This window comes from Drosophila takahashii, chromosome 2L (assembly GCF_030179915.1).
Source record: "Drosophila takahashii strain IR98-3 E-12201 chromosome 2L, DtakHiC1v2, whole genome shotgun sequence".
NCBI lineage: Eukaryota > Metazoa > Arthropoda > Insecta > Diptera > Drosophilidae > Drosophila > Drosophila takahashii.
The window spans coordinates 38,728,177-38,872,355 of record NC_091678.1 but is presented as its reverse complement, the minus strand read 5'-3'; the positions used below and the strand labels follow the sequence as shown (position 1 = coordinate 38,872,355).

General features: G+C 35.7%; 6 protein-coding genes and 3 long non-coding RNA genes across 11 annotated transcripts; 3 read left to right on the top strand and 6 right to left on the bottom strand.

Moving 5' to 3' along the window:
• Positions 1–5,339: 5,339 nt before the first annotated feature.
• On the bottom strand, positions 5,340–6,183 carry LOC138912001 (uncharacterized). The gene is made up of 2 exons (XM_070211708.1): positions 5,507–6,183; positions 5,340–5,451 (listed from the first exon to the last, which is right to left on the bottom strand). Exons 1-2 carry the CDS (start codon positions 5,987–5,989, stop codon positions 5,440–5,442), a joined length of 495 nt encoding a protein of 164 aa, XP_070067809.1. The 5' UTR covers positions 5,990–6,183; the 3' UTR covers positions 5,340–5,439.
• Positions 6,184–10,441: 4,258 nt separating this feature from the next.
• Positions 10,442–11,053, bottom strand: LOC138912060 (ATP-dependent RNA helicase glh-4-like). Its single transcript, XM_070211863.1, has 2 exons — positions 10,609–11,053; positions 10,442–10,553 (listed from the first exon to the last, which is right to left on the bottom strand). Exons 1-2 carry the CDS (start codon positions 10,957–10,959, stop codon positions 10,542–10,544), a joined length of 363 nt encoding a protein of 120 aa, XP_070067964.1. The 5' UTR covers positions 10,960–11,053; the 3' UTR covers positions 10,442–10,541.
• A 4,583-nt stretch (positions 11,054–15,636) lies between these two features.
• Positions 15,637–17,177, bottom strand: LOC138914936 (uncharacterized). Its single transcript, XM_070219645.1, has 2 exons — positions 15,798–17,177; positions 15,637–15,743 (listed from the first exon to the last, which is right to left on the bottom strand). The coding sequence occupies exons 1-2, from the start codon at positions 17,175–17,177 to the stop codon at positions 15,732–15,734; spliced, it is 1,392 nt and encodes a 463-aa protein (XP_070075746.1). The 3' UTR covers positions 15,637–15,731.
• Positions 17,178–48,591: 31,414 nt separating this feature from the next.
• LOC138911839 (uncharacterized) lies at positions 48,592–49,605 on the bottom strand. Its single transcript, XR_011417493.1, has 4 exons — positions 49,423–49,605; positions 49,250–49,350; positions 48,802–48,915; positions 48,592–48,742 (listed from the first exon to the last, which is right to left on the bottom strand). It is a non-coding gene; the product is annotated as an uncharacterized lncRNA (long non-coding RNA).
• A 761-nt stretch (positions 49,606–50,366) lies between these two features.
• LOC138911935 (uncharacterized) lies at positions 50,367–51,357 on the top strand. Its single transcript, XR_011417565.1, has 4 exons — positions 50,367–50,544; positions 50,617–50,717; positions 51,052–51,165; positions 51,225–51,357. It is a non-coding gene; the product is annotated as an uncharacterized lncRNA (long non-coding RNA).
• Positions 51,358–61,800: 10,443 nt separating this feature from the next.
• LOC138912240 (uncharacterized) lies at positions 61,801–64,942 on the bottom strand. Its single transcript, XM_070212172.1, has 6 exons — positions 64,887–64,942; positions 63,008–63,050; positions 62,565–62,603; positions 62,210–62,499; positions 61,987–62,146; positions 61,801–61,919 (listed from the first exon to the last, which is right to left on the bottom strand). Exons 2-6 carry the CDS (start codon positions 63,027–63,029, stop codon positions 61,807–61,809), a joined length of 624 nt encoding a protein of 207 aa, XP_070068273.1. The 5' UTR covers positions 63,030–63,050; positions 64,887–64,942; the 3' UTR covers positions 61,801–61,806.
• Positions 64,943–80,472: 15,530 nt separating this feature from the next.
• LOC138911924 (uncharacterized) lies at positions 80,473–81,280 on the top strand. The gene is made up of 2 exons (XR_011417552.1): positions 80,473–80,527; positions 80,790–81,280. It is a non-coding gene; the product is annotated as an uncharacterized lncRNA (long non-coding RNA).
• Positions 81,281–83,273: 1,993 nt separating this feature from the next.
• LOC123002893 (putative nuclease HARBI1) lies at positions 83,274–84,876 on the top strand. The gene is made up of 4 exons (XM_070211692.1): positions 83,274–83,627; positions 83,675–84,074; positions 84,141–84,243; positions 84,303–84,876. Exons 1-4 carry the CDS (start codon positions 83,448–83,450, stop codon positions 84,847–84,849), a joined length of 1,230 nt encoding a protein of 409 aa, XP_070067793.1. The 5' UTR covers positions 83,274–83,447; the 3' UTR covers positions 84,850–84,876.
• LOC138911797 (uncharacterized) lies at positions 84,876–122,525 on the bottom strand. Of its 3 annotated transcripts, none has more exons than XM_070211693.1 (4): positions 85,779–86,000; positions 85,514–85,730; positions 85,320–85,447; positions 84,876–85,250 (listed from the first exon to the last, which is right to left on the bottom strand). In XM_070211693.1, exons 1-4 carry the CDS (start codon positions 85,792–85,794, stop codon positions 84,928–84,930), a joined length of 684 nt encoding a protein of 227 aa, XP_070067794.1. In that variant the 5' UTR covers positions 85,795–86,000; the 3' UTR covers positions 84,876–84,927. The 3 variants fall into 3 exon arrangements, 2 of the variants coding, with proteins under 2 accessions (XP_070067794.1, XP_070067795.1); XM_070211694.1 differs by having other exon boundaries at positions 84,878–85,250; positions 85,514–85,721; positions 85,779–85,986; XR_011417630.1 differs by lacking the exons at positions 84,876–85,250; positions 85,320–85,447 and adding exons at positions 92,357–92,651; positions 122,232–122,525 and having other exon boundaries at positions 85,579–85,721; positions 85,779–85,986.
• Positions 122,526–144,179: the final 21,654 nt, after the last annotated feature.

Genomic DNA, 144,179 nt, shown 5'->3' with positions numbered 1-144,179 from the left:
AGCACCCGTCCTAGCTTGCCCGAATTTCGAGGAAAAGTTCACAGTGCAGACCGACGCAAGCGACTTTGGACTCGGAGCGGTGTTGACGCAGCAGATCGAAGGCCGGGAGCGTGTCATTGCTTACGCCAGTCGACGGCTGTCAACGGCAGAGGGTAACTATTCCACGACGGAAAAAGAATGCCTGGCAATCGTGTGGGCCGTGCGTAAATTCCGATGCTACCTCGAAGGATACCACTTTGATGTAGTCACTGATCATTTAGCGCTAAAGTGGCTTAACGCCATCGAAAACCCTACGGGACGCATAGCTCGCTGGGCCTTAGAGCTCCAACAATACCGCTTTGACGTGCACTATCGCCGAGGAAACCAAAACATTGTCGCCGACGCGCTCTCCAGGCAACCTCTGGAACGACTTCAACAAGCCACCACGGAACAACGCCATTGCACCTGGATAAAGAAGATGTTGACGAGGATAGCCGAGGAACCAGCCAACTACCCAGAGTACGTCCAAGAGAACGACCAGCTGTATCGACGCTTCGGAAACCGGCCAGAAGAAGAAGACTATATTCCCTGGAAACTGTGTGTGCCACAACCCCTTCGAGCGCGTATCCTGCAGGAGTGTCACGACCAACCCGCCGCTGGCCACATGGGGATCCGGAAAACAGCCAGACGAATCATGCAGAGGTACTACTGGCCTGGCCTCTTTCGCGACGTAGTCAAGTACGTTCGCAGGTGTGAAACTTGCCAGAAATTTAAAGCCAGCCAGCTGAAACCCCCTGGGCAGATGTTCACCCGGCTCGTAACAGAGCCGTTTGACACGCTGTGCGCCGACTTCGTGGGACCTTTGCCCCGATCTACCCACGGCAATACGATGTTGCTGGTCTTTTTCGACTCTTTTAGCAAGTGGGTTGAACTCGTTCCACTTCGCAAGGCGACTACAGCATCTCTGTCTCGGTCATTCCGCGAACGAATCCTGGCCAGATTCGGGGTGCCCAAGACGTTTGTATGCGACAACGGTACGCAGTTCACCAGCCGAGCATTCAAGGAATTTGGAAGACAACTGGGGATGACTATCCAGCACACCGCCCCGTACTCACCGCAGCAGAACCCCACAGAGCGCGCCAATAGGACCATCAAGACGATGATAGCGCAATATATCGACGGGAACCAGAAGACCTGGGACGCAGCCTTGCCCGAGATAAGTCTCGCCATCAACTCTAGCGCCTCGGACACCACCGGATTCAGCCCCGCCTATCTACTTCAAGGTCGGGAGCCAAGGTTGCCGGGCTCACTTTACCACGAAGTCACTCCACATTTGGGTCGAGAGCCCGTGACACCCGCCGACAAGGCTACACATCTCCAGGAGATTCTTAAAGCAGCTCTGGAACACACAAAACAGGCCAGCGAGAACCAGGGCAAACATTACAACCTACGAAGGCGCGCCTGGCGACCAGCAATAGGCGATCTGGTCCTCCTAAAGCAGCATCACCTCTCCAAGGCTGCAGATGGATTTGCGGCCAAGTTGGCCCCACGTTTCGACGGACCATTTAAAGTCGTAAAGTTCATAGCGCAAAACATCATCCGTCTCCAAGACCCGAAGACCAAGCGCAGGCGAACAGCCGGCCTGGCCGACCTCAAGGTTTTCCACGAGGATGACATCGACAGCGAACTCGAAGACGCCCAAGACACCATCAAGTAAACCAGGTTTTGGGGAGGGTAGTTATCTAGTAAACTTGTAACTTTAACTTGTAAGATCTGCAAACTGTTTTACACCGCACTCCCAAGATTAGCTAGGTAGGTTCATAAGTTAAAGTAATACTTTTAACAGCATTTTAAGCCAACATGCCTGGACGCCACCGCGACCCGTCACACCGCAGCCACCGCCGGCGCACCCGGACCTCTCGTCGCACCCTAGCCAGGATCGTCGAACTGCCGGAGGAAACTGGGGACGAGGAGCTCGACTTCCAACGAGCCTTATTCGAAGGGGTGACGGATACACTTCCCGTACCTGTCGGAGTAGCACTTCGTGAATCGCCCCTTACTATCAGCGAGGAACTCAGCGCGGACACCATCGAGTACCTGGAACGCTACCTGGAAGGTTTCGATGACAATGGTGAGCCGCTGGTCAGGGAGACCGAACCGAACGACGTAGAAATGGACGTCGACGAAGAGGTACCGTTGCGAACGGACAGGTTCCCGAACCTCAACATGCGCCCGATCAGTCCCATGCAAGTAGTGACCGACCATGTTCCGGCCTCCGCCCAACTCGAGACGGTCGAAGTAGTGGACCTCAGCAACACCGACGACCAGGACACGCCCCCACACCAGCCGTATTCAGTTGAGGTGGTAGACATCAGCGACGAAGAAGACGATGATCCACCACCGGCTTATGGATCCTGGGAGGGTTTCCAAGAACCCGGGACTGTTATGCCCGCACCAGGTAACTCGCCGCCCCAACAGGTAGTTCGCTGCGACAGCCTCATCGCCGGAAGCACCCCCCGGGTCCTTCAACCTGAGGGCGAATCAGTACGGTGCTTCCGCCTGGAAGTCGACGATGACATGCCCAGTACCTCAGCCGAGGCCCAACGCCGCCAACGGATCGCGCAGGCACAGCCGGAGGACACCGCAGGCGGTAACTCGCCGCCCCAACAGGTAGTTCGCCGCGACAACACAATCCCCGGATGTGTCGCCCACTTTATTCACCCGGAAGGCGAACCAATACGGCGCTTCCGCCTGGAAGTGGACGACAACATGCCCAGCACCTCAGCCGAGGCCCAGCGACGCCAAAGGATCGGGCAGGCACAGTCAGAGGACACCGCAAGCGCTGCTACCGAGGAACCGAACTCCGTACCCCCAGACGGACCCGGCCAGTCCCACCAGCAAAGACCCATAGCCGACCGGATGAAGCACAGCGGATGGATTCCCATCCCAGCGAACTGGAGGGTACACCCGGCGCAACAGCACCAACTGCCGCAACACGTCGTGGAGAGACTACAGGCGCGGGTGGCTAAAAACCTCCGCCGCAATATCCGGGTACTGGAAAAGGGAAACGGACAACACTACCGGGTGAGGATAAACACCAAGAACGAAGTCACCGTCTCTGTTCGTCCGGCGAAGTAAAGGGGGGGTGTAACGGCCCGAATTGGCCGTACAAAAACACGCAAAGTTCCTTATAATTTAAGAACATGAAGTTCCGGTTGTTCCCGAACCATAATATAAATAAATAATTATTAAGATAACCACGGCCATCTCTAGCTAGCAGGGTGTGGGGGGGTGCATAGAAACGAGAGAGCAGCAGCGGAGAGAGGGAACAGCAGCAGCGGAGGCATAGAGCAGCGTGAGCGACCGAACTGGATCAACGAAGGCGGCAGATCGAGACAGAACTTTCCAGAGAGTTATCTACGAAACACTCAGTAAGTGTAAGAGCGAGACCACAGTAGCATGCCGAGCAGAGGGCAGAAGCAGCGAGAATGAAGAAAGGAGGATAACTTTGGGCCGCGGCTTTAAAACTGGGACAAGGAGAAGTCAGTTGTGACCAGAGCTTGAAGGAGACCACACGCGATCGCTCGCGACCCCAGTCCGCCGCGACAACCAGTACCGACTCGTCTTGGAACCACGTGCTCGCGATTCTTGAACCACGTGCCATCGTGCTTGTCTCGCGCCTTCCCTGGATACAACAACCCGCCACCAGAAGCAGCGAATAGCAGCTTTATCTGCCGCCAAGAAACGTTGGATTTTGTTTCGTGTTGACCGAATCTGTCTGAGTGAGTAGCGTTAAATCAAGGAGTGCGGTATAGGCAGGGACCCATAGGTTCTCATTCAATAAATATTATATCCGAAACTTGAAAACCTGCGTGTCTATTAAACCCCATTCGCGTGTATATTTTGGGTGCTAGCAGCCAGGCGCCAAGCCTCTGCTCCCACTAGCGTCTAGCTACCCATTCCCACGTGCATCTCTCGGTGATCGCAGCCAGGCGCCAAGCCTCTGCTCCCACTAGTGTAGCACTACCCACCCCCACGTGCACCCTTCGGTGATCGCAGCCAGGCGCCAAGCCTCTGCTCCCACTGGTGTACCATTTTCCCGGTTCCCGTGTGCATTTTTGGGTGATCGCAGCCAGGCGCCAAGTCTCTGCTCCCACTAGTGTAGCACTACCCACCCCCACGTGCACCCTTCGGTGATCGCAGCCAGGCGCCAAGCCTCTTCTCCCACTGGTGTACCATTTTCCCGGTTCCCGTGTGCATTTTTGGGTGATAACAGCCAGGCGCCAAGCCTCTGCTCCCACTAGTGTAGCACTACCCACCCCCACGTGCATCCTTCGGGGATCGCAGCCAGGCGCCAAGCCTCTGCTCCCACTGGTGTACCATTACCGACGACCCACCCGGTTGTTTTCCCAAAATCTTCCCCTACGAGCCCGATTACATAACCCTAACGTGCGCCCGACAACTTCCACCTTTGAGTCGGCTCACCCTCTACAAAAATTTCCAAAGTCCCCAACTTATAAATTTTTCTGTAAGCGACCCTGGCCGGACTGAGCCATATCCCAGCCAGGAAACTACGTTACAACGAAGTAAACTTCACCGACTCATCTTGCATAAAAACATGGTAAAACCCATTCTTTAAGTCTAGCTTTGTAAACCACTGTTTATCTGTCATTTGATCCAGTAGGTCATCTATCAAAGGGATGGGATAACTGTCTTTTGCTGTTAACTTATTTAACTTTCTGAAATCAATACACATTCTAAGTTCGCCCGACGCCTTCTTCACTAACACTATTGGTGACACGAATTCAGACTCGCTTGGTCTGATGTATCCTTTAGCAATATACTCATCCAAAATCTTTTGCAACTCATTCTTTTCAGCATAAGAAAGGCGTCTGGGGCTGCAGCTAAATGGCTTGGCATCCGTGATCGTTATTTTCATTTCGCACCTTGTTTCCGGCACTACTGGTCGAACAGCTTCAGTGTAATATTTACGAAACAAATTTTCAAAAGTAATCTTATCATTTATGTTTAAGTTTATCCCCACATTTACGTTCTCTTCATTAGATTCATATGCAATCATACAAATTTTCTCAAAGAATTCGTTTCTACAATCTGATTTATCCATATCATTTGAATCATTCATATTTGTACTCTCGTTCGTACTCTCGTTTGTGCTTTCGTTTGTTAGATTTAACTGATTTTCATTCCAGACAATGGAAGCGCCACTCGTATTTAAGAAATCTCTACCCAATATTACCCTTTCATTCATAGAATCATCCTGAACAACTAACATTTCAAGTCTTATTATTTTATTATAAATTGAAATTAACACAAAAATTTTTCCAAAAATTATAAGTTTACTGGAGTTTAAACCAATATATGTAGCTGGAGGCGCTGGCTTCATGTTTACGCTAGCCGGTACATACGATTTTTTGATAAAGCTGATTGGACTACCTGAGTCTAGTAGACATTCTACAAAAAACGATTCATTAACGCTACCCTCTATTTCTATCTTTAAATATCTTACGTAATCGTCCTTGCGAGTAGCTGGGGCTGATGTCTTCTTGTTCTGCTCACAAGCTGCGGCAAGGTGACCCATCTTTCCACATACAAAGCAGGCTCCAACTTCTCGTTTTGGCTTACGGCAATCTGAGGCGATGTGCCCCAAGCAATTACAGTTGTAGCACCAGAAAGCTTGCTTCTCGACCTTTCCACCGCTGTTAGTGGCTCCTTTGATTTTTGGAGCAACTAAATTAACGTGTCGTAGTGCCGACAGAAGGTCATCCTTCATTTTGAAGCACATCATATTGGCACTTGTGCGAATTTGGCGATCTGGTATGCCGTGGATGATATAGTCGACCAACTCGAGCTCTGACATCTGAAGTCCGTTAGACAGTAAAACTTTGCTGTTGAAGTAGGCCGAAAACGATTCATTGGTTTGCCATCTGCGCGCTTCAAACTTCTTTCGCAAAATAATGGCACTCTCCTTCGGAAGAAACGCCTTTTCCATCGACAGCAAAAGGGTATCAATCTTTTCGTTCGCGAACTCTGGTTTTGAGTACACCCAAGCTTGTGCATCACCTTTTAATTTGCTGAATATAAGGGATCGAAGTTTATTTTCAGTCAACGCATACGTAGATTTTAGTACGTTTACATGTGCATGCCACACACTAACACTCGTTTGTCCATCAAAGTCCGGCAGCATTTCCTTTATAGTTTGGAACGAAATTTCATCATCATTTGAAATTTTTTGTGAACTCGCTCCACCAGCCACTCTCAATAAATCATTCTCTCTCTGCAGTAACTCTTTTTCAAACTTCATTAACTCCAACTCTCTGGCCATCAATTGCATTCTTGCTCGTTGAAAATCGTTTTCATTTTGCAAAATTAACTTCTGGTCACTTAGAATTTTAAGTTCCTTGTCGATATCTGTCTTTTCTTTTTCCGCCTCGTCGTTTATCTTCTCATTTGCTTTTTCTTTCTATTGCTCGTCGTTTATCTTTTCGTTTGATTCTCCGTTATTTTGCTCGCTGTTTGTCTTCTCGTTCGATTTTCCTTTCTTTCGCTCGCCGTTCGCCGCTTCATTTGACTCTTCTTCTTCTCGTTCGCCATCCGCCTCTTCGTTTGATTCTGCAGCTTCTTGCTCGTCGTTTGACTCTCCTTCTTGTTCATTCGCTTCGTCGTCCGCTTCCACGTTTGCCTCATCAACTGCTTCCAGAACATTCTGCGCATTGTCCGCTTCGTTTTGACGTTGTTGTTGCTGTACGGCAGGGCATCTTCCACGAAATGGAACTTCGTTCAGCCGTGCAGCTAATGTGTTTTTATTTCCATGAGTAACAAGGTTTAAAACCCTACACCACTCGCGTTGTTGGTTGCACGTATATTCATTGGCGTTGATCAGATCCATTTTAATTTTTGTTCACTTTTAGTCGAGATGTGAATGTTTTTTTATGGCACGAGGGTTCGCGCCCACTTCTGATATTGTAGCAGTCAAACAGTTCAGGTCGGGATCACTTTCAAGACTAACTCTCGCTCTTTTATTCTCTCCTTTGCTAACATTCTCTTAACAGCTAGAAACTTTAACAGAGTGTATACATATATATAACAGGCCGTGTGTATGTGTGTGTGTATTTACAGGGATGCTTAGGGCTACTATCGGTATATATTTACAGTTATGCTTAGGGCTACTATAGGTACTATATATATTTACAGTTATGCTTAGGGCTACTATAGGTACTATATATATATGAGTGTATAAATATTTGTATGGGGCTGCCACAACTCGGTCATCCTGACCAACAAGGATCCCCTGATCCTGGTATAGCTAAATCTGAGTTAACGATCTTTTATTTTGGTCTTGCTTCTAGTATTGTAAACTTTAACTAATTTATTACGATCACTATCTTTGTCTTTTCTAATGCCTTTATTTTCCTTTACACTTATTTTATTTTCATTTATTTTATTATTTTCTTCACTATCATTTATCTCATCATTTTCTTCACAATCGTTTATCTCATCATTTTCTTCACAATCGTTTATCTCATCATTTTCTTCACAATCGTTTATCTCATCATTTTCTTCACAATCATTTATCTTTTCATTTTCTTCGCTTTTTGACCAACCGAGCCAGGGTTTCATATTAGCTGCCGCCCAAACGCCAGAGTATGGAATTCTAGATTGCTGAAATCCCTCCACGTCTTTAACAGCATACCGATCATTTCCTAACAACTTGACTATCTCAAAAGGTCCTTTGAACTTCGGAACAAATTTCTTTGAAACTCCTGTGTGACAATCAAAATTCTTTACTACAACATAATCTCCTTCTCATATTGTGTTGCCTTCAACCGTTTGCTGTTTTTCGTCGTCTCATTATAGTTTTGTAACTGAGCTTCTCTTTCGTGAGCGTTCTCTCTTACATTTTCAATTGTTCTGCTTTCCTTTTGTCCTTCTCGCAAATTGTCTCTAGAGCAATCAACTAAACTACCTCTTTGGCCAACTCCGAATAACATTACACTTGGATGTTGGTTAATCATTCTATGAACTGTATTATTTATTGCAAACTCAATTTCTCCCAGTACTTTTTCAAAGCTCCAACTTGGTTCTGAATCTGACAATTTTGCAAGCATCGGACTGATGCTTCGATTTATTCTCTCTACCTGTCCATTCGATCAGAGACTATACATTTAGGGGTACTATATGATCTGCAGTAGTTTTCCAGCGCCGATATCGCTTCAGTAGACTTTGTGGTCTTCGTAGAGTACAGTCTTACAAACTTTGTGCAGCTATCAACAATTACTAAAATATGTCTTGATTTCTTATCTTTCGTCGTAACTGGGCCTAGATGATCAATATGTAACTGTTCAAAAGGTTTTGTTGGCTTCTGAATGTTGTGTAAATAGCCTTCGTGCTTGCCCTTCGCCGTAAAAGCAATACATTCTAAGCAATTTTTAATATGTTGTCCTATCTTTTCCTTTAACTTTGGAAACCAATATGTTTTCAAAACAACTTCTAATACTTTGTCAACACCTACATGTCCGAGTCCATTATGGTATTTAAAGAGTACGTGCGTTTCCATATCTTTTGGAACATAAAATAATAAAGAGTCATGGTATTTCCAATAAATAATTCCATTTCGCATTTCGTACAGTTTGTGTTCAGTCTCTTCTAGAAGTTTTTTAATTTTAAGAATATTCTCATCCTTACCCTGGCATATAATCAAATTTTCTTCGAACGAATTTGTATCTACCACCATTATATTAGTGCATCTGCTGAGCGCATCAACGTGTTGCATTCTTACCCCAGATCTATGTTCCAGTATATAGTCATAGTTTTCCAGCTCTAAGGCCCATCGTGCTATTCTGGGGTTTATTTCCTTCTTCGTCAACGTAAGTGTAAGAGAATTGCAATCGGTGACAATTTTAAAACTTTTACCGTGAAGGTATACCCTAAAACGTTTGAGTGAATAAATTATTGCTAGCGTTTCCAGCTCGAAGCTGTGATACCTCGACTCAGCGTCCGTAGTGCGCTTGGAAAAATAAAACACCGGGTGAAACCGCCCATCTTTTTTCTTTTGCATCAAGATTGAACCGAAACCTATTGAACTCGCGTCGCAGTGGAGCTCTGTCTCATCCGCTGGGTTGTACAAAGCAAGTATAGGGGAATCTATTAACTTTTCTTTCAGAACTTCAAACGTTTTTAGCTCAAGTTCCCCAAACCGAAAATTTGTCGTTTTCTTCGTCACGTCGTATAATGGTTTCGCAATTATAGAGAAATCTTTGATGAACCTGCGAAAGTATGAACAAAGTCCTAAAAAGCTTTGTACCTCACTAGTTTTTGAAGGAACAGGAAAATTTTTAACCGCCGCTATGCCCTTTCCATCTGCTTTGATGCCGTACCCATTAACCGTATACCCTAGATATTTAATTTCCGTTTGAAAAAACTCGCACTTACTTAGCCTCAATTCCAATTTATTTCTAGTTAGTCTATCAAATACTTCATTTAAGATTTCTATATGGCTCTTTATATCCTTTGTCGCAATCATTATGTCGTCTAAGTACACGATAACCTTTGCTTCTCTTATCAGATCACTAAAAATTTTATTTATAAACCTCTGGAACGTAGACGGCGCGTTTTTTAGCCCAAATGGCATCCTTAGGAACTCGAATTGGCCTAAAGGTGTTGTAAACGAAGTAAACTTCACCGACTCATCTTGCATAAAAACATGGTAAAACCCATTCTTTAAGTCTAGCTTTGTAAACCACTGTTTATCTGTCATTTGATCCAGTAGGTCATCTATCAAAGGGATGGGATAACTGTCTTTTGCTGTTAACTTATTTAACTTTCTGAAATCAATACACATTCTAAGTTCGCCCGACGCCTTCTTCACTAACACTATTGGTGACACGAATTCAGACTCGCTTGGTCTGATGTATCCTTTAGCAATATACTCATCCAAAATCTTTTGCAACTCATTCTTTTCAGCATAAGAAAGGCGTCTGGGGCTGCAGCTAAATGGCTTGGCATCCGTGATCGTTATTTTCATTTCGCACCTTGTTTCCGGCACTACTGGTCGAACAGCTTCAGTGTAATATTTACGAAACAAATTTTCAAAAGTAATCTTATCATTTATGTTTAAGTTTATCCCCACATTTACGTTCATTCATTAGATTCATATGCAATCATACAAATTTTCTCAAAGAATTCGTTTCTACAATCTGATTTATCCATATCATTTGAATCATTCATATTTGTACTCTCGTTCGTACTCTCGTTTGTGCTTTCGTTTGTTAGACTTAACTGATTTTCATTCCAGACAATGGAAGCGCCACTCGTATTTAAGAAATCTCTACCCAATATTACCCTTTCATTCATAGAATCATCCTGAACAACTAACATTTCAAGTCTTATTATTTTATTATAAATTGAAATTAACACAAAAATTTTTCCAAAAATTATAAGTTTACTGGAGTTTAAACCAATATATGTAGCTGGAGGCGCTGGCTTCATGTTTACGCTAGCCGGTACATACGATTTTTTGATAAAGCTGATTGGACTACCTGAGTCTAGTAGACATTCTACAAAAAACGATTCATTAACGCTACCCTCTATTTCTATCTTTAAATATCTTACGTAATCGTCCTTGCGAGTAGCTGGGGCTGATGTCTTCTTGTTCTGCTCACAAGCTGCGGCAAGGTGACCCATCTTTCCACATACAAAGCAGGCTCCAACTTCTCGTTTTGGCTTACGGCAATCTGAGGCGATGTGCCCCAAGCAATTACAGTTGTAGCACCAGAAAGCTTGCTTCTCGACCTTTCCACCGCTGTTAGTGGCTCCTTTGATTTTTGGAGCAACTAAATTAACGTGTCGTAGTGCCGACAGAAGGTCATCCTTCATTTTGAAGCACATCATATTGGCACTTGTGCGAATTTGGCGATCTGGTATGCCGTGGATGATATAGTCGACCAACTCGAGCTCTGACATCTGAAGTCCGTTAGACAGTAAAACTTTGCTGTTGAAGTAGGCCGAAAACGATTCATTGGTTTGCCATCTGCGCGCTTCAAACTTCTTTCGCAAAATAATGGCACTCTTCTTCGGAAGAAACGCCTTTTCCATCGACAGCAAAAGGGTATCAATCTTTTCGTTCGCGAACTCTGGTTTTGAGTACACCCAAGCTTGTGCATCACCTTTTAATTTGCTGAATATAAGGGATCGAAGTTTATTTTCAGTCAACGCATACGTAGATTTTAGTACGTTTACATGTGCATGCCACACACTAACACTCGTTTGTCCATCAAAGTCCGGCAGCATTTCCTTTATAGTTTGGAACGAAATTTCATCATCATTTGAAATTTTTTGTGAACTCGCTCCACCAGCCACTCTCAACAAATCATTCTCTCTCTGCAGTAACTCTTTTTCAAACTTCATTAACTCCAACTCTCTGGCCATCAATTGCATTCTTGCTCGTTGAAAATCGTTTTCATTTTGCAAAATTAACTTCTGGTCACTTAGAATTTTAAGTTCCTTGTCGATATCTGTCTTTTCTTTTTCCGCCTCGTCGTTTATCTTCTCATTTGCTTTTTCTTTCTGTTGCTCGTCGTTTATCTTTTCGTTTGATTCTCCGTTATTTTGCTCGCTGTTTGTCTTCTCGTTCGATTTTCCTTTCTTTCGCTCGCCGTTCGCCGCTTCATTTGACTCTTCTTCTTCTCGTTCGCCATCCGCCTCTTCGTTTGATTCTGCAGCTTCTTGCTCGTCGTTTGACTCTCCTTCTTGTTCATTCGCTTCGTCGTCCGCTTCCACGTTTGCCTCATCAACTGCTTCCAGAACATTCTGCGCATTGTCCGCTTCGTTTTGACGTTGTTGTTGCTGTACGGCAGGGCATCTTCCACGAAATGGAACTTCGTTCAGCCGTGCAGCTAATGTGTTTTTATTTCCATGAGTAACAAGGTTTAAAACCCTACACCACTCGCGTTGTTGGTTGCACGTATATTCATTGGCGTTGATCAGATCCATTTTAATTTTTGTTCACTTTTAGTCGAGATGTGAATGTTTTTTATGGCACGAGGGTTCGCGCCCACTTCTGATATTGTAGCAGTCAAACAGTTCAGGTCGGGATCACTTTCAAGACTAACTCTCGCTCTTTTATTCTCTCCTTTGCTAACATTCTCTTAACAGCTAGAAACTTTAACAGAGTGTATACATATATATAACAGGCCGTGTGTATGTGTGTGTGTGTATTTACAGGGATGCTTAGGGCTACTATCGGTATATATTTACAGTTATGCTTAGGGCTACTATAGGTACTATATATATTTACAGTTATGCTTAGGGCTACTATAGGTACTATATATATATGAGTGTATAAATATTTGTATGGGGCTGCCACAACTCGGTCATCCTGACCAACAAGGATCCCCTGATCCTGGTATAGCTAAATCTGAGTTAACGATCTTTTATTTTGGTCTTGCTTCTAGTATTGTAAACTTTAACTAATTTATTACGATCACTATCTTTGTCTTTTCTAATGCCTTTATTTTCCTTTACACTTATTTTATTTTCATTTATTTTATTATTTTCTTCACTTCATTTATCTCATCATTTTCTTCACAATCGTTTATCTCATCATTTTCTTCACAATCGTTTATCTCATCATTTTCTTCACAATCGTTTATCTCATCATTTTCTTCACAATCATTTATCTTTTCATTTTCTTCGCTTTTTGACCAACCGAGCCAGGGTTTCATATTAGCTGCCGCCCAAACGCCAGAGTATGGAGTTCTAGATTGCTGAAATCCCTCCACGTCTTTAACAGCATACCGATCATTTCCTAACAACTTGACTATCTCAAAAGGTCCTTTGAACTTCGGAACAAGTTTCTTTGAAACTCCTGTGTGACAATCAAAATTCTTTACTACAACATAATCTCCTTTCTCATATTGTGTTGCCTTCAACCGTTTGCTGTTTTTCGTCGTCTCATTATAGTTTTGTAACTGAGCTTCTCTTTCGTGAGCGTTCTCTCTTATATTTTCAATTGTTCTGCTTTCCTTTTGTCCTTCTCGCAAATTGTCTCTAAGGCAATCAACTAAACTACCTCTTTGGCCAACTCCGAATAACATTACACTTGGATGTTGGTTAATCATTCTATGAACTGTATTATTTATTGCAAACTCAATTTCTCCCAGTACTTTTTCAAAGCTCCAACTTGGTTCTGAATCTGACAATTTTGCAAGCATCGGACTGATGCTTCGATTTATTCTCTCTACCTGTCCATTCGCCTCAGGCGATCCTGTTGCTATTTGTGTATGAGTTATTTTTCGAGTCCTTAGAAAATTGGAAAATTCTGAGGAGGTGAAGCAAGATCCTCGATCAGAGACTATACATTTAGGGGTACTATATGATCTGCAGTAGTTTTCCAGCGCCGATATCGCTTCAGTAGACTTTGTGGTCTTCGTAGAGTCTTACAAACTTTGTGCAGCTATCAACAATTACTAAAATATGTCTTGATTTCTTATCTTTCGTCGTAACTGGGCCTAGATGATCAATATGTAACTGTTCAAAAGGTTTTGTTGGCTTCTGAATGTTGTGTAAATAGCCTTCGTGCTTGCCCTTCGCCGTAAAAGCAATACATTCTAAGCAATTTTTAATATGTTGTCCTATCTTTTCCTTTAACTTTGGAAACCAATATGTTTTCAAAACAACTTCTAATACTTTGTCAACACCTACATGTCCGAGTCCATTATGGTATTTAAAGAGTACGTGCGTTTCCATATCTTTTGGAACATAAAATAATAAAGAGTCATGGTATTTCCGATAAATAATTCCATTTCGCATTTCGTACAGTTTGTGTTCAGTCTCTTCTAGAAGTTTTTTAATTTTAAGAATATTCTCATCCTTACCCTGGCATATAATCAAATTTTCTTCGAACGAATTTGTATCTACCACCATTATATTAGTGCATCTGCTGAGCGCATCAACGTGTTGCATTCTTACCCCAGATCTATGTTCCAGTATATAGTCATAGTTTTCCAGCTCTAAGGCCCATCGTGCTATTCTGGGGTTTATTTCCTTCTTCGTCAACGTAAGTGTAAGAGAATTGCAATCGGTGACAATTTTAAAACTTTTACCGTGAAGGTATACCCTAAAACGTTTGAGTGAATAAATTATTGCTAGCGTTTCCAGCTCGAAGCTGTGATACCTCGACTCAGCGTCCGTAGTGCGCTTGGAAGAATAAAACACCGGGTGAAACCGCCCATCTTTTTTCTTTTGCATCAAGATTGAACCGAAACCTATTGAACTCGCGTCGCAGTGGAGCTCTGTCTCATCCGCTGGGTTGTACGAAGCAAGTATAGGGGAATCTATTAACTTTTCTTTCAGAACTTCAAACGTTTTTAGCTCAAGTTCCCCAAACCGAAAATTTGTCGTTTTCTTCGTCACGTCGTATAATGGTTTCGCAATTATAGAGAAATCTTTGATGAACCTGCGAAAGTATGAACAAAGTCCTAAAAAGCTTTGTACCTCACTAGTTTTTGAAGGAACAGGAAAATTTTTAACCGCCGCTATGCCCTTTCCATCTGCTTTGATGCCGTACCCATTAACCGTATACCCTAGATATTTAATTTCCGTTTGAAAAAACTCGCACTTACTTAGCCTCAATTCCAATTTATTTCTTGTTAGTCTATCAAATACTTCATTTAAGATTTCTATATGGCTCTTTATATCCTTTGTCGCAATCATTATGTCGTCTAAGTACACGATAACCTTTGCTTCTCTTATCAGATCACTAAAAATTTTATTTATAAACCTCTGGAACGTAGACGGCGCGTTTTTTAGCCCAAATGGCATCCTTAGGAACTCGAATTGGCCTAAAGGTGTTGTAAACGAAGTAAACTTCACCGACTCATCTTGCATAAAAACATGGTAAAACCCATTCTTTAAGACTAGCTTTGTAAACCACTGTTTATCTGTCATTTGATCCAGTAGGTCATCTATCAAAGGGATGGGATAACTGTCTTTTGCTGTTAACTTATTTAACTTTCTGAAATCAATACACATTCTAAGTTCGCCCGACGCCTTCTTCACTAACACTATTGGTGACACGAATTCAGACTCGCTTGGTCTGATGTATCCTTTAGCAATATACTCATCCAAAATCTTTTGCAACTCATTCTTTTCAGCATAAGAAAGGCGTCTGGGGCTGCAGCTAAATGGCCTGGCATCCGTGATCGTTATTTTCATTTCGCACCTTGTTTCCGGCACTACTGGTCGAACAGCTTCAGTGTAATATTTACGAAACAAATTTTCAAAAGTAATCTTATCATTTATGTTTAAGTTTATCCCCACATTTACGTTCTCTTCATTAGATTCATATTCAATCATACAAATTTTCTCAAAGAATTCGTTTCTACAATCTGATTTATCCATATCATTTGAATCATTCATATTTGTACTCTCGTTCGTACTCTCGTTTGTGCTTTCGTTTGTTAGACTTAACTGATTTTCATTCCAGACAATGGAAGCGCCACTCGTATTTAAGAAATCTCTACCCAATATTACCCTTTCATTCATAGAATCATCCTGAACAACTAACATTTCAAGTCTTATTCTTTTATTATAAATTGAAATTAACACAAAAATTTTTCCAAAAATTATAAGTTTACTGGAGTTTAAACCAATATATGTAGCTGGAGGCGCTGGCTTCATGTTTACGCTAGCCGGTACATACGATTTTTTGATAAAGCTGATTGGACTACCTGAGTCTAGTAGACATTCTACAAAAACGATTCATTAACGCTACCCTCTATTTCTATCTTTAAATATCTTACGTAATCCTCCTTGCGAGTAGCTGGGGCTGATGTCTTCTTGTTCTGCTCACAAGCTGCGGCAAGGTGACCCATCTTTCCACATACAAAGCAGGCTCCAACTTCTCGTTTTGGCTTACGGCAATCTGAGGCGATGTGCCCCAAGCAATTACAGTTGTAGCACCAGAAAGCTTGCTTCTCGACCTTTCCACCGCTGTTAGTGGCTCCTTTGATTTTTGGAGCAACTAAATTAACGTGTCGTAGTGCCGACAGAAGGTCATCCTTCATTTTGAAGCACATCATATTGGCACTTGTGCGAATTTGGCGATCTGGTATGCCGTGGATGATATAGTCGACCAACTCGAGCTCTGACATCTGAAGTCCGTTAGACAGTAAAACTTTGCTGTTGAAGTAGGCCGAAAACGATTCATTGGTTTGCCATCTGCGCGCTTCAAACTTCTTTCGCAAAATAATGGCACTCTCCTTCGGAAGAAACGCCTTTTCCATCGACAGCAAAAGGGTATCAATCTTTTCGTTCGCGAACTCTGGTTTTGAGTACACCCAAGCTTGTGCATCACCTTTTAATTTGCTGAATATAAGGGATCGAAGTTTATTTTCAGTCAACGCATACGTAGATTTTAGTACGTTTACATGTGCATGCCACACACTAACACTCGTTTGTCCATCAAAGTCCGGCAGCATTTCCTTTATAGTTTGGAACGAAATTTCATCATCATTTGAAATTTTTTGTGAACTCGCTCCACCAGCCACTCTCAACAAATCATTCTCTCTCTGCAGTAACTCTTTTTCAAACTTCATTAACTCCAACTCTCTGGCCATCAATTGCATTCTTGCTCGTTGAAAATCGTTTTCATTTTGCAAAATTAACTTCTGGTCACTTAGAATTTTAAGTTCCTTGTCGATATCTGTCTTTTCTTTTCCCGCCTCGTCGTTTATCTTCTCATTTGCTTTTTCTTTCTGTTGCTCGTCGTTTATCTTTTCGTTTGATTCTCCGTTATTTTGCTCGCTGTTTGTCTTCTCGTTCGATTTTCCTTTCTTTCGCTCGCCGTTCGCCGCTTCATTTGACTCTTCTTCTTCTCGTTCGCCATCCGCCTCTTCGTTTGATTCTGCAGCTTCTTGCTCGTCGTTTGACTCTCCTTCTTGTTCATTCGCTTCGTCGTCCGCTTCCACGTTTGCCTCATCAACTGCTTCCAGAACATTCTGCGCATTGTCCGCTTCGTTTTGACGTTGTTGTTGCTGTACGGCAGGGCATCTTCCACGAAATGGAACTTCGTTCAGCCGTGCAGCTAATGTGTTTTTATTTCCATGAGTAACAAGGTTTAAAACCCTACACCACTCGCGTTGTTGGTTGCACGTATATTCATTGGCGTTGATCAGATCCATTTTAATTTTTGTTCACTTTTAGTCGAGATGTGAATGTTTTTTATGGCACGAGGGTTCGCGCCCACTTCTGATATTGTAGCAGTCAAACAGTTCAGGTCGGGATCACTTTCAAGACTAACTCTCGCTCTTTTATTCTCTCCTTTGCTAACATTCTCTTAACAGCTAGAAACTTTAACAGAGTGTATACATATATATAACAGGCCGTGTGTATGTGTGTGTGTGTATTTACAGGGATGCTTAGGGCTACTATCGGTATATATTTACAGTTATGCTTAGGGCTACTATAGGTACTATATATATTTACAGTTATGCTTAGGGCTACTATAGGTACTATATATATATGAGTGTATAAATATATGTATGGGGCTGCCACAATATTTGTTTTGTATTTTAAAAACTTTAACTGCTGTTCCGATCAATATGATTTTCGATCAATAGTCAGTCCTGTGGATAAAATGCTTAGGTTTTATTTAAAAAAAAATATTTTTCATTTTGTAGCAGAAGTAAGAGCCTTATTTAATTTCCACCATGGAAGAAGATAAAAAATTACTACAAATTCTGTAAACAAAGCCAAAATGTTTCCAAGTTAAATATCTTACGATTCGAACTTTAGCCCAAATACGTATGTATATTTGGATATGTTTTGATTTGTACAATACATGTACAATACAATACATAAAGTATGTAGATAATGTGCTTAAATACAAATAAAATGATTTATTTCCTTTCAGCCAATGCAAAATTGGAAGAGTTTAAAATGAATTATTATCAATCAAATGTGGAATCGGAAAATAATAAGTTACTTCGCTACTTTTGTATGGGATGTCAATCTTTTCGTGTGTGTACAAATGTTTTCGTTTCATTCAAAACAATAAATTTAAAAATAACAAATTCGAATTTACAAACAAGTGTAAACTTGCGCGCAAATTAAAATTGCATTGATAACAATGTAACTGATAGAAGGTATAAAAATGCAATTCTTTTACTTAGATCGCATTCATTTATTATATAGCTCTACCAGTAGCCTTCGGATTCTCTCTGGAAGAATCTTCTAGAAAGGTTGTTTACGCAAAGGTTTTCAACAAACGCGCAAATAAGATATAAGAAAGTCCTGACAACCTAATTTCCTAACTGCAAATTAATTTTGAGCGAACGAAGTCGCTCCGGGTATAGCTAGTTTATGATATATTTGTCGTTTGCGATATTTTTGGTTTTGCCGTACACTTTTCGTCGTCTCTTTTCATCACAATTTTTTATCTAAATTTTAGATCAAGCGAACATATCAGTTGGTTCGATTGGAATCTAGTTCAACTCCCGTATTGGTTCGATCAATCCGAAGCGAAAACTAGGTCAGTTCCATATTGGCGTAGGTCAGTTCCGTATCGGTTCGATCGAGCCGAAAACGAAAGTAGGTCAATTTCTGTTGGAAGTAAGAGAAACAGCTGATCCAACGAAAGTTCATCGACCTTTTCGGTTGGTTGAATTACAAAAAAACATAGCTAATTGCAAATTTAGTAAGAACTTTAAGATTTAATCGTAAATTTATTTATTTTATTTTAATTATAAGTCTTAGAATTTTTTGTTTCGTTTTTGTGTTCCTCAGGGAGTTTTAAATTTGTATTATTTTGAGTTTATTTGTTCTTCCGCCATGTCAGATACCGAGGAGAATGTGGCACAAAAGTGTCCTTTGTGTGAAGTTTTTTTAGACGTTGGAAAGACTTTTAAAACCAAATGTGGTCATGTGTTCCATACGTCCTGCATCGCAGCTCATTCCAAAAAGAAAACAACGTGTCCTACTTGTAACACAGTGTGTTTCGAGAAAGCTGGTACTCCATCTCAAAATACGCGGTCAAACAAAGGGCAGATGTCAGAAGCTACGCCCATTGGTTCGTCAGGGGCGCAAGCTTTGGGACTGGCTCAGAGAGAGCTGATCCAGAGCACCGTTTTAGACGCTGTAAAGTCCATGCAAAATGATTTGATGACCCAATTATCAGAACAGATGACTAGGTTGATTGAAGCCAATGTTCCTGCACCCTTTCCAGCTGAAGGAGTTGCTAACACGGAAGTATTACTTGGAGGGGATTCTCTTGGTCAACTTCCACTACTCAACATGGATGGACCATCAGGCTCCGGTCGCGAAAAACCCAGGAGTAATCACTCAGACCTAAGCCAGAGGCCCGACAAAGTAGGCCACATTTTAAACAGTTGGAAATTGCGGTTTAGTGGAAATCCTGAAGGTCTCAGTGTCGATTATTTTATTTACCGAGTAGAGGCTCTCACCAAACAAACGCTAGAAGGAAATTTTTCGATTCTAAGCAGAAACGCTAGCCTTCTGTTTAAAGGGCAAGCAAGAGAATTTTACTGGAGGTATCATAAAAATACCCACGAACTGCGATGGGATTATCTTTGCACTGCACTTAGAAGGCAATTCAGAGAGGAACGGACGGACTTAGATATCCGAGAAGCGATTCGAGATAGGAAACAGCGGGAAAGGGAAGGGTACGATACGTTTTATGATGCAATACAGGAATTAATGGACCACCTGGATATGCCTCTGACCAATATGGAAGTGAAAGAAGTTTTAAAAAGAAATCTAAGGCCAGAAATAAGACATGAAATTCTAAATATTCCAGTCCAATCAGTGGAAGGTTTAAGGGCAATATGCCGACGCAGGGAAAGCTTTTTAGAAGATGTCCGAAAATCCCAGGGATATCAGAAGGTAGTGCCTTTCCGCAAGCAAGTCTCTGAGTTGGTTGAGGGGATGAAAGATGCTGAGGAGTTCTCTGAGGGCGAAGCGAATAACGAAGTCGGTGCGATGGCGTTTATATGCTGGAATTGTCGCAAAGAAGGCCATCGATACAAGCAATGTGTTTTGTTTTGGATGTGGCGCTCCAAATAACACTGGTCGACAAAAAAAAAGCCCAAGAATAAAAGCTACCAAACCTGAAAGGAATTTAGCTGGAGATTACTACCTCATACTTGGAAACTTTCCATCACGTCGAAGTTTTGAGAAATCCGTGGTCAAAGTTCCAAATTTTCGATTTTTAGGCACTTTTTGCTACTTAATAGTAAGAAAACCCTTTGTAGCCCAGAGCCACAATTTAGCGGAAAAGGTACTTTGAACCTTTAACTTCAAGATTGTCCAATCACAAAGTTGGGCGACCTCTACTTTTTTAGCTACAATGGATTTTACTGAAATACTTTTTGTCACTTTTTTTCATCTATAGTAGCCTGATATTTTTAATGTATTGTATGTGTACGGGTCTCAGTTTGTTTGGATTGTTGGATACTGGTGCTGCCATTCACGTGATCGGTGGTAAATTGGCAGAACAACTAATACGAAGTAGAATTCCGTTTAAAAGAGTTGCAACAGTTGCTAACACGGCAGATGGCCAAAAGCAAGATGTAGTAGGAAGACTTCAAACGGCGGTAAAGTATAAAGATGAGACTAAGGAGCTGGAGTTCCATTATACCGTCGTTAAATCAGGATTTATACTTAGGCATTACGTTTTGGTCAGTCTTTAATTTGTTGCCACCGTCCATGCAAGTATCTGAAATTGTTTCGGATTCGCATAACCTGACTGAAGGTCAGCAACGCAGTCTCAGTGAAGTTATTGGGAAATTTCCTTCGTTTGCCTCTTCGGGATTGGGGAAAACCACTCTTATTTCTAACGAAATTAACGTTGGTGAAGCTAAGCCGATCAAACAACGTAATTTTCCGGTGTCACCTGCGGTTGAAAAGCTTCTTTATAAAGAGATCGACCGAATGTTGGAAATGGGGGTGATTGAGGAGTCTCAAAGTGCGTGGTCTTCGCCAGTTGTCCTAGTACAAAAGCCCGGAAAAGTACGTTTGTGTTTGGACAGTCGTAAAGTCAACGCAGCTACCACAAAGGATGCTTATCCTTTGCTCCAAATCGATTGGATGTTATCTCGACTTCCAAAGGCAATGTATATTTCCAGCCTCGATCTGAAGGACGCCTGTTGGCACATCCCATTGGAGCCAAGTTCTCGGGATAAAACCGCGTTTACCATTCCGGGAAAGCCCTTATACCAATATAAGGTGACGTCATTCGGTTTGACCAACGCGTCGCAAACAATGACCTGCTTGATGGACAAAGTTATCCCGCCAGATCTCAGGAATGAAGTTTTTGTGTATCTAGACGATCTTTTGGTCGTCTCAGACACATTTGAATCCCACATGAAGGTTCTGAGTGCGGTGGCCGAACAAATTAAAATAGCTGGACTCACTCTAAATGTGGAGAAAAGCGAATTTTGTATGCGATCGGTAAAATATCTTGGGCACATCGTAGGAGAAGGGATTATTTGTACTGATCCAGAGAAAAACTCGGCCATGGCAGACTTTCCACTCCCTAAGAATTTGAGATCCCTTCGCAGTTTTCTCGGTATGGTGGGGTGATATCGCAAATTCATTAATAATTTTGCGTCAGTATCTTCTCCACTCACAGATTTTTTGAAGCCAAAGAAAAAGTTCGAAATGACTCCTGAGGGCGAAAAAGCGTTTGCCTTGCTAATAGACATGCTATGTTCCGCTCCAGTTCTACGCAGCACTGATTTTACAAGACCTTTTTACGTGCAATGCGATGCAAGTAAGTCTGGAGTGAGTGGTGTATTAGTCCAAAAGACAGATCAGGGTGACGAGTATCCCATTGCGTTTGTGTCAAAAAAATTAAACAAAGCCCAAAGGAATTATTCGGTAACCGAACAGGAGCGTCTCGCGGCTATTGTTTGTAACAAGCGTTTTCGGCCATACATAGAAGGTCATGAGTTTGCGGTTATTACTGACCACGCTTCACTCAAGTGGCTCATGAGTCAGACTGATCTCCACTCTCGCCTAGCTCGTTGGGCCTTAAAATTGCAAGGTTTCAATTTTACAATCGAACATAGAAGTGGAAAAATGAATGTTGTCCCAGATGCTTTGTCCAGAGTCAACGAGGCAGAAGTAGCGGCAGTAGAGGCGAGACACGGTCTTTTAATAGATCTTCAAGCACCAGAATTCAAATCAGCCAAGTATTTGGAAATTGTAGACAAAGTCAAAGCCAATCAGAATCAATTGCCAGATTTAAAAATCGTAGACGGACTTGTTTATGGGAGATCCGAGCATGCAACATGCAACGTACACGCAAGCTTGTGAGATTTGCAAATCCATCAAAGCGTCAAATAGAACACAACGACCCCCAATGGGCGTGGCGCCTGTATCAGAGCGATTTTTCCAGCGTCTTTACATAGATTTTCTCGGTCCATACCCACGGTCTCGCAGTGGAAATATTGGAATATTAATTGTGTTGGACCATTACTCCCAGTTTGTATTTTTAAAGGCTGTTAAGAATTTCTCTGCAGATGTAGTAATTAAATATCTGCAGCAAGATCTTTCTCACACTTTCGGCTTACCAGAAACCATTGTATCCGATAATGGATCGCAGTTCAAGGCCGAGACTTTTCAGAAATTGCTGAGAGAATATTCTATTTCTCACACTTTGACCGCTGCTTATTCGCCCCAGTCAAACGCATTGGAAAGGGTTAACCCGTCAGTCATTGCGGCGATTAGGTCTTATGTCAGACCTGATCAGAAAGATTGGGACGAACAGCTCAGCAGTATTTGCTGCGCTCTCCGTACAGCAGTCCATTCTGCGCTTGGTACCAGCCCTTATTATATGGCATTTGGCCAGAACTTCGTCTCCTCAGGATCATCGTATAAACTGTTAAGAGATTTAGGTATTCTTGAGGACAGATCATTGGCGATTTCTAAAGAAGACTCGTTGGAAATAGTTCGGAAAAAGGCGTGTGAGATGCTGAGAAAACAAAATGAGAAGAGAAGTGACATATAAGGAAGGACAGGAGGTATTTTACAAAAACTTTTAGCAGAGTAATTTTGCGGCAGGATATTAGTTCAATCAGGAAATTCATGCATACTATGGGTTTCTCCTCAGTGTACACTTAACATCGGGTATCTATCCCCGATTTCTGTACACAAAAAACACATGTTTAACTAAAAAACATCCTTGAATACATGAATACATGATTTAAAATAGATTTTCTCCTCGCTAGAGAGAGAAATTGAGAGAAAGTAACAGGATTGTAGCAGTGATTTTCTTCGAAACAATTAAAGAGAGTAAATATATAAAAAATCGTTTTTTATAATTAAATAAAATATAGTTTATAAGTATGTATTAATATTTTGCAATTGATCCATTCGAAATTTAAAAATCTATTTAAATAGTATTTTTATGCAAATGAAACATTAAAATTATTATATAACAATTTACAATTCAACAACAAATATTATAAAGACTGATTAACCTAGAATGCTAATAAGGCTTTAAATGTTAGTCCAATGTCTTTTTTTATTTTTGTAAATGCATAGGAAAACTGCAGCCATATCCAAAAAATATTTGAGACCTGAAGCACGCTTTTTCCTACCCAGAGACATACTTTACATTACACGACATACTACATTATTTTACATTTTTTTCCGCAAGAGGGCGAGAATCCCGAGAGAGGCCTTTACAGGAGAGTTATCCACCCCCTGTAAAGAAGCGCCCTCTGTAAAGAAGCGCCATCTACTTTTGAGTCTTCGTTCGCGTTGTTCAGCTCGCAAAGCGTCATCTAAGAGTCATGTTTTTGGGAGTGTTTCTCGGATGAGAAATTACATAACTGAAAAATATTCTGTAAAGGCCTCTCTCGGGATTCTCGCCCTCTTGCGGAAAAAAAATGTAAAATAATGTAGTATGTCGTGTAATGTAAAGTATGTCTCTGGGTAGGAAAAAGCGTGCTTCAGGTCTCAAATATTTTTTGGATATGGCTGCAGTTTTCCTATGCATTTACAAAAATAAAAAAAGACATTGGACTAACATTTAAAGCCTTATTAGCATTCTAGGTGAATCAGTCTTTATAATATTTGTTGTTGAATTGTAAATTGTTATATAATAATTTTAATGTTTCATTTGCATAAAAATACTATTTAAATAAATTTTTAAATTTCGAATGGATCAATTGCAAAATACTAATACATACTTATAAACTATATTTTATTTAATTATAAAAAACGATTTTTTATATATTTACTCTCTTTAATTGTTTCTAAGAAAATCTCTGCTACAATCCTGTTACTTTCTCTCAATTTCTCTCTCTAGCGAGGAGAAAATCTATTTTAAATCATGTATTCATGTATTCAAGGATGTTTTTTAGGTAGCGAGTTAAACATGTGTTTTTTGTGTACAGAAATCGGGGATAGATACCCGATGTTAAGTGTACACTGAGGAGAAACCCATAGTATGCATGAATTTCCTGATTGACCTATAAAATCAAAGGGAAAACACCTTTGTTGTAGCTACTTGAAGCTGTAGCTGCATCATTCAATATTATCAGGTGGTAGACGATGTAAATCCATTTAGAGCTAGCAGGAAATAATGCCAAGGTCTCAACAACCAATATCATGTCTCTAGGATATCTGTTTTAACCCCACCCAACTACATGTGTATGAGTAGCTATATTAAAGGCTATTTCACATTTCTTTCATGGTTTAAAAAGGAAATCACACACACCAGGGGTTTTCTCAAAAGTAAACTGAATACATTCACTTTCTATACCACATTTCTGGTAACAGAACACACATAAAACAGGTCTTTGAGTAGGCAAAAGGTTTCAATTGTTACCTGCATTGTCACCAAAAAACAACCTCACATCTAGCCAACAATAAAAAAATCCTTGAACCCTTGAATCCTTGAATACTCATATTATAGCGTTAAAAAGGTTTCAATCCTTCAGAGAGAGAGGGTGACACCCTCTGGATTGGATTTTCTGTAAAATAAGTATAAAACATAGACTGTGAAATTAATAATTTAGTGGTAACCATTCTAACTTAAAATATAATATTTAGTTGTAATCAAAAATATTCAGGGTAACCTGGACTTGATAGAGTGTTAGGATCAAATGATATTTAAATGATAAGGAAAATTCTTTACAATTATTTTATTCGTTTTAGTACAATCCGTGCACAATGGGTTGATAGGAAGAACTTTACATCACGCGATTTTGAAAATTGTTTGCATATTTTTCCGCAGAAGGGGGGGGAGATTGAGAGATAGACATACGGGCGCTTTACCATCCCACTAGCGCCACCTGGTGTTAGCCGGGTTTCAAACCTTTAGCCAAGTTTCGAACCCGGTTCGCGTCTAGGGAATATGTGCGCCACCTGGATTTAGTCGAGTTCCAAACCCGGTTCGAGTCTAGGGGAAATGTGCGCCACCTGGATTTAGTCGAGTTCCAAACCCGGTTCGAGTCTAGGGGAAATGTACGATTTGTATGAAATTAGTTTTAAAAGCAGTGTCCTTAAAAATCTACTGCATGTCTATCTCTCAATCTCCCCCCCCTTCTGCGGAAAAATATGCAAAAAATTTTCAAAATCGCGTGATGTAAAGTTCTTCCTATCAACCCATTGTGCACGGATTGTACTAAAACGAATAAAATAATTGTAAAGAATTTTCCTTATCATTTAAATATCATTTGATCCTAACACTCTATCAAGTCCAGGTTACCCTGAATATTTTTGATTACAACTAAATATTATATTTTAAGTTAGAATGGTTACCACTAAATTATTAATTTCACAGTCTATGTTTTATACTTATTTTACAGAAAATCCAATCCAGAGGGTGTCACCCTCTCTCTCTGAAGGATTGAAACCTTTTTAACGCTATAATATGAGTATTCAAGGATTCAAGGGTTCAAGGATTTTTTTATTGTTGGCTAGATGTGAGGTTGTTTTTTGGTGACAATGCAGGTAACAATTGAAACCTTTTGCCTACTCAAAGACCTGTTTTATGTGTGTTCTGTTACCAGAAATGTGGTATAGAAAGTGAATGTATTCAGTTTACTTTTGAGAAAACCCCTGGTGTGTGTGATTTCCTTTTTAAACCATGAAAGAAATGTGAAATAGCCTTTAATATAGCTACTTTCAGCTAAAGTTGTATTGGCCAGAATAACCTGAGAGTATAGGCTTGAACCTGTTACAATCTTTATAAGATCCTCCCCCAACCAACCAATATCGGATATTTCTTTAGAACCCATAGCTACTTGCAGCTATTGTTGTATTGGACAAAATAACCTGAGAGTACAGGTTGTCAAACCTGTTAGCGATAATATGAAATCTTTACAAATCTTTTGAACCCACCCAAGTAAACAAGAACACCTGGACATACACACCCCTGTTGAGTCGCCATCACAGATCTTTCCCACCCTTACACATGCACACACACACAACTAGAAATCCCAATTTTCATTTTCAGTGGTTCAATAGCAGTTAACCAATCGAACAATAGAACTTCTACTGACCTTACACATTCATACAAGAGTCAAGTGGGTGTTCCTTGATATAAAATGAGAACTGTTTGTTTGTGGAGTCAGTAGCAACTTAGATTTCACAAATGGAGGATTCAATAATTTCTGTTGAGTTCGTCAACGATGAACCAATTGTCATCGATGAAGTCGACTCAGTTGATGAAACACTGAGAAATGTGTTCGGGCCTTGTGTTTCCTCAACGCAGGAAAGCTGGAAGGACGACTGGAACCAGTATTTGGATGGCGTACCATCCCCAAAGGAAAATGAGGAGTCGGTCGATTGGGCGCAGCAAATTTACGGTCAACCATTTGATGACGCATTTTTACTGGACTCCCAAGAAGCAATTTTTCAATTTCCGGAGGACGACCACATTTTTGATGGAATAGAAGAGGTTCCTAATCCTTTATTGGATTTACTGAACGACAGTTGGAACACACAATTGTGTAGCCTACTACAATCATAAAAAGTAATAAAAATGTCCATTTTTCGAAAAAAAAAAAAAAAATATATATATATATATAAAATAAATAAACATTCAATTCACTTGTATTTAATTATAGTTTTTATTTATTGGAATTATCTAATAACATTTTCGGATACGTCCAAATATCAGGGTGGAATTGTGATTTCAGAGAAAAGTTGTGTACCAGTAGGATGTGCATAAGCAAATTGTTCCGCAGCCAGAATTTTCTTGTTATAGGACAGAAGCAGCACACATAGTAGCTTGATTTTGATTTCTCATAACTAAAATTATGTTTACTTAAAGTGTGCACTTTCAGAGCGTTTCGAGTAGTAAATGATTTCGTTTTAGGACAGAGTTCACAAATAAACGTGGTCATTCTGAAATTATAAAATAAACTGAACAATCCTTTATACAACTTGCCCTATATATGTAGAAGGAACACTATCCTACGCTGTATAAAAACTATACATACAAAATATTGTATATATATATATATATACAATTTATATATATATATATATATATATTTAAGAGTGTACAGTTTGAACGTATAAAAGGCTGTACGGTATCGTATAAATAAGTTAGTATACATCAGTGAATTCTCTGAAAAGAACCAATAAAAATAACGCTGCTCAAAATGGTTTGTACCATATTAAATATATGTATATCTCCTAGAAAACTAATGTGTGTGTATTTTAGGCCTTTATAGACACACTCAACCAATTGAAGCCTATGATTGGTTATACAAAAATCGAGAATCTATGTGTAGATTTTGAATATAAGATCATTGGTTGTAAACTGAAGAAAACACCTTATGGAACTAAAATAGCTCTTTATTTAACAGACAAGGACAGTGATGAGATTTGGATATTTTTACCGAGAAGTTATGTAAACAAGTTTGCTTCAAAGACACCCTTTAAGAAATTGAGCGAGAATGGAATTTCTCATATTGTATATAAAGGGAAAGATATAAAAAGATTTTCCCCTCCTACGTTCGAATTTATAATGAAAAACTAAATAAAGTAAATAGCAGTTCCAATATAAACCAGTGGTTATCTTCATTCCACATCAGTCTTTTCTTAATCCAGGAAGAGTAAAGTTAATCAAAAATGTACTCCAAACAAATTGAGTTGTTCCTCATGCAATTTGAAGATATGATTTTTGAGGATCACGCCAGACGACTGGAATATTTGAGGCTTACCTTAGAGGACTTGGAGGACAAAGAGCTTATTCACTCCAAGTATGGGTTTCATTATAAGCTTTGTCCCTGGAGTGATGACGATGCAACTGCTGGACCAGACACCTGTCAGTGTCATAGCTTACCGATTTTAAAACAAGAAGCCCTAAATATTATGTTGAAATATTATAAGTTAAACCAACGATTGTATAGAACCCAAGCAATAAATAATCTTAAATAATATTCTATTTACTTTGACTTTTTATTTTTAAAGTTTGTTTTAAACATTTTCATTATTAACTTATCATTATACGAAAAATCATTCTTCCTAAATTTTTTCAAGAAACAAACTAATGATTTCTTTTTACTTTTAAAAAGCCCATACAGGATGCAATAATGACCACATGTGTGTGAGAAATATCCTTGTAGTTGCTGTTTGTTAAAAACAAATTTTCTTGAATTTTTCCTTAAAAATACTATGAATTCTTTTAACTGAGGATATTGTCCATATGAATCAAAATATTCTGCTGATTTGTGACTCTCAAAATAAATGGCAATCCAATGAGTACCAGCTTGTGTAGAAGTATCGGTGTTAGCAATAATTAGTGCTGGATACTTGGAAATGGTTTTTGGTAGTTGATCTGAAGGAAAAACACCTTTAAAAATTGGTTTTGTATATTTATTCTTCGTAAGTAAATGTTGAATTTGAATTGTATTCATTTTAAAGAAGTACTCGAATATTTCGATTCTTATCAATATCAATCATAGAGTCGTATTCACAATATACTAAGCAAGTTACTGCTTCAGTAAGTGGTTCTGAAAATCTTCCTTCAATTCTGATGGTGCCTTGAGATATTAAATTTGAGCAAATTGTTGAAATAGAATGATCAGCAGTTAGATCAAAGGCTAATATAAAACTGTTTGTATCAAACATTTCCTTTGTAATTTGTAGTCCACGATCAAAATGTTTTATTCCACAAGATTTAAATAGCATATTATATCCTCGAGAACTTTGCATATTTTCGGTGTTCGAGAAATCAAACTCGAGAGCCTGAGATGGAACTTGCACTCCATTAACCAGTAGGTTAAATCGTTGAATTTTAAAATTTTCAAAATTAAAGGGGTCTAAGCTGCGGTTTCCAGAGTACGACCGATTCTTAACCATGCAAAATGCTAGAAAATTCGGTAGTTGACCAATAACTGCGTTGTCTATCGATAATGTATTATTACCAGGATATATGGTGAACGATTTGACTTCAACTTTGTTAAACGGGTATAGAGCATTTTTTGTTTGTAAAACATGGTGGTGTGCTAATAAAATGCTTGGATTAACTGTAATATGATTCATGAACAGTTGTGCCTCTAGTATTTTTAAATTTGATTCGGTACCATTTTCGATCAAATAAAATGCTGTCTTTTCGATATTGAAATTAATTCTCAGATCTACATTATTGACAAGTAATTTTGGTTGATTAAATATATCACCATGAATTTTTCCAAATAATTCAACCTTGTTACTATTTTGAAAAATATTTTTACGGGTTTCATTTGTTGCTGGATAAACATATTTCCCTGCGGCTATTCGCCCGAAATTTGGGTAATAACCTTGGGAGGCCAAGTGACTTTCAGATGCGTCACTACCATAGTTTAAAAGTGTTTGCAAATATGCTCTATAATGATAATTATTATCATTCTGTGATACTAATATGTTATTTAAATAAACTGAAGAACTTCGAAACAATGAATGTAAAATATTGTTTACTACACCAACTGCGTTTCCTTCAATGGAGTTGTTGTCATTTGTTCTAAGTTGTACTACTAAACGTAAATAAACACTTGATAAATCTCTGTAAGTTTCCCCATTTCCTAAGCACACGAATTCGATTGAGGAGGCTCCATCTAAAGAAGCGATTGGGTTGTATGAAACTTCTTCAGTTTTTAAAATTGAACTTTGCGTTGGATGTGGAGCAAATAAATCCAATTCACTCTTCATGCATTCGATATGGTTACTCATTTTGTATTAGAAAAAATATCACTTATTTTAAATTTTTTTGTAATCTTTTTTCTTTTTTGATTCGATTTGGTATTACTACGTTGTCGTTTCGATAATGAATGAGCTCGTTTTTTCCTTACCCTACGCTTTTTACTTCTTTTTCCATTTCCGCTTTGAAAGCGAGTTACTTTATCTATTGCTTTATTTGACAAATTCTGTAAAGCAATTTTACTCTGTTCCTGAATAATATTTCTTAATGGTTTTCTCCCCAATTCATTAACCACAGCTTTACCAGTCTGCGCAGCCTGATTTTTTATAGCATTCATACCAGAAAGGAAAAGTGGTTTTATGTAATTAAAAAGTCCGCTAAAAAAGTTTCCGATTCCACGTCCTTGTTGTACTATTTGCGGTGATACATACAATGTTCCAATGTTGCTTAAACCCCCACCACACTGATTCACATAATATTCCTGATAAGATTTCACCATGATGTCAGTTTGTGTTCTAAGTAAATATTATTTGGGGTTGTTTTATTTATAGAGGTGATCTTCTTCTAAAGTGAAGAGTAACGAAAATCGGAACAGATGATGTTTCAAATGGGACCTTATATCCATTTGAATCCGTAATAAGTATTGAGATTTCTTTTGGTGACCAAATATCTAAAGGATAATACTCAATATTTTTAAACTGAATATTTTTTTCCTTTCCGTTATAATGCATTACACGAAGACATCTAGGTCTTTTACTACCTACTGACCTTGGTTTTATTATATCTGTGTAAATAAAAATCAACCCATTTTCAGTTAATTTCGATTCAATAGATACATTTTTATATCTAAATGTTTCAGCATTTACAAGACTAACAAATTCTGTTTCTTCAACTACATTTGTTTCTTTATTTGGTGCATGTTTAATGTGATTATTCAAATATATGTCTGTTATACCTACATCCCAAGAATCATTCATGTCTTCTGGTATATTTACAATGTTTGTAAATGCACATTTTACATTATCAGGAAATACATTCATTGAATCATTACTAAGCAATGTGATAAACATCTCATTTAAATATACCATCTTAATTTATAAATTTAATGGTATTAATATGAAATCCAATTGATTTGGTTTTTCCCTATTTGTACAGTATTCCTGGGTCGAAGCGATCTAATAAGTTTTTCGCGTCCTGTTACATATGTTAGATCTTGAAATGGTAATTTTTCAGCTTTATATTTTTTTAACTTTACTCTTAATTTTCGTTGTTTATCATTAAGCTTCACTTTTGTTAGTGATTTTCTTTTAACATCGATCTTAGTATCTAAAAAAGAAGTTTCCCCAACCTTTCGTTTAATGTTAGGTATTTCAATTGGTTTAAAATCTTCATCTTCGCTTTCGGGAGGTAAATCTGGTAGGTCTGATAATTTTAAGCGTGATTCATCAAATTTGGGTTTTGAATCTGATGTGGTTGGTTTTATATCAACCCAATCTGATGATGAGGGTGATTCCGTTGATATGGATGGAGTAATTGTTAATTTTTCCTCATTTCGAGTACCCCACGATTTATTACGCTTTTTATTTTGATAGATACTCAATTCTTGTCGAATTTTTATCCATTTCTCAAAATCACTAATTTTGTTATTATTTAAAATTGGTAAAAATTTCATTGTTATTATTTCATTTCCTCGATCGTGTTTCAAAAATTTTTGAAAAGTGGTAGGATGCATTAAAATTACTTTACTTAAATTATGCTTATTTTTAATCATTTTTTAAAATTTTTCCAAATATTCCCGAAAGTAATGAAGTTATGAGAATCGGTAAAAACCCACCCTTTTGAATAAGGACTTTTCTCTTTGAGTTTATTGTGCTCTTTGAACATGAAAGATACCGCAATGCATTTTTATATTTTTTTAAGGCATTTAGATGGGATTTTGTCACCTTATGGTTTCCTTGTAATGTGTTTAGAACTATTTCCACTATTGTTTTTATCAGCTCACTATCACTATTGCTTATTATTGCCTTACGAAGCTTATTGTCGGCCTTTTTGAGCACATACAATAAATGTTTGTTCGCTTTCAATCGATTTAGGCTCTTTTTGTAAGTCATTTTCATTTGCGTAGCACACTGTGCATTCAGAATTAAAAATGTCTGTTCTAAACCTTAAAAGATCGTTAACTCCTTGGGTGAGATCAATAAGTAAATATCCATGTGGTTGCTCAGTTACTTCTTTATATATTCTGAATAACTCCGTCGGGTTTTCAGGATAAATTTGTCTTGCTAAACATTGAAATTGAAGCTTGTCACGAGGATTTTTAAAGACAACAATATATTTCGTGTTAAGTGAAATATCTCTGGTGTGTGAAGATTTATGAAATATATTTTGTGTTACCACTACTACTGATAGATTCCTATGGTGTGACCCCTTTGTAAACAGCTCACAAACATTTTTGTTAAATGCTCCCATCATCAAGTCATCCAATATTAAAAGAATTGGTTCGTTAGTTTCATTTTCAATAGATTCAGGAACTCCTTTATAGTACTCAACACTATTAAAACTAGGTTTTGCACTCTCTTCTCCATAACACCAAATAATTCGATCTATTGAAATATTTAAAAGGTCATTCTTTTTATTTATTAGATTTTCTAAAAATGTTGTTTTTCCAGATCCTGAAGGTCCACAAATTAACATTGTGAAAGGATGAATGAATTGTGTAAACATTTTTATATAAAATATTTAAATTTATTTAAATTTTTCGACTTTATAATGTAATCCCTATTTACAAAGGGTTTATATATATATATATATATTTTTTTACCGATCTCGTTTTTTAGCACAGTTTTTCTCGAAATGAGTATTAGATCCACAATAATTACAATAAATAAGCTGAGTATAACCCATTTTGCGGGGGTCTTTTCCAAACAAACTCCTAATGAATTCCATTATGAAACGTCCTCTTACTTGAACTATTTATTATTAACTAAGACTTAAACCAGTGTGTCAACACAACAATAGATTTCATAATTTGAGTTTTCTAAGTATACAAATAATTTAAACAAATTATTTAATGCACATCTAAGTGGTGGTTTATTTTTATGTATTAGACAATTAGTGAAAAAATTTGGTAGTTTTGTTAAACTTGTTCCAATATCTATATCAATAATAGTTGTCGATAAATATTTAGTCAAAAAATACTTTTTAATGTTACCGCGCACAATAATAGTTCTATATCTGTTCAGGGGTGTGAGTATTTCATCTAGTGCTGTATATGGAACATCTCCAGACGACCAATCCAATCCAGTTATACTATCTCGATTTAAAGTGTGTTGTTTAATTGTGTCATTATCCAATTCCTTTAAACTAAAGGGTGGTTTGAAATGAAAGAAGTTCGGTATAACTGTTCCAGCCTGCATGAATGCTAGCTCCTTAACAAATAGTTGTTTATTGGGTCCAAGTAAATATTGAAAGTCAACTATAACGGTGGAGTTTCGATCGACAGTGTTCATGATTGTTCGAGATTTTTTTCACAACTGGGTAGTCTTGTGCCCAAACTTTTACCTTTATATAGCGGTCCGATTGCAATATGAAGGTAGTTCTAATTAAGGGATCAACCGGTATGGACACGCGAGAAGATAAGAAAAATAGATATTCCCGAAAGATTCAAGATCATGAAGTCATTTTTGGTTTTGAATACTATGTGTTACATAATTTAAGACTAAAATGTGGGTTATCAACAACCCGAAAATTTTCACCAATGGTGTGGATGCAACAAAACAAAAAAAATTTTGTTGGGTTTGAAAAGGATCAATGGATTCAACTTCTTACGTACAAGGAGTACATTCAATTAAGACTGGATCAGTACGATTTCTTGATGCCGGACACAATTATTGATCATCCATTAATGTCTACAATAAAATGTAATTTTAGATTTCGGAAATCTGATAAGCAATACGTAATGGTAATAAATCAGTATGGCAACAAAATTGAATTTGATAGTGAGTCCTGGAGATCCTTTATACGATTAGGTATATTTTTCACAACATTTTTATGTTGGAATTCTATATTAAAACAGCAAGTTATATACCTTTACTATAATCATATTATACCTAAGTGTGTATCTTTACAAAAATATGATATCCAACTAACTGATTTAGGTGGGTCTTACGATAAAAATGTGCATATAGATTTAACCCGATTGTGCTTTGAAATATCAAAAAAGATGCGTAAAGAAATAAAAAGCGATGTACTTGAATATAAGCAATCACTTATGTCTAAGCATTCATCACAAACTAATAAAAAATAATATTTATAAATACAAAATGAGCAAACAGGAAGTTGTTAATGAAATTCATAAACAGGTTCGAAAAAATTTCATCAGACGAAAATTTGTTCAAAAGGGGATAAATGATACATGGCAAATAGATTTAGTTGAAATGATCCCTTTTAGCAGAGAAAATTGTGGATATAAATATTTACTCACTGTTATTGATACATTTTCAAAATATGCATATGCCCAGCCTGTTAAATCAAAGTCCTCAACGGATGTAGTTGAAGCAATGCGAAATGTGCTTATAACTGCTAAAACTAAACCAAAAAATATTCAGTCTGATCAAGGGAAAGAATTTTTTAATTCAAGATTTCGAGAATTAATGAAGAGTCACCATATAAATCATTATCATACCTATACACACTTAAAGGCATCTATATGCGAGCGTTTTAATCGAACATTAAAAAGTCGCATGTGGAAAATGTTTAGTATGATTGGTAAATATAAATGGATACATAAAATCAAAGACCTTGTGTACGAATATAATAATTCGTATCACAGAACCATTAAAATGAAACCGGTGGATGTATGCGCCCAAAATGAAGAATTTATTTTAAAATCAGTTTATAATTATCCAAAGATTTTTCCGAGACATAAATTCTCTATAGGGGATTACGTTAGAATAAGTAAATATAAGGGTGTATTTATGAAAGGTTATGAACCCAATTGGACAACTGAAGTTTTTAAAGTAATAAAAGTTAAGGCTACTAATCCGGTAACATATGAGTTGAAGGATTATAAAAGTGAACCCATCAGAGGATCATTTTATGATCAAGAACTTCAACTTGTCAAAGATCCAAATGCTTTCTTGGTAGAAAAAATAATTGCAAGACGAAAGAATAAAATCAAGGTTAAGTGGCTCGGTTTTGACGATAGTCACTCCTCGTGGATAGATAAAAAAAGTTTGCTGAAATAAAAAATTTAAAAAATAACACAAACACATAAAGAAATTTTATTTTATTATTTTATTCATTTAAATATAAACATTTACAATTATATACTAATAAACTTAAGAATGGTTTATTTCATTATGACTATGAGCTAACGTATTTATGTTATCAGGTATTTCTTTATGACCATGAGCTAATGTATTTATGCTATCAGATAATACAAATCTTTTATCATCCTTATAATTAAGGCTTATTTTGTTAACAATTTCCGTATAAAGATGATGTGCTCTACTTCTAATGGTTCGCTGCTCACCATAATAAGTCTTCTTTTGTTTAATACATTCAATATAATCAGAATGAGATAATTTATTTACAACAGACTTTTTCACACCCTTTATCTTTTTAATACTTTCATATTGACTTTGTTTACTATCCTTTCCCACTAGATATAAATCCTTTTCCACTAGAATTGAGTAGGCCTTGGCCTTTAAACCAGCAAAGGACGTCATAACTTGCCCTGCGTTCTCGTCTTTCATTAGACCCAGTTCTTTATTATTAGCAGGTATAATATTATATTTATTATTAGGTTTAAAGTTGGATGTGTCAAAACGGTCTGGGTTTTCTTTAATTAACGAGTAAAAGTCTTCTTTAGACGATAGTATAAATGAATCCGTATCCATATAAATTATTTTTAACGAAGGACACTTTACAGCAAGAAAATTATAGAAATAATCATACATCAACCATTTTGATAACTCTAATACACTAGATCCAATATATATAGGTTTATCATAACGAATAATAGTCTGTGTAGATTCAATTGCAGCTAAGTTGGGTCCAAATAGTTCTACGCTATGGAAATTGTGGCTAGCTATACGTTGTCTAAACCCTGGTGAATTTTGTCTTGAATGATAATGGGATATAAGAACTATGTCCCGGCGTTTTGCTACGTTCTCCATTGTTTTCCCGTAAACAGCGTTATTCATTAATTTAAAAAAATTTTTTTCGAATTCGTTTTTTGCTAATTTTCGGTGTTTTGTATTAAGGTCAATGTACGGCTTTAACCACCTAGATTCCGTGAATGAAAGTATCCTATGAATTTTTTTTACTTTAAGCCCGTGCTGAATACATAATTGCAGATATTTTAAATGGATTATATAATTTTCCTTATTTGTTAAATCTGCTATTAGCTTAGGTGTTTTTGAACCTAAAGGTATTTTACTTTCAGGACAGAAGGGTAAAGAATTATGAGCGTTATGCAGCTCAACTGGATATTCCAGGTCTACTTCTAACATATACCCTGTATCGGTATTTTCTGGGATATTTAATAGGTTAAACTGCTCAATTTCCTGATCATTTAAAAATTTAAAATTTGATAGTGGAAGGGGTTGACTCATTGCCCATCCGTATAGATTGTTAGCATCAATGTATGCTAAGAAATTAGAAGGTTTTTTATTATCAAAATCTCTCATATATTTATTATTTGCATTAGAAATTCGTTGGGTGCATTGAGTCAAACCCCCTCGTATAGATCTTTTTATAAAATTGTACATGTTGGGATCACTTATTAATGTTAGTTTTACTCGAGTAAATTTCAACATTGCATCCCATGAAATTGATGGGGCTGTTACATAATTTACGGGATCTAGCTTATATATCTGTAAACATATCTTTCTAAAGTTTTCGAAAACATCTGCTAAAATCATTACGTCGGATTCTAAGTATAACTTTAAATAATCTTTTATATTTCTACACTTAAATGTTGACCAGACCTTCTGGGCAAACTCGTAATCCTCTATAGAACATTCCTCATCAGTGAGAGAATTAAAAAAATATTGAATTGGTGGAAGCGCTGTTTCATTAAATTTATCAAAACTATCTAGGAAGTCATACGGAAATACTCCCTTTCGCCTCATTTGGTCAAATTTTTCCCCCTGAAATTTTTTATTTAATAGCTTAAAACTTGAATTGTCCATATAGCTAGCCAGTTTTTCCAAGCTTGAATTTAAAAATCGATTTGAATCAATGAATTGAATTTTATATTGCATGCTGTTGTTTATTCTAATCGTTTGCGTTAATGAAATATAAAGCTCCTTATTACAGGGTATTGGCTTTAAATTGTCCCCTAATTCTCTTATAAATAAATGAATATCATATCGTGAAAGGTTATGAAAAACTACCGGGAAAAATGCATGGTTCAGCTTATAATAGGATTGACATTTTTTATGAATTGGCCCCATGTAGCAACCCGTAAATTGATTAAAGTATTTACCGGCTAAATCTAGTATTGGGAGTTCACAGGCGCAGCAAGTTTCATTCTCCTGGGCGTACTCCTCCCATGCTTCCAACTCCCGGGCTGTCTCTGGATGGTGACCCCAGTAACGATTATAAAGCCTCAAAGTTGTGTCTTTAAGGGCTTTACAAAATTGTTGAATACAGTCTGGACCTTTAAGAAGAAAATATATATAAATAAATATATAATATATAACTTTATAACTGTTTATAATTACCGTCGTAGGTCCATTGGCTATTTAAAGATGGGTTGTACTTATGTACCTCGTAAAATGATACCGCGCAGGCAATGTGTTCCTTTTCTTTTGTAGTTGATGAGACTGTTGCCGTGTTTTTAACAGTTTGGTAACTCCTCAACACAGCTTCAATGTCCGCATATATTACAACAGGTGGTGATAGTTTTTTATAAAAATTTGTAAATTCCGTAGTTTCGTTGGGCTTAGGATATTCAGAGGCAACTTTTCCGCACTCCTTTGTGGCATGTGTAGTATTTGTACTTGTTATGAATTGTAAACAATCCTCACAAAAATGTGCAGCAGATCTCGACTTTGTATACTGCGAGTAGCATAACTTTTTCATACTTGTTATATAGGCATAATGCCTGTTTTTTCCATCTTCAATGTTCAACAAGTTAATATGATTTGGTCTTGATCTATTTGCACTTCTTACAATAGGACCAATAATCAGATTCCTGTTATAATCAATTCCGTAAACATTGATGCTGTAGGTTTGATTTTGTTTCTCAAACTTCTTTATACCATTTGTTGTTATCGGAAACTCTATTCCGGTAAAGTTTAATTCCACTCCTTTGTAGCAAATTACATCTTGTGAAATTGCAAATCCACTATATTTTTTTGGATATTGCAAATTCTCTCTAGCAGCACTGCGCTGTCTGTCTGTTATAAAAATTGTCGTCAGGTGATTTTTATAAGCAATCGAGGCGAGCAAACACCACTTAAAGCAGTAGTTATCAAAATTGTTGACATTAATCAGTGCGTTTTTTGCCTTAATTGGAGGTGGAGCGGGAATAAATCCTTTAACAGGGACGTGCTCTAATTTTATTACTAAAATCTCAAAATATTTAAAAGCCTTTATGGCCCATCCTGAGTCTCTCTCCTGAAACTCACTGCATGCATTTGATAAATAGTCCATAGCACTATCAATGAGTGGGACTAAATCAAATCCATCATAAACTGATATGTAAGCAGTTGAAAAATGCTTTAGTGTTTCAACACAACTACCTTCATCTGTGAATTTTACATACATTCCATAAACTTTTATACTAAATTTAATAGAAATGTATTCTTCACTCCAACTAGTCAGGATTTTTAAAATATTAGCTTGACATTTATTATAGAAGTCTTTAATATCAATGCATTCCGTTCCCGGAGCCTGCACTCGATATGACTTTATTGGAAATTCACTTTTCGAAGCCATCTCAATTATTTCGAGATTTTTATACCTCACTACTGCACTCTTATGCTTCTCCGATGTTATATGTTTAAGATATCCCGATTCAGGGTAAACATCACCACACAACTCACATAGCTTTTTTTCCTGTGTCTTAATCCTTTTTTCCATGCTTTTTTTTGTGGAGTCCATTGCATTCCTTTTCCTTTTACCAGCGGCTTTTGACGTAGAAGGTTGTTCATCCACATGATTCTGCTCATTCATCAATAGGTTGTATGCATTATTCGCCCAAGCAGACTTTTTATATTGCTCATCAAATTCTTTTATATAACTCATATGATCCTCAGATGTAGTAGCATGCTTAAGATATTCCGTTTCAGGGTAAACCTCTTTACACAACTCACAGACCATTTTTTTCTGGGGCTTAATCCCTTTTTCCTGGTTTTTAGTGGTAGAGTCCATTGCATTCCTTTTAGCAGCGGCTCTTGACGTAGAAGGCTGCTCATCCACATGATTCTGCACATTCATCAATAGTTCGAATGCATTATTCGGCCCATTACACTTTTTATAATGTTCGTCAAATTTGGAACTTTCCAAACTTTTTTGACATAAGTCACAAATAATTTTTATATTACGCACTTTTTCATGAGGGTTTTTCGAACACCCCTCATAATGGGACTCGAACACCGACACGTTAATATGCTCGTTGCAAATATCGCACTGCACAGACGCCATTATAAAAATTGTCAAATAAATCAAATTAGATTGAATAAAAAAATTGGAGTTAGAAAACCGACGATGTTTCTGTATTCCTTTGCATTAAAGAACTAATTTTAAATATTAAGCAGTCGAATGTTCAAACCATGTTTTTCCTAAGTTCACGTTGATTGGTTCATGATGGGTTTGTGTGTGTGTGTGTGTGTGTGTGTGTGTGCATGTGTAAGGGTGGGAAAGATCTGTGATGGCGACTCAACAGGGGTGTGTATGTCCAGGTGTTCTTGTTTACTTGGGTGGGTTCAAAAGATTTGTAAAGATTTCATATTATCGCTAACAGGTTTGACAACCTGTACTCTCAGGTTATTTTGTCCAATACAACAATAGCTGCAAGTAGCTATGGGTTCTAAAGAAATATCCGATATTGGTTGGTTGGGGGAGGATCTTATAAAGATTGTAACAGGTTCAAGCCTATACTCTCAGGTTATTCTGGCCAATACAACTTTAGCTGAAAGTAGCTATATTAAAGGCTATTTCACATTTCTTTCATGGTTTAAAAAGGAAATCACACACACCAGGGGTTTTCTCAAAAGTAAACTGAATACATTCACTTTCTATACCACATTTCTGGTAACAGAACACACATAAAACAGGTCTTTGAGTAGGCAAAAGGTTTCAATTGTTACCTGCATTGTCACCAAAAAACAACCTCACATCTAGCCAACAATAAAAAAATCCTTGAACCCTTGAATCCTTGAATACTCATATTATAGCGTTAAAAAGGTTTCAATCCTTCAGAGAGAGAGGGTGACACCCTCTGGATTGGATTTTCTGTAAAATAAGTATAAAACATAGACTGTGAAATTAATAATTTAGTGGTAACCATTCTAACTTAAAATATAATATTTAGTTGTAATCAAAAATATTCAGGGTAACCTGGACTTGATAGAGTGTTAGGATCAAATGATATTTAAATGATAAGGAAAATTCTTTACAATTATTTTATTCGTTTTAGTACAATCCGTGCACAATGGGTTGATAGGAAGAACTTTACATCACGCGATTTTGAAAATTTTTTGCATATTTTTCCGCAGAAGGGGGGGGAGATTGAGAGATAGACATGCAGTAGATTTTTAAGGACACTGCTTTTAAAACTAATTTCATACAAATCGTACATTTCCCCTAGACTCGAACCGGGTTTGGAACTCGACTAAATCCAGGTGGCGCACATTTCCCCTAGACTCGAACCGGGTTTGGAACTCGACTAAATCCAGGTGGCGCACATATTCCCTAGACGCGAACCGGGTTCGAAACTTGGCTAAAGGTTTGAAACCCGGCTAACACCAGGTGGCGCTAGTGGGATGGTAAAGCGCCCGTATGTCTATCTCTCAATCTCCCCCCCCTTCTGCGGAAAAATATGCAAAAAATTTTCAAAATCGCGTGATGTAAAGTTCTTCCTATCAACCCATTGTGCACGGATTGTACTAAAACGAATAAAATAATTGTAAAGAATTTTCCTTATCATTTAAATATCATTTGATCCTAACACTCTATCAAGTCCAGGTTACCCTGAATATTTTTGATTACAACTAAATATTATATTTTAAGTTAGAATGGTTACCACTAAATTATTAATTTCACAGTCTATGTTTTATACTTATTTTACAGAAAATCCAATCCAGAGGGTGTCACCCTCTCTCTCTGAAGGATTGAAACCTTTTTAACGCTATAATATGAGTATTCAAGGATTCAAGGGTTCAAGGATTTTTTTATTGTTGGCTAGATGTGAGGTTGTTTTTTGGTGACAATGCAGGTAACAATTGAAACCTTTTGCCTACTCAAAGACCTGTTTTATGTGTGTTCTGTTACCAGAAATGTGGTATAGAAAGTGAATGTATTCAGTTTACTTTTGAGAAAACCCCTGGTGTGTGTGATTTCCTTTTTAAACCATGAAAGAAATGTGAAATAGCCTTTAATATAGCTACTTGTATGAAAATTGTATCCTACTCTCACCCGCCTATGCGACACACACACACACACATACGCCACTGTAAAGCCGCCATCACCCTTGTTTGACAACCTTGCCTTTCTAGATCTTTTACACCCTCACACACACACAGCTATATATGTATTAAATGTCTATTCTTCAGTGACACAATGGAAGTCAACCAATCGAACTCTACCCTTCAGTACCAGATGTCACTTTTCCCTCAGTAATCACCAAAGGAAAACCCGAGGACAGGTCATCTGTACTCGAGGACGCACCGAGGACGCCACATAGAGAAAATTGTATGGGAGTTCCGCTTTTTCCTCTAGTACAACAACAAATTATAAGACAAGGAAAGAGAGCGCAATATATAAATACCGACTGCTCTGCTGACGTCGACAGCGGCCGAGCGTTTGGCCTAAGGAATTGTCCCCGATATGGGACGCCAGAACTGAAGGGTAGAAATTTATACCCATACACATAAACACATTTTGACGTAAGGCAATGTGTTGTTTACTATAAAATGAACCTCTGTAGGGTTTGTGTAGTTAGTAATATTACAAACCTTTGTTCAAAACTATCATGGACGACTCGGTTATAATTGTGGAGTTTGTCGATGAACCGGAGGTCATCGAAGAAATTAGTCCCACTGAAGTCATGCTTCGTGGAGTGTTCTGGCCTAAGAGCACCTCAACTCAGCGCACCATCGATGAAAACGACTCGATCATCATCGAGCAGAATACACCCAGGGACGAAATGAACCAGGCTGTATTGGAACCCGAGCTGCCGTTATCCCAGAGCACAGACGAGGATTTAGCCGTAAACCACGTTTTACGTCCACCAAACGAAGGCGAATCCACAATGAACTGGATTGATGGAATGTTTGGTCAACCATTCGACGAGGAAGTATTATATCAAGACACCCAGGAACCGGACCCAAGTTTCCCGGACGATGATCATTTGTTCAACGAGGTGAACGAAAATGATAATCCAATGGCTGTACTACTAAATGACAGCTGGAACAATGAACTAAAAAATCTTAATGTATAAATACAAAAGAAATAAAATGAATTTGAAAATTGAAATAATATTATTGTTGCCTATTTATTTGGGCTGGCTTGGAATATTCAGGATGATGATAAAATACTTTTATATAAAAATAAATAAAATTAATTTTAAATCTTAAAAACATTATTCTTGTTTATTTATTTTGGTTTCCTTGTAACATTCTGGGATATGTCCAAATGTCTGGATGAAGTCGGGATTTTAGTGTGAAGTTGTGTATCAACAAAATATGCATAAGCAAATCGTTGCGCAGCCAAAATTTCTTTACTCCAGGACAGAAACAACACACGTAGTTGCTCGATTTCGATTTTTCATAACTGAAGTTGTGTATTTTTAAAGTGTGTACTTTCAAACCGTTGCGGTTAGTGAAGGATTTTTTTATAGGACATAACTCGCAAGTAAACGTTTTCATCCTGTATCTGAAGTATAAACTGGATGATCTCAAAATAAAATTCGTTTATAAAGGCTGTGGAAACCTCATTTATTTATATATCAATATATGTGTGTATATGTTTACTAGGGCTGTTTTTTATAAGGAATTTTTATCTCACCCTTTTAAACACAAGATATTTGTGCAAAATAGCTTAAACAAAAATCCAAAAAATTTTAAATTAAGTGTAAGGGCTTGCGCAATGGTCTCAAAGTTTCCAAAAAGATTACTCATACGGCACGTAAGCCAGTATGAGTTTTGGGTAGGCAAATCTTTTCCCATATCTAGACTTGTCAAATATTTGATTTCGTTCAAAATCGTTAACAAAATGGAGAGCACCTTTTTTTTGGTTGGAAAGCTGAATCTGAATTCAAATCTGAATGCAATATCAATCAAAGCGCCAGGAGGCATTCACCAGGCAAGGTGGATGGCCAGAGCCATTTATTCCATGAAAATACTTATGTTTCAAAGGCAATTTAACATTAGCAACGACGAAAAAATAGCTCTGGAAGATATTTGTGTGTTTGTCGTAACGGAATATTTAAAAGTGTGGTTTACCTGCACTAATGCTAAGAAATCGCCGTATCTAGATTTTCAGTTCATCGGACGAATGAAAAACTATGAAAAAATAGATCAAACTGCGTCTTCAGTAGCATTAAAAAAAATGTTAAACCATTTATGGTACCTTACAGATGAAACGGCTTCGCTTGCGTTTTTTGACGAAGAAATTCCAGTAATTGAAAAATCGCTAATGGTTAAAAGCTTGCAAAATGAAGAGAACTCGTGTGAAGAAAAGAATAACACGGCTTAACAAGAAAAGACAGACGGATGTGGCTTGATGGACTCTCCTGGTGATGCTCATAAAGAATATATATACTTTATAGGGTCGGAAATGTCTCCTTCACTGCGTTCCAAACTTTTGACTGAAATTATAATACCCTATACCCTATAATGCAAGGATATAACAAAATAAATAAATTTTTGAATTTTCGGTACAATTATATTGCTTTGTTTGTTTTTAATTATTGTTACCACTGTAATTTAAATTGTTAAGCCTGCCGCCAAATCGAATTGCCACTTATGCGAATATAGCACTACCAACATATAGTATGGCAGATCTACTTGAGAAAAAACCAGCGAAGCAGCAACACAACGTTTTTTAAAGCTCTCTATTATAATTTAAAATTTGATTTAAATAAAGACCGCTACATAAATTTGTCAACCTTAAACTGTTTCGCCTATTACTAACATCGGTGCCACGATACACTCTTAAGAGGGTCACCCCATGTTACTTCTTTAAAAAATAGGTTTATAGCTTTTTATCCACATATTCTGCATATGGCTTGGGGGCGATAAATTAAAAAAAAAATTTTTTGATTCTGTGGTGCGACTCCCTTAAATATTGGAACTTATATAGCCATAGCAATTTTATTTTTCTTTACCCGTTTTTAAAGGTGACAAGGTTACCTTTATGTTTAGACTCAATAAGTAATGACAAGTCTACGCCACCTATATGAAATGAAAATTTTTGATCAAGGGCAACAGTACGTATGAGTGATAAACTTAAAGGTCAATGCGCAAGCACTAAATCGCATTTTTTTAAACTTTTTCTTTTTGGTATGTCTTAAATGCACCAATGCGCAAAGTATAAGGGGGTGAGAGTAGGACCTTAGAATTTTTCATACAAAAAAAAACCACCCTAATGTTTACATATATATATATGCATATGCATATATATATATATATATATATATATATATATATATATATATATATATATATATATATATTTATATATATATATATATATAATCTCGTGATAAATAAGGGTTTTCCGAGTATAAAAGGCTATGTGTTATTCAATAAATAAATTAGTATACATCAGTAATTTCACTGAGAATAACCACCCCGTATAAGTTCTCATAGAAAATGGTATGTGTAATTGTGAATATATGCTATACTATACTAAATTTCTTCATATCATAGGACTTTATATACATCCTGAATGAGATGAAACCTGCGATTGGTTACACTAAAATTGAAAATCTATGTATTGGATATGAATACAAGATCATTGATTGCAAACTGAAGAAAACATCTTATGGAAATAAAATAGCTCTTTATTTAACAGACAAGGACAACGAACAGATTTGGATATTTTTACCTAAAAGTTATGTAAATAAGTTTTCTACCAAGACACCATTCAGGAAATTGAGTGAAAATGGTATTTCTCATATGGTATATAAGGGAAAAGTAAATAAGAACAGTTTCCCAATATAAACGAGTGAGTTTCCTTATTCTACATCAGTCCATTTAAGAACATCTAAGAGTGAAAGTCAACCAAAAATGCTAGCCAAACAAATTGCGCTGTTTCTTATTCAATTCGAAGACATGGTTTTCGAGGAACACGTCCGAAGGCTGGAGCATTTGAAATATACGTTGGAGGACTTGGAGGAAAAAGAACTAATTTACTCGAAGTACGGATTTCACTACAAACTTTGTCCCAGTGTCATAGCCTTCCTAGTTTAAAAGACGAAGCCCTTAATATTATGTTAAAGTATTATAAGTTAAATCAAAGATTGTATAAAACCCCAACAATAAATAATCTTAATTGATACTGATATTCTATTAAGTTTGACTTTTTTATTTTAAAATATTTTTTTAAGATTTTTAGAATTAGCTTATCATTATAGTTAAAATCATTTCGCTTAAAATTTTTTAAAAAGCAGTTTAATGATTTATTTTTACTTTTATAAAGTCCATAGGGAATGCAATAATGCCCACAAGTGTCTGAAAAATAACCTTGAAGTTGCTGTTTGTTAAACAAATATTTGGTTGAGTTTTTCCTTAAAAATGATATAAATTCTTTTGGTTGAGGATATTGCCCATATGAATCAAAATATTCAGCTGATTTATTACTTTTGAAATAGAAGGCAATCCAATGAGTACCGGGTTGACTTGAAGAATCAGTCTTGGCGATAATTAACGCAGGATACTTGTTTATGGTTTTTGGTAATTGATCACAAGGGAAGACACCTTTTAAAATATCTTTTGTAAATCCATTTTTAGAAAGTAAATTATCAATTTGTAATGTATTCATTTTAATGAAGTACTCGAATATTTCGATTTTTATCAATATCAAACATAGAGTCGTATTCACAATATACCAAACACGTTATTGCTTCAGTAAGTGGTTCAGAAAATCTTCCTTCAATTCGGATGGTTCCTTGAGTTAACAAATTTGAGCAAACAGTTGTGTTTGAGTGATCTGCAGTTAGATCAAAAGCTAATATAAAACTATTTGTATCAAACATTTCCTTTGTAATTTGTAGTCCTCGATCGTAATGTTTAATCCCACAAGATTTGAATAACATATTATATCCTCTTGAACTTTTAACATTTTCGACGTTTGAATAATCAAACTCAAGAGCTTGAGAAGGTATCTGAACTCCATTAACTAACAGGTTCAAACGTTGAATTTTAAAATGTTCAAAATTAAATGGATCTAATCCACGATTTCCAGAGTAGGATCGGTTTTTTATCATGCAGAATGCTAGAAAATTTGGGATCTGTCCAATAACTGCGTTATCTATCGATAATGTATTATTACCAGGATAAATGGTAAAAGATTTCACTTCTACTTTGTTAAACGGATATAATGCATTATTAGTTTGTAATACATGATGATGAGCCAATAAAATACTTGGGTTAACTGTTATATGATTCATGAAAAGTTGTGCTTCTAGTATCTTTAAATTTGATTCAGTACCGGATTCCATTAAATAAAATGCTGTTTTTTCAATATTGAAATTAATTCTCACATCAACGTTATTTACAAGAAATTTTGGTTGATTCAATATATCTCCATGAATTTTACCGAATAATTCTACCTTATTACTATTTTGAAATATATTTTTAAGGGTTTCATTGGTTGCAGGGTAAACATATTTGCCTGCAGTTATTCGCCCGAAATTTGAGAAATAACCTTGAGAGGCCAAGTGACTTTCAGAGGCATCACTCCCATAGTTTAAAACTGTTTGCAAATAAGCTCTGTAATGATAATTATTATCATTTTGTGACACCAATATGTTATTTAGATAAACTGATGAACTCCTAAACATTGAGTGTAAAATATTGTTTACTACACCGACATCGTTTCCTTCAATGACTGTATTGTCATTTTTTCTAAGTTGCACAATAAGCCGTAAATAAACGCTAGATAAATCCCTGTAGGTTTCACCATTTCCTAGGCAAACAAATTCTATTGACGAGGCTCCGTCCAAGGAAGCAATTGGATTATATGAGACTTCTTCAGTTCTTAAAATAGAACTTTGTGTTGGATGTGGTGCAAACAAATCTAATTCACTTTTCATACATTCGATACGGTTACTCATTTTGATTTAGAAAAAATATCTTTTATATTTAATTTCCTTGTTGCTTTTTTTTTTATGATGCGTCTGGGTATGGTTGCGTTGTCGTTTAGATGCTAAATGAGATCTTTTTTTTCTAGTACTCCTCTTTTTATTTCTTTTCCCGTTTCCATTTTGAAAGCGTGTCATTTTATCAATTGCTTTATTTGACAGATTTTGTAAAGCAATTTTACTTTGTTCTTGAATTATATTTCTTAATGGTTTTCTACCAAATTCATTAATAACAGCCTTTCCAGTCTCAGCGGCCTGATTTTTTATAGCAGTTATTCCCGAAAGAAAAAGGGGTTTAATGTAATTAAAAAGACCACTAAAGAAATTTCCAATTCCTCGTCCTTGTTGTATTATTCGTGGTGATATATAAAGACTTCCTACACTCATAGAAATTTTCCGGTAAAATCGCCCTAAAAACAAGGAAAATCGCCCTAAAACGGGGGTCAATGGCGACTAGGCAACAAAATTAGGGCAAATTGCCCTAAAAATACGGGTGAATTTGTCATACATTTAGTGTGATTTTTCGTAGATCTAGGGCGATTTTTCTATTTTCAAAGGTAATTGCCCTAAAAATAAGAAATGAGACCCTTAAACTAAAGGCAGTTTCCTTTAAATCCAGGGCGATTTTTTTGAACTTATAGGCGAATTGCCCTGGAAATCGGAAAAAATACCTTTAAACTAAAGGCAATATTTTATAAATCTAGGGTGTTTTTCTGGATTTTAAGGCGAATTGCCCTAGAAATAAGGAAAAATATCCTAAAACTAAAGGCAGATTTTCAAAAATCTAGGGCATTTTCTCTGGATTTATAGGTGAATTGCCCTAAAACATGCAAAATGCTCCCCAAAATTTCACGGCCATTTTTCATAAATAAAAATACAATTTAAATATATTTTTTTTTTTTTTTTATATTTTTTTTTGTTGTTATTTACATTAACTACAAATATATTTACACAATTTATATTCTTGCTCCCGGCGTCCTTTTTTGTTTTTGCTGTCGGCACCAACACTGAATGGATCGCAAGCCAAATTAAAGTTGATTGTATCTCTATTAAATGAAAACGGTCTAATTATTATATGATAATTGAAAAAAAGAGAAGCACTTACCTTCAGAGCTTTCCAAAAATTTGAGCAGGTTTATTTCCTGTTGCTTCCTTACTCCTGCTTTTAATAAGTCCGACAAGTGGTTTGCGAAAGCTGGATCTGAAAAGCGTTCTCGATCTAAAAAAAAAAAAAAAATTTTATAAGAAATTAATATAAAAATGCACAGCCAACACACACAATTTTCATTTAGCCTGCGATTGCGTTTGCTGCTACTCCTAGAAAAAAAAAGAAGCAGCAAAAGCAAATTTCGAGCACTGACGAAATGTCGCAATAGAAATTTGGGGGTTGTTTTGGCATATGCACTTGTGAATGCGGTTTGTCCGGTGCATAAATACAGATTTCTTGTAAATATATATATATGTATGTGTGTATTCTGTTGCATCATTTTTTTAACTCAAGCATTATTTACATATACACATACATATATGTATACTCTTATTAATGATCTTACTTTGTTCTGCCACACTTCCGCTTCTGGACCGACTAGTTGAACAGGAATTTCTCCTCGTAGCTGCTTCCACTCAAATTTTTTAAAGTTTCAGCTGCATTTTCCTTTGTTACAGATATGTAAATTCAATTAGTTATTAATATCAAAATTGCACAATTATATATGTATGTACTCACCAGAAAACAGAAAAAGAATCGCCTCCCAAGTCCTTTAATAGCGTTTACATTTTTCACTTTTTCACAAACAAAAGGTTTCATACAAACACGTCTTTCACTGCCAAGCGCCCGAAAAATTATGACAAAGTCTAGACAATGCAACTCTTTCTACCCCCACCCTTGCCACTGCAGCGGACGAAAAGTAGCAAAGAAGAAGAAAAAGGGTGGACTTCTCTAAACTCAAATGCGCTCAGCATCAAAATTCACAGAAAAAGGTCCGCCCTAATATACACACACATTCACTTGTTTTGACCTGTCAACCACACACACATACACACATGTATTACATATGTATCCATTAATTGCGTCTTAAAATTTCGTTTGACTCTTCCTTGTTTTTAGGGCAATTTCAGAACATTTGTTTTGCTATTTTGTTCAACGTTTTAGGGCGATTTCGCCCTAAAAAGAAGGAATTACTTTTGGAGTCGACTCATAAAAATTCGCCCTAAAAAACAGGACAAATTAGCCTTTTTGGAAAAACTAACCCTAAAAAATATTTTCCATGGCGATTTTTCGTAACTTTAGGGCTAGCCACCCGTATAATAAGAAAATTTTTCGTAGTTTTAGGGCGACCTCGGTTTTAGGGCGACTTTTCTAGTATTTAGGTAAAAATTTCTATGAGTGTACACTCTTTTACACTCATAGGGCGAAATCGCCCTAAAACGTTGAACAAAATAGCAAAACAAATGTTCTGAAATTGCCCTAAAAACAAGGAAGAGTCAAACGAAATTTTAAGACGCAATTAATGGATACATATGTAATACATGTGTGTATGTGTGTGTGGTTGACAGGTCAAAACAAGTGAATGTGTGTGTATATTAGGGCGGACCTTTTTCTGTGAATTTTGATGCTGAGCGCATTTGAGTTTAGAGAAGTCCACCCTTTTTCTTCTTCTTTGCTACTTTTCGTCCGCTGCAGTGGCAAGGGTGGGGGTAGAAAGAGTTGCATTGTCTAGACTTTGTCATAATTTTTCGGGCGCTTGGCAGTGAAAGACGTGTTTGTATGAAACCTTTTGTTTGTGAAAAAGTGAAAAATGTAAACGCTATTAAAGGACTTGGGAGGCGATTCTTTTTCTGTTTTCTGGTGAGTACATACATATATAATTGTGCAATTTTGATATTAATAACTAATTGAATTTACATATCTGTAACAAAGGAAAATGCAGCTGAAACTTTAAAAAATTTGAGTGGAAGCAGCTACGAGGAGAAATTCCTGTTCAACTAGTCGGTCCAGAAGCGGAAGTGTGGCAGAACAAAGTAAGATCATTAATAAGAGTATACATATATGTATGTGTATATGTAAATAATGCTTGAGTTAAAAAAATGATGCAACAGAATACACACATACATATATATATATTTACAAGAAATCTGTATTTATGCACCGGACAAACCGCATTCACAAGTGCATATGCCAAAACAACCCCCAAATTTCTATTGCGACATTTCGTCAGTGCTCGAAATTTGCTTTTGCTGCTTCTTTTTTTTTCTAGGAGTAGCAGCAAACGCAATCGCAGGCTAAATGAAAATTGTGTGTGTTGGCTGTGCATTTTTATATTAATTTCTTATAAAATTTTTTTTTTTTTTTTAGATCGAGAACGCTTTTCAGATCCAGCTTTCGCAAACCACTTGTCGGACTTATTAAAAGCAGGAGTAAGGAAGCAACAGGAAATAAACCTGCTCAAATTTTTGGAAAGCTCTGAAGGTAAGTGCTTCTCTTTTTTTCAATTATCATATAATAATTAGACCGTTTTCATTTAATAGAGATACAATCAACTTTAATTTGGCTTGCGATCCATTCAGTGTTGGTGCCGACAGCAAAAACAAAAAAGGACGCCGGGAGCAAGAATATAAATTGTGTAAATATATTTGTAGTTAATGTAAATAACAACAAAAAAAAAAATAAAAAAAAAAAAAAATAAAAATTTAAATTTTTATTTTATTTATGAAAAATGGCCGTGAAATTTTGGGGAGCATTTTGCATGTTTTAGGGCAATTCACCTATAAATCCAGAGAAAATGCCCTAGATTTTTGAAAATCTGCCTTTAGTTTTAGGATATTTTTCCTTATTTCTAGGGCAATTCGCCTTAAAATCCAGAAAAACACCCTAGATTTATAAAATATTGCCTTTAGTTTAAAGGTATTTTTTCCGATTTCCAGGGCAATTCGCCTATAAGTTCAAAAAAATCGCCCTGGATTTAAAGGAAACTGCCTTTAGTTTAAGGGTCTCATTTCTTATTTTTAGGGCAATTACCTTTGAAAATAGAAAAATCGCCCTAGATCTACGAAAAATCACACTAAATGTATGACAAATTCACCCGTATTTTTAGGGCAATTTGCCCTAATTTTGTTGCCTAGTCGCCATTGACCCCCGTTTTAGGGCGATTTTCCTTGTTTTTAGGGCGATTTTACCGGAAAATTTCTATGAGTGTATATTGCTTAACCCCCCGCCACACTGATTCACATAATATTCCTGATAAGATTTCACCATGATGGTTATTCACACTCTAAGTAAAAATTTGTTGGGTATGTTTTATTTATAGAGTTTTTGGAATGTTTTATTTAGACAGGTAACCTCCTTCTAAAGTGAAGTGTGACGAAAATCGGAATAGCTGAAGTTTCAAATGGGATCTTGTATCCACTTGAATCCGTAATTAGTATTGAGATTTCATTTGGTGACCATATATCCAAAGGATAATACTCAATATTTTTAAATTGAATATTTTTTTCCTTTCCGTTATAATGCATTACACGAAGACATCTGGGTCTTTTACTACCTACTGACCTTGGTTTTATTATATCCGTGTAAATAAAAATCAATCCATTTTCAGGTATTTTTGACTCAACGGATACATTTTTATACCTAAATGTTTCAGCATTTACTAGACTAACAAATTCGGTTTCTTCAAGAACACTTGTATCTTGGTTAGGTGTAAACTTAATGTAATTATTCAAATATATATCTGTAATACCGACTTCCCAATCATCGTTCATATCTTCAGGAATATTCACAATATTTGTAAATGCACACTTAACGTTATCGGGAAAAACATTCATGGAATCATTACTGAGCAAGGTGATAAAAATCTCTTTTAAATAACCCATTTTTGGTTATTGATATGAAATCCAATTTATTTTGTTTTTTCCAGTTTGTATAGGGATTTTTGCTCGAACCGATCGTGTTAACTTTTCACGACCTGTTACATATTTAACATCTTTATATGGTGATGTTTCAATTTTTAATTTTTGTAGTTTTGCTTTTAATTTTCGTTGTCGTTCATTAAGCTTCACTTTTGGTACTACTTTTTCCAATCCTATTTTCTTTATATCTATTTTACTGTCCAAAAAAGAAGTATCTCTTAACTTTCGTTTTTCTTGAAAATCATTTTGTTTTTCATTTGAATTGGATTTTATATCCTCGTCATCCGTTTCTGGTGGTAAGGGTAGAGATTGTAATTTTTCTATCGGTGAATGATCATACTTTAATTTTGATGTGCTGGGTTTCATATCAATCCAATCGGTGGTTTGAGATTCATTTGTTCTTGTAGAAATAAGAGGTGATTTTTGTGTATTTTGAATATTCCAGGATTTAATACGTTTTTTATTTTGATAGTAACTCAGTTCCTGACTAATTTTTAACCACTTATCAAAATCACTTATTTCTTTATTATTTAAAATAGGAAGGAATTTCATATTTATTAATTCATTTCCGTTATCATTGCTTAGCAATTTTTCGTATGAGTTAGGATTCATTAAAATGACTTTAGTTAAATTGTGTTTACTTTTAATCATTTTTTAAAAGTTTTCCAAAAATTCCAGAAAGCAACGAACTTATCAGAATAGGTAAAAATCCGCCTTTTTGAATTAGGACTTTTCTCTTAGAGTTCAATGTACGCTTTGGGCATGAAAGGTGCCGCAATGTATTTTTATACTTTTTTAATGCATTTATTCAACACAATCTCTACTATTGTTTTTACCAGCTCACTATTACTATTACTTATAATAGCCTTACGTAACCTATTGACGGCCTTTTTGAGTACATACAATAAATGTTTGTTCGCTTTTAAGCGATTTAGATTCTTTTTGTAAACTATTTTCATCGGAATAGCACACAGTATATGCCGAATTAAAAATGTCTGATCTAAATCTTAAGAGGTCGTTAATTCCCTGAGTGAGATCAATAAGTAAATAACCATGCGGTTGCTCCGTTACTTCTTTATATATTCTAAATAACTCTGCTGGGTTTTCGGGATAAATTTGTCTTGCTAAGCACTGAAATTGAAGCTTATCACGAGGATTTTTAAAAGCGACAATATATTTAGTATTTAGGGAAATATCCCTGGTGTGCGAAGATTTATGAAATATGTTCTGTGTTACCACTATTACTGATAAGTTCCGATGGTGTGAACCTTTAGTGAACAGTTCGCAAACATTTTTGTTAAACGCTCCCATCATTAAGTCATCTAATATTAAAAGAATAGGTTCATTTGCTTCATTTTCAATCGTTTCAGGAACTCCTTTAAAGTATTCAACCTTGTTAAAATTGGGTTTGGCACTCTCCTCTCCATAACACCAAATAATTCGATCTATTGAAATATTAAAAAGATCACTCTTCTTGGTAATTAGATTTTCCAAGAAGGTAGTTTTTCCCGAACCTGATGGTCCACAAATTAGCATTGTGAAAGGATGTATAAATTGTGAAAACATTTTTTTTTTTATAAATTATTAAACAATTATATTTTATTCAGAATAAACTTTAAAATATTTTTAATTTTATGATTTTCTCATATACTTTTTGAATTACACTAATTTTTCTTAAGTTTCTCTTGATCGCGTTTCTTGGCACAGTTCTTCTCGAAGTGAGTATCAGAACCACAATAATTACAATAAATGGAATCCATTGAGTAATACAACCAATTAGTTCAACTATTTTTTTTTACTGATACTTAAACATATGTGTCAGCGCTACAATATACAGCATAATTTGAGTTTTCCAAAATTACAAATAGTTTAAACAAATTATTTAGAGCACATCTAAGTGGAAGTTTTTTTTTATGTATTCTACAATTGGTGAAAAAATTTGGTAATTGGGTTAAACTTTTTCCAATATCTATATCGATAATGGTTGTCGATAAATATTTTTCCAAAAAATTTTTTTTTATATCTCCGCGTACAATAATTGTACTGTATTTATTTAGTGGTGAAAGTATCTCTTCTAGCGCCGTATATGGAACATCTCCAGCTGACCAATCCAATCCGTTTATATTTTGTCGGTTTAAATTTTGTTGTCTAATAGTATCATTATCCAATTCCTTTATGTTAAATGGTGGTTTAAAATGAAAGAAGTTGGGTATCACTGTCCCAGACGGCATGAATGCGAGTTCCTTAAAAAAAGTTGTTTATTGTTTCCAAATAAATATTGAAAATCAACTATAACGCTTGAGTTTCGATCTACCGTGCTCATGATTGATAGAGATTTTTTTCACAACTGATTCCCGAATCTTTCTTTCTCCTTTCTAAAGGAGAAATCTTTCTCCTTTATATAGCGGGCTGCTGGACAAAAAGAACCAGTTTGAAAGAAGTATTCAAACATAATGGACACCCATCAAGATAATAAAAATTCAAAAACGCGAAAGAACCAGGATCATGAAGTAATTTTTGGTTTCGAATATTATGTAGTACATAATTTAAGATTGAAATGTGGACTGTCGACCACCCGAAAATTTTTACCGATGGTTTGGATGCAGCAAAATAAAAAAAATTTTGTTGGATTTGATAAAGATCAATGGATGCAACTCCTCACATACAAGGAATATATTCAATTGAAACTGGATCAGTACGACTTCTTGATGCCGGATACAATTATTGATCATCCATCTATGAGTACTATTAAATGTAATTTGTAATTTTAGGTTTCGTAAGTCCGACAAACAGTACGTGATGGTAATAAACCAGTACGGAAAAAAATTGAGTTTGATAGTGAGTCGTGGAGATCTTTTATAAGATTAGGTATATTTTTTACAACAGTTTTATGTTGGAATTCTATATTAAGACAGCAAGTTATATACCTTTACTATAATCATATTATTCCAATGTGTGTAGCTTTACAAAAATATGATATCCAGCTATCTGATTTGAGTGGTTCTTACGATAAAAATGTTCAAATAGATTTAACCAGATTGTGTTTTGAAATATCTAAAAAGATGCGTAAAGAAATAAAAAGCGATGTACTTGAATATAAGCAATCACTTATGTCTAAGCATTCATCATCATCTAATAAAAAAATAATAAAATGAGTAAACAGATAGTTGTTAATGAAGATCATAACCAGGTTCGAAAGAACTTTGTTCGCCGTAAATTTGTTCAAAAAGGGATAAACGATACCTAGCAAATTGATTTGGTTGAAATGATTCCTTTTAGTAACGAAAATAGTGGATATAAATACTTACTGACTGTAATTGACACATTCTCAAAGCACGCATACGCCGTTGCAGTTAAAACAAAGTCCGCACCGGATGTAGCAGAAGCAATGAGAACGGTATTTAAAACCGCTAATGCTATACCAAAGAATATTCAGTCAGATCAAGGAAAATAATTTTTTAATTCTACATTCGGATTATTAATGAAAAATCAACATATAAATCATTACCATACCTATACACACTTGAAAGCATCTATATGTGAGCGTTTTAATCGAACATTAAAAAATCGTATGTGGAAAATGTTTAGTATGATTGGTAAATATAGATGGATTCATAAAATTAAAGACCTTGTATATGATTATAATAATTCATATCACCGAACCATTAAAATGAAACCAGCTGATGTAGGCATACAAAATGAAGAATTTATTTTAAAATCAGTATATAATATTCCAAAAATTTTCCCAAAACATAAATTCTCTGTAGGGGATTATGTAAGAATAAGTAAATATAAAGGAGTATTTATGAAGGGTTATGAGCCAAATTGGACCACAGAAATTTTTAAAGTAACGAAAGTTAAGTCTACCTCCCCTGCAACATATGAGTTGCAAGATTATAAGAGGGAACACATAAGTGGATCATTTTATGAGCAAGAACTTCAACACGTTAAAGATCCCAACGCATACCTAGTAGAACAAATAATAAAAAGACGAAAGAATAAAATCAAGGTGAAATGGATTGGATTTGATAAAAGTCATAGTTCGTGGATAGATAAAAAAAATTTGCTGAAATAAAAAAATTAGAAAAACACAAAACACATAAATAGTTCATTTTATATTTTTATTTTATTTATTTATTTTTCATTTAAATTTTTTTGTACATTATTTTATATTAAAAAATATACATTATACATTTTTATATTAAATTATCATCATCTAAAAAATTTCTTAATTCCTTATGGCCATAGGCTAATGTGTTAATAGTATCAGGTAGTACAAATCTTTTATCATCCTTATAATTAAGACTTATTTTGTTAACAATTTCTGTATATAGGTTATGTGCTCTACTTCTTATTGTTCTCTGTTCACCGTAATATGTTTTTTTTGCTTTATACAATTAATGTAATCGGTATGGGATAATTTATCAACGACCGACTTTTGTACACCCTTTACCTTTTTAATACAATCATATGCATTTTGATTTTCAATACCCTCTTTCACAACTAAAATTGAGTATGCCTTGGCTTTTAACCCTGCAAAAGATTTCATAATTCTACCTGCATTTTCATCCTTCATTAATCCTAATTCCTTATTATTAGCAGGAATAATGTTATATTGGTTATTTGGGTCAAAATTAGATGTATCAAAGCGATCAGGGTTTTCTTTTATTAAATGATAAAAATCTTCGGTAGATGACAATATAAATGAATCTGTATCCATATAAATAATTCTTAAGGATGGACACTTAACCGAAAGAAAATTATAAAAGTAATCGTACATTAACCATTTCGATAGTTCTAGTACGCCTGACCCAATATAGATTGGTTTATCATAAAGAATTCTAGTCTTCGTGGCTTCAATTGCTGCTAAATTCGGACCAAAAATTTCTACACTGTGAAAGTTATGTCTAGCTACACGTTGTCTAAATCCCGGTGAGTTCCTTTTTGTATCATAACGTTCTACGTTCTCCATCGTTTTTCCGTATACGGCATTATTCATTAGCTTAAAAAATTTTTTTTCAAATTCATTTTTGGCTAATTTTCGATGGTTAGTATTTAAATCAATATATGGTTTTAACCAACAAGATTGCCTAAAGGAAAGTACCCTATGAATTTTTTTTAATTTCATTCCATGTTGGATGCACAACTGTAGGTTTTTTAAGTGAATTATATAGCTTTCTTTGTTTGTTAAGTCAGCTATTAATTTTGGGGTTTTTGATCCCGGGGGTAATTTATTTTCCGGACAAAAGGGAAGTGAGTTATGTGCTACGTGCACCTCATCAGGATATTCCAGGTCTACTTCGAGCATAAAGCCTATATCTTCATTTGTTGATATGCTTAATATGTTTAGGTTATTAATTTCCTGATCATTTAAAAATTTGAAATCGGATAAAGGAAGGGGCTGACTCATAGCCCAACCATATAAATTGTTAGCATCAATGTATGCTAAGAAATTAGTAGGTTTACTACTATCAAAATCATTTAAATACTTATTGTTCGCAACTGAAATTCTCTGTGTGCACTGAGTCAACCCTCCTCGTATAGACCTTTTAATAAAATTATACATATCTGGATTACTTATTAACACTAACTCTACCCGTGTAAATTTTAGCATCGCATCCCATGAAATCGAGGGAGCTGTAACGTAATTAACAGGATCTAACTTATATATCTTCAAACAAATTTCTCTAAAATTCTCAAAGACGTCTTCTAGTATCATTACGTCTGATTCTAAATATAGAACTAAGTAATCTCTTAAATTTGTACAATTAAATGTAGACCAAACATTCTGTGCAAATGCATAGTCATCATCAGAACATTTTTGATCTGTTAATGAATTGAAAAAATATTCAATGGGTGGAAGTGCTGTAACTTCAAGTTTTTTTAGACTGTCTAAAAAGTCATATGGGAATACACCCTTTCGCCTCATTAAATTAAATTTTTCTCCTTCAAATTTACTTTTTAAAAGATTGAAATTAGCAATATCCATGTAACTAGCTAACTTCAAAAATCTGTTCGAATCTATAAATTGAATTTGATATCGATCGTTTCCACCTAATCTTATAGTCTGAGATAGAGAAATATATAGTTCCTTATTACAAGGAATTGGTTTTAAATTATCTCCTAAGTGTTTTATAAATAAATGTAAGTCGTATCTTGAGAGGTTATGAAATACAACAGGAAAAAATGCCTGCGTGAGTCTATAATCTTTAATGCATTTTTTATGGATAGGACCCACAAAGATACCGGTAAATTGATTGAAATATTTTTCGGGTCCGTCTTCAATTGGCAGCTCACAGGCACAGCAATAGTCGTTCTCGTAGAAGTACTCTTCGCATGGGTCCAATTCTTGAGTTGCTACGGTCTTATTTCCCCAGTATCGATTGTAAAGATGCTTTGTGGTTTCATGAAGTGCATTACAAAATGTCGTTATGCATTCGGAGCCTTTAATAAAGAAAATAAATAATAATATTATAAAAAATCTGCATTTAGAATACACTATTAATAATTACCTTCAAATGTATAGAGTTTATTGTCCGATGGATTATATTTATGTACAACATAAAACGAAACAGCACATGGAATATGCTCTTGAGCCTTTGTTGTTGATGAAACTGAGGGAAAGTTCTGCACTGTGTGGTAGGTTTTTAATACCGCCTCAATATCTGCATATATCACCACGGGGGGCGATAGTTTTTTATAATAACGTGTAAATTTGGTTGTTGTATTTGGTTTAGGATATTCAGCAGCTACTTTTCCACACTCCTTTGTGTTATGAGTAGTATTTGTTGTAGTGATAAACTGTAAGCAATTCTCACAAAAGTAGGCCTCTGAATTGGACTTTGAATGCTGTGAGTAGCATAACGTTTTCATGCTAGTTATGTATGCATAATGCATTGAGTTATTTGCCTCAATATTCAGCAAATTTATATGATTTGGTCTTGATCTATATTCTGTTCTTACAACAGGACCCACGACTTGCTTTCTGTTATAGTCAATTTCATATACATTTATGCTGAAACTAGTATTTTGTTTTTCAAACTGCTTAATTCCTTTTGTTGTAATGGGGAACTCAATACCCGAAAAGTTCATTGCAACACCACCGTAGCGAATAAAGTCTTGCGTAATGTCATAACATTTATAGGTTTCGGTATATTGCAACTTATCTCTTGCTTTATACATCTGATTCTTAGTTGTAAAGGTTGTTGTACGGTGAATTTTATATGCAATGGATGCAAGTAAACTCCATTTAAAACAATAATTGTCCTCGTTTTTCACATTAATCAAAGCATGTCTTGACTTAATGGGTTCCGGTGCCACAATAAATACCCTTACGGGTATGTGCTCCAATTTTAGTATTAAAAGATCAAAAAATTTAAATGACTTAATTGCCCATCCCGAGTCTCGTTCTTGAAACTCACTGTTTTCATTTGATAAATAATCAATAGCTTTATCAAGGGACGGAATTAATTCAAAGCCATTATACACAGTTATGTAAGGAGTACTAAAATGTATCTTGGTCTCAATGCATTGTTCATCATCAGTGAATTTAACATACAGCCCAACAATTTTAAGGCTGAATTTAATTGAGATGTATTCCTTACACCATCTGTTAAGAATTGTTAAAATGTTGTCTTGACAATTATTATAAAAATCTTTTATCACAATCGAATCAATATCAGGTTTTTGGAATCGATATGACTTTATTGGGAAATTTGATTTCAATGCTAACTCAATAATTTCAGCTTTGGAATTTTTTTCAGCTTCAGCATTTTTATGTTTTTCTGATGAAATATGCTTAAGATACTGTCTAATCGGATAAGTTTCTCCACACGAGTCACATATTATTTTTGACTGTGTCTTACTCCTTTTTGATCTCTTTGAATTCGAAATATCTGATCCTATCCTGTTTCGCTTCATTGCAGCACGTGATGTTGAGGGTTGATCATCATTTTCTACTTGAATGTACTGGTGTTGGGTTGTATCGGGTATTATAATATTATTTAAATCTTTGCAGTTGTTGTAGTGATCTTCAAGTTCAGTTATGTCAAAATCCATTAAACACACAGCACACGTATAATTTGTTTCTTCAGATGAACTATCATTTTGATCTGAGCACACCTTGTAATGATCCTCGAAAGCAGTTGCACTCATAACTTTATTACACATTTCGCATGTAAGTTTCGATTCTTCAGATACAGCTTCAGTTTGAGATGAGCACACCTTGTGGTGATTCATAAAAGCAGCTACGCTCACAACTTCATTACACATATCGCACTGAACCGAAGCCATTGTTAATAATGTTAATAAATTTCTTTGAAAAGAGCAAACGAACGAATCGATATAAACTTTAAAAACTGTTTTGGGGTAAAACCGACGATGGCAATGTGTTCCTCAGTAACAAAGAACTAATTTAAAATATAATTTTTACATTTGGGTAAACCACTCATTTACATTTTCTGAATGTATTAAATACATATATAGCTGTGTGTGTGTGAGGGTGTAAAAGATCTAGAAAGGCAAGGTTGTCAAACAAGGGTGATCCCTGCAAGCATTTTCTATCGCGGAAGTCACTATTTAGTGACGTCTAGAAGATGAAAACGATCGTCCGCGATATCGCATTCGGATCGCCGAAGTCACCCCCGTCGGGAAGAACTGTTCCACTACGGCGACACTTCCCGAAGTCACTTCTGAGTGACTTCCAGAAGTGTCGCCGAAGTCACTTCTAGAAGTCACTTCGGCGACACTTCTAGAAGTGTCGCCGTAGTGGAACATTTCTTCCCGACGGGGGTGACTTCGGCGATCCGAATGCGATATCGCGGAAGGCACTTCCAGAAGTGACTTCGGCGACACTTCGGGAAGTGTCGCCGTAGTGGAACAGTTCTTCCCGACGGGGGTGACTTCGGCGATCCGAATGCGATATCGCGGAAGTCACTTCTGGAAGTGACTTCGGCGACACTTCTAGAAGTCACTTCGGCGACACTTCTAGAAGTGTCGCCGAAGTGGAACAGTTCTTCCCGATGGGGGTGACTTCGGCGATCCGAATGCGATATCGCGGAAGTCACTTCTGGAAGTGACTTCGGCGACACTTCTGGAAGTCACTCAGAAGACGCTTGAAGAAGATACCTAGAAGACCCTTTTCCAATTAGAAATTTAAAAAATATATTTTTTGGTTTAGTTTTTAATTCATTTCTATTTATTTAGGTTAAAGGGGTTTTTGCCGTTTGTAAACCCGGTCCCTGGCGTGCAAAAAATGTTGCTGAACTACTTTATTGACGTCCACCTCTGTCGCATTTGGAAATTTGAGAATAGCCATTTCTAAACGAAACAGAAACAAAAATGGGTTTATATTCAATCAAAATCAAAATAAGATCGGAGGCATTACCTTTTATAATAGAGTAAGTGACGAACATTTGGACGCTAGGTTTTTCAGGTGTTCCCCGCCAGGTTATATCCACCGCTAGCTTATCCGATATTACAGCTTTTATAGCCAGCCGCGTAAAGCTTGGTACATCTTGGCCTCCAACCATTTTTATTTTTGATTTCTGGAAATAGGCAAAAAAATATTTGTCAGATGACCATAAAGATACAATATTCAAAAAAATTACCAGCTCTCTCCGGAGTTCATCATCCGTGTAAATCTTTAGATCGAATTCTTGGAAGGATTCCAAAGAATCGAACGGCAGCATATTGAGACGGCTAGTCACAGGCTCGGCAACCGGGAAGGCTTTAAGTTGCCTTACCTCCCCACGAAGCATAATTATTTCTTCAGTGAGGGTTTTTAGCAGCTTAGTGTTTCCTTCCTCCCTTCGCTTGCTCTCCTCCAATTCCTTCAAAATAAGTTCTTCCCGTCTTTTACTCATTTCCAGCTCGTGCATAATTCTCTCCAATATGGGATCTGAAACATTTTTAATAATTAATAATAATAAGACAGAAACCAATATTTTCTAAATATGCACTTACTATGGGGTGAAATCGCGTCAAAAGGCGAATAAGAACGGCCTAGAAAATAAAAGTGATTATTTTGTAAAAAGTATACACTCAAAAAAGTATTTGCCCTGAATTTTAAATCTGCGTCAATGGCAATTTTATTTGTTTCATACCAATATTTATTTAATTTTTTGATTTTTTTTTAAGTTTTTAGAAATGACAATAATAATATTTTACGTTATATACAAAAAAATAATATAACGCAAACATTCAGTGCAAACACTTTTTTGAGCATTTCAATAAGTTTTTAAATGTTGTATCGTTTTACATTTGAAATAGTTTTATTTTTAATATTTTTGCATATTTAATATTTTAATATTTTTGATACAAAATTTAAAAAAATAAATGCATTTAAATTTTTTCAACAGTTAATTTAAAAATATAAATAAATATTTATTGATACAAGTATTACTTACCTGCATCCTGGCTGTAGCTCATATTTTAACTTTACTTAGAAAACTAAACAAATGGAAAAATAGCATAAGAGTTTTGTGTGTTTTTTAACATTATTGCTTTGCTTTTTATGTCGTTAAGGTTTAATCTAATACTTTCGTTCGCTACAATCTCATCTACCTTAAAAATTCCAAAATTAGTTGAATCAAATGGTTCCTTGAAAAGTGGTTCTAAATTTGTAATAATTTTTCCTACAATTAATGGGACATTTTCTATTTTTTTAATTTTTTCAATCAACACAACATTTTTATCGACATAACAAATATTGTTGGGAAAATCGATTGAAAAATAGAACTCTTCTGTTTTTAAAAAAGTATATAATTCTTCCTCATCAGCAATTTGTCGACCAAATATTATATTAAAATTTGTTTGCTTCCTTTTGAGGGTATAACTTTTTTCAACATGTCTATTGTAAATTTGGGCAGCGGCATTGTTTGATTTTTTAACCTGTTTCTTTATCATTTGCAGGTAATTTTCAAATCGGAAAGCGCTTATAGTTTCTATCGACCCAAAAGATATGGCCTCTTCATGAATATGTAGCAAGTAATGAAAATTACAAGTCATAAAGCAAGGGTCGTACAACGAGGGTACTTCTATTACAAAAGCTATTAATAGATTTTGAGCCATTTTAATTTTTTCTAAAGCACAATTTTTATGTAACAATAACCGAATTGCTAGGGATAATTTCAAAAAATTTTGGTATCTGTTTTCGGATAGAATTGGCTTTAAAACAAACGGTCCGTAATACAACAAAAACTGTCGAAGTTCCGTTGCTTTAAAGCGATCAAGCTCGTCTAACGACCTAGATTTACGAGAAAATTCGTAGGGGCAAGATTTTTTTAAATTTTTTAGTTCGCTTGACAGTTCATTTATTTTCCATGACGTCAAGGAATATTGCTCTCCTTTTTTTTTTACCCAAGACTTAAGAAGTGTCCTTACTACTCCAAGGCAAACAACATGCATATAGTCTAACCCAACTTGTTTTACAATATCGATAGAAATTTCTTCTAAAATAGTTACTTCTTTCCTGTTATGGTGTTCTGGCTGGTCTCTACTTCTAAATGACTTGTCATCCCGAATGGGGTCCATCCCAATTTTTAAAAAAACCACTCGATTTTTATGCATTTCTCCTTTTTGAAGGCACCTTGTGCAAGAATAATAACCAGAATGGCCTTTTATTCCTAAAATAAATGCTCGGGCTGGAGCATCCATAATAAAGCATCTGATGCCTACGCTATAAAATTTGCTTTTATATTGGAACCCAGTTTCGGAAAGTTCCTTTACTTCTTTTATAAATTCACTTAGGTATTCGTCAGCGTTTTTCGGCTTAGAATATCCCTCGTAAACACCTATTAACATAACTTCTGGATATCCAGGAACATTACATAATATGGGCCAAACATTTTTTGTAGAACTTTTACATAAAGGCAAGCCATCAACATTTACGTCAATATTTATTTGTTCCGACTCGTAGTCATTTACTATTAAAAAATCTGTAAGTGCGTCAGACAAACCGTAATGAGTATAAAAGCCGTCGCCCATACTTCGGCTTACGACTTCTTTTGGAGTTTTTTTAAGTGTTCTAGAGTCTTTGGGCACATTCATGTTATTATTCCTCAATATTGCCAACAGTTCATTTAATACATTATTAGCAATGTTGTTTTTAATTGCCCACTGCCTTAGCTGCTCAGGGAAAGTCTCTTCGTAATTGAAGTCACCGTCACTATTCTCGTCAGAACTACTATAAATATTGTCAAATTCGTCAGGGACATTAACATTTACTGAGTCAGGTAGATTTATATTATCTTCCACGTCAGGTAAATAATAATCTACTACACTCACAGGTACATTATTAGTTGTTGTTTTTTCACAAGCATCTAAACATATTTTTTTCGAAGAGCTAGCAACAATTGCTGAGTCCTCAGTCTCGTAAAGCGCTGAAAATAATCGCGCAGCTTCACGCTTAGCACGTAATTTAGCAGCCTTTGTTGGGAGAGACATTTTAATATGTTATTGAATTAATAAACACAACACAAAAAACAAAAAAACAAAGCAATAATTTGTAAACACACAAATTTGACACAAAACAGCACTGACCACAGACAAATCGCGAATCGAAGTGACGCTTGGGCGAAAAAAGAATAGCGTGGGTCAAAAGGGAGACCCGAGGAATTTTCAGAAAAAAAGGGTAACGGTAGATTATCGCGCCCTCCTTTTAACCCGCGCGCGTCGTTTTTGAAGACACAGTGAACTATCTATTCAGTGAACCATTAAATATAAACTATTTATATTTCATTTATATTTCATTTTGTTGAAGTAAATATATTATTTATATTTAATTTTTTTAATAAATATTTTTTTAAAAATATTAAATTTTTTACCATCAAAATTGATTTTAGCTAAAAGTTTTATTTATTATTATTTAATTACTCAATAAAAACTAATACTTAAATATATATTAATATATAAAATATATTTACCTTATAATTTTTTAAACATTACACATAATAAATAAGTTGGTTCATTAAGAAAGTGTTTACTGTATTGTATAGATCGCGCACTTTACCTGCTGAGACGCAGACTGGACGCCAAAAAAAAGACAAAAACTTACAATAACAAAATACATGTTTGCGAATTCCTTTCTATCTTCTTTTCAACTTCCACAAGTTATTTGGAAGACAGTTTTTTTATCCATAATATTTGTTTTTGTAAAATGTGTTCTATCGCCTTTTCATCGCCCAGAAGTGCCTCAGAAGTTACTTCTTCGCGATCGCACCCCTTTTTAGGTAGTCAAATGTGTTCTATCGCCCTTCTGTCGTCCAGAAGTGCCTCAGAAGTTACTTCTTCGCGATCGTGACCCTTTTTAGGTAGTCAAATGTGTTCTATCGCCCTTCTGTCGTCCAGAAGTGCCTCAGAAGTTACTTCTTCGCGATCGTGACCCTTTTTGTTTTTGTAAAATGTGTTCTATCGTATTTTAATCGCCCAGAAGTGACCAAGAAGTGACTTCTTCGCGATAGATGTATATTTTGTTTTTGTAAAATGTGTTCTATCGTCTTTCTGTCGTCCAGAAGTGTCTTAGAAGTTACTTCTCCACGATCGTGACCCTTTTTGTTTTTGTAAAATGTGTTCTATCGTATTTCAATCGTCCAGAAGTGACCAAGAAGTGACTTCTTCGCGATAGATGTATATTTTGTTTTTGTAAAATGTGTTCTGTCGTGTTTCTATCTTCCAGAAGTTACTAAGAAGTGACTTCTGGACGATAGGCGATAGAAATATCGCCCGTTTGCTTGCAGGGATGGCGGCTCTACAGTGGCGTATGTGTGTGTGTGTGTGTCGCATAGGCGGGTGAGAGTAGGATGCAATTTTCATACACATGTAGTTGGGTGGGGTTAAAACAGATATCCTAGAGACATGATATTGGTTGTTGAGACCTTGGCATTATTTCCTGCTAGCTCTAAATGGATTTACATCGTCTACCACCTGATAATATTGAATGATGCAGCTACAGCTTCAAGTAGCTACAACAAAGGTGTTTTCCCTTTGATTTTATAGTTCAATCAGGAAATTCATGCATACTATGGGTTTCTCCTCAGTGTACACTTAACATCGGGTATCTATCCCCGATTTCTGTACACAAAAAACACATGTTTAACTCGCTACCTAAAAAACATCCTTGAATACATGAATACATGATTTAAAATAGATTTTCTCCTCGCTAGAGAGAGAAATTGAGAGAAAGTAACAGGATTGTAGCAGAGATTTTCTTAGAAACAATTAAAGAGAGTAAATATATAAAAAATCGTTTTTTATAATTAAATAAAATATAGTTTATAAGTATGTATTAATATTTTGCAATTGATCCATTCGAAATTTAAAAATCTATTTAAATAGTATTTTTATGCAAATGAAACATTAAAATTATTATATAACAATTTACAATTCAACAACAAATATTATAAAGACTGATTCACCTAGAATGCTAATAAGGCTTTAAATGTTAGTCCAATGTCTTTTTTTATTTTTGTAAATGCATAGGAAAACTGCAGCCATATCCAAAAAATATTTGAGACCTGAAGCACGCTTTTTCCTACCCAGAGACATACTTTACATTACACGACATACTACATTATTTTACATTTTTTTTCCGCAAGAGGGCGAGAATCCCGAGAGAGGCCTTTACAGAATATTTTTCAGTTATGTAATTTCTCATCCGAGAAACACTCCCAAAAACATGACTCTTAGATGACGCTTTGCGAGCTGAACAACGCGAACGAAGACTCAAAAGTAGATGGCGCTTCTTTACAGAGGGCGCTTCTTTACAGGGGTGGATAACTCTCCTGTAAAGGCCTCTCTCGGGATTCTCGCCCTCTTGCGGAAAAAAATGTAAAATAATGTAGTATGTCGTGTAATGTAAAGTATGTCTCTGGGTAGGAAAAAGCGTGCTTCAGGTCTCAAATATTTTTTGGATATGGCTGCAGTTTTCCTATGCATTTACAAAAATAAAAAAAGACATTGGACTAACATTTAAAGCCTTATTAGCATTCTAGGTTAATCAGTCTTTATAATATTTGTTGTTGAATTGTAAATTGTTATATAATAATTTTAATGTTTCATTTGCATAAAAATACTATTTAAATAGATTTTTAAATTTCGAATGGATCAATTGCAAAATATTAATACATACTTATAAACTATATTTTATTTAATTATAAAAAACGGATTTTTTATATATTTACTCTCTTTAATTGTTTCGAAGAAAATCTCTGCTACAATCCTGTTACTTTCTCTCAATTTCTCTCTCTAGCGAGGAGAAAATCTATTTTAAATCATGTATTCATGTATTCAAGGATGTTTTTTAGGTAGCGAGTTAAACATGTGTTTTTTGTGTACAGAAATCGGGGATAGATACCCGATGTTAAGTGTACACTGAGGAGAAACCCATAGTATGCATGAATTTCCTGATTGAACTATAAAATCAAAGGGAAAACACCTTTGTTGTAGCTACTGATATTGTTCCAAATTGGGCCCAGCGTTTGTAAAAGCAAGAGTTCGCAAAAAGATTGGAAACTCATGCTATGAGTTAGAGGACCTGCAAGGCCATCTCCTGGGAAAATTCCATGCTAAAGATATGAGGCAGTGAGCTTGGCAGCTACAAGCTGTTGGTGTTATCTGTCTAAGGGCGTCAAACCCCAAGCCAGATTCTTGGTGGGGGGCTTTGTAACGCTTGTATCTGAAGGGTAAAGAGATTTTAAAGAGGTGCGCCATTAAAGTGACAATGGTGGAACTAAGAAGGGGCAATAGAAAGAGTTGAAGGAGAGCAACAGGGTGAAATGTCAACCTTATTATGGGGCTATGTCTCTCTGTACTAAGGCCCCAGAAGGGTTAGCGTCAAAAGTCAGGCGTCCATAGCGCTCATTGCCTTTGCACACCTCTTAAAGATCAGTGGTACGCGAGTATAAGTTCCTATGTGCAGCAAAGTTGCATATTCAGAAGTCAGTGCGGATACCTTGCGAAAAGCCAGTGGCGAAAGTATAAATATCGGGAGGAAAACGGATAAAATTTGCTGCCAGCGCTGAGTCCATGGAGGTAAGAAAGAGTGCAGGTTTTAGTAAGAAATTCTTGCTAAAGTCATCCCATTTACCAGGCTTGGCGCTTATACAAACCATACTGCATCACTGAATAAGTCAGACAGCCCAAACTGATGGGAACGGATCCGACGGATTTTTAAACCAGCAAAAGCAGCGATCGCTAAAAATAATTTTTTTTGGGTTTTATCAAGTTTAATTAACTTTGCGTTTGAGAAGAATAAGCATAAACAGAAAGCTCAATACAGGGCTTGAGGTCAAATCATCAGGCCCAACGTCGAGCCGGTGGATCGAGCAGACAGTCTCAGGGCAACCGCGCTCGTAAGCACTCAGTTGTTGTTGCGTAGCGTGGGTGAAGTCAAAGACAAAGAAAAGTCAGTCTTCCGGCGGAAAAGTGGCCAAAAAGAGAGCCAGTTTCAAAGCGGGTGCTTGGCGACCCTCGCGCGTTGCGGTTAGTTTTCCCGGAGGAGTTCTGCATAGCCAAAGGCTATACGAACGTTGGCCTAGAAGCGTGGCGAAAAGAGTTTCGCAAGAAGAGAAGCGGTTCAGCGGTAGTAGTTTTAAATATAAAATAATTTTCTTTTTTGTTAGTGGATAAGTTTTACTTTTGTTAATTTTTTTTCGTGGGCTACAGCAAATTCCGAAAAGAGCAAAAAAAAGAAAGAAAATGCAAAAGGAGAAGAAGGAATAAGCGTGGAAAAAAAAGTGGTTCGAAGTGGTAGTTGTTGGTGTCCCAAATTTCTAAACTTTCTAAAAGAGAAGGAAAAAAAAGGAAAAAAAAAGGAAAGATTTCAATGTCCCCAAAAAGAAAAAAAGTGAAGTATTGTGCGATTTTCCTTGTTTTTTTTTAGTTCATATTTTCAGCCACAGGTCGTCCAGGAAAGCGCTTTCTTCGATGGATCTGCAGTTTTTGGTGGTGAGTGAAAATACACCCGTATTATGTAACCCAATTTTGGTAATGCGATAAAGAGAACAAACGGAAAATTAACAAGAAAAACCAGAGAAGTAAAGTAATATTTGAACAAGGCGGGACTTAAACTAAAATTCAAAATTTAAACTAAAATCAAAAGAAAAGACAAAATACAAGCGTAAATCGATCGAGCCTTTTTTTTCCGGTAATTCCAATCAAGTTCGAACGTATGTTTGTTTGCATGTTTGATAGTTCGTTTGTATGTTCGATGTAATGCCATCCAAAGATTTTGCTCAGTCCCGTTTTAAACTTAAATTAAAGAAATCAGTCCCATTTATGTATTTAAATAAATATTTATTATATATTTATTATTATATCTTCCTTTTTGTATTATTATATTTTTAACATGTATGTTGTGTTTTTAGGTCATTTAGCGAGTAAATAAACCTTTATAATGTATAACCCAGTATTGACCCGAGCTAGTATGGCCGTCTGAGACCCCCGAACAAAGGGGCTACTATTTACAAGCGGAATGCTAAGCCCGGATTATGGTAGCCATAGGTTGGGTGGGCAAACCAGGCCTAAAAACACCAGAGGCTTGGACGTTCGGAGGGGCAGCAAATCCTTGTTTTGCAAATGAGTTCTTTTTTTTTGTCTATCCTTTAAACCGTTTACTGGTGGCTATTTCTGAGTAGTGATCCTCTTACCCAAAAGTATCTTGTCCTTTGCACTCAAGTTTTTGTAGAAATAGTAAACTTAGGCACCTTTGAGGGCGTGGCAAGAACACCACCCTAATTGCTGGCGAGCGAGAGTCGGAAAATTTTTTTGTATATTGCGTGCGGCACCCCTCCCAAATCCACATCTCGCCTGAAGTAGGATATGCGTAGAAATTACGATTTTCTAAATCCCAATCATTAATGTTATAGTGTGTCATTGGGACTGATTCATCACATTTTAAAAAACCAAATTTCCTGTAGAAGGATTTTTGCCACTATAATAACTGGCGAGACAAGTCCCAGCGGATCGAAGAGGGATGAGGCCACCGAGAGAATGGTTCGCTTTGTGATCCTTTCCGGAGCTGTGCTGCAGTTGAATGAGAATTTGAAGACGTCTTCTCGTTGGTCCCCCTTAAGTCTCAATGTGCTCAGTGCTGCCATTTTATCCTTTTTCCGGACAGATCTCTCTTTTTTTTAACGGCTTTATCCGGCAAAAATTTCAAACATTCCATATCCGGGAATTTGTCCTTTTTTTTTAAATAAGGTTTTGAGTGTTATTTTTGCTAGTCGAAAGTGTATAAACCTGTTTTTATATGCTAAAACGCCTTTTTAACTATCAGCTTTACAGTTAGGCACTTAAGCCTAGTACTCAGTTCGGCTAAGAGTTTTACTAGTCGAAAAATATTAATCTTTTAGTGTGACCGAAGTTTTCGGAGTTCATCGGCAATGCATGTAGAACGGTCTTACTCTCAGCAAACAAATCAACTGGCGCCAATTTTAAAATATTACAAAACGTTGAGCCGACCTGGGTCGCAAGCTTTAAATTTGCTTTTGGAATGGCGATATGTATTGCAGTAAATCCTACAGGCAGTTTTCCATTGGTTTTTGTGGTTTTCCTTTTATTTATAAATTGTTATTGGCACACCGCTTCTGCACAAACACAGCCAAAGATCAAATTTTTTATTCTTTGGGCCGCGGCTGAAGGCGTTCATCGGAATTCATCCGCTAAATCTAATATTTTAGTGGTATTTTCTTACTATTTCCTTAGCTCAACTGAATACCGAGGTGGAAAAAAATCCCCGGCTAAAGGCTTTAGCTACCTATTTGCCTTTCGCTTACTCCTCTGTTTAGCTAGCAGTTTCCGTCGTACTGAGTACTAGACTTTAAAAAATAATTCTTTTTACAAATTATTAAAGAGCCGTAAAGCAGTCAATGAATTTTCTTTATAGTACGATTTTTTCTGTAGCAAAAAAAGAAGAAAACATTTAACTTTCACTTTTATTATCAAACTAGCAGGGTCTGTGGCCGGCAGCTTCGCCTGCGGAAATTAAAATTGAAAATTAAGCATTGCTTTATCTTCGGTATTTATTTTAAATTAAAAAAATTCCTAATTTTTATTCTATGAACCGAGAAAAGATTTTATTAGAACTTTTTCCCTTGATATCCGTAAAAACAAAAATATTTTGTCCTTTGAAAACTACTTTAAAAAAAATGTGATTTTTTTAAATCTTTTTAAAATTATTATGGATTGTTTGCATATGTTAACTGACACAAATCCTTACACTAATTTCATTCAAAACATTAGTATTTTGTCCAAAACATATTAAATATATATTTAAATATAGAATGTCATACTGCGTTGAGCATGTAATTAAATTCCCAATCCATTGCCATTAAAGCCTAAAAACATTATTTGAAAAAAAAATTTCTTTTAGAAAAAAATAGATCGGATACGAATTTGATTAAATTTACATGTTAAAAATGTTAAACTCTTTTTCAATTTCGGAGAGCTTTGACTATTGCTGTCTCGCTCTTACTCAGATAAATTTATGCATTTTTTGTATGAATTAAGAGTGCAAAAATATGAATTTCAAAGCAGTACTTTATCGAAAACAAAGCAAAAAACTGCCAAAATATGGATTATCACGCCGCGTTAAGTTTGTAATTCAATTCCAAATCGATTAGCGTTTAACTCTAGAAAAAAAACTTGTATTCTTTAAAAAATTGCTAAAAGTTTTTTAAAAAATTTGAGGGAATATTTTTAATTTAAGTTCGCCTTGAAATGTTAAAACCGCTTGAAAATGTGATGGGATGTTTATACTTCGACAGTTAAAAAAAAATTAATGTCTCCAATTCTTTTTAAAAAAAAATGAATGCCAGAGATAGGATAATTTTAGGCTTAATTTTATTTCATCGGTCCCTTAAAACAAATCCTGTTGATATTGGCCTTGCTACCTCGTTCTACATTTTCTATTTCTATTTTCTATTTCTATTTTCTATTTCTATTTTTTGTTTTTTAAAGATGCAATTTTTAAACTATTTAAACCGAGTTATGTTTACTCTTTGTAAAGATGTTAATTCTTGATAATTAATTAGTTACCTAAGAATGTAGCAAAGCAAATTTTATGAACATGGGTAAGTACAAGCCAAATACTCTTGGCGAATTTTCTACCGGGGGGTTTTTGGAAGGTATCCACAGTAGACAACTATTATAAGGGAAACAAATATGCGGAGCAATGTTTTGCTTTATGTATTTGACTAATTTCAGAAAAGACATCAAGAAAGGCAATTCCAAATTACTGCATTTTATCATTGATATTTTGTTTCAGTATTTTTGTTTTCACATTAATTTTTCCAGGGAACGTAACTGTTATAAGTTTTATTTTAAAAATCACACTTTAACAGTTATTTTCTTATGTAAGTATGTTGTGGAAATGTAAATGAAATATTCTTTTAGCAAAAGGATATCAGTATTATCTTGAATTTGAATTTGAAAAATTGAGCGTAATGGGATTTCTGTAAGGTCTACCGATATTTTAACATTTAACGTTTACTTAAGAAAAAGTTGCAAAAGAAAAGATTTGCGATATAATCGATTTTTTTTGGCTGTGGTATTTTCATTTTCCCCTTGCGCGGTCACACTTAAATTGCGACAGCAGGACATACATATGTACATACATACATGCGCCAGCAGAACATACATACAAACATATGGGGACGCATGACGTCACATCAGGTTAGCCAAATTTGAAAATATTGGGGACTTGGTTAGGGATGCTGAATCTGCAAAAAATTTAAATGCAGTTATTTGCGGGTATGCCATAAGATTATGAACATCACATTTTTAAACCATTTAAACAACATTTATAACAGAGAAATAGCAAAAGAAAGAATTAAAAAAAAAAACAAATCGAATTTTGGGGCACTTTGGGGTCGTTTTTTGTTCTAAAAAGTACCCCTTACGCGGCTCCTAATTATTTTAGTAATTACTGTGATTTTTCTAGATTTTTAGGTCAATCCGTTCTGGGTGGAATTTGCTACTAACCGTTTTTTAATCAAGACAAATATTGATATAGATAGAAGATAGATAAGGAAGGCAAATGGGCGGGGAAGCCGTAAATCAAATTGTTTAAACATTTGAATTTGTTTAAACAATATGAGGCACGTGTAATAAAGAGCAAGAGAATCAATTAGTTTGGATATTTAATGTTCTTTTAATATTATCAATGCGATTTGAATTTTAGTTCACAAAAATCGGTTACAAAATGTCTTATGTAAGTATGTTGTGGAAATGTAAATGAAATATTCTTTTAGCAAAAGGATATCAGTATTATCTTGAATTTGAATTTGTAAAATTGAGCTTAATGGGATTTCTGTAAGGTCTACCGAAATTTTAAAATTTAACGTTTACTTAAGAAAAAGGCGCAAAAGAAAAGATTTGCGATATAATCGATTTTTTTGGCTGTGGTATTTTCATTTTCCTCTTGCGCGGTCACACTTAAATTGCGACAGCAGGACATACATATGTACATACATACATGCGCCAGCAGAACATACATACAAACATATGGGGACGCGTGACGTCACATCAGGTTAGCCAAATTTAAAAATATTGGGGACTTGGTTAAGGATGCTGAATCTCCAAGAAATTTAAATGCAGTTATTTGCGGGTATGCCATAAGATTATGAACATCACATTTTTAAACCATTTTAACAACATTTATAACAGAGAAATGGCAAAAGAAAGAATTAAAAAAAAAAAACAAATCGAATTTTGGGGCACTTTGGGGTCGTTTTTTGTTCTAAAAAGTACCCCTTACGCGGCTCCTAATTATTTTGGTAATTACTGTGATTTTTCTAGATTTTTAGGTCAATCCGTTCTGGGTGGAATTTGCTACTGACCGTTTTTTAATCAAGACAAATATTAATATAGATAGAAGATAGATAAGGAAGGCAAATGGGCGGGGAAGCCGTAAATCAAATTGTTTAAACATTTGAATTTGTTTAAACAATATGAGGCACGTGTAATAAAGAGCAAGAGAATCAATTGGTTTTAATATTTAATGTTCTTTTAATATTACACAGTGCAACATGAAAAATGTAACCGCAATTCTGATTTCATGGGCGGAAAGAACTCATCGAAATAAGCTAAAACCCATTTGGGTTTCTCTGGCTTAGCTCGCGTTTACCTATTATAGCGAGTTAAAGTTTTACATACAAAATTTATTTGTAACGGCCATATCTTGTGAACCGATTAAAATTTCACTATCAAGTCTTCAGTGATTATGTAGCTATGAACCCAAGGAACTAAATTGACAAATGACTCTTGCGCACTTAGCACCTAGTATACCTAGCGCGTTAAAAAACAAATTTGCCTAATTTTTCGATTTTTAACGCGCTAGGTGTACGTCTTCGCAAGAGTCATTTGTCAATTTAGTTCCTTGGGTTCATAGCTACATAATCACTGAAGACTTGATAGTGAAATTTTAATCGGTTCACAAGATATGGCCGTTACAAATAAATTTTGTATGTAAAACTTTAACTCGCTATATAAGTTAAACGCGAGCTAAGCCAGTGAAACCCAAATGGGTTTTAGCTTATTTCGATGAGTTCTTTCCGCCCATGAAATCAGAATTGCGGTTACATTTTATAACCCTAAAAATGTTGCACAGTGTTATCAATGCGATTTGAATTTTAGTTCACAAAAATCGGTTACAAAATGTCTTATGTAAGTATGTTGTGGAAATGTAAATGAAATATTCTTTTAGCAAATGGATATCAGTATTATCTTGAATTTGAATTTGAGCGAATCTCAATTCCTTAGTCACCCACCGGGAAAATTCCTCTGGAAAATAACATATTTTCAAGAGGTTTCTCCATAGAAGCGGAAGGGACTAAACCTCATTCACCCCTTACATTTCTTCCATCTCTGGTTTCAAAATACACGGGGGTGACACAAAAAGTAAGGGGGAAATGAGGTTTCTATCTGGATCTCTGGCAGAAGAATGCAGGACAAAATCCACTGGTTTTTCGACTTCCCGCATTATAGATTTTCCACACGTACCCAGTTATGGTTTTCCTCCACTTGCAATATCTGTTTTTCTACACCCTCCCAGTTTTGGTTTTTCCAGACCCTCGCAGTTTTGGTTTTGCACTGCTTTGCAGTATCTGATTTTCCACAATAAAAATCATGTTTTTTGTAATATTTGTTTGTGTATTTATTAATAATATTTACAATCGAAGCATTGGAACTACAAATTTTTAATGCCTGAAGCATTCCCGGGTTTTGCTTGGCCGAATGCAGTACTTAGATATCCATTTCTTGTCTGTCTTCTGAAAATATCAAACATAATTTATATATGAATGTAAGACCAGGAATAATAATAAGAGTAATTGCCATTATTAGGTCTCCGCACAAAATTAAAGGATCTCTCCAGAAATTATGCCTGGTTTGCCATGGCCGATCATTTACCCTCTGTTCAGTTGTTTTATTTCGGGTATCTATATCAAAAACTATGAGAAGAAAAAATAAAATATGACAAACGCAGGCGCAACACTTCTGGTCCCAAGAAGTCTCAGTCGGCCTGGCTGAAATAAATGTAATATTTTGATTAAGTTAAACAACTAAGTTAGTACTGAAGTACTATTTATACAACCATTTAATGAACACCTCACACCATTTACCACTGGTAAAGATTAAAAACATTTCAAGTGTCACTGAAATGCAGAATTTGTGTTGAAGATAGCATCCGGAGGCGTATATTTATTAATGGCGAAAATATCTGTGATACTAACCTTTGTAACGCTGGAATAAAGGTTATAAAAAGACAAAATTCATTTTATCACTCACCTTTTTATTGTTTTTTAGATTAAAATTAACTATTTTCACTTTTTTTTCACTTTTTCCAACAAATTTAAAAATGATGTGACCCTGCATTATATTCTTGATAATACCATACAAAATGCAGATAAATGTGGTATAAATTTCGTTGTAAAGTTGGGTCACACTTTGGCGCCGAATAAATATTTAAACAATACTTTTCAGGGACCGTAATCATTAAAGGTTACGTATATTATAGGTATATTAGGCATTTTTCGTGTTATCAATACCACCAACACGAATTTTTATATTTTAACAACACTTGAAAATGGCTTAGGCCACGATCTGACGATCAAATTATTTTATTTCACAGAAAATGTTTAAAAATGTAAAAAACAACAATAGTTTTCTTTGTAATTTAATGTAATTCCTTGATAAATGTGATCAAATATTTTAATCGTCTTACCGTGGTTTTTCTATATAATTTGGTTGAATCCCACATTCATCCTTATTATTATTTGAAAAATGTTGAGTAACATAAATTAATATTATCATTATAGACATTATGATAATAATGTTATATAGTTTAATTTTTTTGATTAACAATTATTAATATTTTTTCTACGACTTTTAAAATTACTAAAAATTAAAACTAAATGTGAGAACAAGTCTTTTGGTTTTGGTGTAAATCATAGGATTTTTGAATATTATAAGATTTTTTTGTAAAAAAATATTATAATCGTAATGCCACAGAAATCACACAGCGCATAAGTGGCCTGATATTGATGCTTCTCAGAAACCCACCCATTTAACGCTCAGAAATTATCTAACCCCACACCGCCGACTGCAAAAAGGAACAGGATTTCAAGAACACAAAAACCAACTTCTCACATTCCCGCTGGGCAGCTGCCACCAACTTATAATATTAAAAAATCCTATGACTTACACCAAAACCAAAAGACTTGTTCTCACATTTAGTTTTAATTTTTAGTAATTTTAAAAGTCGTAGAAAAAATATTAATAATTGTTAATCAAAAAAATTAAACTATATAACATTATTATCTTAATGTCTATAATGATAATATTAATTTATTTTACTCAACATTTTTCAAATAATAATAAGGATGAATGTGGGATTCAACCAAATTATGGAGAAAAGCCACGGTAAGACGATTAAAATATTTGATCACATTTATCAAGGAATTACATTAAATTACAAAGAAAACTATTGTTGTTTTTTACATTTTTAAACATTTTCTGTGAAATAAAATAATTTGATCGTCAGATCGTGGCCTAAGCCATTTTTAAGTGTTGTTAAAATATAAAAATTCGTGTTGGTGGTATTAATAACACGAAAAATGCCTAATATACCTATAATATACGTAACCTTTAATGATTACGGTCCCTGAAAAGTATTGTTTAAATATTTATTCAGCGCCAAAGTGTGACCCAACTTTACAACGAAATTTACCCCACATTTATCTGCATTTTGTATGGTATTATCAAGAATATAATCCAGGGTCACATCATTTTTAAATTTGTTGGAAAAAGTGAAAAAAAAGTGAAAATAGTTAATTTTAATCTAAAAAACAATAAAAAGGTGAGTGATAAAATGAATTTTGTCTTTTTATAACCTTTATTTCAGCGTTACAAAGGTTAGTATCACAGATATTTTCGCCATTAATAAATATACGCCTCCGGATGCTATCTTCAACACAAATTCTGCATTTCAGTGACACTTGAAATGTTTTTAATCTTTACCAGTGGTAAATGGTGTGAGGTGTTCATTAAATGGTTGTATAAATAGTACTTCAGTACTAACTTAGTTGTTTAACTTAATCAAAATATTACATTTATTTCAGCCAGGCCGACTAAGGGCCGGTTTCTCGAGTCCCTGTCAAAGTCCCTGATAGCTATCTGTTCGAAAAACTTAAATACCAGATAAACTGTTCGTAAAAGCAAATCCGCTTTCTCGACTGCTTTAATTTATCTGAACGAGAAACAATTACAGAGTGCTGTTAACGCACAGAATTGTGCTGTGAAGCGCAAAAAATGGCATGCTTCGATTATTTCATCAGCTGTTTGGGTATAATTCAAAGGAAAAGTCAGTTGTGATTTCGTTTCTTCTTCATAGTTGGCTTTGGGAAATCAGCTGTCATTCTATCGAGTCGAAAACGCTTAACAGGGACTCCGAGTCCCTGTCAAAGTTAGCTCTCACATTGTTGCTCGAGAAAGCCAAAATGCCTTAGCAGGGACTTTATCGGTTCGAGAAATGTTAGCCGGCACTCGAGAAACCGGCCCTAAGACTTCTTGGGACCAGAAGTGTTGCGCCTGCGTTTGTCATATTTTATTTGTTCTTCTCATATTTTTTGATATAGATACCCGACATAAAACAACTGAACAGAGGGTAAATGATCGGCCATGGCAAACCAGGCATAATTTCTGGAGAGATCCTTTAATTTTGTGCGGAGACCTAATAATGGTAATTACTCTTATTATTATTCCTGGTCTTACATTCATATCTAAATTATGTTTGATATTTTCAGAAGACAGACAAGAAATGGATATCTAAGAACTGCATTCGGCCAAGCAAAACCCGGGAATGCTTCATGCATTAAAAATTTGTAGTTCCAATGCTTCGATAATAAATACACAAACAAATATTACAAAAAAACATGATTTTTATTGTGGAAAATCAGATACTGCAAAGCAGTGCAAAACCAAAACTGCGAGGGTCTGGAAAAACCAAAACTGGGAGGGTGTAGAAAAACAGATATTGCAAGTGGAGAAAAACCATAACTGGGTACGTGTGGAAAATCTATAATGCGGGAAGTCGAAAAACCAGTGGATTTTGTCCTGCATTCTTCTGCCAGAGATCCAGATAGAAACCTCATTTCCCCCTTACTTTTTGTGTCACCCCCGTGTATTTTGAAACCAGAGATGGAAGAAATGTAAGGGGTGAATGAGGTTTAGTCCCTTCCGCTTCTATGGAGAAACCTCTTGAAAATATGTTATTTTCCAGAGGAATTTTCCCGGTGGGTGCAATGCACACACACAAACGTACACACGCATATACATACCCTTCAGTACCAGATGTCACTTTTCCCTCAGTAATCACCAAAGGAAAACCCGAGGACAGGTTATCTGTACTCGAGGACGCACCGAGGACGCCACATAGAGAAAATTGTATGGGAGTTCCGCTTTTTCCTCTAGTACAACAACAAATTATAAGACAAGGAAAGAGAGCGCAATATATAAATACCGACTGCTCTGCTGACGTCGACAGCGGCCGAGCGTTTCCCAGCGGGAATGTGAGAAGTTGGTTTTTGTGTTCTTGAAATCCTGTTCCTTTTTGCAGTCGGCGGTGTGGGGTTAGATAATTTCTGAGCGTTAAATGGGTGGGTTTCTGAGAAGCATCAATATCAGGCCACTTATGCGCTGTGTGATTTCTGTGGCATTACGATTATAATATTTTTTTACAAAAAAATCTTATAATATTCAAAAATCCTATGATTTACACCAAAACCAAAAGACTTGTTCTCACATTTAGTTTTAATTTTTAGTAATTTTAAAAGTCGTAGAAAAAATATTAATAATTGTTAATCAAAAAAATTAAACTATATAACATTATTATCATAATGTCTATAATGATAATATTAATTTATGTTACTCAACATTTTTCAAATAATAATAAGGATGAATGTGGGATTCAACCAAATTATATAGAAAAACCACGGTAAGACGATTAAAATATTTGATCACATTTATCAAGGAATTACATTAAATTACAAAGAAAACTATTGTTGTTTTTTACATTTTTAAACATTTTCTGTGAAATAAAATAATTTGATCGTCAGATCGTGGCCTAAGCCATTTTCAAGTGTTGTTAAAATATAAAAATTCGTGTTGGTGGTATTGATAACACGAAAAATGCCTAATATACCTATAATATACGTAACCTTTAATGATTACGGTCCCTGAAAAGTATTGTTTAAATATTTATTCGGCGCCAAAGTGTGACCCAACTTTACAACGAAATTTATACCACATTTATCTGCATTTTGTATGGTATTATCAAGAATATAATGCAGGGTCACATCATTTTTAAATTTGTTGGAAAAAGTGAAAAAAAAGTGAAAATAGTTAATTTTAATCTAAAAAACAATAAAAAGGTGAGTGATAAAATGAATTTTGTCTTTTTATAACCTTTATTCCAGCGTTACAAAGGTTAGTATCACAGATATTTTCGCCATTAATAAATATACGCCTCCGGATGCTATCTTCAACACAAATTCTGCATTTCAGTGACACTTGAAATGTTTTTAATCTTTACCAGTGGTAAATGGTGTGAGGTGTTCATTAAATGGTTGTATAAATAGTACTTCAGTACTAACTTAGTTGTTTAACTTAATCAAAATATTACATTTATTTCAGCCAGGCCGACTGAGACTTCTTGGGACCAGAAGTGTTGCGCCTGCGTTTGTCATATTTTATTTTTTCTTCTCATAGTTTTTGATATAGATACCCGAAATAAAACAACTGAACAGAGGGTAAATGATCGGCCATGGCAAACCAGGCATAATTTCTGGAGAGATCCTTTAATTTTGTGCGGAGACCTAATAATGGCAATTACTCTTATTATTATTCCTGGTCTTACATTCATATATAAATTATGTTTGATATTTTCAGAAGACAGACAAGAAATGGATATCTAAGTACTGCATTCGGCCAAGCAAAACCCGGGAATGCTTCAGGCATTAAAAATTTGTAGTTCCAATGCTTCGATTGTAAATATTATTAATAAATACACAAACAAATATTACAAAAAACATGATTTTTATTGTGGAAAATCAGATACTGCAAAGCAGTGCAAAACCAAAACTGCGAGGGTCTGGAAAAACCAAAACTGGGAGGGTGTAGAAAAACAGATATTGCAAGTGGAGGAAAACCATAACTGGGTACGTGTGGAAAATCTATAATGCGGGAAGTCGAAAAACCAGTGGATTTTGTCCTGCATTCTTCTGCCAGAGATCCAGATAGAAACCTCATTTCCCCCTTACTTTTTGTGTCACCCCCGTGTATTTTGAAACCAGAGATGGAAGAAATGTAAGGGGTGAATGAGGTTTAGTCCCTTCCGCTTCTATGGAGAAACCTCTTGAAAATATGTTATTTTCCAGAGGAATTTTCCCGGTGGGTTGGCCTAAGGAATTGTCCCCGACATGGGACGCCAAAACTGAAGGGTATGTATCTAATGGCTGTGTGTGTAAAATACGCATTTTTTGGATATATTTATTTTGTGCGTGTGTGTGTACATTAGGGTGGACTTATTTTGTATGAAATTTCTAAGGCCATGCTCTCACCCCTTCATATATAGCCTTTTTGTATTCTTAATCCATTAAAGAAAGAAAAAGTAAAAAATAATTAGTTTTAGGCGGTGCGCAACGGCTTTAAAGCAGCGGTCGGCACACATATTCAGTGACATTTTGCTTTATATTTGTGTGAGTGATTTGCACGAGGCAGCTCATCGATGTGTGTGTGCAGACCGCTGTTCTACAATGTACGTGAGCGACAGAGAATAAGCAGAACAATTCCCTATGCTCATTTAATAGGACTCTGGCGACCGCTGCTTTAAAGTTTATTACGCATATTTCAGATTCATCTAGATGCCGTAGACTTATGCCCTTTCCTCACCTGAGCTGAATGTAGAATTTTGACATTTTTTGGTATATGTTACATTTTTTCATGTGCGTCAAATTAGCGTCGGTGACTTAGCGGCGATTGTGGAACGGTGGAATTTGGAACATGGGGCCAATTTTTAATTTTTGATTTTTTGGCTTCTGGGGGCCAAATTGAACAATATTTAATGCAAATTTGTTTAGAATGAAAATATCTATCGATCTAGATAGGTTGCAAGCCTATCCGACTTCTAGAAGTATATTAAAAATCTATTCTAAAAATCGTGTCCCCACAATTTTTTTTATTGCTCCCCTCACAGAGGTTGTACCAATATGCACGGTAAACATGATTATTGGGCGTTAGTTCAAGCTTCTTGTCAGAAAGTATCATTAAGCTAAAGCCGTCAGTTTTTGAGAAAATCGCCTAACAGTGAATGCACCTCGGATTTTCCCCATACAAAAAAGGGGGGAAACTGTTAAATTGCACAGGGCTCCACTCTCAGACGTTGTACCAACATGCACGGTATATTGGCAGATTGGGGATCGCCTAAAGCAAGTTCAGTGAAAAAATCATAAAGATAAAGCCGTCAGTTTTTGAGAAAATCGCTTTACAGTGGGGGGAGATAAATAGTTAAAAGAAGTGCCGCCAAATTCAAATTTGAACCAGTAAGTTCCAAGACATGAACCACTATGTAAAAAATGTATTCATGACACCAACCATATGGGAAAATATTTCTGTTTCGACGCTAACTCTATTTTCAATTAATTAGACTTTCACAGACGTTGTACCAACATGCACGGTACATCATTGGAAAGGAAATTTATTTTACTAATTAACTATTGTGGTTCGGTTAACGAAAAGCCGTCAGTTTTTGAGAAAAACGCATAGCGCGTTGTCCCCATCTCCTTTGTTCCGAAATTGGAAGCAGAACGACCCTGTTCTACGCTCCCAATAGGAACCAGAACGACCCTGTTCTACGCTCCCAATAGGAACCAGAACGACCCTGTTCTACGCTCCCAAGACTCTTACCACATGGGAAAATATTTATGTTTCGACGCTAACTCTATTTTCAATTAATTAGACTTTCACAGACGTTGTACCAACATGCACGGTACATCATTGGAAAGGAAAATTATTTTACTAATTAACTATTGTGGTTCGGTTAACGAAAAGCCGTCAGTTTTTGAGAAAAACGCATAGCGCGTTGTCGCCATCTCATTTGTTCCAAATTTGTAACTAATAGCCCAGTCCCACAGAGCACGTAACGGGGGAACGGTTGGAATTTTTGAAAGATGTGAAACACATGGTCCCATAGAACCCCTTTCATAATCTACCATCCCCCATCCAAATATAGTAGACGTTAGTAAAAAAATTACAAATATTCTATTGAATTTATTATAATTCCAAGGGGCAAGAATGGATAATTTGGCAATGATTATGACTGTGGTTCAAGAACAAAGCTTGATGTTGCAGCAGCTAATGGTGGCGGTTAAGTCCAAACAGCCAAACAATTCAATTGACGAAGAAGATGAATTGGAGATGGTCAGATGGTTTTCAGCTTTCAAGTCTAAAATGCCAAGAAGAGTGTGGATGAAGGTAAGAAATACCAATTAATAAGGCAGGTTTTATTTTAAGATTCATAGAAGCGGTATGGATCTTTTTGGGAAAAGGATGTTCCCGAAAACAGCGACTCATTTTTTAAGGAGAGCTTTCGGATGGAGAAGGCAACCTTTTTATTTTTGGTGGGTCGACTAGAAGTTTTGCGAAAGAGGAATACCAACTGGCGAGACGCGATTCCTCTTGAAAAGCGGATTGCTATTGCCTTGTATACTTTAGGTTCCTCTGCGGAGTATCGGGCTGTTGCAAGGCTTTTTGGAGTTGCACACAACACTGTCTGCAAAATACTCCATGAATTTTGTCGGGCAGTCATCGCGGAGTTTGCAAGCGAATTTATGACTCCCAATTACCTTACACCTGAAAAGGTGGAGGAGTGCGTTAAGGGTTTTGAAGAAATTGGGTTTCCTCAATGTATCGGTGCAATTGGTAAGAAATAAATTCTAACTTATCTACTTAATACAAAATATGTGTTAAAAAACGATATATTTTAAGATGGGTGCCACATCGAAATAAAACCGCCAGCAGCAGAAGCAGTCGACTATCACAACTACAAAGGCTGGTACTCAACGGTACTATTTGCTCTCGTAGACTACAGGCAAGTTACCTTCACTTAAGTATCTTATAAATATTTTAAATATTTTTAATTTATTACAGATATAGATTTAGCTATGTGAATATCGGCTCTGCAGGGCGATGCAACGATTCCACGATTTTTCAAAAGTCTAGCCTGGCAAGGAAAATTGCTACAACCCCGATCCTTCGAGAAAAATCTCGGAACATCTGTGGCGTACAAGTTCCCATTGTTCTTATTGGAGACTCGGCTTTTCGATTTTCCCAAACTCTGATGAAGCCATACCCATTTTCCACGACCGCGTCTGCAGAACAGCGATGTTTTAATTATAATTTGTCGAAGGCTAGACGAGTTGTAGAAAACGCATTTGGGCACCTGAAGGCGAGGTTTCGCTTCATAGGGAAAGGACTTGATAGCCAATACAAGAAGAACAATGCGGTTATTTTAGCTTGTTGCATATTGCACAACATTCTGAATGAGCACAACAGCGCTATAAATGAAAACTGGAATCTGACAAGCACCAACTTAAGAGAGCAGCCAAGTCAAATTAATATGTCCGCAGATTTCAACCATCCAGCTGAACAAATAAGATCAGCTATTGCAAATTACTGTTTAAACAGAAACCAATAAAATATTCAGACATAAATTTATGCTTCCATTTAATTAAAATAATTTATTTCATTACTTAAAAAATTTTTAAATACAATTTTATTTTGATTCTCTCAAGAACTTAAGTAGTTCGGATTGGAATTTTTCCTGGCTTTTTGCAACTCGTTCAAGGATTGCGGTTTGGTTTTTTTGATGCTCGTCGTAGGACTTCTGCTGCTCCCTTGTGAGCTCTAGTCTGTCCCGAGCGACCTCTACAAGCTCGGCAAGATGGTCTTGCTTTGCCCGCTTTGCAGAAGAGGCACCGCTGGCAGAGATTACAGATATTTCTGATGTGGTGGTAGAGATCCCACGAGCGCTACAGCTTGGCGATTCGGAATTCTCGGGGTTTAGTTCAATGGTCTCCTCTAAGTATTCCTCAACATCTGCAATGAACACAGTTTATTTAATTAATAAATAAAAAAGCAAATAAATATATTAATCTGCTAACATACTCTCGTTGTCCAAAGTATTCGCCTCCATGCTGTGTATGCGAAACGGGCCGAGAAATGAGTGCACCTTGTCGAAATGCTGCCAGGAAGAAGGAGTTCCGCCGCTTGGACCTATTTTATTTTTTTCTAATCTTCAAAGTGAAAAGGATATTATATTTCATTGTTGCCAATATTTGCAAAGTAATTTTACTTATTACCTGTACTTCTTGGTCATATTTTCAAGCTTGGTCCTGACATCTCGGAAAGAAATATTGAACCCAGCCTCTTTCATGGATTGGGCCATCTCCAAGTATATATGCGAGTTTTTTCTAGGACCGCGCAATTCAGCAATGCTGTCCTGCCACAAATCAACCAGGAGACATTCCATGTTTGTGGTCCACTTTAACCTTCCCGTGGTAGTTCTTTCTGTGTTGGCTACAAGTATTATTACACATAAATATTATCAAAATAATATTGACCTACCAGCTTCTGCTTCCATTTTCCTGATTTTTCGTCGTTATTTTTTTTTTCACTGACAGTGTCAAAATTTGGAAAACTATCGGCTTAATATCGCCTAGGAACGGTTGGATTTGGAACGATAGTTGTGGATGGGGGAATAACTGGAATAATTTTTGAATAGAAAATTCCTTTGGAACATCCGTCAAAGAGATGGGGGAAGGTGGATGGTGCTCTGTGGGAATGGGGTATAAGAACACATTATATCGATATTTTATATCGATACTTTGATAAAAGCAAGCTGAAAGTGTGGCATCACTCCCGATTCGCGGGAACTTTACTTCAACTTTCATTCAACGGAACCAAGCACCAAACTTAAGCATGAAATCGCGTGTGGCCTTAATTAAATGCGTAAGTATTAAAAACCTATTAATCCCTATTAATTATAGTTTAATAACATACTTATTTTACTTTCAGAACATTGTCAACTTCGTCGTAGGCGATGACGAGGGGGCTCCCCCCCCCCCAAAACAACGCCAACGCGAAGAAGAACCAAACGAACCGTCAAACCGAGACCAGGTGCGCGAGCGCCGCCAAGAGCCAAACGAACGGTCAAACCGAGACCAGGTGCGTGTTATTAAACTATAATTAATAGGGATTAATAGGTTTTTAATACTTACGCATTTAATTAAGGCCACACGCGATTTCATGCTTAAGTTTGGTGCTTGGTTCCGTTGAATGAAAGTTGAAGTAAAGTTCCCGCGAATCGGGAGTGATGCCACACTTTCAGCTTGCTTTTATCAAAGTATCGATATAAAATATCGATATAATGTGTTCTTAGTTACAAATTTGGAACAAATGAGATGGCGACAACGCGCTATGCGTTTTTCTCAAAAACTGACGGCTTTTCGTTAACCGAGCCACAATAGTTAATTAGTAAAATAATTTTCCTTTCCAATGATGTACCGTGCATGTTGGTACAACGTCTGTGAAAGTCTAATTAATTGAAAATAGAGTTAGCGTCGAAACATAAATATTTTCCCATGTGGTAAGAGTCTTGGGAGCGTAGAACAGGGTCGTTCTGGTTCCTATTGGGAGCGTAGAACAGGGTCGTTCTGGTTCCTATTGGGAGCGTAGAACAGGGTCGTTCTGCTTCCAATTTCGGAACAAAGGAGATGGGGACAACGCGCTATGCGTTTTTCTCAAAAACTGACGGCTTTTCGTTAACCGAACCACAATAGTTAATTAGTAAAATAAATTTCCTTTCCAATGATGTACCGTGCATGTTGGTACAACGTCTGTGAAAGTCTAATTAATTGAAAATAGAGTTAGCGTCGAAACAGAAATATTTTCCCATATGGTTGGTGTCATGAATACATTTTTTACATAGTGGTTCATGTCTTGGAACTTACTGGTTCAAATTTGAATTTGGCGGCACTTCTTTTAACTATTTATCTCCCCCCACTGTAAAGCGATTTTCTCAAAAACTGACGGCTTTATCTTTATGATTTTTTCACTGAACTTGCTTTAGGCGATCCCCAATCTGCCAATATACCGTGCATGTTGGTACAACGTCTGAGAGTGGAGCCCTGTGCAATTTAACAGTTTCCCCCCTTTTTTGTATGGGGAAAATCCGAGGTGCATTCACTGTTAGGCGATTTTCTCAAAAACTGACGGCTTTAGCTTAATGATACTTTCTGACAAGAAGCTTGAACTAACGCCCAATAATCATGTTTACCGTGCATATTGGTACAACCTCTGTGAGGGGAGCAATAAAAAAAATTGTGGGGACACGATTTTTAGAATAGATTTTTAATATACTTCTAGAAGTCGGATAGGCTTGCAACCTATCTAGATCGATAGATATTTTCATTCTAAACAAATTTGCATTAAATATTGTTCAATTTGGCCCCCAGAAGCCAAAAAATCGAAAATTAAAAATTGGCCCCATGTTCCAAATTCCACCGTTCCACAATCGCCGCTAAGTCACCGACGCTAATTTGACGCACATCAAAAGTGGGATACTTTTAGGGTCTTTGGTATTTCGGAGTATTTTTTTGTATATTTCAGTATATTTTGTATTTATTTCCTATCGTTGAAGGAGCATCCCTAGTCAAATGAACAACACAAACAACAAACACTAGATGTCATTACTCGATATTTGGAGTTAACCAAGTGGAAACACTTTTTTGGAGTAATCGGGTTATTGGCTCACTCGATAGGTTACCCCACACAGTGTGACTAGACTATTAAAATCTGACAAGAAATGGAATGGGGTAAATTCCTAGTCTTAAACTTAATTTTTAGCGAAACTTTAAGGCCATTGCGCACCGCCTAAACGATGAAATAAAATTTTTCTGTTTTCGCATAAATTTATTGGACACAGAAACCTACCATTTAAGATGCTGAGCTCAGTTGACCTTACAGAAGTCCACCCTAGTGTACATAGCAGAGCAAATCATTGTTTGTTTTTTTTTTTTACAAATTCAAAGTTTGTCGATAACTAAACATTTGAAAACTAATAAATAGTTTGCTGATCGGGCTTTTGCATTTAAAAAAACAGAAGCAATTTTAAGGAAAATTTCGACTGTAAAATTCAGCTTAATGGGATTTCTGTAAGGTCTACCGATATTTTAAAATTTAACGTTTACTTAAGATTTGCGATATAATCGATTTTTTTTGGCTGTGGTATTTTCATTTTCCTCTTGCGCGGTCACACTTAAATTGCGACAGCAGGACATACATATGAACATACATACATGCGCCAGCAGAACATACATACAAACATATGGGGACGCGTGACGTCACATCAGGTTAGCCAAATTTGAAAATATTGGGGACTTGGTTAGGGATGCTGAATCTGCAAGAAATTTAAATGCAGTTATTTGCGGGTATGCCATAAGATTATGAACATCACATTTTTAAACCGTTTTAACAACATTTATAACAGAGAAATGGCAAAAGAAAGAATTAAAAAAAAAACAAATCGAATTTTGGGGCACTTTGGGGTCGTTTTTTGTTTTAAAAAGTACCCCTTACACGGCTCCTAATTATTTTAGTAATTACTGTGATTTTTCTAGATTTTTAGGTCAATCCGTTCTGGGTGGAATTTGCTACTGACCGTTTTTTAATCAAGACAAATATTGATATAGATTAGTCTAATAGTACAATTATAATCAATACAATATTACCAGAAGAAGATAAATTACAACAACAAACTTTTGAAACACAGGGCGGCAACACTACTACTATTTTGGCCGCAGCTGTATACTTTCTCCATTAAAAAAAACCCAAAAATTATTCTAAGTATGGGGTTTGAAAGATACAGTGTGTATCTATTAAAATACTTTAACATCAAAACAAACCATGAATACGTTTGCCTCTGATACCTCCGGAAAGTTGGAAATTTCAGCATTTTTCGAACTTTGAGGTCTCTGTGCTAAGAATCCTTGCTTCGGGAAACTTTTACGAAATTCTCCCCTAAATATTTTCTGAAAGTTTCGAGTACTTTTGGTGTGAGTTTTATAGACTTTTAAAAGTGCCCCAACTTACAGACCACTTTTTGAAAATGTCGTTTGTGGCAACCAGCATCACGATGTTAATCGAGGACGGTCACACGGAAGAGAGAAGCGCTCTCCTTACGCCTACTCCATCTCCTCCTGTTCATATATGTAAATGAGTTTAGTTCGGTTTTGGCACTCGACGCAATCAGAGCGAGAATAAAGAACATTTAAAAAGCACAATTCACTTGCAAGTTTTATGGGACTGGTGAAGTGTTACATCGTTTTTTGGCACTCTTAAAAAAAATATTTTTTAGTTTTCCCTAGGGAAAAAAAATATTTTTTCCCTCAAGGCCTCTTTACAGTTCAGATGGAGTGTGACAGGGAATCGAATTTTTCATACAAATTTCAAAGTCTGAGATGGAATTCATTCCATTTTCTTTTTCATTTTTCATTTCGAGTTTACACTTCAACGGGAATTTGGTCAAGACTCTAAGAAAAGCTTCATGTGTTTAACATAGATTTAAACAATTTTGAATAGAAGCCCTTGTAAAATTTAACATATGCTCGACAGTAACAGAACTTTGATCTATTAATATCATTTTATTTGACTCGATTGGAATACGTGTGTGAGTACATATTCCATAGGAGTTTATATAAAATGAATGTAGTTCATTTCGTTTGTTGTCAAAGTGATTGTGGTTCCAAAAAATGTCTGGAGCTCGAAAAAATAAAAACAATGCAACCCAAAAGGGAAAGAGGATTCTATCGTAAGGACCATGTGCACTGACTGGTTCATAGGATTCCATGGAACCCCCTCATTCAAAAAGCGGTCCCTTTAATAGCCCATGGGTGGAAACACTGCTTATAAAAAGAAGATGAAGAAAACCACAGATCCTGTGGATGATACAAACAGGAAATTTTCTGAAGTCAGCCAATAAACTTATCACTGGTGCAGCAAAATAAATATATTGTAAAATTAGAATTGGTCTTCGATTTTTTTCAGTGGCAGGATGGTTTAACAGACAAAGGTTCTGCCATGGCACAGACCATGGGAATATAATTTGTTTCTGATCATCTTACAATATATGGATGCAGCTATGTAATATTATTTGTAATTATTAGGACTTTAAAACCGCTAGAGCGTACGACTCAATATAAATAAAGAATTAGTGAAAGCCATTGATGCGCTTAGAATAGATACAAAAAAAGCTTATATCCATTGTAAAAGCAGGCACAATATTTATACCCTTGCAGAGGGTGTCACTATGGACGGCAGTCCATGTAGTGACGAAGCGCACCAGGAGAGTGTGCGAAGGCGACTACTATTATATAGCCGCAAAATTGAAAATCTGCTGTGATAGTCCGATCGTAATGAGTAATACATCAATCGAAAGGTATTGCAAAAACTTAACGGATTGCATACCAAGACTTAAAGAAAATCAATTGGCTTGGGAGAGAGAGCGATGAAAGTGAAAAAGTGCAAATTTCGAAATTTGGAGCTGTTGGGGCCGGTGGGGATAAATGCCCCCTCGCAATGTTTTAGTTGTGTTCCCATTGAAAATACCCGACGAGTGAGGGGTCTTCCCAAAATGAAAATTTAATTCTGTTTGTCAGTTTGTCAGTTTGTCCAAAACATGTTTTTTAAGTTTTGAAAATTTGATATGACGTTCATCACATCGATATAAAAAATTTTTGTTCTACCACTTTTGGAAAAACTCGCTAGTTTAGCGGGAAAACAGCTATAAATAGCTAAAATTCGGAATACCGTAACTTCTTTACTACTAAAGCTACAGACTTGTGCTGCATCTCGTTTGAAAGGTATTTTTAAATGTTATAAACGCCTTGTAATAGTTAGTGTAATAGTTAAAAAGATATAAACAAAGGACAATTTTTTAAAACTTTTTTTTTAGCTTTTTCTTATTTTTCTCAAAAACGGCTCTAACGATTTTCTTTAAACTGTATAGCTCTTGAGATTCCTTAAACCTTGGTATATAACACATTACTGTAAAAAGTCACGTTTAAAAGTTATTTTTATACGCAAATAGCAACTTTTGCAAGCTCGAACTACTAACGCTCCCTGAGTATTGAATTTTGTGTGAGGGTATCCAAACTGTATTTTAGGGTCATGGAATTAGTAAATTTGCACTTAAGAGTTCCATATAGGAATCTTTTGTTCTACGACTTTTGGAAAAAGCCGCTACTTTAGCGTCAAAAAGCTAAAAATAGCTACATGTCAGTAGGGTGGATTTGTATGTTCTGGCTCACTTTCGCTTTTTTCTGGGTTTGTTCTGGCTCACTTGGGTCGGCCGGCCGGCGCTTATCTGGTTGGGGCGGAAGTTGCTCGAGCGAGGCTGGGTGTTATCGCGTTCACTCCCCCGCCCTCTCCCCGCCCTCTCCCCGCCCTCTCCTCAGCCTCTCCTCAGCCTCTCCTGTCGTTCTACTCCCAGCCCCCCCCGGAGCTACCTAAAGCAGTACGGACACGAGACGGAGGATGGGTGCCCGGAGTGCGGTAGCGGGATTGCGGAGGACGCTCAGCACGTCCTGTTTGAGTGCCACCGGTTCAACCACGAGCGCCAAGTGCTGGAGGAGATAGCCGGGGCAAGAGTCCAACCTGAAACCCTCGTTCCCCTGATGATAGGGAACCAAAGGACGTGGGAGGCAGCAGCAGCATTCGCAGCAAGCGTTCTGCGGACGCTGCGATCGCTGGAGAGGGAAAGGAGAGGAGCAGCGGGTTAGGTGGCCATTTTTCGCGCGAAGCAATGCCTTGCGGCGGTACCGTGCGAAGTCGCCCCTAATCACGCATAGTCAATATTGTTAGTTTATATAATCATTGTTGTTGTTAATAAAGGAAAACAAAAAAAAAAAAAAACACACACAAACACACACATATACACACACACACATAATTACTTATTACTTATTTTAAATAGTTTTTAAACGGAAATTGTTATCTCAAAAAAAAACTCTAATATGTATTAGAAAATCATTTTTATCGCAAACTTCGTTAGATTTTTCGGTTGGCGGACTGGTATAAATATGGGGTGTATAGTCCTAGAGTAATTCAGAAAGCAAAAATCAAACACGGAGTAAGAAGTCGCTTACACTGTTTGAAAATCCCAGATCATGATCAACTTCACTTCCAGAATGGAGAACTTCACGGCCCAATGGAATGAACTTGGTGCTGTTTCGCTCCCACCAATTAAAAGTGTTAAGGCGCTCCCCTTCGACGTACCAATCCCGATCACTAATGCCGAAGTGAAGTTCACGCGCTTCGGACCCAAAATAATGCTGACATGCGACGATTTTGTGGTGTTCTTGCCAGAACGCTTTAGCACGCTGCCATCGAAAGCCGTGGAGCACATGGCCACAGGGAACTTCAAGTTTGTTAAGCAGAAAACTGTAAGAGACAATTATACCTTAAATTTTTATAACGAAGACGAAAAAGAAAACTAAAAATAAAGTTTCTTAAAAGTTAAAACAAAAAACAAAAAAAATGTCTAATGTTTTACAGAACAATAATAATCCTGGGTCTAGTAACAATCCTAACGCTGATGAAATCCGATATTGTGATGTCTGTAATTTAAATGTTGCTAAAATTAGTTGGTCACATCACTTCCGCACCAACTTGCATAAGCAATTATCTAGCGCACAAATAAGTGATAACTTGCGGTGTATAAGAAGCGCATTTCGAAATCGTATTGAAACTTATATAATCTCAAATAATAATAAAGAATGTCTGGATATCAACTTATTTCAACAAGCAATCAAAGAACAAGTGATCACTCTACTTCAAGAAGCTCAACAAAAACACGTTAATATCAAATTTAATTTCGAACAATTCTGTAATTATGTATTGATTAAAGAGAGTCAAGATCATTGTGAAATAAATCTCAAATCATTTCAAACAAAAATGCAAGTCTTAAATCCATCGACGAGTCGCACTGAAAATCTAAATGAAATAATCAATAAGTTAAATGACTATATAAAAAGTGAAATGAGTGAGTTTCAAGAACGAGACAGTGGTTGGTCCCTAATTGAAATAGCACATTTAGAAGTAAATATAAATAAATATCAACTCATAAAAGGCTCGAATTACATTGGCTTACCGAGAGAAATACTAAACAGGAAAGCCTGCATCAATGTGAAAAATACAGACGAATATTGTTTTAAATGGGCCTTAATATCAGCTTTTATAAAACTTCGCAAAAACAATAGTCGACCAAATCAATATAAACGTAAAGGCATTTACAACATTCACGCAGATATAATAAATATAAATAATAAATCGTTTAACTTTAGTGGGCTAAAATTTCCCACACCGGTCGACAGCATAAAAATTTTTGAAGAAAATAAATTTAGTGATAGATAGGGGATTTAAGTATATAAGATTTGCTTTGTTTTTGTTCTTTAAACTAATTTTTACTGCTGAGTTTGCGACCCTAAAATGTTATTATATAAACAATGACGGCTAACACAGAAGGTTCCATTGTTGGTAGCATGATAAAAATACTAAGTAATTATAAAAGGGGTCTTAAAATTGTTCACATAAATGCACAGAGCCTGTTTAAGAAAATCGATGAGTTCAGGTTACTTTTTGTTCAATCTAATGTTGATGTGATATGTGTATCTGAGACCTGGTTTACGTCTCATTTGTCTGATTTGCTGATCGAGTGTGATGGTTATGTTTTGTTTCGTTCTGACCGTGTAGGCCACGCTGGTGGTGTCGCTATATTTGTTAAGTGTACACTAAATTGTAGGGTTAAATGTAAACAACCAAGAGACAGTGAAATTGAGTATATTTTTCTGGAAATATCGAACAAATTTATGAGAAATAAAGTTCTGGTTGGTTGTATATACCGTCCAAATCGCACAATAGACTTTGATCCTTTGATGGAGACTATAAGCGAGTTGTCTGCTGCATACGAAGACATTATTCTTGCCGGAGATTTTAACAGCAATATTTTATGCGAAAACCATTTAATAGATAACTTTGAGACGTTGGGTCTGTACGCTGTTAATAAATCTACGCCAACACACTTTAGTAACTTCTGTGATACTTTACTTGACCTTTTTTTTATTAATGACACTAGAAAGATTTTACATTATGACCAGATCTCTGCACCAGCTTTTTCTAAGCATGATCTCATTTTTTTAACCTGTGATATTACCCTTGACTATGCTGAGAAATCGTTTAGTTATAGAGATTATAAGAATATTAATTACATGGAACTTCAACGTGAATATACTGCTTGTAATTGGTGTCCTATATATCAATGTCCAAGTGTCGAGTGTCAATTAAATGTCTTAAATAATAACATACAGTATATTTTTAACAAATGCGTACCGATCAGGTCTAAAATAATCAAGCCTAGACAAAATCCCTGGTTTACTAATGAAATCAAGCAGCAACTTTATTTGCGGGATGTGGCGTATTTTAAATGGAAGCGATACAGAACCCAACATTACAGTATGCAGTACCGGGAGGCAAGATCGCGAGTCACAAAAATGATTAAGGATGCTAAGTGTGAACATTTTAATTCGAAATTTGAAAACAATCCATCAATAAAAAAAACATGGAAGGACATAAACAACTTAGGAATAGGGAAGTGTAGGCTAAGTGCTGATCACAATGTTGATGTCGAGGAACTCTGTCGTACGTTTACTCAGCTCGATGTACCTGAAGCCACTTTCAACCAGTACCTGAATAATACTACTTACTGTGATAATAGTTTTAGCTTTGTGTGCGTCGATCAAGGTGATGTTTTAGACGGTATTCTCAAAATTAAGTCAAGTGCTGAAGGTTTAGACAATGTTAACCCAAAATTCCTAAAAATTATGTTACCTTTACTCCTCCCACATATTACCAAGATTTTTAACACTGCGATTACGACCTCCACTTTTCCTTCAACATGGAAAAAAGCCAAGATAATTCCAGTACTAAAAGCAAATAAAGAGTATAGGCCTATTTCTATCCTACCATTTTTAGCAAAGGTTCTTAAAAATTTAATGTCACTACAAATTCAAAATTTTCTAGAAAAAAACTCGTTATTATCAGAAAAACAATCTGGTTTCAGAAAAAAGAGAAGCTGTGTAAGTGCAATAACGAATATCGTTGAAGACATACGTAAACAACTTGACAATAATTATGTGACTTTTTTAACCCTTCTGGACCACAGCAAAGCATTTGACTCTGTAAACCACGGTATTTTAATTACAAAACTAAAGAGTCTTTTTAACTTTTCAAGTACTGCACTTCGCCTTATAGAATCATATCTTGATGGGAGGATGCAGGCAGTTGTTGCGGGAAGTCAGATCTCTAGCTTCAGCCTACTTACTCGTGGAGTTCCCCAAGGATCTGTCCTGGGACCATTATTGTTTTCTATGTACGTGAATGATTTACCTAGTCTTTTGTCCGATTGTGAAGTTTACCTGTATGCAGATGATGTACAAATCTATGTTAGTAGTCCAATTAATCAGTTAAATGTTTGTGTTAGATCTAGTAATAAAATGCTTCAAGTAATTGAAAAATGGGCGAGCGAAAATGGCTTGAGTATAAACCCAAAAAAATCCAAGTGTGTAGTGATCGCTAAGAGACCAATCGATACCACAAGTATTCAAAACTTAGTAATCAACAACATGCCGATACAATTTGAGGAGTACGCACATAATTTAGGTATTACGTTCAGCAACACACTTAGCTGGAGTAAACACATATCGAAGGCTAGAGGTCGAACCTACGGCTTATTGCGCCAGCTTACATACTCCAAAACATTCCTACCATTTCAAATAAGGCTGTTAGTAGCTAAAGTGATTCTTGTTCCAACACTATTTTATGGCGTGGAAGTTTTTGGACACTGCGATACCCGTGATATGCAAAACTACCAGCTTTTGCCTTAAACTCTATCATCAGATATGTTTTTAATTTGAACCGCCTTGACCATGTATCACACTTGACTAATAAAATTCTGGACCTGAACTTGATCTCATGGATTAACTATAGGACTCTAATATATTTCCATAAAATTGTGATAACCCAAGAACCTTCATATTTGTATAACAAACTTATATCAGCTACATCAACTAGAACTAATAACTTCATATGCCCGAGATATAATACGCTATGCTCGAATAGGCAGTTTTACGTAAATGCTATCCGTTTGTGGAACAGTCTACCACATAATTATAAAACGATTAGGAGCGCAACTCAGTTTAAATCTAAAATTAAGGAACATTTCAAGTAAAATAGAAACAAAAACAAATCGTAAAATTAAACTAAAGTCAAAATAATAATAATTATCATAAAATATTTATCAATCCCCACGTAATAATAATAATAATAATGAAAAATTGTTAGTAATAAGTATTAGCTTTAAGTCTTTTTTGTTCAAATAAGCTTTTCCAATTCAATGTGACTAGTGCTACAAATATAAGTGTAAACTTGCTGTGCTAGGATAATAATAATAATAAATAAATAAATAATCCTGAACTTAGTATAACTGTGTTGGGTGTAAACAGCGATGGAAAGACAATCATCGGTCCATATTATTTAACTAATAATAAAACTAGCAACGTTACACACACTATATACCTATTACTTCTCGAGAAGGATGATAAATATCACTATGTTTGGATTAAAAATATTTCCAAGTAAGTATTAAAGTATAAACTTAATAAAATTTTATTATAACTATTTCTTTGATTTTCCATTAGATTACTTCGCAAAAAAATAACGAAAAGTACTAAGAAGATTTCTCTATGCAATGGCTGTTTTCAACATTTCGATGATGACGATAAACTGGAACGACATACTATGGAGTGTAATAGAATTATAACTGAGATGCCCTCAAATGATATGACGGTTTTAAGATTTAAGAATTTTAAAAATCAATTAGAAGTTCCTTTTGTAGCATATGCTGACTTTGAGTGTATTTTAGAAGGGATGAACTTGAAAACTTCAGATAACATAAATCTAATTCAGAAGCATATACCGTATGCATATAGTTATTATATAAAGTGTTCATTTGACGATAGTTTGGATATATATAGAATATATCATGGTGAAGATTGTGCAGCACATTTTGTTGAGAGTATATATAAAGATTGTTTAATGCTATATCAAAATCACTTAAATGTAACTATATCGTTATATCCGCTATCAATGGAGCAACAAAGAATAATTGACTTAGAACAAAATTGTAGTATATGTGGTAATTTATTCACTAATCAATCTAAAAGAGTTGTAGATCATTGTCACTTAACAGGAAAATTTAGAGGTGTAGCGCATAATAATTGTAATTTAAACTTTAAAATAGCAAAAATTTTTCCCAATATTTTTCCATAATCTCTCGGCCTACGATGCGCATTTATTTGTGAAAGAGTTAATGAAAATTCCTGGTGAAATTTCTATAATTCCGCTAAACAAAGAGTTTTATATATCTATCTCAAAGAAAATTTTTATAAATTCGAAGGAAAGGTTAGAACTTCGATTTTTAGATTCATTTAGATTTATGTCTTCCAGTTTAGACAGCTTAGCCAGTTATTTAAAAGAAGAAAATCTAACCACAATAAAATCCTTTTTTACAGACTCGAACAAATTTCAAATGGTTAAACGTAAAGGTATATTTCCGTATAGCTATTTAAATTCAGTTGAACGCTTGTCAGATACACAATTACCGTCACGCGAAAATTTTTATAATCAATTAACTGATAGACACTGTTCTGAAGAGAGTTATCAGCACGCACAAAACGTTTGGAATACCTTTGAGTGCACAAATTTATTAGATTATTTATTGTTATATTTGAAGATAGATGTGCTGTTGCTATGCGATGTATTTGAGAATTTTAGAAAAGTATGTCAAAAAATCTATAATTTAGATCCTTGTCAATATTATACAACTCCTGGTCTGTCGTGGGATGCTATGTTGAAGACAACTAAGATTGAATTAGAACTACTCACAGATATTGATATGTATAATTTTATAATGAATGGTATTAGAGGAGGTCTTGTTCAATGTAGTAAACGGCATTCTATTGCAAATAACAAATATTTAAAAAACGAATACGACTGTGAGAAAGAGTCAAATTATATTATATACTTAGATGTTAATAATTTATATGGATATGCTATGTCGCAAGCTATTCCGTATAAAAATTTTAAATGGTTAGAAAAAACAGAAGACGGAAATTTTGAAAATTTTGATTTAAACACATGCGTTGATGATCAACCAATTGGTTATATTTTAGAGGTAGATTTAGAATACAGTGAAAACTTACACAGCCAGCACAATGATTTACCATTTTGCCCACAAAACAAAAAGAATGAAAATATGCTACAACCAAAATTGATTGCAGACTTGACAAACAAATATAATTATATAATTCACTATAGAAATTTACAGCAATGTCTTCGACATGGGTTGATTTTAAAGAAAATTCATCGAATATTACAATTTGATCAATCTGCTTGGCTTCAAAAATATATTGATTGCAATAATCATCACAGAACATTGGCGGTTAATGATTTTGAAAAGAATTTTTTCAAACTGCTAAACAATGCAGTCTATGGTAAGACTATGGAGAATGTTGATAAGAGAAAAGAAATTAAATTAGTATCCAGTTGGGAGAGTAATGGTAAAAGATTGGGAGCTAGGGCACTTATCTCAAAATTTAATTTTAAGAATATAATACAATTTAACAATAATTTGTTCGCAATTCAATTGAAAAAAGCGCATGTTATCTATGATAAGCCTGTCTATATTGGCTTTACCGTTCTAGAGCTATCCAAATTTAAAATGTATAATTTTCACTATGACTATATGAAGCCTAAATATCAGGACAATATCAATTTAATGTATATGGATACTGATTCTTTTATCTATGATATTAAGACCATAGATTTTTATGATGACATTCGTTTAGAAATTGATGAGCATTTCGATACTTCAGAATATGATAAAGATAATGTTTTTAATTTACCATTGATAAACAAAAAAAAATTAGGTATGATGAAAGATGAGTGCAAGGGAGATATAATTAAAGAATTTATTGGACTCAGAGCTAAAATGTATTCAATACAAATCTCTAAAATAAATAAAGATGAAACAACGGAGATCAAAAAAATTAAAGGAGTAAAGGCGAGTGTAACGTCTAAATTAACTATTAACGATTTTCGAGATTGTTTGTATAAAAAAATAAAGCAAGTTGGAACAATGTACTTATTTAAATCTAAATTACATCAAATTTATACACAAGAGTATACAACAGTCACCTTAAACTATTTAGATGATAAGCGCTATGTAAAAGAGAATAATATAGACACCCTTGCATGGGGGCATAAAGACATAGACCACTTAGTTAAACCAAAAATAAAAATATTATATTTTCTTTTTTTTGATATATATTACATTTTATTTTTTCGAAATAAAAATTTTAAACATAAATGACCACAGTTATATGTATTGAATTTTTGATCATTTCTATAATTATATTCAATGGGTGGTTTTAAATAATTTACAATTTCAATGGGCGGTTGCAAATCACCAAAACTATCATAGTATTCTTTATAATTTCTCTTCTTGAAATATGCTACCCAATGCGTGCCACTACCGCTTTCGTTATCTAAATTTATTATCCCACATTCGTTGGTCAATGGTTTCTTGGGGAGACGATCACGCATAAAAACACCACGAAAGTGTTGAAAATGTTTTTTACCAAAATCAATTAAATCAATATCGGTAAGTGCTTGTTTGGGTAGCATATCTATTAGTTTTTTGGTGAATAGGGCTTATAAAATAGTCCATAGCCTTTCTTGTATGGTTTGAGGAAAAGTCCTTTTCCCATCGCAATTGATTCCATGTAGCGGTTATGACGTGTCGCTTCGGCTAATGGTTCTTTACCATTTTTGACATCGTTTATTGCCTTGACAACAGCAGATCCACCACTAGCAAGACCACCAAGTGCAGTCAATATTGGTATTAATGGTAGGAATCCACCAATTTTTGGTAATGGTATCACCCTCGGAATATTTTTTCGTCGTTGACCACGAAGAAAACTTGGTGGGATTGATTGTTGTGATATCTGAATTGCTTCATCGATACTCGTAGGATTTCTTCGTTTCAAAATTTGTTTAGTTTGACTCACAATGCTTGCGAATGATTTTTTTTTTGCTTGCCTACGACGTCGACGTTGTTTTTTATTACCACCTGATTTCCTCTTACGTTGACGTCGACGACGAGATTTGTTTTTAGTCATACCTAGACCGAATTTAACTTTTGTTTTCATAGCGTTTGTCACAAACCAAGCAGCAGAGCGTTCTTTTAGACCGCTATCTTTTGCTTTAAAACGTTCCCACGCTCTATCAGCTAATATATCATCAGCCTGATGACGATTTTTCAAGTCTTTGAATTGTGAATATGCAATATCGTGCTCTCGACACGCTGCATCTAGCGGATTAATCCCTTTGTTTCCACGTTTCTAACGTTCTACAAGTTTTGTGCCTGATCCACAAAATTGATATCCGGGTAAATGAAGTTCAATTGGAAGATTGGTAATCAAGTTGTTGACGAACCCACTACCAATTCGATACTGATTCGAATTTAATTTATGTTTATAATTTATACGCATTATTTATTGTTTTATTTGAATTAATGTATGAGTGTGTGTGTGTGTGTGTTTCTTTAGGTCTATTCTGTTTCGATGACAATCATAAATTAAACAAAAACGAAATATATACTCGAATATTTATATTATTTTCATTAGTAGTTGTAAAAATTTGCTCAATAAAACAACAACAACACCAATAGCAATAACAAAAATGCGATTTATAAAACAAACCAGACTAATTAAGGTTCGCAACGTCGACCAGATTTGTGGCGAGGGGGATAGGAACGGAAAAATTACACATAGTCCATTGCTACCGAATTCGATACGGGCTCTAATTGTGGGACCATCCAATTGTGGAAAGACGAATGTAATGATAAGTTTAATCGAAAGTCCCAATGGACTTAAATTTCGAAATATATACATTTATTCAAAATCGTTGTATCAGCCCAAGTATCAATATTTAATGAAATTGATTTAACCAATTAAGGGGATAAACATGTTCACGTTTTCAGACAAGGAAAAAGTCGTCAGTCCAGAAAGAGCTAGACCACACTCAATAATGATATTTGATGACGTAATCTGTGACAAGCAAACAGCAATAAGAGATTATTTCTGTATGGGGCGTCATAAACACATAGACTCCTTCTATCTATGTCAAACCTATACGAAAATACCGAAACATTTAATACGTGACAACGCTAATTTGTTAATAATTTTTAAACAAGATGAAATGAATATTAAACATATTTACAATGATCATGTTATAGGCGATATGTCTTTTAAACAATTTTTAAATTTTTGTGAGGAATGTTGGAGGCGAAAATATGAATTTGTTCTCATAAGTAAAGATAATGATATTGATAAAGGACGATATAGAAAGGGATTCGATAGTTTTATACAGCTATAAATCAAACACACGGCTTTCGATCAGCTCTGGATCAGCTCGGCATCAGCTTTGGATCAGCTTTCGATCAGCTCATGATCAGCTTTGGATCAGCTCCGTATCAGCTATATATATAATATACGATAATTACATATACTCTACTAGTAAATAATTGGATTTTAAACAAACAACAACAACAACAGCAGCAATGACGAAATCAAAAAATAATAGCAAAGTGCTGGATGATCTGGTTCAAACCAGATTGTTGTTGACGCAGAAATTGAGGAGCATGAAGTCGAATGAAATGGATCGAATGAATATGCTAGAAAATACATTTAAACCAATTACAAAACCTTTGAATGTGATTGCGGAAAATTTTCTAAGAAAGAACAAGAAGGTGGTTAAATACAACGTTGAGAATCCGACTAACCCTAACCCTAACAATAACAACAACAACAACAACAACAACAACACTGGACGTGAACTGGTAAAATATGATGTTCAACAACGAGGTCGTTCAGGAAGACCAGAGCAGCAACAACAAGAACAAGAAAAACGAAATGTTGGAATGCTTAAGAAGAAAAGACGATACTCTCCAAAGAGGATTATGCGAAGAAGACTTGATAACGACTGGGATAAACCGAGAAAAGTAAAATCCTATAATGGGAAAAGAAGAAGAAGAAGACCTTATCACCGAAGAAACAGTTGGGGTGAGAATGATGAAGACGAAATGGTGGTTGATAGTTCGCAACGAACGAGTTTTCCAATAAGCAACAGCAACCCACCCGACTTGTTAGATACTTCCGAAGATATCCTTGCAAACTATTCCTCGTTTTTAGATAGCCAAGGAGCAAAATACACTAATTTATTAATTCCTACACACAACGCTCAAAACGGTGATGACGATGATAATGCAGTAGTTAGTAGTACATCTGCTGCTGCTGCTGCTCTCCCTGTCCCTCCTGCTCCCCCTGCCCTCCCAGCACCACCTGTCCTCACAGTATTACCTGCCCTCCCAGCACCCCCTACTGCTACAGTTGATGTTTATGCTAAGGATGGTGATAATCGTGATGATGATGATGATGATGATGTCCATAATGATGAGGAAATGGAATTAAGTCCTTTTAAAAATCTCAAACGTAATCTGAACATTGAGAATTTACCTTCACCACCAGTCAAGCCTAATAAAACAAAGAAAGTTAGATTACCTTTTTTTATGCAGCCAAGAGAAACAATGCTTGAAAAAAGTCAATTGATTAATGGACCCAAATTTCATAGATTTAAAAAGACTCCAATGAGAAATATAAATTTTTCACCAAATCTACAAAAAAGAAATGCTTTCACAGAAAATTTATCTCTGGCCCATCCTTCTTCCAATAAGAAATTAAGATTAAAATTATCAGAAAGAGAATCTGTGTTAGGAAAAAGTTTTTTGATAAATGGACCCAGATATACAAATATAATCTAACAAAACCACTACAAAAAAAAAGAGCCAAAATCACCGTTTATGCGTAATATTGAGCTTTTAAAAAGTCAAAAACAATTGGACATGTTGTATGGTCTGAATATAAGAAAAAATGGTGATTGGTATTTTGCTAATAGTAAATTGAAATATAATAATAATACTATTATTATTGATAAGGTAAAATGGAAATTGACTTCTGGTCTATTTAAATTGCTATTTCACACGAAGCCCGCGCATTATTCAAATCTGGATTTGAAAAATTATCGAGATATTTTGTAAAGAACAAACGCACACAAACGACAATATCAGAATAATTCACAAGTTAAGGGGACTAAATCCTTTAAATACCAACATATTATAAAAAATCTATTCAAACCGAAAACTGCACTTATTGGTAAAGGTTTGACTGTAGCAGGAATAACAACAACAACAAAATCTTACTCAAAGGAGGATAGAGGATATAAGTATTGGGATGATCCGAATGAATTAATTGAAAGATTGCGTTTACTATTAGCATCCGAGAGTGCTGGAAATACCAATCACAAAAACGAAATTATATCTATTATAGAGGAGCTTAGAGAGGCAAATATAATAAAATGATAAACAAATTTGGTGAAAGCTCGAATTCCACATCGGATGCGTGCGGAGTAGGAGGAGGAGCAAAAGGAGGAAGCGCATCAAGTATAAAAAAATATATCTTAAATCGACAAGAGAAAACGGATATTGATTTAAAGACTATGAGACAGAGTATAAATGTTATGACAAGCAAAATAATTACATTATAAGAAAGCCTTAAATCAGACGTTGCTGAAAGTGCGAATTTTATGCAAACAGCCCTCGAGGACTACTCTAAAGTTATTCACGCTAAGTATATGGCGAAAATAGAAGAAAATATTAACCAGCTTCAAGAAGTTCTCTTTAAATTAATCTCTACACACCTACCCAAGGAAGACGTATCTAAAATAAGAGTTAGCTTCCCCACTGTTATTAAATATTTAGATGATACACACGATGAATGACAACAACAGCAACTTGAATACAGATAAAAGACAACTCACCGAAGAGTTGCATAGACAAGGACGAAAAAATTTTATCAGACGACGTGTGATAATGAAAGGGATAGATGACTTATGGCAAGCCGATTTAGTTGAAATAATACCCTATCAATTATATAATAAGGGATATCGTTATCTTTTAACTGTTATTGACACGTTTTCAAAGCAAGCATGGGGTGTCGCTATTAAAGACAAAACTGGAGCCAGCGTTACAGCAAGTATGAAAAGCATTTTCGATGAGGCACAAAGAAAACCGAAAAATTTACAAACAGATGATGGTAAAGAATTTTTCAATAAGACATTTCAAAATCTAATGAAATTAAATCATATTAATCACTATTCGACGTATAGTATTTTAAAAGCCAGTATCGTTGAACGATTTAATAGAACCATCAAAGGTATGATGTGGAAAGAGTTCAGCTTTCAAGGTAGCTTTAAATGGCTTAATATCTATAAGAAATTGATTACCAAATATAATAACACATACCACAAAACAATTATGATGGCGCCAATTAATGTGAGTTTTCTAAATGAAGCATTACTCCTCGATACCGTTTACAACCACCTGAAAATCACCCATAGACCAAAATTCAAAGTTGACGATTATGTACGAATAAGTAAATATAAACATGTATTTGAAAAAGGTTACACTCCAAACTGGACAACTGAGATATTTCAAATCAAACGGATACAAAATACCAATCCCATTACATATATATTGAAAGATTATCAAGGAAATGATATTAAGGGAGGATTTTATGAATATGAGCTGATGAAAACTAAATTTCCCAATACATATTTAGTGGAGAAGGTTATTAGACGTCGAAATGGTAGAGCATTCGTTAAATGGCTATGATTCTCATCAGAGCACAATTCCTGAATTGATCTGTAAACCTATATATGTGTGTGTGTAAAGTCAATTAAGATTTCATTCCCTTGCGAACCGTTAAGATGTCGATAACATTAACACTAACAGGCAATAAGTCAGTACTTGTTGCAGATTATTTTCCTCCAATTGAACTTGATCAAAACTATCAGTGTGCCCTAATCAGTTTGGACACTTATCATTCGATTCCAAACGTTGACGTAGGAAATAATTTATTTCATATTGGTGAACATACGATAAAAATCCCTGTAGGTTCATATGAAATCAGTGATATTAATGAGGTTTTAACACGAAAATATGGAAAGTTAACGCATACTGAGTCTGAAGGACGTCCTAAATTTTATCTAGTTCCAAACTATAATACTTTACAATCGGAAATTTTCTCCGAAACTGATGAAATATATTTCAATAAGGAAAAGTCAATCGGCTCTCTATTAGGATTCAGTGCGAAAGCATTAGCCGCTAATATATTACATACTTCTGATAAGTCAATTGATATCACAAAAATCAATAGCATTTGCGTGCATTGTAATACACTAGTTTACAAAATAATATTCTTGGTGTGCTCCCCAGCAATTGATGGCAAATTCTGTTAGTGTTGGACCCCTAGATCACAAAAATAGCAATTATTTTTTTTTCGATGGCACAGTTTTTTTTTTAAGATTTTTTAAAGTTCGAAATGTTAAATTTCGGACTTTTTTTCGAATTTCTTCTTATATCTCGGCAGATATCCACTTGGTTGAGCCAGTTTTAGTTTTATTTTAAAGTCAATAGATCAGAGCTTAACTTTGCCATACAGATCAATATGATTGGATGAGTAATGGCAGCGCAGAAGCTTGACAAAGATGAAAAATGTGTTTTTTGGTCGTCTGTAAGTCGGCTGTATATATCGTAAAATCTCGAAATAAATCCGTTGAAAAATCATAATGGGTACAAACTTAAAGTGTACATCCTACCGAATAGAACAAGCTGGATACGGCCCAAATCCATGGAAAACTGGATTTATGGTGGATTTTTAAAGTTCGGATTTTTCCACTTTTTTCGGTTGACAGAGTCCAAATTTAAGATTTATCATAGGCGGCGTCATGTAAACAAAAATGAGTGGTGACGGCAGCCGGATCAAAAAATAGCTAAATTTAAAAGCTAGAAAATTATAAAATAAATTTAATTTCTGAAAATTCCTTTAAAAATATAAAATTGCTTGCGTTATGACTGTGAGTATTTTTAATTAAGTACTATCCATTTGGATAGTTCATTCTTATGAAAAAAGTAACCTTAATTTCAAAAATTAAATTCACTTTAATAATTTTCTAGCTTTTAAATATCTGATTTAGCTATTTAGTGACCCGGCTGCCAACACCAATTATTTTTGTTTACATGTCGCCGCCTATGATAAATCTTAAATTTGGACTCTGTCAACCGAAAAAAGTGGAAAAATCCGAACTTTAAAAATCCACCATAAATCCAGTTTTCCATGGATTTGGGCCATATCCAGCTTGTTCTATTCGGTAGGATGTAAACTTTAAGTTTGTACCCATTATGATTTTTCAACGGATTTATTTCGAGTTTTTACGATATATACAGCCGACTTACAGACGACCAAAAAACACATTTTTCATCTTTGTCAAGCCTCTGCGCTGCCATTACTCATCCAATCATATTAATCTGTATGGCAAAGTTAAGCTCTGATCTATTGACTTTAAAATAAAACTAAAACTGGCTCAACCAAGTGGATATCTGCCGAGATATAAGAAGAAATTCGAAAAAAGTGCGAAATTTAACATTTCAAACTTTAAAAAATCTTTAAAAAAAAACTGTGCCATCGAAAAAAAAATTAGTGCTATTTTCGTGATCTAGGGGTCTAAAACTAACAGAATTTGCCATCAATTGCTGGGGAGCATTTCGGCTGTAAACTAGTGATATTATAAATGGAGCGTATATAAACAACGAAACATCCCACACACTACATCAGTTTGCAATTGTCGTTAGTCCTGGTTATAAAATAACTGAGGTACCACAAAACGTTATATATCTACCAGTAAACACAAAAGAAATACATTCGATAACTTTAAAAATCTGTGACCAAGACGGTAATTTGATTAATTTTCGCGGTGAAAGAATTACAATAAGATTGCATTTAAAACCAATATAAACAAAATGATTTTATACAACAACAACAACAACAGCGTCTATAAAAAGGCATTATCAGTTAATTCTCCCTCACTCGCTCTATCAACGTTGAGCAGATTAGCTACTCGTGAGCAACGTCGACGACAACAGCAGCAGCACAGCAACAACAAATCCCATTAACGGAGTGCAATAAAAAATTTCTATTAAGCTTAGGCTTCAAATTAAAACAAAAATGACGCATATAATTAACGTGCTCGAGAAACCGACTATTGATAATTCAATAATAAAGAAAGATTATCATAGTTATTCACCCTATTTACGTTCGTTTGAGAACAATGATGAAATTCGGATTTCCATACAAAATCAAGATTTGTATGTGTTGCCAAGCGAAAGTTTTCTGCATATTCAAGGGTATATCACAAAAAGTGATGATAGTGTAATATCACCAACCACAGTAGCTTTATTGAATAATTGTATGGGATATATATTTAGTGAAATACGATATGAACTGAATGGCATTGAAATTGATCGAACACGGCATTTGGGTGTAACAACTGATTTAAAAAATTATCTATCAATTAAAAAAAATCAAGAACATTTGCTTGAAAATTCTGGATGGGACATCAATGGAAATTTAAAACTTGAAAAAGGAAACTTTAATTTTAGCTTACCGTTGAATTTGTTACTTGGATTTGCTGAAGACTACAACAAAATAGTGCTTAATGGTAAACATGAGCTAATTCTATTAAGAGGAAAAGATAACGAAGGTGTTTATAAAAGCAATGATATGACTCTATCAATGTCGCAATTGAAAATGACGATTTCGAACATTGTTTGGAAAATGCCGCATGTACAATTGTCCGATGCCTATAAATTGTATATGTTTAATGTGATAAACAAACAAACACCATTAGTGATGCCCTTCAGGAGTTGGGATATATATTATAACCCAGTAGTTCCAGAGACTACTACATTTATTTGGAGCGTCAAATTGGCAGCTGAGACCGAACGCCCCCGCTATGTTATTATCGCATTTAAAAAAAATAAGAAGTATATTCATTGTGATTTAGTCGATGTGAAAGTATATCTAAATTCTGAAGTATATCCGTATGACGGATTAAATCAAAATTTTAGTTTAAATAGATATGCACTGTTATATGATATGTATATCAATTTTCAAAAAAGTTACTACGGGTGTGAGCCACAACCGTTATTATCGTTAGAAACTTATAAAAATAAAGCTCCCATGATTGTCTTAGATGTGACACATCAAAATGAATCACTAAAAAGTGGTCCCATTGATATACGAATTGAGATTAAAACACAAATTAATATCCCCGTCTCAACATCTGCATACTGTCTCATAATTCACGATAAATTATTTGAATATACACCGCTATCAAACGAGGTTAGAAAAATATTATAAATTTATAGTATATAGAAATATTTTTCTATTCCGTTCTCTGCGAGAATGCAAGCAAGCAATCAAGTAAAGCAAGCATTCGTAGGAAGTCGAATCGCAAGCTAGAAACTACAAAAACGGGAATAAAAAATAATAAAAATGTTGCGAATAATATTCGCAGCAAGTATTTTACTATTCAGTTGTAATTCGGGAGGAAATTGTGAGCCTATTCCGAATCCTGCAATTACTTCTGTTTTGAATATCAACAATAATAATATCAAAACAAATACAAAAAGTGTGGAATTTAATATAACATTATCGGCCAACGATGTGTTAAGAGTAAACCTTTCATTCGAGTTAATGAGTCAACCATCGCCGTTGGGAGCATCAGCACCATCTCCACTAACAACCACAACAATAAAAACTAGTGAGTGGGTGGAATTGACTACGCCCACAACAACAACAACAACAGCAGCAGCAGCAGCACCAGCAGTACCAGTAAACGATCAGGACTATGATGATGAAGGTGGCGATGATGCTGATGATATTAAAGTTACGGTGGAAGAGGTAGTCGAATTGTTTCAAAAAACTCTAATAGAAAAGGAGAAAAATATTGGAGGAGTGCTGAATGCAACAGCACCATTCTACAGGCACTTTAATCTCCAATACAAAGATTCGGTTATATCAATTCGTTGCCTATATAAAAGCAATTTTGAGAAGAAAACTTTAATTATAAAATGCACTCAATATATTGAGACAACACTGGTGGAACGTTATTTGGCAAACGGAGAGATTGAACAAATATATGTTTAAAAAAAATCCTGACGCTCTGAAGGACGTTATCCTCAACGAAGACATCACCAAGTATGTGCAAACTGAGCATATGACAATCACTTAAAGGAAAGGGCGAGCGCTAGAGGTCGATGGGGACAACAGACGTAACCAATCGCCGATAATCAGCAGAAAGCCGGAGCCCGAGAGACCAGACAAATAAAAAAACTTTTTTAATCTTTTTTCTATATATATATATATTCATGCGCTTACTTAAGCACAATTCTATATATAAAAACTAGTGTTACTAAGCTATCGACTACACATATATGGAGCTAATACCCGATTATCAGTAAGGAGCCAGACCCGAAGCCTAAGAGAGAAGCGACAAAAAATGATAACCCTTACACTTATACTTATATATACACACATCATACGTGCATCCAGTGCACTTACTTAATCACAATTTTGTAAAACTAGTCGCTAAGCATTCACCCACGGGGAAAGTATATAATCGCATAATAAAATATCTCAAAAAAAACAAGAAAGGAAGCTAGCTTCGGCCAGCCGAAGCTTATATACCCTTGCAGATCATTCCTATTAATTAACAAATCGCAAAAATGTTCAATTTTCTAATATTTCTCATTAATTTTCCGATCGTTCCTATGGCAGCTATATGATATAGTCGTCCGATTTTGATCAAATTAAAATTTAAATTCGGAAATATTTAAAAAGAGTCATATCCTAGAGTAGAAGATAATACAATAAAAACCAAAGAAGCTAGAATTTATTTCCTATTACTTTTCCATTAATTTTCCGATCGTTCCTATGGCAGTTATATGATATAGTAGTCCGATTTTTAAAATAATTAATTCGAAATTCAGAAATATTTAAAAAATAACATCCCCAAAAGTAGAAGGTAATATTCCAAAAAACAGCGAAGCTAGAATTTTTTAAAGTTTTTTTTTCCGATTGTACCTATGGGAGCTATAAGATATAGTTGTCCGATCCGGTCGGATCCGACATATATACTACCTGCAATAGAAAGAAGACTTTTGCGAAAGTTTTGTCCCGATAGCTCAAAAACTGAGAGACTAGTTTGCGTAGAAACAGACAGACGGACAGACGGACAGACGGACATGGCTAGATCAACTCGTCTTGTGATGCTGATCAAGAATATATATACTTTATGGGGTCGGAAACGTCTCCTTCACTGCGTTGCAAACTTCTGACTGAAATCATAATACCCTCTGCAAGGGTATAAAAATGTAACTGTAATACATTAGCATTAACATTTAAAAAAATTCTATACGCTTTTAAATATAAAACAAAGGAAAGACTCGTTGATTAAGAGGTCAGAACACTTTCACACACTAAGAAGCTCCATCTTCGGGAAAAAAAAATCCATTATAGTTTTTACGTTGATCAATGCACAAATCCAACCTATTTGGTTGGTGCTTATTGCTTACTGATTTGATTGCTACTTATTTTAAAACGGCCTATCTTGTCGCTGAACAAAATAATCTTTTAAATTCAATAGATATTTAGAAAAATTATCCATAACCAAAAACATACAAATTTCTTATAATAAAGACCCATTATATTAGTAAGGGTAGGCAGAATCAATTTATTTACATATATTGTGAGCTGTCTTCATATTTAATAGTGTTAAGTAGTTCTTTGTTTAGTTTTAAAATAAGAATATTCTGCAACGTGTCGGGGCTTAGCTTCGTACGTAGTTTAGTAAATATGTATGGTAGCGAGACCGAGACTTGCGTTGCTGGCACAGACAATGTAACTTCCGCTATCTTTCCCAAAGCCGGCTCATTTTTTGAATGCATCTTCCAGTACTGATTGTTTTCGATGTCCAGTCTGTCCCGGTACTGCATATGCCCAAGTTTAGACTCGACCGATCTTGTGTCCGATAAAAGATTTGAATTTTCTTGTAAGATACTAAATCGGCTGTTCCTTGATGTTCCTGCCCTTTCGTCTATCGGGACCATGTGCGGCTTAGTTTTTGTAAGTTCACTAACCTTTAGAAGTTGTTTCTAAAAAGCGAAAAATGTATTAAAAAATATGTTTGATTACATCATATTCTGAAATTACCATGGCCTTTTTGTTGTTTTCTTTGCTCAAATAACTGGAACCCTTAAAGTTAAATCGAGGATCCACATAAATTCCTGCTAGGAATGCGTCATTGTCAAATAAAACTGTCTTTCGTTTGGACATAGCTTCTTGAAATTTCTGAGCGAGCGAGTGTTTAGGTGACAGCCTGGTCAAGTGTGCTTCGCACAGCAGCCACTCGCGATAAAAATCTCCCACTACCAAGTCTTCCGATTGCAGCATGGTTGTGCATTCCAAAACTGCATATCCAAAACTGAGCTGTGTGTCTAACAAAAAGTTTTACCAATAGTATAAATTTTGATTTCAAAATTGTCCATATATTGCACGTTAATACCCATAACGCTGCGTCCGTTTCGACTAGCAATGTCCATTTTTATGCATAGGATGCGATTTTTTAGCTTCTCTTTAATCGCGAAACACATCTTTTTCGCAGTCATGGCCAAATACGCCACTGCACTTTTGGAGTTCCACGGTTACAAAAGGTAAGCAATCGATTGCTTATATTCATTCTCATCCATTTTGAGGGACGCGATCGTTTTAAACTTTTTAGGCACCTGTCTAACTTCGGTTCCATCAACCTCATAGACGTCGGTTTTGTGAACTAACTTGTAATGCCGCTTAATATTGCCATTGGTCTTCGACAGTCGTTTTTTGCACACAGTGCATTCCACAATTGCGCTAGAATTTGTAGGCACCACAAGCTTTTCTAAGTTCAGTTTAGTTGGTCTGCCCATATTTTTCCTTTTTATTCAGCTTTTAAAATTGTTTCACTCCTTTAAAACTTGAACCAGCTAATGCAATGATTGCTTTAACAAATTTTTTAATCCATAATTTAAGTCCTAATATTTTTTATTCACATAAATTTGTTTTTTATATTTAAACAAAAAGAATAATGACTATAGAATATTAATTTATATCACATATAATTAAACACCGGAATTTAGAACGAAATTTATCAGAAATCCTAAATTTTATATATATATATATATATCTCGAGATATACTATTTTGAAGTTTGAGAACATTTTTTAAGTTCTTAACTTCAAAAATTCATAGCGCCCCTAAATGGACACCAAAAATTTTTAAAAAAATCACAGATGATAACCAAGGCAAACTTTTCAAAGTACCCGAGTTTGAAGAAAATCTAAAATTTCATATGCGCAGTTGAGAAATTCTTACCCAGGTCTAAGCCAATAATGATGTGGCAAGCGACCTACGAACACATGGTATCCCCATCGTAAAGGATGAGAATCTGAAAACCAATATGAACTCGCTTTGTTTTTCACTTGGTATAACGCCAGCGCTTAGGACCAGATCTATATTTAGAGTCCGAAGCAAAAACCCAAACGCTGTGGTACACCCAAAAAAAAAAAATCCTGAGTGTCAATTTAATAACTGTGGGTTAAAATGACACTGCCCCTAGGATCAAATTTTTGGGGTCAATTTGCTCCCGAATGAGTGTCAAAAGTATACCGCTTTTTCAGAAAATACGTAATTGATACTAAATAGTGTCATTTAAGTGACACAAGGGTCACATTGATAACAATAATTGTCACTTATCGATTTCTGAAGTTCGAACTTCTATTTTCTATAAACTGTGCCTATCGCAAGGGAGACGCAACTTTTAGTTCGAAAGTGAAGAAATTACGACGCGTTTTATGTAAAAGTTCTCTAAATATGTGTTAACTGTTTACATTCTGTTTACATTACATTCTTAATACGATAATTACACTAAGTGAAGTGTGCTAAAAATATGTACATGTGCAATTTAAATAAATTTTTTAGATATAACGAGCAGTAGGAAAATTATAATTACATATGTACATACAAAACTACATTTGTAAAACAAGACAAACTAAAAGGACATTAATAGTAATATAGTTATTATTTTTATATAATTCCTATTATTGGATTAGTTTAATTACCAACATAAAAGGAAGCTAGCTTCGGCCAGCCGAAGCTTATATACCCTTGCAGATCATTCCTATTAATTTACAAATCGCAAAAATGTTCAATTTTCTAATATTTCCCATTAATTTTCCGATCGTTCCTATGGCAGCTATATGATATAGTCGTCCGATTTTGATCAAATTAAAATTGAAATTCGAAAATATTTAAAAAGAGTCATATCCTAGAGTAGGGGATAATACAATAAAAACCAAAGAAGCTAGAATTTATTTCCTATTACTTTTCCATTAATTTTCCGATCGTTCCTATGGCAGCTATATGATATAGTCGTCCGATTTTGATTAAATTAAAATTGAAATTCGGAAATATTTAAAAAGAGTCATATCCTAGAGTAGAAGATAATACAATAAAATACAAAGAAGCTAAAATTTATTTCCTATTACTTTTCCATTAATTTTCCGATCGTTCCTATGGCAGCTATATGATATAGTAGTCCGATTTTTTAACTAATTAATTCGAAATTCAGATATATTTAAAAAATAACATCCCCAAAAGTAGAAGGTAATATTCCAAAAAACACCGAAGCTAGAATTTTTTAAAGTTTTTTTTTCCGATTGTTCCTATGGGAGCCATAAGATATAGTTGTCCGATCCGGTCGGCTCCGACATATATACTACCTGCAATAGAAGGAAGACTTTTGGGAAAGTTTCATCCCGATAGCTCAAAAACTGAGAGACCAGTTTGCGTAGAAACAGACAGACGGACAGACGGACAGACGGACGGACAGACGGACAGAGGGACAGACGGACAGACGGACAGACGGACAGACGGACATGGCTAGATCGACTCGTCTTGTGATGCTGATCAAGAATATATATACTTTATGGGGTCGGAAACGTCTCCTTCACTGCGTTGCAAACTTCTGACTGAAATCATAATACCCTCTGCAAGGGTATAAAAATGAAAATAATTACGGTTTTGATATTATTATTTGTACTTGGAGTCGCTGTCGGAGGTCGTCTTGGGGTCGTTGTCAAAAAAATTCCCTATCATAGGGAAATCAAATACTCTAGATTTGATCTCGTTGTAAACGAAACATTGACTATCCAAGTGAATTTAATTTTTGAACTTAAGACCGCACTTGTGGAAGTGATTCAAGAGAAGGGAAAAAATCAACATGATAATAGATTTAAACGAAATTCGGCATACGAACGAATGCCGGCTGCTTTCCCCACAATCGATGAGGCAGTTGAAAATTTCCGCCGAGAGTTACTTAAAAAAGAAATGGATTTGGTGGAATAATTGAGTCGCCCACTGTGTAGAAATTTCAGATTAAAATACTTGAGAAGCATTTTCAGCGTTCAATGCCGTTATCATAGCGATTTTAAAAATAAAAAATTGCGAATTTACTGTCAGCGCTTTAATGCTGCTACTACTTCTGCAAGCAGAACCAATGTGCGAGCCCCCGTGATGGAGAAAAGAAGAGAAGGAGGAGGACGAGGAGGATCACAACCCCACCAGCTTTCAGTTAGTGAACCACATCGGAACGTATAACATCAATGATTACGAGCAGATCTGGCATATGGATATTCAATAAATATATACATATATATATCAAATACCAAAAACTAAAGAACAGCACAAAAAAAAAAAAAAAACCCAAAAAAAAAGTGACGTTTAAAAAAATAATTATTGATTTCATTCAAAAATATCTACATATTCTGTCGCCGGAGGATAAAGAAACTCTCCAAAGTATACATATGCGATTAGAACATATTAAAAATTTGAATATTATCTTTAATCAAGTGGACACTAATAAAGAAGCGAATAAAGAGAATTCCAATTCAAATTATGCTGCCGCTGCTGCTGCTGCTGCTGCTGATGTTGATGATGATGATGCTTATAAAAGAGAACAACATTCCAAATACATTCAACAAAAATTGATTGATGAACATGACGCATTACAAATTATGACTTCCTATCAAATTTTGTAAGTATACTACTATTAACTATCTATAATTATATTCAATATATGCGCTACAATTATTTTATTTGTTGTGTATTTTAGATCGACATCATCGTCCTCGTCGTCGCCGTCCTCATTTTCTAGTATATCTGAATAATAAGTAGGAGGCTTCCTATGAGTGCGTGTGGGTGGATGCATATTAAAAGGAAACAGCAAAAAAAATGATAAAATAAAGTAAGATAGAATGCAAACTGCGCATATAGTATGGATTCAGCTATAAAATTGACTGTATGCTGGCTAGTAGAACTCTAGAAATATTCTCGAGTCTCTCTAGCATTTTGAACACACAAAAAAAAAAATGCATTTTTACATATTCCTATTACTGCTAGTATGGGCAGTCGTTGGAATCACTTTAAATCAAACGCCAACAACAACACCACCACCACCCCCGACAACAACAACCACCAGCAGCAGCAGCAGCAGCACCAGCGAAGAACTGTCCCCAGTGTCAACAACAACAACAGCAGCATCAGAAGAAGAAGCAGCAGCAACAGCATCCGATGATAAAGCAGACGATGGCGAAGATTCTTCTGAATTTGATATTGATAGCATTTTAAAAACACCACTTGGACCGAAATTTGTCTATCATGTGAACATTACTCTTCTATTATTAGTCTTGCTTTTGTTTGCCTTTCTTGCAATTGCAATATGTCAACTAATCTTTTCTTGTTATCTAGACTGTATCAATGCTGCAATGATGGTCGATACAGATCGCATTAATAATAATAATCACGAACTTTCTAATGTTTATTATCCTCACAACGATTACAAAAAAAAATAAAAAAAATTTTAATATTTCATTTTGTGGTGAAATAAAATCATATTTTTTACATTTTGTTGAGCGAGAGGGAGACCGAGAGAGAGAGCGGGAGGGGCGTTAAATTTAAATCAAATCACAATTATTGCGTAGTTTAAAAATTTTTTTCGAAAAGAAAACCGTTTTTTATGGTTTTATCGGGGAAAATTTTTTTATTTTGTTTTTAACACGCGCATCCGGAAAGTTTCAAAAGTGGGGGAGAGAGCGGGAGGAGGGGTTAAAGTTAAATCAAATCACAATTATTGCGCAGTTTAATAAACATGTTTTTTTTTTATAGTTTTATCACAAATCTGTCAAAATGTTAATTTTTTTTTAACACACGCATCCGGAAAGTTTCAAAAGTGGGGGAGAGAGCGGGAGGAGGGGTTAAAGTTAAGTGAGGGTGGGTTTCTGAGTAGCATCAATATCAGGCCATTTATGCGCTGTGTGATTTCTGTGGCACTACGATTATAATATTTTTTAACAAAAAAAATCACCAACTTATAATATTAAAAAATCCTATGATTTACACCAAAACCAAAAGACTTGATCTCACATTTAGTTTTAATTTTTAGTAATTTTAAAAGTCGTAGAAAAAATATTAATAACACTGTGCAGCATTTTTAGTGCTTTTTAAATTTACCTCGATGGATGCTATATTTTTAGATTCGTTACGAATTCCCAAGTTAAACTGCGTTTTCCAAAAAGTTCCCCGACGCAAGGATTCTTAGCAAAAGGACCTCAAAGTTCGAAAAATGCTGAAATTGGCCAACTTTGCGGAGCTCTTAGAAGCAAATGGATGCATGGCTTGGTTCGAAGTTAAAGTTTTTTAAAAGATACACCCTTTATCTTTTAAACCCTATACTTAAAAAATTTTTAAGATTTTGTTTAAGGCAGAAACAAATTCTAGAAAAAAAAATCAAAAAACATAAAAGTAGTGTTGCCGCCCTGTGTATTTAAAAGTTTGTTGTTGTAATTGATCTTTTCCTGGTAATATTGTATTGATTATAATTTTACTATTAGACTAATTGGATTAGAAAAAATTACAACATCAAACTTTTAAAAACACAAGGCGGCAACACTGCTACTATTTTGACCGCAGCTGTATGTTTTTCAGTTTTTTGACTATGTTTTTTGGAAGTTATTTCTGCCTTAAACAAAATCCTAAAATTATTTTATGTATGGGGTTCGAAAGATAAAGGGTGTATCTTTTAAAAAACTTTAACTTCGAACCAAGCCATGCATCCATTTTCCTCTGAGAGCTCCGCAAAGTTGGTCAATTTCAGCATTTTTCGAACTTTGAGGTCCTTTTGCTAAGAATCCTTGCGTCGGGGAACTTTTAGGAAAACGCAGTTTAACTTGGGAATTCGTAACGAATCCAAAAATATAGCATTCATCGAGGTTAATTTTTGATGCTGCATAGTGTAATTGTTAATCAAAAAAATTAAACTATATAACATTATTATCATAATGTCTATAATGATAATATTAATTTATTTTACTCAACATTTTTCAAATAATAATAAGGATGAATGTGGGATTCAACCAAATTATAGAGAAAAGCCACGGTAAGACGATTAAAATATTTGATCACATTTATCAAGGAATTACATTAAATTACAAAGAAAACTATTGTTGTTTTTTACATTTTTAAACATTTTCTGTGAAATAAAATAATTTGATCGTCAGATCGTGGCCTAAGCCATTTTTAAGTGTTGTTAAAATATAAAAATTCGTGTTGGTGGTATTGATAACACGAAAAATGCCTAATATACCTATAATATACGTAACCTTTAATGATTACGGTCCCTGAAAAGTATTGTTTAAATATTTATTCGGCGCCAAAGTGTGACCCAACTTTACAACGAAATTTACCCCACATTTATCTGCATTTTGTATGGTATTATCAAGAATATAATGCAGGGTCACATCATTTTTAAATTTGTTGGAAAAAGTGAAAAAAAAGTGAAAATAGTTCATTTTAATCTAAAAAACAATAAAAAGGTGAGTGATAAAATGAATTTTGTCTTTTTATAACCTTTATTTCAGCGTTACAAAGGTTAGTATCACAGATATTTTCGCCATTAATAAATACACGCCTCCGGATGCTATCTTCAACACAAATTCTGCATTTCAGTGACACTTGAAATGTTTTTAATCTTTACCAGTGGTAAATGGTGTGAGGTGTTCATTAAATGGTTGTATAAATAGTACTTCAGTACTAACTTAGTTGTTTAACTTAATCAAAATATTACATTTATTTCAGCCAGGCCGACTAAGACTTCTTGGGACCAGAAGTGTTGCGCCTGCGTTTGTCATATTTTATTTGTTCTTCTCATATTTTTTGATATAGATACCCGACATAAAACAACTGAACAGAGGGTAAATGATCGGCCATGGCAAACCAGGCATAATTTCTGGAGAGATCCTTTAATTTTGTGCGGAGACCTAATAATGGTAATTACTCTTATTATTATTCCTGGTCTTACATTCATATCTAAATTATGTTTGATATTTTCAGAAGACAGACAAGAAATGGATATCTAAGAACTGCATTCGGCCAAGCAAAACCCGGGAATGCTTCATGCATTAAAAATTTGTAGTTCCAATGCTTCGATAATAAATACACAAACAAATATTACAAAAAAACATGATTTTTATTGTGGAAAATCAGATACTGCAAAGCAGTGCAAAACCAAAACTGCGAGGGTCTGGAAAAACCAAAACTGGGAGGGTGTAGAAAAACAGATATTGCAAGTGGAGGAAAACCATAACTGGGTACGTGTGGAAAATCTATAATGCGGGAAGTCGAAAAACCAGTGGATTTTGTCCTGCATTCTTCTGCCAGAGATCCAGATAGAAACCTCATTTCCCCCTTACTTTTTGTGTCACCCCCGTGTATTTTGAAACCAGAGATGGAAGAAATGTAAGGGGTGAATGAGGTTTAGTCCCTTCCGCTTCTATGGAGAAACGTCTTGAAAATATGTTATTTTCCAGAGGAATTTTCCCGGTGGGCACACGCACACACACACACACACACACACACTTACTTAGAACTTGCCAATTTAAATCAATCCCATTTTTTTTTAAGCGTGCAGCTTATCACACACCCACAGCTAGAAATTTAAAGCGCAATTTTTTGTTATCACACTCACACACAGACACACGCAGAAATTCAGGCAACGCCACCCGCTGGGAAAGTGAGAAGTTGGTTTTTGTGTTCTTGAAATCCTGTTCCTTTTTGCAGGCGGCGGTGTGGGGATAGATAATTTCTGAGCGTTAAATGGGGGTGGGTTTCTGTGTAGCATCAATATCAGGCCACTTATGCGCTGTGTGATTTCTGTGGCACTACGATTATAATATTTTTTAACAACAACTTATAATATTCAAAAATATTCAAAAAATATTAATAATTGTTAATCAAATAAATTAAACTATTTAACTATTATCATAATGTCTATAATCATAATATTAATTTATTTTACTCAAAATTTTTACAAATAATAATAAGAATAAATGTGGGATTCAACAATATTATAGAGAAAAGCCACGGTCAGACGATTAAAATATTTGATCACATTTATCAAGGAATTACATTAAATTACAAAGAAAACTATTATTGTTTTTTACATTTTTAAACATTTTCTGTAAAATAAAATAATTTGATCGTCAGATCGTGGCCTAAGCCATTTTTAAGTGTTGTTAAAATACAAAAATTCGATTTGGTAGTATTGATAACTCGAAAAATGCATAATATAACTATAATATACATAACCTTTAATGATTACGGTCCCTTAAAAGTATTGTTTAAACGAAATATTTATTCGGCGCCAAAGTGTGACCCTACTTTACAACGAAATTCACACCAAATTTATCTGCATGATATTATCAAGAATATAATGCAGGGTCACATCATTTTACATTTCGTCCAAAAAAGTGAAAAAAGTGAAAAATCGTTCGGTTAATTCTAAAAAACAAGAAAAAGGTAAGTGATAACAGAAATATTGTTGTTTGAATATCTTTATTTCAGCGTTACAAATGTTAGTACCACAGATATTTTCGCCATTAATAAATATACCCCTCCGGATGCTATGTATCTTCTACACAAATTCTGCATTTCAGTGACACTTGAAATGTTTTTAATCTTTACCAGTGGTAAATGGTGTGAGGTGTTCATTAAATGGTTGTATAAATAGTACTTCAGTACTAACTTAGTTGTTTAGTTAGTTCAAAATATTACATTTATTTCAGCCAGGCCGATTGAGACTTCTTGGGACGAGAAGTGTTGCACCTGCGTTTGTCATATTTTATTTTTTCTTCTCATAGTTTTTGATATAGATACACGACATAAAACAGCTGATCAGAGGGAAAATGATCGGCCATGGCAAACCAGGCATAATTTCTGGAGAGATCCTTTTATTTTGTGCGGAGACGTAATAATGGTAATTACTCTTATTATTATTCCTGGTCTTACATTCATATCTAATTATTTTTGATATTTTCAGAAGACAGACAAGCCATGGATACCTAAGAACTGCATTCGGCCAAGCAAAAACCGGGAATGCTTCAGGCATTAAAAATTTTTAATCCAATGCTTCGATTGTAATTTAACATTTAATACAAAAAACATGATTTTTATTGTGGAAAATCAGATACTGCAAAGCAGTGCAAAACCAAAACTGCGAGGGTCTGGAAAAACCAAAACTGGGAGGGTGTAGAAAAGCAGATATTGCAAGTGGAGGAAAACCATAACTGAGTACGTGTGGAAAATCTATAATGCGGGAAGTCGAAAAACCAGTGGATTTTTTCCTGCATTCTTCTGCCAGAGATCCAGATAGAAACCTCATTTCCCCCTTACTTTTTGTGTCACCCCCGTGTATTTTGAAACCAGAGATGGAAGAAATGTAAGGGGTGAATGAGGTTTTGTCCCTTCCGCTTGTACGGAGAAACCTCTTGAAAATATGTTATTTTCCAGAGGAATTTTCCCGGTGGGCACCTACTCAAATAGGAAAAACTTAGTGTGGGAGGTAGAGGAGAAAAATATAAAAAAAAAGAGTTATTTCCATTGGATACAGTTATCAAGCATCCGGGGTTCAAGAACAACACACCAAGAAAACAAAAAAAAAAGCATTGTAGTAGGGAGTGAAATTGCCAATAAATAGAGCCGGACAGTCAAATTCAAAGGTAGTTCATAATTGAATTACATAAGACTGCATCTCCAAAGTACGGGAACTATATAACCGAACGTCAGGATCCTAGACTTGAAATCAGTACTAAGCAAAGCAGTAGTAAACATGATTTCGCTAGCCGAGAAAAAAATTAAATTCAAGCAAGTGACAGTGGGAAAAGAAGATGAACCTCCAAAGGAGTTAACAACGAAGGTGGTTCCATGCACTACGTGTAAGGGAGGTGCATATTACCAACTCTTGGACGTTGACGAACAAGACGAATACAACAGGCGGGAGATCTTAACCCAAGTTCCTGAGGACGTCATTACTGATGATGAAGTAGGTCCACACCATAACCATACCTGCTGCGGCTAGACAAAAAAATTTTCATGTATTTTTTTTTTGGTTTGTTAATTAAAAAAAAAAAGGAACCTCAAATCCGAAAAAAGAAATCTAACATTGGTGGTGATGGTGATAGTGATGGTGCTAGTACTTCTGCTGGTGCTGCTGCTGCTTCTGCTGCTGCTCCTACCGATGTTGACGAGGAAAATCCACGAAACAAAAAGTTGGCTTAAACTTGGATTGATCCGGCTATTAACCATGCTGCTCATGTTAGCCCTGCTAGTGCTGCTGAGAAGGACCTTCAAGAAATAAGGGATGAAATTGAAGAATATCGTAGGGACTACGATGACGTACTAACTAATACTGACTTACGGACTTTAAGGACTATAAAGAAAATTTTGACAGTAGGAACAAAACTTACGGTAGGAGAATACAAGGCCTTACATCCAGTCAGGGGGCAATTCATGTGGGGAGCCTTTAATCAAATGCAGCAGTATCGTCATTTGCGTGAAAACTTGGGTAAAAAAAATTCGCGAATCAATTTTTATGAAGACTATGACGAGGATAATAGCTTGATATACAGGCCGAGAAAGGAGATGAGTAGTTATGAGCTTGAAAGTTATATTTCTTCAGATGACGTTGAGGACTTAAAAAAGGAAATGGATGAGTTTTTTTATAAGTTTGAGGATATTATGGTTGATTTTGATTTTCAGACTTTACGAACTTTGAGGAAATTATTGACAGTAGGATCGACTGTGACAGAAAACGATATTAGGAATTCAGAGAAGATCAGAAAATGCTTTAGGATTGGAGTTTATGTTGTAATGAATCGCTATCAGGATATTCCCAGATTTACTCAGTAATAACTCACTGTCAGAATATTCGCAGATTTATTAAAACAATAATTATATATATACACACGCATATAATTCTCTGTATATATATATATATCAATAAAGATACTTATTGGAACATTACAAAAACAAAAAAAAACCTCCCAATCTCTTAATATAAAACGTTCTAATTTCAGTAAAAAAACAAAAAAACAATACCATGTTGGAAAAAAAAAGTATTGTTTCTTTACTAACGTCCTATTGTCGGTATTAATATTTGATAAATAAGGCACTAGAACGTTAGAAAGAAACAATATTTAAGTGACAAGTGTGTGTGTGAATGTGTAAAGTGAGTTGGAGACTAAATTGTTTTTCTGACTGCAGGTTAAAAGTAGTTGCTTGTTAATATTTACACGCAATTGCTTTCTCCTTGCAGTCAAAAAACAAATATATCCTTTAGAAGAGTATGTACTCCTGAAAATAAAACCTAATAGAAAATATATTGTTTTTGTGAAATGATCTATACCCAGTATTATTTATATCTTACATAATATGGCAATAGTTCGTTGCACATAAATATATTTATAGCCTTCAACTTGAGTGAAAGTGAAGTAAGAAAAAGTATATTGATTTGGTGGATTCGCTGAGAAAGTTCTGTTAATTTAATAGTCCTTTCTTTTCGTGTCCATCACATAAATATATTTACAGCTTAAAAAAAAAAAAAAAAAAAAAAACACGATTAAATGTCAGTTAGATAAATAGTATGTATATTGATTTCTATTGGTGGCAGACTTTTGCACTATATTTTCACATAGTAGATCAGCCTGCACCCAAAAAAAAATATATATAAAGTCATCAATAGGGGGGAGGGGAAAAAAAGTGTGTGTAATGTTAAGTTTGTTAAAGAGTATATTGATTTCTCTGACTAGCAGATTTTTGCGCTATGTTTATTATTTTATATAGTGGAATAGTGTCCTATCACAGAATGCTCAGTAGATGTAAGCAACTTTCTGCGTTTACACTTTTGAAAATTATTGATTTTTAGAAGAGTTACATTCAAAAAACGAATCGTTCGTCACCTTACCCTACACTCCCCTATCGTGATATTTATTTAGCCAAATATCACATTATCAATATTTTATGATATTTGCATATCTTTCTATCATCTGTGCACAAAAAAATTAAGCGTGTTAAAATTTATTTCGGTGAAATTAATAAAAACAAACTAAGTGCAAACTTTGTTTGAAAACTATTAAAACAAGTGGGAATACATCAAATATGTTATCCCACTTAAAAAACAAACACCTTTATGTGTGGAACTAATAAAATAAGAAATTTAATAAAACGTATTATATTGTTTATACTTTTCTAGTGCTTTTCATTAATTTTAGGGCAAAAGTCTTTGTTGTTAGCTAATTTACGCGGCTAAAATTTTAAAATTCAACTGAAAAAAAATATCAAAAGTATCTGATATATCGATGTTTTTTTTGGCGATATATAATATATCATATTGATATTTTTTCGTGAAGAAAATATATCAGCGATACGTTATTTTTAAAATGTTTGACATCCCTATATTTCAGCTATAATATGATACTAAAGGTGTGATTAAGTACGAATATCGTGACGTCATGCGTGTGTTTAGAAACATAAGTTGCGAAACGGGAACCAACAACAAACACCCGTCAGAGGGGAGTAACCGGCATTCCCCGATTTTTATTTTCTTCTTCTTATTCAACTTTGGAAATACTTTCACTGAATTTAAGAAATTTGTTTCAGTTCTTTAGAACATTTTTTTCTAAATATCAAGGCTAGCTGGCTTAATAAGTATGGCGATTTTCTAAAATTCGTGCAATTTTTTTTCTGAGTGTAAGGCTTTTGTTTCCTGTTTGTTCTATATATCACTTGCTCGTATATTTCGCCTGCATCTGAATTTTTAGACTACTTAAATCATCTTTTAGCTATACAGTCAGTGTCGAACAAACTGACCGATAGAGACCAACTTTTAGTTCTAGGATATTTTAATATCCCGGGAACATCGTAGTCAACAGATGAACAATGAAATGTTTTACATCCACTAGCCCAGCATGACTTTATTGAAGGCTTGCTAGATATATCATTGTCTCAAGTTATCAATAGGGGAGTGTAGGGTAATTTGACGAGTAGGGTAATGTGACGAACTCGTCGAATCTCATATATGACGTCACGACAAAAATTCCAAATAAATGTAGTCGTCTCCTCTTATCGTGTCGACAATGTATTTAAAGTAATATTAATAAGAAGTCCCGTAATTTGTTCGTAAGGTAATTTTCGCTAAAAATGTGGTGCGCAAACTAGCAAACCCATTCAATTTAATTGTGTTTCAGCAGTGCCAGAGCAAAGATGAGTGGAAAATAAAATCAGGCAAATATATGCACGTATACATGAGATCTTTATCAACAGTTTTTGGTACCTCGCGTTTTTTTCTTTTGCGCCGTTTGAGAGTGACACCGTTTTTGCTCCAAGTCTACCTTGTAGGGTATCGTGACGAACTTTTTGTAGGGTATTGTGACGAACTTTTTTTATTCAAGAATTTTAACTGTTATCGTTGATTATTTGTAAAAAAAATATAATAATACCAGATAACATTTACTGCTGCAGTTATATTGTTGTTTTTAATAGTGACGTCAATTTAATTTAATTTTAAAAAAATTTGCACTTTGACCTTTTTTTTTTTGTAAGTTTGGGTATTATCTTATTACTTCTTTCTTTTCCGTATCGAAAATAACCTTTCCGTAAATAATATATAACAAAATGTATTTTTTTGTTTGTAAAAAGGTTGGTTTGCACCAAACGCTGTGGGAATTGGCTACGTTGAAATTTTGAATCCAAATTTTTTTAGAAATATGCTCAGTAAATGTAAGTAACTTTCTGCTTTTACACTTTTAAAAAATATAGATTTTTGAAGAAGTTACATTTAAGAACAAATAGTTCGTCACATTACCCTACAACTATTGAAAGTGCAAAAAGAGAAGGGTCCACGCCAAACGCTGTGGGATTTAGCTGCATTGGAATTTCGAATTTCGAATTTTACAGGGATATGCTCAGTAGATGTAAGCAACTTTCTGCGTTTACACTTTTGAATAATATTGATTTTTAGAAAAGTTACATTCAAACAAGAAAGGAAGCTAGGTTCGGCCAGCCGAAGCTTATATACCCTTGCAGATCATTCATATTAATTAACAAATCGCAAAAATGTTCAATTTTCTAATATTTCTCATTAATTTTCCGATCGTTCCTATGGCAGCTATATGATGTAGTCGTCCGATTTTGATCAAATTAAAATTGAAATTCGGAAATATTTAAAAAGAGTCATATCCTAGAGTAGAAGATAATACAATAAAAACCAAAGAAGCTAGAATTAATTTCCTATTACTTTTGCATTGATTTTCCAATCGTTCCTATGGCAGCTATATGATATATTCGTCCGATTTTTTAAATATTTAATTCGAAATTCAGAAATATTTAAAAAATAACATCCCCAAAAGTAGAAGGTAATATTTCAAAAAAAACAGAAGCTAGATTTTTTAAAGTTTTTTTTTCCGATCCTTCCTATGGGAGCTATAAGATATAGTTGTCCGATCCGGTCGGTTCCGACATATATACTACCTGCACCAGAAAGAAGACTTTTGCGAAAGTTTCGTCCCGATAGCTCAAAAACTGAGAGACTAGTTTGCGTAGAAACAGACAGACGGACAGACGGACAGAGGGACAGACGGACGGACAGACGGACGGACAGACGGACATGGCTAGATCGACTCGTCTTGTGATGCTGATCAAGAATATATATACTTTATGGGGTCGGAAACGTCTCCTTCACTGCGTTGCAAACTTCTGACTGAAATCATAATACCCTCTGCAAGGGTATAACAAAAGTTCTGATATTTTTTTTTTCGCGCGGAGATTTACTCCAAACCTCTTGCCCAACCGACCGAGGGGCGCTGCCGTCCATCGTACGGCACGATTCGCGAGATGATAGACGCGATGTAAAAAATAAATATATACTTCGAGGAAAAAAAAGTAGGATCTAATTCTGTGCCAGGAAAATTAAAATTAATCGTTTTAGGAGAGGCAGAGAGCCAAAATTTGATATAATATGAAAGGTTCATGCGTGTCATAGTTAGATCTACAGTGATTTAAAATAAAGGGAATGTAATTTCTAGTTACTCTACTTGGTTGTCCAACCAAGTCGGGGCTATCAATTTTACCTCGAATAAGGTTATAAATGAAGACAGTTCCAAGCCTCGTTTTACGGTTGGTTAGGGAGGGTCCGTTAATTAGGAGTAGTCTACTAGAATGAGAAGGTAAAATGCGGTTTGCATCACACTTTAGGCGCCTTAAGGCAAAAAGTAAACAGTTCTTTTGTACGGATTCGATACGGTCAATATGAATTCCGTATTGTGGACTCCAGACGGGTGATCCATACACAAGTATCGGCCGGACGAGCGAGCTGAATAAGGTCTTAGTAATATAAGGATCATCAAATTCCTTTTAATAAAGCCAAGCGCACCCCTGGCTTTATTTACCATGGATAAAATGTGATCAGTGAACTTTAGTCTTGAGTCCAAAAGAACACCAAGATTATTGACTAGGTCTATTCTTTCCAGAGTGCTCTCACTCAGCGTGTAAATCGCATATTGAGGAGTAACACGACAAAAAGTCATCACCTTACACTTGGAGCTATTTAAATTCAGCGAATTGTTGGAGCACCATGTTTGGAAACTATTTAAAACGGATTGTAAATCAGACTGGCAAGAAGTATCCTTGTACTGCAGGCATAGTTTCACATTATCAGCGTACATAAGTAACTGATGGAAGGTCGTTTATAAATAAAGTAAAAAGTAGCGGCCCCAAGTGGCTCTCTTGTGGGACACCCGAGGTAACCTGGAGTGTACAAGAAAGAGAATTTTTAAAAGGGCTTCTGCGGGACCAGGTGAATTGTTGTCATGTTTTCAAAAGATAGCGAGGAAGGATAATTTGTGGATTTACGCTTAGTGCTAACAAAATTGAAGAACTGTTTCGGATCCTGAGAGAATTGGATCTTACAGCGGTTCAAATAATTTTTGTAACACAGAGCGTTAAGCTCGGTAAAACTAGACCGATCGCTTAAGTATCTAGAAAAAATAGATTGAGAACCGGTATCTTTATATTTCCTATAGAGTCTGGACTTTACGTTTCTTAGGTGTGTCAGCTCTTTACTGAACCAAGGTGGTTTGGTGGAGACTGACGGATAGTACAACGGAACACAAGAATTAAAAAAAGAATTTACTGTTGAATAAAAAATATTTATAGCATCAGCCATATTATGACATGAGTTGAGATCGGACCAATCAAAGGCAGATAAATAAGAGTTTAGCATACGAAAGTCGGCCTTGCGAAAACAAAGTAGTCGCTTAGTAGACTTCTCTAATTTTGCATCTTTTACAGTACCAGTGTCGATTGATACCTGAAACGCCGGATGATATGGATCTTCAGGTTGAGTACGAGGTGCTATCTTGGATAGAAATAAGCGGTCCGGATTTGATACGAAACATAGGTCCAATAAACGACCTAGTGAAGGGTAAGGTGACGAACGATTCGTATTTATACCCTTGCAGAGGGTATTATGATTTCAGTCAGAAGTTTGCAACGCAGTGAAGGAGACGTTTCCGACCCCATAAAGTGTATATATTCTTGATCAGCATCACAAGACGAGTCGATCTAGCCATGTCCGTCTGTCCTTCTGTCCGTCTGTCCGTCTGTCCGTCTGTCCGTCCGTCTGTCTGTTTCTACGCAAACTAGTCTCTCAGTTTTTGAGCTATCGGAATGAAACTTTCCCAAAAGTCTTCTTTCTATTGCAGGTAGTATATATGTCGGAACCGACCGGATCGGACAACTATATCTTATAGCTCCCATAGGAAGGATCGGAAAAAAAAACTTTAAAAAATTCTAGCTTTGGTGTTTTTTGAAATATTACCTTCTACTTTTGGGGATGTTATTTTTTAAATATTTCTGAATTTTGAATTAATTATTTAAAAAATCAGACTACTATATCATATAGCTGCCATAAGAACGATCGGAAAATTAATGGAAAAGTAATAGGAAATAAATTCAAGCTTCTTTGCTTTTTATTGTATTATCTTCTACTCTAGGATATGACTCTTTTTAAATATTTCCGAATTTCAATTTTAATTTGATCAAAATCGGACGACTACATCATATAGCTGCCATAGGAACGATCGGAAAATTAATGAGAAATATTAGAAAATTGAACATTTTTGCGATTTGGTAATTAATATGAATGATCTGCAAGGGTATATAAGCTTCGGCTGGCCGAACCTAGCTTCCTTTCTTGTTTTTATTTGAAGAAGTTTTTGTTTGTTTACTTTTGCTCTCATAGGAGCTAATATCACTATGGACGGCAGTCCATGTAGTGACGAAGCGCACCAGGAGAGTGTGCGAAGGCGACTACTATTATATAGCCGCAAAATTGAAAATCTGCTGTGATAGTCCGATCGTAATGAGTAATACATCAATCAAAAGGTATTGCAAAAACTTAAAGGATTGCATACCAAGACATTAAGAAAATCAATTGGCTTGGGAGAGAGAGTAGTGAAAGTGAAAAAGTGCAAATTTCGAAATTTGGAGCTGTTGGGGCCGGTGGGGATAAATGCCCCCTCGCAATGTTTTAGTTGTGTTCCCATTAAAAATACCCGACGAATGAGGGGTCATATAATAAAATCCGACGCTCCGTTCAAAAGTTATAGCCAAAATAAGATTTTCTACGTCTTCCCAAAATGAAAATTTAATTCTGTTTGTCAGTTTGTCAGTTTGTCCAAAACATGTTTTTTAAGTTTTGAAAATTTGATATGACGTTCATCACATCGATATAAAAAATTTTTGTTCTACCACTTTTGGAAAAACTTGCTAGTTTTGCGGGAAAACAGCTATAAATAGCTAAAATTCGGAATACCGTAGCTTCTTTACTACTAAAGCTAAAGTAGCGTGTTTTCCCAAAGTCGTAAAAGAAAAGATTCCTATATGGAACTGTTAAATGCAAATTAACTGATTCCATGACCCTAAAATACAGTTTGGATACCGACAATGCTCAGGAAGCGTTAGTTGTTCCGAGCTGGGAAAAGTGTCTATTTTTTTTGGAATAACTGTTAAACCTGACATTTTACAGTAACGCGCCATACACCAAAATTTGTGGAATGTCAATGGCAATAAAAAAAAAACAAAAAAATAATTTTAAAAAATTTGTATTTTTCTATAATTTTTAAAATTTGGTATTTCGACTAATTACGCTCAGAAGGCTTTAATATTATTTCTAAATACCTTTAAAACGAGGTATAGTGCAAGTCTGTATTTCATTTTTTCATTTTGGGAAGAAGAAGAAAATCTTATTTTGGGTATACTTTTAAACGGAGTATCGGAATTTATCATTGAACTCTCATTCGACGCATATTTTCAATATGAACACAACTAAAACAATGAGGGGGCATTTATCCCCACCGGCCCAACAGCTCCAAATTTCGAAATTTTCACTTTTTCACTTTCACCGCTCTCTCTCCCAAGCCAATTGATTTTCTTAAAGTCTTGGTATGCAATCCTTTAAGTTTTTGCGATACCTTTCGATTGGTGTATTACTCATTACGATCGGACCATCACAGCAGATTTTAATTTCTTCCTCTTTATATAGTAGTCGCCTTTGCACACTCTCCTGGTGCGCTTCGTCACTACGTGGACTGACGTCCACAGTCATACTTTAAGTTGTTTAAATGTATACTCCTAAATACTTCTAACAGCTGAAATCGCAAGCAGAAGCAGCTGCTGCAGAAGAATATTCAAAAAACGTTTTAGGAAAGAATAAAAACAAGAAAGGAAGCTAGCTTCGGCAAGCCGAAGCTTATATACCCTTGCAGATCATTCTATTAATTTACAAATCGCAAAAATGTTAAATTTCTTATTTTTTCACAACAATTTTTCGATCTTTTTCAAATTAAAATCGAAATTCGGAAATATTTAAAAATAACACAAGTTTACAAAATAATATTTTTGGTGTGCTCCCCAGCAATTGATGGCAAATTCTGTTAGTGTTCGACCCCCAAATCACGAAAATACCACTAATTTTTTTTTCGATGGCACAGTTTTTTTTTAAAGATTTTTAAAGTTTAAAATGTTAAATTTCGGACTTTTTTCGAATTATTTCTTGTATCTCGGCAGATATCCACCCGATTGGCCCAATTTTAGTTTTATTTTAAAGTCAATAGATCAGAGCTTAACTTTGCCATACAGATCAATAAGATTGGATAAGTAATGGCAGCGCAGAAGCTCGACAAAGATGAAATATGTGTTTTTTGGCCGACTGTTAGTCGGCTGTATATATCGTAAAAACTCGAAATAAATCCGTTGAAAAATCATAATGGGTTCCAACTTAAAGTTTACATCCTACCGAATAAAACAAGCCGGGTATGGCCCAAATTAATGGAAAATTGGAATTATGGTGGATTTTTAATGTTAGGATTTTTCCACATCTTTTGATCGACAGATTTCAAATTTAAGTTTTATCGTAGGCGGCGACATGTACACAAAAATTTGTGGAGATGGCAGCCAGGTCAAAAAATAGCTAAATCAGATATTTAATAGCTAAAAAATTACAAAAGTGAATTTAATATTTGAAATTTATTAATTATCCAAATGGATGTTACTTATTAAAAATACGTATAGTCATAACGCAAGCAATTTTATATATTTTTTTCTAGCTTTTAAATTTAGTTTTTTTTTGACGCCGTTGCCGTCACCACTCATTTATGTTTACATGTCGCCGCCTATGATAAATCTTAAATTTGCACTGTGTCAACCGAAAAAAGTGGAAAAATCCAAACTTTAAAAATCCACCATAAATCCAGTTTTCCATGGATTTGGGCCATATCCGGCTTGTTTTATTTGGTAGGATGCAAACTTTATGTTTGTACTCGTTATGATTTTTCAACGGATTTATTTCGAGTTTTTACGATATGTACAGCCGACTTACAGTCGACCAAAAAACTCATTTTTCATTTTTGTCAAGCTTCTGCGCTGCCATTACTAATCCAATCATATTGATCTGTATGCAAAGTTAAGCTCTGATCTATTGACTTTAAAATAAATTTAAAACTGGCCCAATCGGGTGGATATCTGCCGAGATATAAGAAGAAATTCGAAAAAAGTCCGAAATTTAACATTTTGAACTTTAAAAAATCTTTAAAAAAAAACTGTGCCATCGAAAAAAAAATAAATGGTATTTTCGTGATCTAACACTGACAGAATTTGCCATCAACTGCTGGGGAGCATTTTGGCTGTAAACTAGTGTAATATTAAAAGAACATTAAATATTCAAACAAATTAAATATTCAAACACGTGCCTCATATTGTTTAAACAAATTCAAATGTTTAAACAATTTGATTCACGGCTTCCCCGCCAACCTGCCTTCCTTATCTAAACTAATATATAAGTCTACCCCTAAAAAACGGTCAAAACGGATTGACATAAAAATCTAAAAAAATCACAGTAATTACTTAAATAATTAGGAGCCGCGTAAGGGGTATGACACAATGCATATGACACAATTCTGATAGCCAGTAGTTCCAATTTTTATGTAACTCTGTTGGTATAGCCTCATCCCAATTTGTACCATAGCTCCACGTATTTTGCACAAGAATTTTGCCAGATATATGATAATCCGGAATCAAGCCAAATGGGTCAAATATTTCCATCACTATGCCTAGTAGCTCTCTCTTAGTTGGAGCTCGATCTCCATCCAATACTTCTTTCGGTATTCGATGAAACTTTGTTTCGAATTGAAAGACATCCTGCAGCGTATTCCAATACATGCCCAAGACATACATGCCCGACAACGCTCTGCAATGTGGCGGAATTTGAACAAAAATTCCGAATTCGAAACCTCCATAACCATGAACCTCCACAATCTGTCTACAGATTTCGATGCCTTCCTCCTCTGAAGTAAAACTTATGACAAGATCATCCACGTAATGATGTTCAGTAATAGCATCTGCTGCCTTTGGAAATTGTTCTCTGAACTCTTCAGCATTGCGATTCTTGACATAATCGGCGCAAAATGGTGAGCGTATGGCGCCAAATATTAAGGAAGTCATAGCATAATGTCGAATTGGCTGAGTCAAGTCTCCATCTCAAACTCTGAGTTAGCGTTCATTTTCCTCTCGAGCCCATGTAACCCTTTTTCCGCCATCTTGTAACTATTAGTCATAATTACGTTTTCCTTCCATGGTAATCCTATTTCAAAACATTTTCCCAATCGAATTGTTTTTTCGGTCAACAGCTTCTTTGCTCTGATCATCAACGGATTCTATTGGAAGCAAATTATGCAATCCAAAATTTTCAGATTCCGCGAACTCGGTAACTACATCCTGCCATCTGGTCTTAGTTTCCACGAAATGTACGTGAAATGTCTCTGTACTTGATGTGGGTATAATCAAAAATTGGTAGGTTGGTGAGGTGTTCATATTGATACCTTGAAAAAGACTGTACTGGTAAATCTAGGTTCTTTATAGTTTGTTCGCCTTTTAGGTCGTAGTGTACTTCAGCGTGTAAACCGGCTATTTCAAGTCTTACTCTTTTTGACATTTTAACACTCTTTTTGTTATCATACCACTGGAGGGTTAATGGAAATTGCTTACCTTTTAAGCCCAATTGCTCTGCGATAACTTCCTCCAACAAGGTTACTGCACTTTCGTCGTCAAACATGGCGAATGTTTTAATTTTTCCATTTGGTCCATACAAATTAACTGGGATGATTTTAAATAGGTATGGAAGTGCAGAGTTTGGATAGCAATTGAGTAAGGGCCTCGAATCCGTGGGTAGAGACAGACTAACATGATGTGACTGATGGCAGCCTTGATTTCCGCAAGTTCGCTTGATTCTGCAAATCTGCATGTTATGCCCATATTTGAGGCATGCGAAGCTCAAACGGTTCTTTTTCATAATATCCCATCGCTATTTGACATCAGTTTGATCATTCCAAATTTTGCATGAGTCCAAATTATGTTCTTCTTTGCACAAAATGCAGCCCGAGACTGTGTGTGTGTTCGCGATGAACACTGGCTTCGAGTTGCGTGTAAGTAATTGTCTTCCTGATGTGTCCTCCACTCCTGGTAATCGACCAACAATCCTTGCAGTAGAGCTCAACCAACGGGAAAAATCGGTGATATAGGGACACAGCCCTACTCTCTGCGCTTTTGAGCCAATCCATCTGTAAATGAGTTGGCAGTTTTGTTCTTCTAATAGGATTGGGTAATGTAAGTGCTCGTTGTGATTGGACGCTGATAAAAAGTCAACCACTCCACGAACATTCGTTGAGAAAGTTACAATCTGTTCAGGCTTGTTATATGGCACTTTTGGGAATTCTCGAGTTATTGTTAGTTGAGTGCGAATTAGTAATTCCGGCCGACCGAATCTGAATTCCAGCTCTTCCATGACATTTTGTACGTTGTCGGCTTTGGCTTCCCCAACCAAGCATTTTCGTAAACGCATGAGATTCTGCAAGTTATTGTTCTGAAAAAGAGTTGTTGAGTCATCAAAACTTCTTTTAAACAGCGGCCATTCCTCAGTATTTCCAGAAAACTTGGGTAGATCATGAAGGACTGCGGTGGATTCCTGAGGATTTTGAATATTCGCGTACAAAGGTTGATCCTGGTTTCTGTAGCGTGTAACGTTCGACTAAAGTGTTTGAATCGAGGAATCTGTACTTGCGGGGCACGCTATAGGGTCCGGCACTGACTCGTCGGCTTTGGGGGTGTTGTTCTTGCTTTATACAGATCCTGACACTATCTACACATTATTATTAACAGACCAAGAATTGAGCGTGCTTGCGACAAAATCATAAGTTAGTTAACTAAACCGGAAGAAAATATAAATAAATTCGGAAAAACGAGAACTCAAAGAATCGAGAAAAAGGGATAAATGAAAGAAAAGAAAGAAATGAAAGAAAGGAAAGTGAGAAATCTTAATGAATGCGAGGCCTCGGATGTTGTTGAGCTCGCATGTTGCCCTCCCTACCTGTGATCACCTGCCGCAAGAGCATGGCTCTGGTGACCCCTTATCTACCCTACGACCGTGAAAACATCAGCTGAGTTCAGTTAATTGGGGTTTTAGGCCTCCATTTTAATAACCAATTTACGGAGATAGAACATAATTAATATTCAAGAGAAATATCATATAATTTCAATCGCAATATAGTAATGGGTATATAGTTTAAACAATGGCATGGGTATGTAATAATAATTGTAAATAATAATAATTGTAAATAATAATAATGTAAAAATAAGATATGTAAATGTTAAAGTTTAGTTTAGATTTCAATTTGTTTCGGTGTACAAGGCCAATTTCTTTCGTTCGTTTTAATTTACTCAAGATCGCTTAAATGTTTTGACTTCAAATTTCTTTCAGTGTTTAAACCAAATATAAATTCAAATAAATTCTTTTCATGTTTGCTCAAGTACTTAACAGTCACTAATATTTTACATTATTGTATTCATTAATTAACAGTTTAGTTTATAAAATTCATCAAAAGGCAAACTTCATCATTAAATTCGGGACTTAAGTATTATTTAAGTGGCCATTTAATCGAAAGTATATGTTTTTGTATTCAAAATATAAAGATGTATAAAGTAAAGAAACAATTAAATAACTCACGGCAACTTATCCTTCGGCGAAAGATCGATCTCCCGACTCCGGTGTGCTGTAAAAGATTATGGCGTCATGCACCATAGGGTTAAGATATACTCAAAAACACTCGATATTTTGCAAAACGATTTTAAATAAACTTTTTAGCCATTATTTGTCCCGATATCTTAGGCGCGAAAATAGGTAATTAAATTTAGGTTGTATTTATGATAAACTAATTAATTTTAAACACTTCATTATATTTTATAGATTTTCCAATGATTTTGTTTCCATATGGTTTCGACTTTAGTTGCAGGTTAGAAACGTTCGCAAATTTTAGTAGTTTTCTCCACAAAAACAATAGAGGGTTAAATTCAGTTCAAATTATAGGTTGTGTTGGACTACGCCCACGTATGTATGAGCAGACCGTGGCTGCATGGGGGTGCTTATGTACATGTCGATCAGAGAAATATAAATATCACTAAAAAAAAATATGAAGATCTGCTTCGAAGACGTCCCAAAAATTTATTCACACATGTCCACTGCTGCTACTCATGTGTGTGTAGACTGCCAAAAGATCACGCGCACGTGCGTTGGATTTGCGGCTGTGTAGGTGTGTAAACGCATAAACCGCCAGGTGCGCGAAAAACCGCCGTAAGTTCGCTGCGCATGCGTGGAAGCCGCTGCTGCTGTTGATGTGTGCGACACTGCTGGTGATCACATGCGCGTCCCCATGTATATGTTTGGCCTCATGGGGATAAAGTGCATGTGTGTTTGTAGGTTACATACACGTGGGTTTTATGGGGGTGCTCCAGTGGACATTACATGTGATTAAGTTGGTTAGGTACACCTGGATTTAGAGGGGTGCTCCTGGGGACATCCGTAGATTCGATGGTTGGGTACACCAGGTTTTATGGGGGTGCTCCAGTGGACATCCGTATACTTGTGGTTAGGTACACCTGGCTTTATAGAGGTGCTCCAGGAGACATCCGTGTATTTTTGGTTCGATACGCCTGTTGACCTCGACTTTACATCCCGTTAACTGGGCACAACCTAACGATTGGGAGCGGAAACGGTAAAAACCCTAATACCAGACACTATTCTCGAATATATCTACCTTTCGATTGGGCCCCGATAACGTTTTGGGGTTATGATGAACTTTTCCCGGGTCTTGACGGCCGTAATCTTGCCAATCCTACCCAAAGGAAAACTCGCTGCTGGCCGGCACGCACGTTAGGAGCCGGGCCGCCTGTATTTTTCCACTTTAAATCCCTAAGACACGAATGGGATTAGATTCGGAAAACTAGCAATTCGGCGGGGAACTTACGGGAAACGTTTTAGCTTGGCTGCTCTCTTTATTTAACTTTTCACTCTCGAATCGCAATACTAGCGATATGCACGCGTACCCGAGTTTAGGTTTAGAATTTTCTGGATGGGACTCGGAACTTTATTTTCTTGTGCATGTGCACGCCACGACGGTTCGATTGAAAAGAAATAGAACGGATCCGGAATATGTTGGCCTAGGCTGCCGGCGGAAATGCATCGCAGCTGATTATCAGGTCATAAACTTTCCAGAGCTACCCTGGACCGGCTGATGCTACGATATTACGATAGTCCCTATCAGTTGGCATCTCCAAAACCCAAAATACTGATTAAGCGAAGCTGCCAATTAGGGTTTAAACCGAGCTTAGATTAAACTGGAAAAATCCATAGACTACTTTCAGGCTGAACTAAAAGAAACGTCGCTTCAGTCGCCGCTACAAAGCCCCCCCGATAGAATCAGGCTAGGGTATGTCCTTGCTGATACCCTAGACTGATTAACGACTGAAGACGCGTTACTGTCGGATATCTTTCGCATGATATGTGCCTAACAACCGTCCTTGTAAATCTTCTAGTTCGTAATAAGCGCTTCCTAGCTTTTTCCGAACTCTAGCTTTTACAAAAGAAGGACCGAATTTGGCATTATAGCCAGTCTGAAAACAACTCTGTTTAAAGTTACGACGGAATACTTCTTGCCCTTCGGCAAAAGACACGATTCGAGAACGAAGATTATAACGCTTTTCGTTTTCATCGTGCTTTTCCTGCATTCGCTTACTAGCTTTATCACGAACAATGTCAAACGAATCTTCTCGATTGAACTTCAAGGATCGATCATCCAACAAGTTTAATTTCCTTAGCAGCGAGTAAGCGGAACCGGAAGTAATCATATGTTGTCCGAAAACCATGTAGTATGGAGAAGTCCCTATACTAGCATGCACCGAGGATCTTAGAGCGCAACATATCCTGCTTAGATACTCGTCCCAGTCCTTTTGGTCAGGGCGCAAGTAAGCCCTAATTGCGGAGATTACAGACCGATTAACGCGCTCAGACGCGTTAGCCTGGGGCGAATGCACTGCAGTCAGTGTGTGAGTAACGCCGTACTGCTGCATGAGCTTCTGAAAAGCATGAGAGCGAAATTGCGAGCCATTGTCGGATACCACTGTTTCCGGGGCTCCATACGCCATGAACAATTCTCCTTCAAGGTATTTTATCACGACTCCAGAATCAATCTTTCGAACTGCCATACTTAGAAAAGTGATCTAAAACTATAAAAATTCCGATGTTGCCACTTCTCGACCTAGGATAAGGTCCAAGGAAGTCGATAAAAAGACGTTGGAAAAAGCGCTGACTTTCAGGGGCTTTCCCTAAGGGAGGTCGAAGTACCTGATTTGGAGCTTTTGTGGTTTTACACACCTCACAGGCATTGATATAAGTCTTTATATCTGATACAAGGCCAGGCCAGAAATAGTACCGTCTCACTCTCTCGATCGTTTTGTGTATGCCACCGTGGGACGACAAAGGACTATCATGCGCTCGCGAAAGGATTTCGGGTACTAATTCTCTGGGTATCCAGAGCTTCCACGCATACTCATCGTGAACTTGCTCTCCTGTCAAGTGCTCGGCTTTTCGATACACATAACCGCTGTCGGTCTTGAGATCAGGAAAATTGGCTTGATTTGCTTCTACTTTCTCTACAAGATCAACGTAATCCGAGGACTTGAAATGTTCAGAGTTAAGATCAACGAGCAACCCTTCTCGCAGGTCTAAAGCGGCTACTGTATCCTCGTTAACGCGAGACAATGAGTCGGGAACTATGTTAAGGGAACCCTTCCGATGCTCAATGTCGAAATTATACCTTTGCAACGCTAAAGCCCATCGAGCTAAGCGTGAATTTAGGTCATGATTGGACATTAACCATTTCAATGACGCATGATCGGTTATGATTTTAAACTTATGCCCTTCTACATACGCCCTAAAATTCTTAAGAGCAACAATCGCTGCTAAACATTCTTGCTCGGTAACTGTATAGTTACGCTGAGCCTTGTTCAGTTTCTTCGAAATGAACGCAATAGGACGCTCGTCTCCTTCTTCAGAGACTTGCACTAAGACTGCACCTACACCGGTTTTACTTGCATCACAGTGTATTGCAAATGGTTTTGAAAAATCGGGGCTACACAAGACCGGAGCCTCACTAAGACAACGCTTTAACTGTTCAAAAGCTTTTATTGCCTCATCCGTCAAACTAAACTTCCGTTTCGTGGTCATCAGATCAGTCAGAGGAGCGGATTGTGCAGCAAAGTTTGGAACAAACTTGCGATACCACCCACACAAGCCCATAAAACTTCTCAAGCTGCGCAAACTTCGGGGTAGCGGAAAATTTGTGATAGCAGCCACCTTTTCAGGGTCGGTGCGTATTCCACCTTCTCCTATTATATGACCTAAATAGCGCACACGCAGCATGCAGAAGTGACTTTTGCCAATGTTGATCGTCAAACCTGCACGCCTTATGTGAAGAGCTACCTCCCTTAACACTTCGAGATGCCTCTCAAAGCTAGCAGAAATTACCAACAAATCGTCTAGATAAATGAACACCTCATTTCTGAGATGTGCTGGGACGACCTTGTCCATTAAGCGCGACATTGTGCTCGTGGCATTACACAGCCCGAACGGCATGACTTTAAATTGGTAAAGCGGTCTACCAGGAACTGTGAACGCTGTTTTGTCACGAGATGCTACGTCTAAAGGCACCTGCCAGTAAGCGTCCTTGAGATCAAGACTAGATATGTACTCTGCTTTTGGTAAACGACTCAAAATGCCACTAATTTGGGGAAGTGGATAAGCATCCTTTTCTGTAAAACTGTTTACCTTACGACAATCCAGACAAATCCTAACCTTTCCAGGTTTCGTTACCATTACGATGGGAGAAGACCAAGCGCTTTCAGACTCCTCTATCACATCTAATTCTAACATCCTATCGATCTCGGCATACATAGCCTTCTCTACAGCGGGTGAGACAGGGAAATGGCGTTGTTTTATTGGTTTAGCCGTACCCACATCGATCGAATGCGAAATTAAGTTGGTCTTGCCGAGACCTTCTTGAGAAAAAGAGGGAAAACAATTAATTACGTTCATTAATTTGGCTCTCTCAGCCTCGGACAAATCATGTTGATCGGTTTCGACCTTTCCGTTAGTATTAGAAGCCTCTAACTCGGAAATATTTAAGCTCTTTGGAAGCAGATCGTACAGTCTCCAGAAATCTATTCCCAAATACAAATTTTGCTTCAGTGAGGGTATTATGTAAATCATCAATGGCTTTTTAACGTTACCGTATTCTACATCAACTTTTACTCGGCCTACTATTTGTTGAGATTTTCCATCTGCAGTGGAGGCATTAGCTTTGATTGCTTTATAATCGTGGTTATCTAATACTTCACAAGCTAAATTTCCTCCAATACAACTAATTGCAGCGCCAGAATCTAGTAAACCATAAATTGTACGATTTAGAAGTCGAATTGGTAAGAACGGTCGAGGATCCTTGGGTCCTGCAGGAAGAGAGCTAATATACTCTAGACCGAGTTTGCATTCCCTAACATTCTGCCAAAATTCTTGTAAACGCTTTGAACTACGAGATTTATGCTGTTTCATTTCCGGTATATGGTCCATGTCCGGGACAACCAAGTTTTTTAATTCTTGGATTTTGCTATGAAGCAAAGGACTAGCAGATAGTTTTTGTTCGTCAGGGAGAGTGGGTGACACAACTATAGCTGCGTCAACTATTCGTCGGTCATTGTGGCTTGACTCCGAACGGCAATCGAAGACTTCTGTCTGAATGGCGACTTCGACATGCCGGGTTTGTAGTTTTTTGAACACTTACTACAATTTGGCTTGTATGTGTTGGCTGCTCCACAGCCGTAACAAAAGACTCGTCTTTCAGATACACAATCCTGATATCTATGCCCTTCCTTGCGGCAATTCCAACATAACAAAGAAAAAGCTTCGATTTCTACCTCATTTTCGGAGTCTATTCCTTCAATACCTTCTTGGTCTTGATTCAGCTCAGAGACTTCTCGCTTAAAAGTAGAACTTCGAGCGTATCCCGAATACCGCTTTATATCGGCCAAAAAGTCTTCACGTCGACGACAAATCTCTCTTAACTCCGAAACAGATTTAATTTCGATATTTAAAAGTTCGTGTCTGATTTCGGGACGTAAGTTGTTCTTCAGGACCCGAACAAGTTTATGCGCCGTCCATGAAACATCTAGCTGATCAACTAATGCTGATATAGTCTCATAAAAGCAATCAAAAGTTTCATTTTGCTTTTGCTTAGTGTTCCTAATCAACTCCTCGATATCTCCGTCATCCCTACTCTGTCTAAACTGTAGACGTAAGGCTGAACAAAATGAATCCCAGACAACTTCGCCATGTGCTTTGTGATAACGCCAATAGAATTCATTGGCTTTCCCGTCAAAAAGCACGCTTGCATTCTTACAAAGTACAGCAAAGTTTCCTTCTAACGTTTCCTTCGTGAGCGTCTCTACTCTGTATATAAAATTGTCTACCGATACCCCTACTCCGGAGTATTTAATCTTCCATCCATTTAGTATATGCACAACTTTATCTGGTCGATTCAGCAAATCAAACGTGGCACTTCTTTGGGAACCAGGAGAAACCATATGAAGACGGGAATTTCCCAGAGGTTCATTCAATGAATCGGACCGACTATCCATACGTCCTATACCTTGAGCAGCAGATTGCGGAATATTATCAACGCGACTAGTTTGTGACGCCAAAGCTCTTGTTACACTGTCTGTTACAGAACTTTGTATTAGTTCTGTCACTTTATCCGAAAGAGTAGAGAGTAGTCTCCGTTCCATGGCTAGTAAAGTAATAGCGTTAGCGGTTATTACGCTTGTCGCATTATTACCACTGTTATTGGTATTTGTGTTAAGTCCTGATGTAGAAGGTCCTCCATCTACCGGTGAATTATCGGTACCATCAGACAGCTGCTTACCTTTTGATCGACTGCGAGTTTGTAGCGCCGAACTATCAGGTGGCTTCCCAGCTGTGGGTTTACAAGCAGACTTGCAAACTGGACATTGTGCACTTTTCTTAAAATGAGCTTCTATACACTTCTTGTGAAATTCATGTTGACAAGAGGTTGTAACCTTTTCGACGACGGTAATGTCGTCTTTACATATCGGACAAACGGCAGCTGGGCCGCCTTCGGCCTCCCTATTCGGAGATCGGTCTAGACCCATAATGCACACAGATAACAATACAATATTCTTTTAGAATAACCCGAAAAAATATTTTGACAACAGCTAAACAACTGCAACCAAAGTTTTAACCAAGTAAATTTATTTATATTTCTATAAAAAAATTGGAAAAAAAAACCCAAAAAGAGTATATAAAAAAAATATGCGGAAAAGATATTACTGAACTCCTTGCTAGATGTTACACGAGTCGAAAGGTATTAAAAGTAAAGATTCTCGGAAGCTATAGAAAGTACGGAAATAAAAGAATGACGCTTAAGTTTATAGAACCTATTCCATAATACAAAAGGAGGGAAGTAGTTACTTCTTTATCACGGGCAGCGGACAGTGGCCTGTTCTAAAACAGATTTGCATGTATTCCAGCTTATGACAAAAGAATTTAATACTTCTGGAAAATTAATAAATTAAAGATTTTCACCAACTACTTGTGGATACGGCACAGCTCTAAAGTGATGCCAGTATTTTCCTAACAGTTAAGTTACTGTCTATCTTTAATTTAGATAGAATTGTTAGTTCAACGACTTGGTGTTTTAAGCTGGGCCAGAAGACTTAGGTTGACTTTTGTCCTTCTGTTTTCCTCAGATAATAGCAACCTAATCATTTCTGCTAAATTTAGGAAAATTCTTAAGTTAACCTTAATTTTGGACAGCTAGAAATAATTATATTCACTTAGCATGTTTTCCAAGACAATTAAAAATTAACCAAAAGAATTTTAAGAAAAATAGAAAGTAAAGTTGAAATCAAAAGAAAGAAAGAAATTGAATTTATTTACCAGTGAGTCTTATCGAATAAAAATTATTCAGTAAGGCCCCACGTTGGGCGCCACTTTTCTTATTAATAATAATGAATTATAACTGTAGCGTGTAACGTTCGACTAAAGTGTTTGAATCAAGGAATCTGTACTTGCGGGGCACGCTATAGGGTCCGGCACTAACTCGTCGGCTTTGGGGGTGTTGTTCTTGCTTTATACAGATCCTGACACTATCTACACATTATTATTAACAGACCAAGAATTGAGCATGCTTGCGACAAAATCATAAGTTAGTTAACTAAACCGGAAGAAAATATAAATAAATTCGGAAAAACGAGAACTCAAAGAATCGAGAAAAAGGGATAAATGAAAGAAAAGAAAGAAATGAAAGAAAGGAAAGTGAGAAATCTTAATGAATGCGAAGCCTCGGATGTTGTTGAACTCGCATGTTGCCCTCCCTACCTGTGATCACCTGCCGCAAGAGCATGGCTCTGGTGACCCCTTATCTACCCTACGACCGTGAAAACATCAGCTGAGTTCAGTTAATTGGGGTTTTAGGCCTCCATTTTAATAACCAATTTACGGAGATAGAACATAATTAATATTCAAGAGAAATATCATATAATTTCAATCGCAATATAGTAATGGGTATATAGTTTAAACAATGGCATGGGTATGTAATAATAATTGTAAATAATAATAATTGTAAATAATAATAATGTAAAAATAAGATATGTAAATGTTAAAGTTTAGTTTAGATTTCAATTTGTTTCGGTGTACAAGGCCAATTTCTTTCGTTCGTTTTAATTTACTCAAGATCGCTTAAATGTTTTGACTTCAAATTTCTTTCAGTGTTTAAACCAAATATAAATTCAAATAAATTCTTTTCATGTTTGCTCAAGTACTTAACAGTCACTAATATTTTACATTATTGTATTCATTAATTAACAGTTTAGTTTATAAAATTCATCAAAAGGCAAACTTCATCATTAAATTCGGGACTTAAGTATTATTTAAGTGGCCATTTAATCGAAAGTTTATGTTTTTGTTTTCAAAATATAAAGATGTATAAAGTAAAGAAACAATTAAATAACTCACGGCAACTTATCCTTCGGCGAAAGATCGATCTCCCGACTCCGGTGTGCTGTAAAAGATTATGGCGTCATGCACGATTTTAAATAAACTTTTTAGCCATTATTTGTCCCGATATCTTAGGCGCGAAAATAGGTAATTAAATTTAGGTTGTATTTATGATAAACTAATTAATTTTAAACACTTCATTATATTTTATAGATTTTCCAATGATTTTGTTTCCATATGGTTTCGACTTTAGTTGCAGGTTAGAAACGTTCGCAAATTTTAGTAATTTTCTCCACAAAAACAATAGAGGGTTAAATTCAGTTCAAATTATAGGTTGTGTTGGACTACGCCCACGTATGTATGAGCAGACCGTGGCTGCATGGGGGTGCTTATGTACATGTCGATCAGA

What these genes read in the sequence shown, in the direction of transcription:
- LOC138912060 (XM_070211863.1), bottom strand. Translation starts at nt 10,959, where the DNA reads ATGTCAGAGCTCGAGTTGGTCGACTATATCATCCACGGCATACCAGAT.
- LOC138911797 (XM_070211693.1), bottom strand. An exon ending in AATATGACCAAGAAGTACAG is followed by an intron (nt 85,448 to 85,513) that starts GTAATAAGTAAA and finishes TTCACTTTGAAG; the next exon opens with ATTAGAAAAAAATAAAATAG. An exon ending in GAATACTTTGGACAACGAGA is followed by an intron (nt 85,251 to 85,319) that starts GTATGTTAGCAG and finishes TGTTCATTGCAG; the next exon opens with ATGTTGAGGAATACTTAGAG.
- LOC138914936 (XM_070219645.1), bottom strand. Translation starts at nt 17,177, where the DNA reads ATGGATCTGATCAACGCCAATGAATATACGTGCAACCAACAACGCGAG.
- LOC138912001 (XM_070211708.1), bottom strand. Translation starts at nt 5,989, where the DNA reads ATGGAAAAGGCGTTTCTTCCGAAGGAGAGTGCCATTATTTTGCGAAAG.
- LOC138912240 (XM_070212172.1), bottom strand. Translation starts at nt 63,029, where the DNA reads ATGAGCTACAGCCAGGATGCAG. An exon ending in GAGCTACAGCCAGGATGCAG is followed by an intron (nt 62,604 to 63,007) that starts GTAAGTAATACT and finishes TTTATTTTCTAG; the next exon opens with GCCGTTCTTATTCGCCTTTT. An exon ending in CACTTACTCTATTATAAAAG is followed by an intron (nt 61,920 to 61,986) that starts GTAATGCCTCCG and finishes TGTTTCGTTTAG; the next exon opens with AAATGGCTATTCTCAAATTT.
- LOC123002893 (XM_070211692.1), top strand. Translation starts at nt 83,448, where the DNA reads ATGGATAATTTGGCAATGATTATGACTGTGGTTCAAGAACAAAGCTTG. An exon ending in CAAGAAGAGTGTGGATGAAG is followed by an intron (nt 83,628 to 83,674) that starts GTAAGAAATACC and finishes TAAGATTCATAG; the next exon opens with AAGCGGTATGGATCTTTTTG. An exon ending in TTTGCTCTCGTAGACTACAG is followed by an intron (nt 84,244 to 84,302) that starts GCAAGTTACCTT and finishes AATTTATTACAG; the next exon opens with ATATAGATTTAGCTATGTGA.